At 43.6% G+C, this 120,291-nt stretch overlaps 5 protein-coding genes and 2 pseudogenes across 10 annotated transcripts; 4 read left to right on the top strand and 3 right to left on the bottom strand.

The window, feature by feature from the left end:
- The first annotated feature begins 15,169 nt into the window (after positions 1–15,169).
- LOC121542870 (cornifelin homolog) lies at positions 15,170–17,754 on the top strand. The gene is made up of 4 exons (XM_041852459.2): positions 15,170–15,620; positions 15,836–15,967; positions 16,190–16,326; positions 17,072–17,754. The coding sequence occupies exons 2-4, from the start codon at positions 15,838–15,840 to the stop codon at positions 17,159–17,161; spliced, it is 357 nt and encodes a 118-aa protein (XP_041708393.1). The 5' UTR covers positions 15,170–15,620; positions 15,836–15,837; the 3' UTR covers positions 17,162–17,754.
- LOC121543813 lies at positions 17,203–26,299 on the top strand (annotated as a pseudogene).
- Positions 26,300–30,765: 4,466 nt separating this feature from the next.
- Positions 30,766–37,834, top strand: LOC121542868 (toll-like receptor 13). Its single transcript, XM_041852457.2, has 2 exons — positions 30,766–30,836; positions 33,767–37,834. The coding sequence occupies exon 2, from the start codon at positions 34,000–34,002 to the stop codon at positions 36,946–36,948; it is 2,949 nt and encodes a 982-aa protein (XP_041708391.2). The 5' UTR covers positions 30,766–30,836; positions 33,767–33,999; the 3' UTR covers positions 36,949–37,834.
- An 87-nt stretch (positions 37,835–37,921) lies between these two features.
- LOC121542869 lies at positions 37,922–42,592 on the bottom strand. Its single transcript, XM_041852458.2, has 4 exons — positions 42,180–42,592; positions 40,375–41,826; positions 39,781–39,935; positions 37,922–39,503 (listed from the first exon to the last, which is right to left on the bottom strand). The coding sequence occupies exons 2-4, from the start codon at positions 41,813–41,815 to the stop codon at positions 38,826–38,828; spliced, it is 2,274 nt and encodes a 757-aa protein (XP_041708392.2). The 5' UTR covers positions 41,816–41,826; positions 42,180–42,592; the 3' UTR covers positions 37,922–38,825.
- Positions 42,593–43,215: 623 nt separating this feature from the next.
- On the top strand, positions 43,216–46,874 carry LOC121542871 (platelet-activating factor acetylhydrolase IB subunit alpha1). 2 transcript variants are annotated; one of them, XM_041852460.2, is made up of 6 exons: positions 43,216–43,252; positions 43,698–43,784; positions 43,952–44,041; positions 44,228–44,344; positions 44,561–44,683; positions 45,405–46,874. In XM_041852460.2, the coding sequence occupies exons 2-6, from the start codon at positions 43,704–43,706 to the stop codon at positions 45,678–45,680; spliced, it is 687 nt and encodes a 228-aa protein (XP_041708394.1). In that variant the 5' UTR covers positions 43,216–43,252; positions 43,698–43,703; the 3' UTR covers positions 45,681–46,874. The 2 variants fall into 2 exon arrangements, with proteins under 2 accessions (XP_041708394.1, XP_041708395.1); XM_041852461.2 differs by having other exon boundaries at positions 43,222–43,252; positions 43,702–43,784.
- Positions 46,875–54,199: 7,325 nt separating this feature from the next.
- LOC121542872 (hemicentin-1) lies at positions 54,200–113,102 on the bottom strand. 5 transcript variants are annotated; one of them, XM_045208618.1, is made up of 17 exons: positions 112,947–113,102; positions 112,443–112,694; positions 112,052–112,327; positions 111,399–111,650; positions 110,959–111,234; positions 110,458–110,709; positions 110,067–110,342; positions 109,413–109,664; positions 64,547–64,822; positions 64,046–64,297; positions 62,096–62,371; positions 61,595–61,846; positions 61,157–61,432; positions 60,357–60,608; positions 55,891–56,169; positions 55,324–55,581; positions 54,200–55,029 (listed from the first exon to the last, which is right to left on the bottom strand). In XM_045208618.1, exons 1-17 carry the CDS (start codon positions 113,065–113,067, stop codon positions 54,950–54,952), a joined length of 4,158 nt encoding a protein of 1,385 aa, XP_045064553.1. In that variant the 5' UTR covers positions 113,068–113,102; the 3' UTR covers positions 54,200–54,949. The 5 variants fall into 5 exon arrangements, with proteins under 5 accessions (XP_045064553.1, XP_045064556.1, XP_045064557.1 ...); XM_045208619.1 differs by lacking the exon at positions 54,200–55,029 and having other exon boundaries at positions 55,493–55,581; positions 55,976–56,169; XM_045208621.1 differs by lacking the exons at positions 112,052–112,327; positions 112,443–112,694.
- A 391-nt stretch (positions 113,103–113,493) lies between these two features.
- LOC123482073 lies at positions 113,494–116,290 on the bottom strand (annotated as a pseudogene).
- Positions 116,291–120,291: the final 4,001 nt, after the last annotated feature.

Raw genomic sequence — 120,291 nt, forward strand, 5'->3', positions numbered from 1 at the left:
CTATGGTAACAGTGCCTCCTAAAGACATGATTGACATCGGGCAAAGAGGGTAGGCTATAAGCTGGTAATTGATGTTGATGATTGATGTGAATCTGCTCATTAGCTAGCTCAATATTTTTTTTACTGATTGGGATTAATCTTCAATGCTCACTAACGTCATAATATAGCCTAATATTTACAATATTCTAACTCATGGTATATGGCTGGCTGGCTAGTGGCTTGTGTGGATATTTTAGTAAATGGTGGTTAGCTAGAGTCTAGACTACCTTGTTCAGTGCTTAATTTTTGAACCGGGAGGTGCCGGAACAAAAAAGTGAGGCAAGAGGGGGGTGACCTGGGGAGCTTTGAAGTACCTTTATAATAAAACATTACATGCATATCATCGCATTTGCGTGGTGGCATGGAGAACTAGAGTAGAGGCGCTTACAGAAGTTGCACAATTGGGGACCATTTTTAGTAGCCTAAGGCCCAGGAAAAATTGCCTTATATAAACGCATTTCATGCAATTCTATTTTACATGACTGGAAATGTTTTCATACCACACAAATTATTGAAATGACAGGTTACTTTGACACTGACAAATCGGAGCTCAATAAAAACGACCTCACCTTGAATCCATCAATAGGTGGGGTAGGTTACTTTCTAAATGTAATCCGTTACAGTTGCTACGTACATGTCCAAAATTTGAATCAGTAACGTAACTTTTGACCTACCCAAACTCAGTAACGTAATCTGATTATTAATCTAGTTACTTTTAGATAACTTTCCACTTAAAGGGTCAAGATATGTAACTTTCAAAATACAGAAATCATCCACATATGATGTATTTTGCATCATATGACGCTAAATGCATCATGCGGGGATGATTTCTGTATTTGGAAGTTACATATCTTGAAAACTTGATTGCTGAAAACCAAAACACTTTGAGAATATATCAACAATGGATTAATGAAACAAATACCAAAATATAGTTTTTGGGTGGAGTTTACTTTAAGAGACATCAGAAGAAGACAAAAATGAATATTACCAATTGAACAACATCTATTGAATGATAAATCAATGTTAGAGTTTACATAGCTGGCCATAAATGGATGTTGCATTTTACTTTATGGGATGGTTATATAGGCTTCTTTTAACCCATTGGTAATAATATGATTAGGCTATATCTTTACATTAAAAACCAGTCTGTCAGATTTCCAGTCATTCCAATTAATTTACCCCTTGATTTTCAAGAATAGTACTTGGAAATATGGAAATATAGATTAGCCATGTTGTTTTCCCTGAGCATAACCCCACAACTATGGACTTATTAGCCTACTCTGTTGTTTATGACTTTGTTGTCATGGAGGACTAATTGGGCTTAAATTGCTTTGAGAAATGCTGCTCTCATAGAATGGCATGCTTTGAGCACTACCGAAAGGTGCTATTTGCATGTGAAAAATCAATGCCATATGCTGCATTTGCTATAGGCCTACTGTTTACGTTTTTGTTGGTGACATTTTGATGTCTTGATAATTTGCAGTTGTTTAATTCTATCAAAAGTGTGCTAGTTTGAGCATGTGTCCATTACACTGTTCAAATTAAGCGCTTTGAAACCCCCGAAACTAGTGGTAACTGAGCTGCCACCAAGTTAAAGGAGTCGAAACCTTAACTATGCTGGAGTATTAAAACACATGGTTGTGAGGGTATTGGGACAGATTTAAGGTGCACTGAAACATTCCTCCTGAGATGTTCTGAAACATGACATGGTGTGTTGTAACACCACTATATCAAGAGTTTTGCAACACCTTACCAGAGACTGGACTTTTCTCTTTTGGTGTCGTTTCCTCTCTGTAAAGCTCCTGAACACTTTTTTGGTGTTTTGAGTTCTGTTTATGTACACTATTTATAATGAGGGATACCTGGAGAAAATTGGACCTCTCTGAAATGAAAATGGATGGCCCTCCCTTCAGTAAAATATGTTTTTACCTGATCCTCCCTGAACGCTTGAAAAAAACCCAAGTGACACTCCCCTATACCCAAAACAATAATTAAAACGTAAAGTGGATAGCAGAGAACATGCCTACCGTTTACCCTCACTCCTAGGACAGACCAGAGACTTAGATATGCAGTTTAGAAACTGTTCTTTGTTTTGCAAGTAATACATGGCAAAGTAGCCAGAAGGTTGTGGGTTCGCAGACCACCGTTGACAACGGTAGGGGTGAAAAGATATCCATTATAATAAAAACACTGCATGAATCTATCATCTTATTCGTTGCAATTCTACGTCATTTTACATGACTGGAGACAAGCAGAATCTGTTTTAATACCACAACAGAGCATGCCAACGAATGAGCGCATGCTGCAGCACCGGAGATGTTTTGATTTCTATACAGGCTAATGTTAAAAAAGAGGATAGGGTAAGTTTGGTACAGTGCTATAGAGGATAGTCTAAGTTTGGTACTATAAAAATGTAGTGCAACAGAACCAGTCACAACTGAAGAACCTGATCATCAATGAATCGGAGAAAAATACATTCATTGTTAACACAGCAACCACATATCGTCAGGTAGGTCTATATGCACTTGTAACTTCTTTTTCATTTGGGAAACTGTCATTTTCTACTTTCTACTATTTTATTCCATGATATTATTGTTACAAAATAGATTTGTGTTGACTGTGATTAGGGCAAGGGAATATAAGAGCATCTTCTAGGCTAAATTAACAAACTAGGCATGCATAGCTCACCGCCTGATCCTCAAACCAAAGACTGGCCAAACTCGTGTTTCTAAAAGTTAATTCAAAGGCACTGACTGTATAGTATATCCCGATAAGGCATTTTCATTTAATTATTATTTAATTCGAAGTAATATTTATTTATTTATTTTATTTATACAGCATAAATCAAATCAAATCAAATTTTATTGGCCACATACGCCAAATACAACAGGTGCAGACATTACAGTGAAATGCTTACTTACAGCCCTTAACCAACAGTGCATTTATTTTGAACAAAAAAAGTAAAAATAAAACATCAACAAAAAAAGTGTTGAGAAAAAAAGAGCAGAAGTAAAATAAAATAACAGTAGGGAGGCTATATATACAGTGGGGTACCGGTGCAGAGTCAATGTGCGGGGGGCACCGGCTAGTTGAGGTAGTTGAAGTAATATGTACATGTGGGAAATGTGGGAAATGTGGGAAATGCAACATTTATAGGCATGTTGTTGTTGATGTGTTGTTGAAATACTGAGCGCTCCTGCCAGCCTGTAGCGTGTCACAAATGCTTCACAATTGATTTCTTAAATGGCAGGCTATAGCCTTGAAATAATAATAATATAGCCTAAATAATTCATTTTTGTTCCTTCTTAGGCTACCTGGCTTGCTCCTGACTGATTTAGATTTAGTACAGTTGAAGTCGGAAGTATACATACACTTAGGTTGGAGTCATTAAAACTCGTTTTTCAACCACTCCACAAATTTCTTGTTAACAAACTATAGTTTTGGCAAGTCGGTTAGGACATCTACTTTGTGCATGACACAAGTAATTTTTCCAACAATTGTTTACAGACAGATTATTTCACTTATAATTCACTGTATCACAATTCCAGTGGGTCAGAAGTTTACATACACTAAGTGACTGTGCCTTTAAACAGCTTGGAAAATTCCAGAAAATGATGTAATGGATTTAGAAGCTTCTGATAGGCTAATTGACATCATTTGAGGGTAAATCACAGAATAACAGGATTTATTCCGGAATACAGAGTTACGCAGTAACTGGAACCAACAATGCACACGGGGAAAATAACCTGGCGAAACAAAATACAAGGAGCTCAACCGAGCTTCACTATCCTCACAATAAACAATCACACACAAAGACAAGGGGGCAGAGGGAACACTTATACAGGTACTGATGAGGGGATATGAACCAGGTGTGTGTAATAAACAAGACAAAACAAATGGAATGATGAGAAGAGGAGCGGCAGTGGCTAGAAGGCCGGTGACGATGAACGCCGAAGCCTGCCCGAACCAGGAGAGGAGGCAGCTTCGGAGGAAGTCGTGACAGCAGCGCATAAACTCGGGAAGGAAGTACATTTTCTTCGAAATATAACTTTGCCCTGTGCTTCTCCGAGCATCCTCTTCGTATAGTATAGGCCTATAGCATAGGCTATGGATCATTTTATTGAGACCACACTAGGCACACTTGATATTGCTCGCCCAGCAGAGAATCAGGGATGAGGGGAATCAACGAGCACACATCAAGATACTATGATAAGCAACTAATTCTCAAACCCTGAGCAATATGACATTTAAATTGATTACAAATGACATTACCCTTCCCTGGACTAAATAAAAAAAATACTAAACCCTCACTCTGACTGAAATGTAAAAAGCATGACCCTCCCCAATATTTCTCAGGCTAGAAATTTTGTAAATTTAGACCGCTCCCTTAGTGCGGAATTGAAACCTTTTTTGGTGTCGTTTCCCCTCTCTAATGCTCCTGAACACTATTTTGGTGTTACGAGTTCTGTTTACTGCAGAATTGGAACTGTTTATTTTGGTGCCGTTTCCTCTCTAAAACCCCTGAACACTATCAGAGTTCGAAGAGTTAGACAAGTGTCACTCCACAATGATACATCAATTGACAATACAAAATACAGAAGAAAACACATACATTGGGGACCGCTCAGAGTTCTGAGACACTAAAAACGATCAGAGTCAAACATGGAACAGTATTTCCTTTGGCATTATCTATAATACATGATATAATCTTTACATTATTGGTACATTACATAATCTATACACACATTTGAATAAACAAGCAAAAAGTACGGTCCAAACTTCAACATGATATACAAAATTAAAGCTAGAATGACAAAAAGGCTAATTAAACTCTATTCACAGTATTTCTAAACATACAGTTCATTCGGAAAGTATTCAGACCTCTGACTTTTTCCACATTTTGTTACGTTACAGCCTTATTCTAAAATTGATTAAATAAATAAAAAACCTCATCAATCTACACAAATAACCATAATGACAAAGGGAAAAAAGGTTTTTAGAATTTTTAGCAAATTTATTACAAATAAAAAAAACTGAAATACCTTATTTACACAAGTATTCAGACCCTTTGCTATGAGACTCGAAATTGAGCTCAGGTGCATCCTGTTTCCATTGATCATCCTTGAGATGTTTCAACAACTTGATTGGAGTCCAGCTGTGGTAAATTCAATTGATTGGACATGATTTGGAAAGGGACACACCTGTCTATATAACGTCCCACAGTTGACGGTGCATGTCAGAGCAAAAACCAAGCCATGAGTTCGAAGGAATTGTCCGTAGAGCTCCGAGACAGGATTGTGTCGAGGCACAGCTCTGGGGAAGGGTACAAAAACATTTCTGCAGCATTGAAGGGTCCCCAAGAACACAGTGGCCTCCATCATTCTTAAATGGAAGAAGTTTGGAACCACCAAGACTCTTCCTAGAGGTGGCCGTCCAGCTAAACTGAGCAATCGGGGGAGAAGGGCCTTGTTCAGGCAGGTGACCAAGAACCCGATGGTCACTCTGACAGAGCTCCAGAGTTTCTCTGTGGAGATGGGAGAACCTTCCAGAAGGACAACCATCTCTGCAGTGCTCCACCAATCAGGACTTTATGGGAGAGTAGCCAGACAGAAGCAACTCTTCAGTAAAAAGCACGACAGCCCGCTTGGAGTTTGCCAAAAGGCACCTAAAGACTCTCAGACCATGAGAAACAAGATACTCTGGTCTGATGAAACCAAGATTGAATTCTTTGGCCTGAATGCCAAGCGTCATGTCTGGAGGAAACCTGGAACAATCCCTACGGTGAAGCATGGTGGTGGCAGTATCATGCTGTGGGGGTGTTTTACAGCGGCAGGGACTGGGAGACTAGTCAGGGTCGAGGGAAAGATGAACGGATCAAAGTACAGAGAGATCCTTGATGAAAACCTGCTCCAGAGCGCTCAGGACCTCAGACTGGGGCGAAGGTTCACCTTCCAACAGGACAATGACCCTAAGCACACAGCCAAGACAATAAAGGAGTGGCTTCGGGACAAGTCTCTGAATGTCCTTGAGTGACCCAGCCAGAGCCCGGACTTGAACCCGACCGAACATCTCTGGAGAGACCTGAAAATATCTGTTCAGCGACGCTCCCCATCCAACCTGACAGAGCTTGAGAGGATCTGCAGAGAAGAATGTGAGAAACTCACAAAGTACAGGTGTACCAAGCTTGTAGCGTCATACCCATGAAGACTCGAGACTGTAATCGCTGCCAAAGTTGCTTCAACAAAGTACTGAGTAAAGGGTCTGAATACTTATGTAAATGTCATTTTTAAATTTTTTATATTAAATAAATGTGCCAAAATGTCTAAAAACCTGTTTTTGCTTCGTCATTATGGGGTATTATGTGTAGATTGATGAGGGGGAAAAAAACATTTAATCCGTTTTAGAATAACGCTGTAACGTAACAAAATGTGGAAAAAGTCAATGGGTCTGAATACTTTCCGAATGCACTTCAAATGAACTGCCTTCAGCCTGCATAACGTTAATACTCAAAATTATATTTAAAAATGAATGACGAAAAAAGTGTTTCCCCAGACATGTTTAAAAAAAATAATTGTTTTAAAAAAGCTGGCCTTTTCAGTATCTGCACCTGTATCAATTTGAAAGTACAGTCACACTTCTTTGGGTACATTAGCCAAAATATGTCATTTGAAAATTATAATGCTGCAATAGCATCCACAAAATCACGCAGCGCAAATACTGCTTTGTTTTCCACCACCAAGTAGGAACGTGTTGAAGAATGGACGGAGCCAATATTAACAACATAGGGAGTTAGAGGTCCCGTGGTGACATCAGATGGTGTGGAAGTCTCCTTAAATGAATAAAATACAATATATTCTAAAATTGAATGAAAAAGAATGTAGCATATGCCAATACATAAAATACTGTAAATAGTAACTTAATGAAAACTCCTTTATAAACAGTGTACTGTCTTCACCAAGGAGATGGGGAAGCATCAGGAGGCCAGCTTTAGTATGGTGGCGTGTTACCATCCAACTTGGGTCTTGTGTCGTTATGTCTAAATCCAAGACAATGTTCATTCTCTCCACAATGTCTTTGAGGACTGCTCGCTTTCAATTGTTCCTTTGCTGTGGGCTGCACTCCATTCTTTCTATTTTGTCTCTACCCATATCCACTAACTTCACCGGCGGAGTGCCAGCATGTCTGTGAAAGTATCTGAGTGCATGTGTTGAGTTAGTGAGTAGCTCAAAGTCTTGAACAAAAAGGGGTGTTCCTCCAGTATTTCATCTTTATTTTCACGTGTTAAGTAACTCTCTCCTTTGTGTGAATGTTTCCTCAATAATAATTTTTAGCTTGTTCAAATCCCTCTATCTTTCTAATTTCTTCATTCATAAGTGATACTGCATCTGATGAGACCTGGCATGTTGGTGGCTCCAAGTTCACACTGGTTGGTGTGTCAGTCCTCCTTTTTGCTTTTGATGTCTGAGATTCTCCCTCACCCACTGCTGCTCTTCTCCTAAAACGTGGGACTATGCCTCTCCATCTGTTCTTTAGTTTGTCCGTAATGCACGTAAGCCACACGATAGTGGGTGAACCCCATTTGGCCTTCAGGTGTGGCCATTTCAAGATTATGGCATTTGCCATTAGAATTTTCTGGTACTTTTCAGGATATGTTGTGTACTGCAGTGCTTCGTCAACAACTGCAGACAGCAACATACCCCTCAGGTGATGAAATTGAGGTTTTGTGAGATCCACTGAGTTCCGTAAAGCCTTTTTAAGCTCCAGTGACAAAGTGACCTCACAGATAGTGAAATTGTCTGGCCAGCTTTTTTCGGGGGCGTCAGCTCCAGATGTGCCTTCCAGGGGACACGCTTCAAGATTCAAGATGAACTCAAACACAAAACATTGTCAATTTGAATACATTTTTACATTTGAGTCATTTTAGCAGACGCTCTTATCCAGAGCAACTTACAGTTAGTGAGTGCGTACATTTTTCATACTGGCCCCCCGTGGGAATCAAACCCACAACCCTGGCGTTGCAAGCGCCATGTTCTACCAACTGAGCTACACGGGTTACCCCCCTCCCCCCATAGTTGTCTCTATTGTGTGTACTTTAAGTTGCTTTATTCACTCATGGCAGATAAGAATGGCAGATAAGAATGTATCTCTGAATTAAAAACATTATTTTAACTGATAAAAATAAGACTTTGCTGTATATACCTTGTGAGTCATCTGTAAGTGAGTCAGCTCCTGAGGTGCTGTATATTTGGGGACGCATGAGCCACTGTGACCTTCAGTTTGTGTTCTTGGGGACCTTCAATGCTGCAGAAATGTTTTGGTACCGTTCCCCAGATCTGAGCCTCGACACAATCCTGTCTCGGAGCTCTACGGACAATTCCTTCAACCTCATGGCTTGGTTTTTGCTCTGACATGCACTGTCAACTGTGGGATGTTATATATACACAGGTGTGTGCCTTTCCAAATCATGTCCAATGAATTGAATTTACCACAGCTGGACTCCAATCAAGTTGTAGAAACATGTCAAGGATGACCAATGGAAACAGGGTGCACCTGAGCTCAATTTCGAGTATCATAGCAAAGGGGCGGAATAATTATGTAAATAAGGTATTTCTGTATAAAAACCTGTTTTCGATTAGTCATTATGGGGTATTGATAAAAAATAAAAAATAGAATAAGGCTGTAATGTGGAATGTGGAAAAAGTCAAGGGGTCGGACTACTTTCCGAATGCAGTGTATAAAGTAGATATCCCCTTTTGTCTTAAGCTCCAAGATATGTAGGCACCTTTTTTCATATTTGTTCTATATATTTTTTTTACATACAGCAAATAGTTCATAAACTGATGGGAAAGCATAGAAGTATAGCACATAGAACATATCTGCCACTTTGTCACGACTTCCGCCGAGGCTGCCTCCCCTCCTTGTTCGGGCAGGTTTCGGCGTTCGGCGTCACCAGCTTACTAGCTACTGCCGATCCATTTATCATCACATTTGTCTTGTCTTCAATCACACACACCTGGTCCTTATTCCCTCATTAGTCATTGTATAAGTGTTCCCTCTGCTTCCTTGTCTGTGTGGGTGATTGTTTATTGTGGAGGTTAGTGAAGTTCGTTGGAGCTCGTGTATTTTGTATCGACGGGAGTATTTCCTGTGTGCCTTGTATTTTCCAGGGTGCCTGTTTTGTGCCCTGGAGTGTGTTTGACGCATTTCTGTGTAAACCTGTATTTTGCGGATTAAAGCCTGTTATTCTGTGATTTACCCTCCTGCGCCTGACTCCTTCAACACCACCTCATCACAGAATCACCCACCCGCTATGGAGTCAGCGGGAGAGACGTGCATGCCTGGAGTCGTGGAACGGGTCCAGGAGCATTCAACTATGCTAGCCAGCTTGGGTGAAGCGATGGATCGGGACCAGCTGGCCAACCGGATCCCGCCACCTACACCCCAGCACCTGGAGGGATCCAGATATCCCAACCACGGGAATTCGACTGGACAGCGGTGCTGTGCCAAGGATTCCTGCTCCAACTGGAGCTCTACTTCTCCAGCATCAAGCCGGTCCCATCGGAGCGGGAGAGGGTGTCCGCCCTCGTCTCCTGCCTCTCGGGGAAAGCCCTGGAGTGGGCCAACGCGGTGTGGAACGAAGGAGGAGCCGCGTTGGAGAAGTTTGCTCGCCTCTTCTGGGCGATCTTCGATCACCCGCGCGAGGGTCGAGAGGCGGGAGAGCGGCTGGTCCACCTGGGGCAGGGGACAAGGACTGCGCAGGACTTCGCATTGGAGCTTCGAACTCTGGTGTCTGGGTGGAACGAACGGGCCCTGATTGACCATTTCCGGTGCCATCTGAGAGAGGACGTCCGATGGGAGCTAGCCTGCCGTGACACCATGTTGTCCTTCTCGCAACTGGTGGACATGGCCATTCGTTTGGACAACCTGCTGGCAACCAGAGGACGTCCTGGAGGAGGTCTGCCCATTTCCATCCCGGCCGACTCGGATCCAGAACAAATGGAGATGGGTGGAACCGCTAGCCGAGAGAGCGGAGGACGACAGCGCCTGTGCCACACTGGTGGCGCGAAGGGACATTTCACCACACGTTTTTGTCAATGCTCTTCTGGGTTTGGAGGCGGCAGGCAGGGCACTCTCGCATCACCCCAGGCATCGAACACCCACATTCGTTCAGAGCCCTCTGCTGCGCACTGTAAAATACACATCTCCTTTCCTGAGCACATGGTAGTTCCCCAGTGTAAGGCGCTAGTCGATTCAGGCGCAGCTGGGAACTTTATGGACAGGGCATTCGCACACCGTATAGGCATTCCATTGATTCCCCTATCCATTCCACGCCCCATCAGAGCACTTGATAGTCGACCATTAGGGTCCGGGTTGGTTAAGGAAGTTACTGCACCAGTCACCATGATTACCCAGGAGACTCATTGTGAGCAGGTTACTTTTTCCATTATTGAGTCTCCTGCTTTCCCTGTGGTATTAGGTATCCCTTGGCTAGCACTCCACAACACCACCTTCTCATGGCCGCAGAGGGTTCTTATGGGGTGGTCGCGAGAGTGTCAGGGTAGGTGTCTAGGTGTTTCCGTTGGTGCAACCACGGTGGAAAGTCCAGACAGTACCTCCTTCGTGCGCATTCCCCCTGAATACCTCGATCTGGCGCAAGCGTTCTCTAAAACGCAGGTGACTAAGTTACCACCTCATCGGGCAGGGGATTGCGCGATAAACCTCCAGGTAGACGGTGTACCTCCCAGGAGTCATGTGTACCCCCTGTCACAGGCTGAAACGGTGGCTATGGAGACATATGTCACGAGTCCTTGCGCCAGGGGTATATACATCCCTCCACTTCACCCGCCTCCTCGAGTTTCTTCTTTGTGAAGAAGAAAGACGGAGGTCTGCGCCCGTGCATTGATTATTGACCACTGAACAGGGAGACGATAAGATTTAGTTATCCTCTCCCCCTCATTCATTCAGTGATTGAATCAATGCATGGGGCGCGCTTCTTCACCAAATTAGATCTCAGGAGTGCATACAACCTGGTACGTATCCGAGAGGGAGATGAGTGGAAGACAGCATTCAGCACAACCACGGGGCATTATGAATACCTGGTGATGCCCTATGGTTTGATGAATGCTCCCTCAGTTTTCCAGTACTTTGTGAACGAGGTGTTTCGGGACATGCTTGGTCGCGGTGTAGTGGTCTACATTGATGACATCCTGGTGTATTCCGCTACGCGCGCCGAGCATGTGTCCCTGGTTCGCAAGGTGCTGGCCCACTGTTGGAAAATGACCTTTATGCTAAGGCAGAGAAGTGTATGTTTTTCCAGCAGTCTGTCTCCTTCCTTGGATACCGCATTTCCACCGGTGTGGAGATGGAGGGAGATCGCATTTCAGCCGTGCGTAATTGGCCGACTCCAACCACGGTTAAGGAGGTGCAGCGCTTCCTTGGCTTTGCCAACTACTATCGGAGTTTTATCCGGGGCTTTGGCAAGGTCGCAGCTCCCATTACCTCCCTGTTGAAGGGTGGGCTGTCCCGGGTCTGCTGAGGCTGACCTGGCCTTCAGCAAACTGCGGGGTCTGTTCACCTCAGCCCCAGTACTGGCCCACCCCGATTCATCACTACTGTTCGTAGTGGAAGTGGATGCTTCTGAGGTGGGGATAGGAGCTGTCCTGTCTCAACGCTCGGGTATGCCACCTAAGCTCCGCTCCTGTGCGTTCTACTCGCAGAAGCTCAGCCCGGCGGAGCAGAACTATGGCGTTGGTGATCGTTGGCTGTTGTCCGAGCCTTGACCGTGTGGAGCCATTGGCTCGAGGGGGCGAAACACCCTTTCCTCATCTGGACGGACCACCGTAACCTGGAGTACATCCGGGCAGCGAGGAGGCTGAATCCTCGCCAGGCCAGGTGGGCCCTATTCTTCACCTGGTTTGATTTCACTCTATCATACATCCCGGGTACGAAGGACGTGAAGGCAGACGCACTGTCCCGGCTGTATGACACAGAGGAGAGGCCCAGCGACAACACCCCCATACTGCCGGCCTCCTGCATTGTGGCGCCGGTAGTATGGGCGATGGACGCGGATATAGAGCAGGCATTACGAACGGATCCCTCTCCACCTCAGTGTCCAGATGGGCTACAGTACGTGCCTGCTCTTATCCGTGATTGTCTGATCTACTGGGCACACACGTCACCCTCTTCTGGTCACCCAGGTATCGGCCGTACAGTGCGCTGCCTGACCGGAAAATACTGGTGGCCTACCTTGGCTAAGGACGTGAGGGTGTATGTCTCCTCCTGCTCAGTGTGCGCCCAGAGTAAGGCACCTCCCAGCTGGTAAGTTACAACCTTTACCAGTTCCACAACGACCATGGTCTCACCTAAGTGTTGACTTTCTAACTGATCTTCCCCTCTCCCAAGGTAACACCACCATCCTGGTTGTTGTGGACTGCTTTTCTAAAGCCTGCCGCCTCCTTCATCTGCCCGGTCTCCCCACGGCTCTTCAAACTGCGGAGGCCCTGTTTACACACGTCTTCCGGCACTATGGGGTACCAGAGGATATTGTGTCTGACCGAGGTCTCCAGTTCACGTCCAAGGTCTGGAAGGTGTTCATGGAATGTCTAGGGATCTCGGTCAGCCTGACCTCTGGGTTCCACCCCGAGAGTAATGGGCAGGTGGAACGGGTAAATCAGGACGTGGGTAGGTTCCTGCGGTCCTACTGCCAGGACCGGCCAGGGGAGTGGTCGGTGTTCTTGCATTGGGCAAAATATGCCCAGAACTCTCTCCGCCACCCCTCCACTAACCTAATGCCTTTCCAGTGTGTTCTAGGTTACCAACCGGTTCTGGCACCGTGGCACCAGAGCCAGACCGAGGCTCCTGCGGTGGATGACCACCACCCCCCCATCTTTCAGTTGTCACTGTATTAGACTAAGGTGATTTGATGATGTTGAAGTTAAAATAGTGCTGGAATAGTGTAGGCAGCTTTGCGACTTGCGGTAACTCTTTGTGATTTTAAATCAATAGTTGTTTAGCAGTCCGAAAATGTCAGAAACATTAACTTGCTTGACCATGCTATAGGTCATGAAATGGTATGTTAAATTGCAATATGCTTTGTGGACTTCACAGGACAGATGTTGCTCTCTGGTTTCGTGATGAAATAAAGGTGTGGTTGAATTTATTCTGCCACTGTCTTCTTATTGTCTCGGCCTTAGGCCTATATATCACGGTGGCAAAGCATATGAACTAACGTGTTATAGAACAAACAACGCAATTATCGCAACACATAGGTTGTAATATGGCTTTTTTCTCTGCCTTGGCTTCCCCAGTGATTTTACCCACACACCACTATTGATGGCACTGCCCATGCTAAAACGACATTTTGGCCACTAGAGGCCTCTATCCATCTCTTTGGCTTAGCTCATTGACTTCCATAGAACCAGAAATAAAATGAGGGAGTGGCATGTCTCACTTCCTCTTCTGAATTGCACCCTTCTCTACACATTTGGAATGGCAAATAGCCTTGAGGTTAGAGAGTTGGTTAGAGAGTTGGTCCAGTAGCAGGAAGGTGGATGGTTTGAATCCTGGTGCTGAACATTTTTTGTATCCTTGAGCAAGGCACATAATCCCAATTGCTCCAGAAATTCAGTTAATAATGGCTGTGACCCCACTATCTGTAGGAGTTGGGATGTGCAAGAAATTCACACAGCACCTACCATTTTGATTGTAACATAATTTATAATCTCACAATGGGCCTGTCAACTGTAGCCTACAAAGTAATTAGACTACCCTTGGGAAATGATTTAGTTCCCAGTGTCCTTTAAAGTGTTAACATATTTTAGAAAATTGTGAAAAAATATAACAGTTCTGTATCTAAATCTTTTTGTAAGAACGTATTTCTGTCCACTGGTCGCAAAAACAATGCTCGATAGGCAGCTTAAACTTCTTCAATTCAACCATTATTGGGTTGAAATACACATATAGCCTACATTTGTGAAAAGCCATCCACAACAACCACAATCCGTAAGGCGCAAATAGCTAAATGAGAGCAGCAGTGTGATTCACATCATTGCGCTATGTAGATATCAATAAGCGATATGCGTATCGCCCGTGGCTACACCACCGCTGTCGTCTTTACCTCCAAGCGTTTATTCAAATTGGATAATCTTTGGATACCAACAGCAGTCGCACCATGGGAAGACATACAGTAGCTTGAACTGTAACCTACAAGCCTATTCCTGCTCTTTTCCCGTGATCCATCAAACCCATTTGGTGTGTCATCATAGTGGTCTCTGACTTGTGGTCAGACTTGCTAAGGCTGAACAAATTTAAACTTGTGCCCTTTTCCAATGCTGATTTGAATGTCATTGAGAAAACAGACAGGTGTCAAAAGAACATTTTGCGAACATCCTTTCTGAATTTAAAAGTCATCCTAGAAGTAGGCCTAACCGATTGACAAATTGATTGACAAAGTCATGAACATTTTGAAGAATTGAATAAACCACCTTTAGACTATGATAATAAATAATGCCAATGGGTCAAAATGACCTCAGTGGGTAGTATGAGGGTTAAGCCTGTAGATTTAATTATGATTGTTTTCTTGAAAGCTACCACACAAATGACCAACAGGGAGACCCTATAGATTTATTGTCATTCTCACTCAGATATCATATTAACATGGCATAAGTCATGGCAAATTGTGTAGAATTGCAGGATATTCTCTTTAAAACTGCAAAAATCTCTCCACCCCATGCCAGAATGGGAAGAATTGCATGAAATTAACTGTAAAACTGAATTTTTGTTCTCTCTGCCTCATGGGAAAATTGCATGAAATTTGTTACAAAATTGCAAAATAATTGTCTTTGCCCCATGGCAAAATGTGTAGAATTGCAGGAAATAAACTTTAAAACTTACATTTGTCTCTCCGCCGTCAAGAGGGGGGCCACTAAAATGTTTTGCCGCGAGGTGGGCCCCCCCCCCCCCCAACCAAATCTCCCTTAGGGCCCCCAAAAGGCCCCCCAAAAGACCCCATCAGTAGTGTTGTTGCCCTGATAATTTGTTCAATTTCTGATTTTGGATGGGGCCGTTTGGTCTGTTAATGACCATCGCTCTTGCATTAGATGTACAGAACTGCTGATCTTGATTATCCTCACCCAGTCTACGTATTTTTAAAGAGAGTGTACACAACACAAACCTTGGCTTGTACATGCATCATTAAACACACAAACACGCACGCACACACGCACACACCTGAATGGCTGAAGTACAAGGTGCCGCACTATGTTCCTGCTTTGTTCCATTTGCCATACTGATAACAATAACCAAATAAAGAGGTTGACTTTTGAAAGGCCTGAAACTTCTACGCCCTAAAACCAAACATTTATTTTGACGGGGTGTTCCTACTGTTCCAAATGGGCGGGCAGAATGCAGGTACTCTTCGTCTCGCCATATTACCATGGAAATGCCACTGTCACCGTGTGATGATGTCACCATGGGTATAAGAGCAAAGGGCCCCCGTGGCGCTCCCATTCACAGCTTTTCCCAAAGCTCACCCAGGATATCTAAGGCCCCAGTGGAGACTGACAGGGATTGAGCAGCAGCAGGTAAGCGGCAGGAGATAACCATTGGGACTCTAGTTAGCTTTGAATATGTATATTCAATGGTGTCAGTGTGTGGAGGTGTAAACGGATGTAGAACTTTGTCCAAATATTATATTCTTGTTTTGAATCATTCGTGTATCTAATTTGTCCCCTTCCTCCCTCCACCTCTTCTTCTTCTTCTTCTTCTTCTTCTTCTTTTTCTTCTTCTTCCCCCATAGTAATGGCTTATCAGAGTGAGATGGTGATCAGCTCCCAGCCTCAGGTCACCATCAACAACTACACCGTGACTTCCTCTGGGTCCTCCGATTGGAGCTCCAACGTTTGTGACTGCTGCGATGACTGCGGCATCTGTGAGTCCCCCTCTGTGTGGGTTTGTGTGTGTGTAAAATGACGCATGCACAAGGTTTGCATTGCGTTGTGTACACTGTTTAAAAAGCCATAGACTGGGTGAGGCTACTCTGTATCAGGAGTTCTGCACAACTAATATAACTGTGATGACTACTACCAACCCCAAATAGCCACACCTAAAATGAATGGTGGAGACAGTGTGACTTTCATTTTTCTTCCTCCAGGTCTGTGTGCGACCTTCTTGCCCTGTATCCTGGGCTGTAAGGTTGCTCAGGACAACGGGGACAGCTGCTGTGTTCCTTTCCTCCCTGGAGCCTTGATCGCCCTGAGGACAAGCATCCGCAGCAAATACCGCATCCCTGTGAGTGACCCTACTACATCATCAATACAAACCCTATGTCCAGGATTCAAATGGGAAAAATCTATAATGTTTTAGGCCTGAAAGAGTTGTAATTTAAATATTTCCTTTAACACTCTAACTGAATGTTAGTGAGTATAGTATATAGTGTAAGGCTGGGAATCAATCTGATCTCAGGTTGATAGGCATTGCGGTTTTAAAAGGCAATCCGATTGACATCCGACATATGCAGAATTTACCGTGAATGGGATCTCTGCGAACGCAGGAACATTGCCTAAGCCGCAATGCCTATAACCTGCGATTTAATTGAATACCGGCCTTAGTCCAGAACTGAAGACTGAAGGAGTCAACAGTTGACTATTCTTATTAAACAACAGTGCAGTCAAGGATGTGCAAGTTTACAGTTAGCCACAACTGGGTGTTGTACACCATGTTTTCATTCAATTTTTCTACTGCAGACCATATTAGAATGCAAAAAAAGATGGGTTTAGACAAGTCAGTCTTATGGGTCCCCCTGTTCTCTCTCTACCCTCCTTCATAGACATCCCCTGTAATAGGGCCAGGAGTTTTTCCTGACAACATGACCTGACCAAGAAAAACTCTGACCCTATTTATAGTCTATCTGCAGCCTGACTGAGATTTTCCTTGTCAGGTCACGTGGTCAAGCAAAAGTCAAGGCCGTACCTATAAGTGTTGTCATATTGTTTATGTTATGCTTTACATGTGAACCTTTTATGTTTTTACTCAGGGTTCCGTGTGTGATGACTGGGTAGTCATGACCTGCCTGCCTTTGTGTGGACTCTGTCAGATGGCCAGAGAGCAGAAGATGAGAGGCTGATTGGTTAAATGAGGGGAATAGGGATGGGCTTAATGACAATCATGCATCCAGTCATGGGAAAAAAACACAGTGTGCCTTCTGACGTCACAGGTACGATGTCACAGCCTGTATGGAAAATCCTATGAACACAATAACTTTGTTACAATAATGCCTTGACTGTGGCCAATCCACTCCATATTTATTATTATTGTCTGTGTAATACTCTTATAATACCATTATACTACTAAAGAACAGTAGCTTAAGCTATACATTATCCAATTTACTATTATGAGGTACTTTATATAGTGGTGTTTTCTATCATGATCCAATGGTGTTGTGTGTATTTGCTTGTTTGAAAAGGACCTGATTGAGATGTTTCGGATTTCAATAAAGGACAATTTTCACATTCAAATGAAAGTTTACTGTTACATTTACTTTTCTTAATTTACATGGAGAGGAAAACCCAGGGGTAGAAAAGTCAAGAATGTGCTTTCTACCAAAGCTTCTTTTGTCACATTCTTGACTGGAGTTCCTGGGTTTTCTTCTCCCTCTCCATGTAAATAAAGAACAATAAATGGAGAACAACTTTCAATTGAATGTGTCCCATGACTTGAGGTCAGTTGTCAATTTTCTTAGTCTTTCTGTTCAACCAAAGTGAAAATCGTGTCAGTCATTAAACAAGGATTAAGAGACAAACGTTCATAATGTAGCAGAAAGGACCAACATGACACAGCCCTCAGAGCACAGGTAAAGCGGGACTGGAGGTTTTTGATTAACATTATATTGGACTTCAGATATGATTTAGCTTTATTTTAATGTTACAAATAGCCTTTCTTAACTTAAAAATGACAAAAGTGTTTGATAGCTCATTATCAAATTATGTTATGATGGATTATGATAGGTTAATGAAAGTTGTAGATTATGCTATGATTATGATAAGTGAAATTTCATTTAACCAGTCATTTGTCAGATTATGAAAATCACTGCATGCAGTAGTACAGAAGTCAATGCTTTGATATCTCAGTGGTTGAGAAGCATTCATACCTCCAGGGCCGTATGTTACGTTTCCCAGCAAGAAAACCCAAAATTGTCACTCAAACAGAAAGGGGAACTAACAAAGGTGGGGTCCACTAAAAGTTGACTAGCAACAACAACTAGGACCTAAAAGACACCCCACCACGAGCGCCCACAAAATCTGGCCAAGAAGAGGCAAACAAAAGAAGAACCCACACCAAACTTAAAGAAAGGAAGCAAACCAAAAAGTGGAGCAAAACAAAAATAGGGAAGATCAAATTAAGGATTGTTTGTCTAGAAATCAAATAGGTAGAGCCAACTAAAGGTGTTAACCCTCCACATCTCTCAAGACAACTGAAGCACTGGGCCAGCCACACTTAAATAGCACCTGGGCCAGCACAGGAGAAACAACTTCCCACTAACAAGATGACAAACCAGCTCAGGTGTAACACATACTGACTAACGAGGTGACACCAATCGGTGCGCCCCACATGCTAACGCGCTAACATCCAACCTCGAAATATAAATGGAAAAACCAAAGCCGGACCTCGGTCATTTTTTGTAATTTGAAAATAATAATAATAATAAAATATGTAATTTGTACACAATAAAGAAAATCAATTATGGGTCAATATCTAAATATTGCTCCCAGCGTCGATCAAAGCTCAGAAGGCTTATTTATCTTCTTGATCTGACTGAGTTCTAATCACACCTGCCTCTGTGAATGAGTGGAATCATTAACAGTGCTTTGTTCGTTATGTTCGCTTGCGTCCCCCGGATTTGTCCTTTTTAGCAGCACATTCACCACTCTCTCAAACGGCTAACTCCGCCCTCTCACTGCACAGGCCGAGGGCCTGAGATGTGAAACAAACTACCCCAGCTCGGAGTCGGCAACTAGAGACGTTGTTGACAGTGGGTTTGCAATATGCCAGACAAAAGGCAATTTTAAAACCGGCCCACAACTCCTGCCGTGTCTACAGACATCCCCCAAACAAACAAAAAACGACTCTCTGAGAATGAGTGCACAGCTGGTAAATAGTTGCTTATAGATACAGTATGTCAGTCAGTCAGGCTAGCTGCCAGCAGAGACTTCTATTGCAGTAACGTTGAAGGGCTCTGGCTAGTATTCCTTAGCCAGCTAGGAGGAATTAAGAAGCTAACGTTAAAGGTGAAATATGCAGAAATTGCTACTCCTTTTCCTGGTTGCTAGAATTCGAATAGTTCGCTTAATCTCAGTTTATGTGACAAAACAACCAAGTATAGTGGAGAGAATCATTGTACCATCTAAACCACTGAGAAATATATTTTCCATAACCAAAAATATTGTATTTTCAGCTGTTTGAAGCTGGTGTATGAAACTGAAAGTAAAAGACGCAGAAATGAAACTTAAGAATGGGAAGCATAGAAATAGTGTACATAGAACAGATCTACCGCTTCTTAGACTTGCTTTCAATGAGAATGACAGATCTAACTCACTTTTCTATGTGAATTTGGTCAGGTGGCCCAAAAAGTTACATATTGCAGCTTTAAACGGAGCCTAAACTGAGCAGAAAATAGGCTACTCATTTCTCACAATAACATTGCTTTACAGAGAGTAGGCTACTGAGACAGACCATAATGTGACGCTCAGTGGTGAGGCTGAGGCAGGCTGCAATGCATGCAGAAGGAAGCAGAGGAGACAGAGTGAGAAAGGAAGCAAGCAGAGAGAGGTTAGTACAGTGGTTCCCAAACTTGGGGTCGGCACCCCATGTGGGGTCTCCTGAGAAAATCTGTACTAATCTTACCAAACAAGTTAAGAACTTAAAAAATATATATTTAAATATGAACATTTCCACATGGCCTATCTTCCCTATAGGCCTACATTAAAATGCAATCAAAGTGCAAACAATACAGTTCTAAAAATGTCATACGTTTTTGTTTATATCGGTGGTTGTTTTGTCTTATCTCGATCGCCCACTGGATTTAATAGTTTACCCATCACCTTTAATTTTTTTACCACTACATCCCTCATATTAATACATAATCGTAAGTAACATTCTAATAATTCATTTGAATGTGATAATATGATCATCTGTGTGCTCCGTTGATGTCTGTGTGCTCCGTTGATGTCTGTTTGTGCAGAGCTTGATTAGTAATGCCTAAGAATACCAATGTAAATGCTATGTAATTTGACAAAAGAGTTATCTATGTAAAGAGTTTATGATTTTATGCAATTTATCATTACAACTGACTGAACAGTGGCTGATGCTACGTGTCAGTGTGAATACTTTCTCATATTTTCCCCCTTTCAGGTGTATAACATGGTTTTAATATCTTTGGGTATAACATTACAATTGTATAGCTAATAGGCTGTGTGTTTGTAGATTGACTGAGGTGATTGAACCTACAGGTGATAATGGCTGGGGTCATTTTCGCTAGTTTTTGCTGATCTCCAAATAGCATTTAAACGTTTTTTAATTGTATAGAAATGCAGTAAATGAGCTTCAAATCCCCTCCCCCTTCCAGACATCACTAAAACTCAGACCCTGGTTACGGCCCTGCATACATCTGCTATGAGACAGCTGTATGATCCATTTATTGATCTGGATTGGGGTCAATTCCATCTTACTTTAGTCCCATTCAGGATATAAACTGATTTTACAGATCAAATGTAAAAGTACCATGCATACCATTTGAAGGATGCAAGTATAATGATTGCACTTCATTTGAGTTAAATTACTACATTTAAATGATGTAATTGGAATTTCAATTTACTTCACGAATTGACTGAAGTTAAATATTTTTAAACACTATGTACACTATAATTACATAAACTATAATTACACTATACAGTATACACTATAATTACATGCCACAGAATTGTGGCAGTCTGGTGCAGTGGTTAGCCCCCAAGACTCTGGGCCACATTTACCCCTGGCGATGTGGATACAATTCCTTCTTAACCCGTCCTCTCTGTATCTGTCTCCCCTCCACATTTCCGACTATCACTGTCCATAAAACAATAAAAAAAAAAAAAAAAAAAAGATAAACAAATTTAACTGTGAACTTTGCCCAACTTACAAAGACCCCATTGTGTCATGTTCGTTCATAGACGGGTCAGACCAAGGCGCAGCGTGATATGCATACATGTTTCTTTTAAACTTAATAAACAACGACAAAACAATAAACCAACGAAATGTGACGTCCAAAGGTAACACACAACAAACCTCACACGGAACAAGATCCCACAACTTAACGAGTGCCAATAGGCTGCCTAAGTATGATCCCCAATCAGAGACAACGAGTGACAGCTGCCTCTGGGAACCACACCGGCCAACATAGAACTACACATACTAGAACATAAACATAGATATACACCACATAGAAAATCACACCCTGACTCAACAAATAAGAGTCCCCTGAGTCAGGGCGTGACACATTGGGAGATGGCTGAGGTGAGGTTGAGGTGTATCATGATTTGGTGAAGGAAAGTACCTAATGGAAAAGAGGAACCTGAAAGCCACACGAGCAAGATAACTGAGACTCTTGAGTTAATTAACAATGGCACAGTTATTTTTATATTTTCCAATCGTCACTGAGAAATGTATTGCAAAGTCAGTAAAATGTGTTTTTCCCTTCTCCCATTCAGCTGGCTTATCGTCATGCATAACCATGTAGAATAAAGGAGTCTAATTCAGGATGAATAAAACAGACAACTAATTTGAAGAAACAAAAATAACACATTTATCTTTCCAATGCAAACATTTCCTGGAACTTCAAATGATGGTACTGTAATTTTAACGGGCAAGATTATCATTGGAAAGAGTTCAGAACCATTGGACTAGATCAGTAGCAATTGTCCTTCACATTGCCCAATTCACCATTGGCTATAGCTTCAGGAATTGCACTGAGGACCCAACCTCAAACCACACAAAATTAATTTGCATCCATCACCAGGCAAGTAACATTTCTACCATTGTAGGTGACCTGCCACCCTATGCCACCACGGTTATAATCTCCATAAACCTGATAAACCACATACCCGACAATACATTTGTTCACCTTCCTAACCTCAGGATGCTTCAGATTGACAATAACCATCTGGAGACCATAGACAACCAGGCGTTTCAAATTTGAGCCAACTGAAGAGCCTAAACCTGTCCTTCAACAACAAATTAAATCTCAGCTCCTCTGTGTTTCAAGACCTCAAGAACCTTGTCAACCTGTCACTAAATAATAACTCACTGATTAAGCTCTCGATACTTATTTTCTCATCGCTCTCCAATCATATTACGGCAGAACTACCTGAACAACTTATCTGCGGTGGCAGAATCTGTGACTCACTTACCGAAGCTGACAAAACTAGACCTGTGAAATAACTATTTAACGTCCCTCCAGCATTCTAACCATAAAGACGTACTGGAGTCCCTCACCACCCTCTATCTCTGTAAAAACAAACTGGTCACTTTAGAATGGGAGTGGAGCTTCCATAGCCATATACAATGCATTTGGAAAGTATTCAGACCCCTTGACTTTTTCAAAATTTTGTTACGTTACAGACTTATTCTAAAATGGATTACATTATTTTCCTCCCTCATCAATCTACACACAATACCCCATAATGACAAAGTGAAAATAGGTTTTTAGATATTTTAGCAAATGTAATAAAAAACTAAAACAGAAATACCTTATTTACATAAGTATTCAGACCATTTGCTATGAGACTCGAAATTGAGCTCAAGTGCATCCTGTTTCCATTGATCATCCTTGAGATGTTTCTACAACTTGATTGGAGTCCACCTGTGGTAAATTCAATTGATTGAACACGATTTGGAAAGGCACACACCTGTCTATATAACGTCCCATAGTTGACAGTGCATGTCAGAGCAAAAACGAAGCCATGAAGTCGAAGGGATTATCCCTAGAGCTCCGAGACAGGATTGTGTCGAGGCACAGATCTGGGGAAGGGTACCAAAAAATGTCTGCAGCATTGAAGGTCCCCAAGAACACAGTGGCCTCAAACTTTCTTAAATGGAATAAGTTTTGACCCATCAAGACTCTTCCTAGAGCTGGCCGCCCGGCCAAACTGAGTAATTGGGGGAGAAGGGCCTTGGTCAAGGAGGTGATCATGTGGAACGACTTCGACACCTTGTAGTCCATGCCCCAACTAATTGAGGCAGTTCTGAGGGCAAAGGGGGGTGCAACTCAATATTAGGAAGGTGTTCCTAATGTTTTGTACACTCAGTGTATTTAGAAAGAGAAAATACTTTGCACCATATTCATCTAGTCAAATATCTATCTAGTCAAATATTAACAGAGAAAAATGAAAAAGGTGTAGAAATATATTTAACTACTATGATGTCATCACTCATCACCAATTTCAGAAGCATTGAAGGTCCCCAAGAACACAGTGGACTCCATCATTCTTAAATGGAAGAAGTTTGGAACCACCAAGAATCTTCCTAGAGCTGGCTGCCCGGCCAAACTGAGCAATCGGGGGAGAAGGGCCTTGGTCAGGGAGGTGACCAAGAACCCCATGGTCACTCTGACAGAGCTCCAGAGTTCCTCTGCGGAGATGGGAGAGCCTTCCAGAAGGACAACAATCTCTGCAGCACTCCACCAATCAGGCCTTTATGGTAGAGTGGCCAGACAGAAGCCACTCCTCAGTAAAAGGCACATGACAACCAACTTGGAGTTTGTCAAAAGGCACCTAAAGGACTCTCAGACCATGAGAAACAAGATTATCTGGTCTGATGAAACAAAGATTGAACTCTTTGGCAAACTCCAAATGCCAAGCGTCACTTCTGGAGGAAACCTGGCATCATCCCTTCAGTGAAGCATGGTGGTGGCAGCATCATGTTGTGGGGATGTTTTTCAGCGGCAGGGACTTGGAGACTAGTCAGGATCGAGGGAAAGATGAACTGAGCAAAGTACAGAGAGATCAGGACCCTTCCAACAGGACAATGACACTAAGCACACAGCCAAGACAACACAGGAGTGGCTTCGGGTCTCTGAATGTCCTTGAGTGGCCCAGCCAGAGCCCGGACTTGAACTCGATCGAACATCTTGGGAGAGACCTGAAAATTGCTGTGCAGTGACGCTACATGCATTTGCATTCAAGCAATGTCACAGTGTCAGAGCTTTTGAATGTCAGCAATGTTAGAGCTGGGAACATATACTTCTCTGGTATGGGGTTGAAGACTCACAATCTGCTCATGGAGTTATGCAACCTTTTGAGTACAAAGGTCAAATTTGTTAAAAAGCTGAGTCTGGGAAGCAATGGGATTCTGTCATTGCGGAAGAACACACTTTCCAACTGTCCACCAATCCGAGGTTTATTGGACTTTTCCTTCAACAAGTTGAGGAAGGTAAGCTGCCTCCACTTTCTCAAAGGACAGAATCAAATCCCAAACTTCAGAGCAGAGAAAAGCCACCTCACCTCCCTAATGTCCTCCAACAGACAGAACATCTCTTTCCCGAATCTGACAGACCTGAACACCTACTTTCCACCACACACCAAATGTGAAGACCCTACAACTCAACATAAACATAATCGCCTATCTTGACCATAAGGCTTTCAGTGGGCTGACTAGTCTTGGCACACTGGGTTTGGACAATAACCTCCTGACAGATCTGTGCAATGATGGCTTTGAAGATCTGCAGAGCTTGGAAATACTTCACCTACGTAACAATCAGATGGCTGCATAGTCACTTTAACTCTACCCACATGTACATATTACCTCGACCAACCTGTGCCCCTGCACATTGACTCTGTACCGGTACCCCCTGTATATAGCCTCCCTACTGTTATTTTATTTTACTGCTGCTCTTTAATAATTTTTTCTTTTTTACTTATGTATTTTTTACTTAACACTTATTTTTCTTAAAACTGCATTGTTGGGTAAGCGCTTGTCAGTAAGCATTTCACTGTAAGTTCTACACATGTTGTATTCGGCGCATGTGGCAAATAACATTTGATTTGATTTGATTTGATTTATTTTCAACAATATTTTCCATTCACTCAAACACGTGAACATTTTGGATCTTGTAGGGAACAAAATCACGCATTTTGACGATCTGACCAACTTGACTTTCCTCTCCTTGCACAACTCCTGTGCCGGGGTGATGTGGCTGAAAGTTCAGTGCAAGGAACATGGGGATTCCAGTCCTTCTCAATGGAGATTTCCGGGAATCTGACAAATCTGAAGATCTTGCTTCTCAACCAAAACGTAATTTAATCCTTAGATGTGAATGTGCTGGAGGCTCTCCCCAAACTGAGCTACCTGGACCTGCGCAACATTCCTCTTAGCTGCTCTTGCCTCAATAGCGACCTGCAGAACTGGACTTTGACAAACCAGAGAGTCCAGTTAGTCTTACTTTATAGTCTACAGTGCCAGAATTTTTTCTCCAAACAACTTTGACACCAATGTTTGCTACCTGCACCTGGGAGAGTACCTTTTTGCCATCACAACCACTGTGATTTTACTGCTGACTATAATACCACTTCTCTACAACAAGCTGTATTGGAAACTGAAGTACAGTTATTATGTGTTCCGCTCCTGGTTCGGCCAACACTGGCGCAGGCTGAGGGAGAAAGAGGAGCACTGCAAATATGACGCTTTCATCTCCTATAACTCAGCGGACGAGCCCTGGGTACTAGACCATCTACTTCCCAACCTGGAGGGCAACGGAGCCTCTTTCCGGCTGTGCCTGCACCACCGTGACTTTGAGCTGGGCCGCAACATTGTGGACAACATAATCTCCTCCGTGTACAGCAGCCGCAAGACCATCTGCGTGGTTAGTAGGCACTTCCTGCGCAGCGAGTGGTGCTCCCTGGAGATCCAGCTGGCCAGATACATGCTCTTCCACGAGCTCCGGGACGTGCTCCTGCTAATCTTGCTGGAGCCCATCCCTGAAAGGCAGCTGTCGGCTTACCACCATATGAGACAGGTCATGTTGAAGAAGACCTACCTGCAGTGGCCGGGGTCAGACTGCACCGACCCGGTCAAAGCCCAGGAACTGTTTTGGAAATATCTGAGGAGGGCGCTGAGGAGTGGGAGCAGCAGGTTTGAAGAGGAGGATGAGGAAGAGGGGAGGGAAGAATACTTCAATCAGCCACCAACAGATGATGATAAGTATTACTTAATGCCTTTAGGAAAGGGTTAGAGGACACGCTTTGCCCTGGCAGCAGCCTGATTCCTGGATATGAAACAAAGTTAAATGAAGTAAAAGTACAGAGATTATGCACATCCACACACATACACAGAGAGAGGAACTGAATCTCTTGTAAATGTGCCCTCAGTACCATGATGTTCTACTTGCTTGAAATACAGCATTGTTTATGCTTTGATCGATTGCGATAATAAGCTAGTCATAATTTGTTTGCTTTTGTAATTTGCTCTCATGAATATTGTTAAGTACTGATCCTGTTGTGATCCTGTTGTGATCCTGTTGGGATCAGTACTTAATATTGTAATACTGTATGTACATTTAAAAGATGCAGAGGAAAATGATGATCAGACGTATCCTGACAAATCATGTTGCAAAGTTAATTTACATATTCTATAAGTATACATATTCTAAAATAAAACAAATAAATGATCTATCATTCGATTTTAATATAAACACAGTGCGTTACTATGTACAGTAGTTTATTCACAGGTTTCATTTTATTCGGTCCATCTTAAATGGGGAGAATATCAGTTACATAGTCGTGTTCTCTCTCCTCCTCAAAACCCATTTGAGGAGAAGGTCAGAGGGGAGGAACCTCTGAGAAGAGAGGATGCGAGGAGTATGCAATTGAGATCTTGACATGGACAGCAGACAATCCTCTGCATAATGCATTCATGCTGATTAATGTCTTTGGTCATCTGTGCTAAAGAATTCTGATTGTCAAAAATAATTAAAAAGTATAGTTTGAGTAGGCCCAGTGGCAAAAAGAAAACCTGAGGGACACATTTGTGGATATTTTGTTCTGCGATAGTTGATTAGTCCACTGTAGCTGTCTGTAAACAGCATAATGTATAAGTTCTGCAATGTGTTTTATTTCACAGTGCTTCTGTATGTTTTTGCATGCACACGTTTCAATTATAAGTCTTCATGCAATGAAAATACAATCTGCTGCTGTTGTTACTTTTCTTCTGCATAATTGTGTTTTCACTGTCCAGGCTGTAAGTAGTTTTAGAGTATATGAAACATATAAAAGAAAATATTTGAAAAAATAGTCATGTTTTCTCACACATTTAACTAATATTTGTAAAAATGCAAACAATATTTCCTGGCTGGCACTTTGTCTTTCTGCCTATCATATGGCCTGATGGTATTCAACAAAGAAAAATAAAAAAACATAATTAAGTCAGTTGTAATTGTAAACCATTAGACTTGATGGTATGCATTTGGAAAATACTCACTCAACAACATAGCATATAGCCTAAGCATTGTGCTTATGCATGTCTCTACTACACAGAGGCATCTCTATGCAGTCTCCGGACAGGCACAGTGGATGTGGATCAGTACAGTCTCATCCGGGGGAAAGACCAACGTTCAGGGCTGGGGAAAGCAGGCAGGGACCCGGGGGGCAGAGGAGGAGACAGGCTACTCTCCAGCATGTGGGAGGGGGGATAATAGGCCATGTCAGGAAGGTGGGACCTGGGGATTCCAGGGCTGGCTGGGGGGCGGTTGAAGTGATAGAAAGGGTGGAGCTGATGACTGTCTAGTGGATAGTGGGTGGGAGCATCACCAAAATGGCACCTTTCAATGTTGTATGGATCTTGCTGCTGTGGCAAGTGTCTGTCTCTGTGTCTTCACCCTCCTTTATAGACTTCCCTTGTAATAGGGCCAGGAGTTTTTCCTGACAACATGACCTGACCAAGAAAAAAATCTGACCCTATTTCTAGCCTAAAACTGCAGCCTGGCTGAGATTTCCCTCTTTAAGGTCACGTGGTCAAGAAAAAGTCAAGGCCCTACTTATATGTGTTTTCATAGTGTGTGATGTCATGATTTATGTTAACCTGTCTGTTTTTACCCAGGGTTCCGTGTGTGATGACTGGGTATAGCCTGCCTGCCTCTCTGCGGACTCTGTCAGATGGCGAGTTTACGGTTTATAATAATAATATAATAATATAATAATAATAATAATAATAATATAATATGCCATTTAGCAGACGCTTTTATCCAAAGCGACTTACAGTCATGCGTGCATACATTTTTTTTTTTGTGTATGGGTGGTCCCGGGGATCGAACCCACTACCTTGGCGTTACAAGCGCCGTGCTAGTGTTGCTTTATATCATGATTCAATTAAGTAATGTGTTTATTTGCCTGTCTGAAAATTACCTGATTACCTGAGTTAATAAAACTTCTACCAAAGCTTCTTTTGGTAATTTTTTTTTTGTTAAAGTTTGCTAAAAGTTCATGGTCCCCCAGACTACCTGCCATACCCTCTTCAGCCCACTACCTCGGTGTGGTGGACACACAAAAGCAAACAAACAAGCACTTACTCTAACCAACTACAAAAACACAAACAGGAATTACATTATAAACATAGATATACAGTGGGGGAAAAAAGTATTTGATCCCCTGCTGATTTTGTACATTTGCCCACTGACAAAGAAATTATCAGTCTATAATTTTAATGGTAGGTTTATTTTAACAGTGAGAGACAGAATAACAACAAAATCCAGAAAAACACATGTCAAAAATGTTATAAATTGATTTGCATTTTAATGAGGGAAATAAGTATTTGACCCCCTCTCAATCAGAAAGATTTCTGGCTCCCAGGTGTCTTTTATACAGGTAACAAACTGAGATTAGGAGCACACTCTTAAAGGGAGTGCTCCTAATCTCAGTTAGTTACCTGTATAAAAAAATAACCTGTCCACAGAAGCAATCAATCAATCAGATTCCAAACTCTCCACCATGGCCAAGACCAAAGAGCTCTCCAAGGATGTCAGGGACAAGATTGTAGACCTACACAAGGCTGGAATGGGCTACAAGACCATCGCCAAGCAGCTTGGTGAGAAGGTGACAACAGTTGGTGCGATTATTCGCAAATGGAAGAAACACAAAAGAACTGTCAATCTCCCTCGGCCTGTGGCTCCATGCAAGATCTCACCTTGTGGAGTTGCAATGATCATGAGAACGGTGAGGAATCAGCCCAGAACTACACGGGTGGATCTTGTCAATGATCTCAAGGCAGCTGGGACCATAGTCACCAAGAAAACAATTGGTAACACACTACGCCGTGAAGGACTGAAATCCTGCAGCGCCTGCAAGGTCCACCTGCTCAAGAAAGCACATATACATGCCCGTCTGAAGTTTGCCAATGAACATCTGAATGATTCAGAGGAGAACTGGGTGAAAGTGTTGTGGTCAGATGAGACCAAAATGGAGCTCTTTGGCATCAACTCAACTCGCCGTGTTTGGAGGAGGAGGAATGCTGCCTATGACCCCAAGAACACCATCCCCACTGTCAAACATGGAGGTGGAAACATTATGCTTTGAGGGTGTTTTTCTGCTAATGGGACAGGACAACTTCACCGCATCAAAGGGACGATGGACGGGGCCATGTACCGTCAAATCTTGGGTGAGAACCTCCTTCCCTCAGCCAGGGCATTGAAAATGGGTCGTGGATGGGTATTCCAGCATGACAATGAGCCAAAACACACGGCCAAGGCAACAAAAGAGTGGCTCAAGAAGAAGCACATTAAGGTCCTGGAGTGTCCTAGCCAGTCTCCAGACCTTAATCCCATAGAAAATCTGTGGAGGGAGCTGAAGGTTCGAGTTGCCAAACGTCAGCCTCGAAACCTTAATGACTTGGAGAAGATCTGCAAAGAGGAGTGGGACAAAATCCCTCCCGAGATGTGTGCAAACCTGGTGGCCAACTACAAGAAACGTCTGACTTTTGTGATTGCCAACAAGGGTTTTGCCACCAAGTACTAAGTCATGTTTTGCAGAGGGGTCAAATACTTATTTCCCTCATTAAAATGCAAATCAATGTATAACATTTTTGACATGCGTTTTTCTGGATTTTGTTGTTGTTATTCTGTCTCTCACTGTTCAAATCAACCTACCATTAAAATTATAGACTGATCATTTCTTTGTCAGTGGGCAAACGTACAAAATCAGCAGGGGATCAAATACTTTTTTCCCCTCACTGTATGTAAATTTTTTTAGAAATACAATGACAAACAAAAACATAAAAACAACTTGAATTGTCATATAACTGGTGATCAGGAACACCTTTCCTTTTTATATGAAATCAGGCCCATCCCTCTTGACGTGTTATTCGGTTCTACTTATCAGTAAAATATTGAGACCACCCACTTTCTTTTGCAATCAATCCTTCTAGTGTATAATATTGTTTGACAGTTATTTTGAAAGAATTCAACAAAGAAATATTTGTTTTCTGAGTTTAAAAAATGAAAACTTTTCCCCAGCAGAATAAAGAGATTGTATATTGTGTTTGGCACATTGTTGACTGGGATCCCTGGGTTTTCCTCTACCATGCCATGTACATGAGGAACAGTAAATGCAGAACAACTTTCATTTGATTGTGTCCCATGACTCCATGTCTGTTGTCCCTTTTCTTCCTCTTTCTGTACAACCAAAGCGAGGCAGTCATTAAACAGGGATTAAGAGACAAGCTCTCATAATGTAGCAGGAAGGACACAATACAGACAACATGATGAAGCCCCCAGAACAGAGGTAAGGCTGGACTCGAGGCTTTTAATTAAAGATCAAATGGGACTTCAGATATGATTTCCCTTTATTTTAATGTGATTTGTAAAATAACTCTTGAAACGTGTTTGATAACCCATTATTAAATTATGATATGATGGATTATGATATTAAATGAAAGCTGTAGAATATGCTATGGATTATGAGTGAAATGAAATTTAACAACTAATTTGTCAGATTATGAAAATTGCTGCATGCAGCAGTACAAAAGTCAATGCTTTGATTTTTCAGTGGTTGAGGATCTTTCTATAAACTAGGGTACCAGTGAGGATTTCCTATGATAGACAACTTGTTACAGCTGTTGATAAGTCATTGATAATAATCTGCAAATGTTTTTCAAGTCATTACATTAAGATAAGGGGGAACAGCTATATTGAATAAAATTCACGACTTGATTTAAAACCTTTCACATGGTTGGTGTATTGACAGAAGTGTCCAAAATCGTGTGACATAAAACATAACTTTTCTGTCCTTACATTTATGGCAGTGTAAGTTGTTATATCATATATTAAGCATTAATCAGTTAGACATTGAACTTGAACCCTGTAATAATCCTGGATCTAGCTGTCCGTCAGTTTTTTGTATAGCGATCTCAGAAATGCAGTGTAACTACTTAACATTTCGTGTGTCCTTATGTTATGGGGTGAAGACAGTTTTCACTGGCACACAAATCCTCCCCCAAAATTCTGTGATTGCAAAATAGAATTCTTCTAACCGAAAGATTCACCTTACCTTGATAGTAAAAACCTAAATCGATACGGCCATTAACGTGGTTATTCAATAATTGGACGCCATTTGCAGTGGTGGAAAAAGTACCCAATTGCCATACTTGAGTAAAAGTAAAGATACCTTAATAGAAAATGACTCAAGTGAAAGTGAAAGTCACCCAGTAAACTACTACTTGAGTAAAAGTCTAAAAGTGTTTGGTTTCAACAGTAAATGTAATTGCAAAAATATACTTAAGTATAAAAAGTAATTACTTATATTAAGCAAACCAGACAGCACACTCCAACACTCAGACATAATTTACAAATGAAGCATTTGTGTTTAGTGAGTCCGTCAGATCAGAAGCAATAGGCTAGACCAGGGATGTTTTCTTGATAAGTGCGTGAATTGGACAATTTTCCTGTCCTGCTAAGCATTCAAAATGTAATGAGTACTTTTGGGTGTCAGGGAAAATGTATGGAGTAAAAAGTACATTATTTTCTTTAGGAATGTAGTGAAGTAAAAGCAAAAGTTGTCAAAAATATAAATAGTAAAGTAAAGTACAGACACCCAAAATATCTACTTAAGTAGTACTTTAAAGTATTTTTACTTAAGTACTTCACATCACTGGCCATTTGGTATCTAGCTGTTTAATTAGCCTACACTTTGATATTTTCCCACAAATTTCTGAATGATAGCGCATGCGGTGTTCACGAGTTATGTCCAGAATATTTGTCTCCTTCGTTACGCAGGTGAAGATAGTTGTGCAGTTGTGCAGATCCATGCTGGATCTAATATTCCTAGCGAATTGATGTTGATCATCTGTTGTTGTCTGCTTGATTTACAGCAGGTTCTCCTTAGATTTAATTGAGAAAGAATGACGTTTTTGTGCCTCGGATTGGACACAGTCTAATGCGCAATTGTGTACGACAGACTATAATATAAACACAACATGTAAAGTGTTGGTCCCAACATAAACACAAAAAACGTATCTCTCTCAAATTGTGTGCACAAATTTGTTTACATCCCTGTTAGTGAGCATTTCTCCTCTGCCAAGATAATCCATCCACCTGACAGGTGTGGCATATCAAGAAGCTGATTAAACAGCATGATCATTACACAGGTGCACCTTGTGCTGGGGACAATAAAAGACCACACGTTTTGAGGGAGTGTGCTGAGGAGTATTTCTGTCTGTAATAAAGCCCTTTTGTGGGGAAGAAACTCATTCTGATTTTCTGGGCCTGGCTCCCCAGTGGGTGGGCCTGGCTGCCAAGTGGGTGTGCCTGGCTGACAAGTGGGTGGGCCTATGCCCAGTCATGTGAAATCCATAGATTAGGGCCTAATTTATTTATTTCAATTGATTGATTTGATCCCAATGTCACACATGGGCCCCATTATTTACATTTTTACATTTTAGTCATTTAGCAGATGCTATTATCCAGCGCGACTTACAGTTAGTATTATTTATAGAAAGACCCTTGAACAGCATTCATACCTATGATACGAGGATGCTGTATGATACATTTATTGATCTGGATTGTGGTCAAACTTAATTAAGTGCCATTCAAGATATAAACTGAAATTACAGTTCAAATTGTAGTACTATTCATACTTTCAAGGATGCAAGTATAATGATTGCACTTGATTTTAGTTAAATTATTAAATTTAAATGATGTAATTGGAATTTCAATTTACTTCACGAATTGACTGAAGTGAAATCTTTTTAAACACTATGTACACTATAATTACACAAACTATATTTACACGATACACTATAATTACATGCCACAGAATTGTGGCAGTCTTGTGCAGTGGTTAGCCCCCAAGACGCTGGGCCACATTTACCCCTGGCGATGTGGATACAATGGCCTCTTAACCCGTCCTCTCTGTATCAGCCTCCCCTCCACATTTCCGACTATCACTGTCCATAAAACAATAAAAAAAAAAGATTTCAAAACCAAACTGTGAACTTTGTCCAACTAATAAGACCCCATTAGGAGATGGCAGATGTGAGGTTGAGTTGTATCATATGGTGAATGAAAGTACCTCATGGAAAAGAGGAACCTGAAAGCCACGAGAACTGAGACATGTGTTAATTAACAATGGCACAGTTCTTTTTTTGTTTTCCAATGAAGTCACTGAGAAATGTATTGTAAAGTCGCTAAAATGTGTTTTTCCTTTCTCCCATTTAGCTGGCTTTCTTATCAGCATGCTCAACCATGGAGGATAAAGGAATATAATTCAGGATGATTATCACAGCCATACAACTCATTTGAAGAAAGAAAATCAACAGCTTTATTTCCCAATGAAAACATTTCCTGGAACTTAAAATGAACGTACTATAATTTTAAAGGCCAAGATTCTCCTTGGAAAGAGTTCAGAACCATTGGACTAGATGTAAAACATTACTCACCTTATTCCTTTCATGCTGCACATGTCAGACAACATGGGCGGGCAAAAAAATAAAATATTGGTATCAGTGGCAATTGTCCTTCACATTGCCCAGATCACTGTTGGCTATAGCTTCAGGAATTGCACTGAGGATCCAACCTCAAACCACACAAAATTCCTTTGCATCCGTCACCAGGCAAAGAACATTTCTACCATTGTAGGTGACCTGCCACCCTATGCCACCACGGTTATAATCTCCATAAACCTGATAAAACACATACCCGACAATACATTTGTTCACCTTCCTAACCTCAGGATGCTTCAGATTGACAATAACCATCTGGAGACCATAGACAACCAGGCGTTTCAAAATATGAGCCAACTGAAGAGCCTAAACCTGTCCTTGAACAAAATATCACATCTCAGCTCCTCTGTGTTTCAAGACCTCAAAAACCTTGTCAACCTGTCACTAAATAATAACTCACTGATATGGCTCCCTCCAGGTATTTTCTCCTCGCTCTCCAATCTGGATGCCCTCATGTTACGGCAGAACTACCTGAACAACTTCTCTGCAGTGGCAGAATCTGTGACTCACTTACCGAAGCTGACAAAACTAGACCTGTGCAATAACTATCTAACGTCCCTCCAGCATTCTAACCATACAGACCTACCGGAGTCCCTCACCACCCTCTATCTCTGTAAAAACAAACTGGTCACTTTAGAATGTAAGTGGGGCTTCCTCAGCCATATACTACTGCTGGATCTCTCCTACAATGACCAGCTCCCTTCAAGGGCTTTCCAAGGAGTGGACTTGCGGAAGCTAAACTACATGCGTTTGCGTTCAACCAATGTCACAGTGCCAGAGCTTTTGAATGTCAGCAATGTTAGAGCTGGGAACATAGACTTCTCTGGTATGGGGTTGAAGACTCACAATCTGCTCATGGAGTTATGCCACCTTTTGAGTACAAAGGTCAAATTTGTTGAAAAGCTGAGTCTGGGAAGCAATGGGATTCTTTCATTGCGAAAGAACACACTTTCCAACTGTCCACCAATCCGAGGTTTATTGGACCTTTCCTTCAACCAGTTGAGGAAGGTAAGATGCCTCCACTTTCTCAAAGGACAGGATCAAATCAAAAACTTCACAGCAGAGAAAAACCACCTCACCTCCCTAATGTCCTGCAACAGACAGAATCTCTCTTTTCCGAATCTGACAGATCTGAGCTACCGTTACAATCGCATACTCAATGTCAACTCTTTTGCTTTCCACCACACACCAAATGTGAAGACCCTACAACTCAACATAAACATAATCGCCTATCTTGACCATAAGGCTTTCAGTGGGCTGACGAGTCTTGTCACACTGCGTCTGGACAATAACCTCCTGACCGATCTGTACAACGATAGCTTTGAAGATCTGCAGAGCCTGGAAATACTTAACCTACGTAACAATCAGATAGCTGTTATTTTCAACAAGACATTCCATTCACTCAAATACCTGCACATTTTGGATCTTGGAGGGAACAAAATCACTCATTTTCAAGAGTCAGCCTTTGTGGGGCTCGATAACCTGGCCAATTTTTACCTCGATGGAAACAATCTCAAACAGATTGACAGCGCCAAGTTTAAACCATTCCATGCCACACTTGAAGTGCTTGATCTACATGGGAATCAGGTTAGCTTCTCCTCTAAACGTACCAACTCTCCTTTTGTGAATCTAACCAAACTTCGCAACCTCAAACTAGATGCGCAGATGCCCCACGGCCTGAACGTTTTGCCTCATGCCTTTTTCCGTGGCCTCAGCTCCCTCCAATCGCTCTACCTCACCGACAATCACATCTTTAGCTTCGCAGCAGACACTTTTGACGATCTGACCAACTTGACTTTCCTCTCCTTGGACAACTCCTGTGCCGGGGTGATGCAGCTGCATCCGGGCGTCTTCAAAAACCTGCGGAAGTTGAGCAAGCTCAGTGCAAGGAACATGGGCATTCAGTCCTTCTCAAATGAGGTTTTCGGGAATCTGACAGAGCTGCAGATCTTGCTTCTCAACCAAAACGTAATGCAAACCTTAGATGTGAATGTGCTGGAGGCTCTCCCCAAACTGCGCTACCTGGACCTGCGCAACATTCCTCTTAGCTGCACCTGCCTCAACAGCGACCTGCAGAACTGGACTTTGACAAACCAGAGAGTCCAGTTAGTCTTACTATACAGTCTACAGTGCCAAGATAAAAAACTCCCCAAAAACTTCTACAACTTCGACACCAATGTTTGCTATCTGGACCTGGGAGAGTACCTTTTTGCCACCACAACCACTGTGATTTTACTGCTGACTATAATACCACTTCTCTACAACAAGCTGTATTGGAAACTGAAGTACAGTTATTATGTGTTCCGCTCCTGGTTCGGCCAACACTGGCGCAGGCTGAGGGAGAAAGAGGAGCACTGCAAATATGACGCTTTCATCTCCTATAACTCAGCGGACGAGCCTTGGGTACTAGACCAGCTACTTCCCAACCTGGAGGGCAATGGAGCCTCCTTCCGGCTGTGCCTGCACCACCGTGACTTTGAGCTGGGCCGCAACATCGTGGACAACATAGTCTCGTCCGTGTACAGCAGCCGCAAGACCATCTGCGTGGTTAGTAGGCACTTCCTGCGCAGCGAGTGGTGCTCCCTGGAGATCCAGCTGGCCAGCTACAGGCTCTTCCACGAGCTCCGGGACGTGCTCCTGCTAATCTTCCTGGAGCCCATCCCTGAAAGGCAGCTGTCGGCTTACCACCGTATGAGAAAGGTCATGTTGAAGAAGACCTACCTGCAGTGGCCGGGGTCAGACTGCACCGACCCGGTCAAAGCCCAGGAACTGTTTTGGAATCATCTGAGGAGGGCGCTGAGGAACGGGAGCAGCAGGTTTGAAGAGGAGGATGAGGGGAGTGAGGATTACTTCAATCAGCCACCGACGGATGATGATAAATATTATTTAATGCCTTAAGGAAACGGTTAGAGGACACGCTTTGCCCTGGCAGCAGCCTGATTCCTGGATATGAAACAAAGTTAAATGTAGTAAAAGTACAGAGATTATGCACATCCACACACATACACAGAGAGAGGAACTGAATATCTTGTAAATGTGCCCTCAGTACCATGATGTTCTACTTGCTTGAAATACAGCATTGTTTATGCTTTGATCGATTGCAATAATAAGCTAGTCATAATTTGTTTGCTTTTGTAATTTGCTCTCATGGCAAACAAATGTAATCCTGTTGTGATCCTGTTGTGTTCAGTACTAAATAATATTGTAATACTGTATATACATTTAAAATATGCAGAGGGAAAAGGAAATGGACATGGGAAATAAGACGATCAGACGTACCATGACAAATCATGTTGCAAAGTTAATTTAAATATTCTATAATACTTCTTGTTGGTAAATTTCACTGTCTCAAAACATAATACACCGACAGATGAGACCTATTACTTAATGACTTAAGGAAAGGGTTAGAGGACACACTTTACCCTGGCAGCAGCCTGATTCCAGGATCTGAAACAAAGCTCAATGTCGTAAAAGTACAGAAACTATGCACACACACAGACACAAACAAAGACAGAGAGAGGAACTGAATCTCTTGTAAATGTGCCCTCTGTGCCATGATGTTCTACTTGCTTGAAATCCAGCAATGCCTATGCTTTGATTGATTGCTATACTAAGCTTAATTAATATTTTTTGGGCTTTTGTAATTTGCTCGAGGAAAAAAACGAATTTCATCCTGTTGTGTTCAGTACTAAATAATATTGTAATACTGTATGTACATTTAAAAGATGCAAAACGTAAATGGGAAATAAGATGATCAGCCATAACCTGACAAATCATGTTGCAAAGTTAATTAAAATATTATTTAAGTATACTCCTTGTTGGTAAATATCACCGTCTCAATCAGTAGTACACAAACTAAAACACAAGTAAATGAATGATAAATTATTCGATTTTAATATAAGACACAGTGAGTGACTATGTATTGTATTTTACTCACAGGTTTCATTTTATTCAGTCCAATTGTATACTCCTCGTGTCCTCTCTCCTTTTCAAAACCAATAGGAGAAAAATGTCAGCGGGGAGGGACCTCTTGCTTTCTCATCCAATGGGTTTTGAGAAGGAGACGAGGCGAGAGGCGGCGAGGAATGTGCAATTGGGATCTACCCATGGACAGCAGAAAATCCTCTACATAATGTATTCATGCTGATTCATGTCTTCGATCATCTGTGCTAAAGCATTCTGCTTGTCAAAAATAATAAAGTATACTTTGTGTAGGCCCAGTGGCCCCAAAAAAACAAGGGCCACATTTGTAGATATTTTGTGCTGCCATAGTTGACTAGTCCACTGTAAACAACATACTGCATAAGTTCTGCAATGTATTTTCTCTTACAGTGCTTCTGTATGTTTTTGCATGCACACGTTTCAATTAGAAGTATTCATGCAATTAAAAAATACAATCTGCTACAGTTGTTACTTTTCCACGGCATACTTGTGTTTTTACTGTCCAGGCTGTAAGTAGTTTTAGAGTATGTGAAACATATGAAATAAAATATTTTTTAAAAAATAGTCATGTTTTCTCATACATTTAACTAATATTTGATAAAATACAAACAATATTTTCTGGCTGGCACTTTGTCTTTCTGCCTATCATATGACGGTATTCAACAAAGAAGAAAAAAAACATCAAGTCAGTTGTAATTGTAAACAATTATGGTATGCATTTGGAAAATACTCACTCAACAACATAGCATATAGCCTAAGCTTTGTGCTTATGCATGTCTCTACTACACAGAGGCATCTCTATGCAGTCTCTGGACAGGCACAGTGGATGTGGATCAGTACAGTCTCATCCGGGGGAAAGACCAGCGTTCAGGGCTGGGGAAAGCAGGCAGGGACCCGGGGGGCAGAGGAGGAGACAGGCTACTCTCCAGCATGTGGGAGGGGGGATAATAGGCCATGTCAGGAAGGTGGGACCTGGGGATTCCAGGGCTGGCTGGGGGGCGGTTAAAGTGATAGAAAGGGTGGAGCTGATGACTGTCTAGTGGATAGTGGGTGGGAGCAGAAAAGGATGAGGAAGCACCACCAAAATGGCGCCTTTCAATGTTGTATGGATCTTGCTGCTGTGGCAAGTGTCTGTCTCTGTGTCCCTCTAGTGGCCCTGTGGGATACTGCGGCCTACTCTTCTCATGATAGAAAGGCCCACGGCTTCTCTCTCTCACAGTGTCTGTCTGGTTTAGATAACTAAAATCTGGGTCATACCTCCAGTTCTCAAAGTGGTCCACCCTGGTTGACTCTCTCGTACTTCCTCTGTCAGATCCGTCATCCCAGGGCTGAAGCAGACCGGATTGAGCTGCCCAAGGTGAGGCAGGAGGGGGGGAAAAGATGTGGTGGCATGAGGGGGAACCAGAGGGCTGGAGGTTCATGAGGAAGTGCGAGGAGGAAGGGGGCCTCAGTAGCTCCCCGATCAGTTCCCCAACCTGCTCCACACTAGGGTTGGGGTTCCATGCAGCAGCCTAAAGAGATGCAAGTGAGGCAGCAATTGGTTTGTTATCATACAGTTTATCTAAGTATTGCAAAGAAGACTGTCATTTAGAACATTCTGTGACAATTTCACTAACAAAATGTATTGTAGCATTATAGTAGCACATTCTATTGCTATTTTGTTTAGGAATTCCTATCACAATAACCCTACAATTACCAATTATATATTAGATGTACATTCACCATTTTAATTTACTATTAGGCTATATGTCTGATGATGACTGATAGCCCAATGTTTTATGCTCGTACCGTGTCCAGGCTGTGCTGCGGCCCACTGAGGGGCTGAGGAGGGGTCACTCTGTTGGGGCATAGCTGCTTCCTCCTCCTCTTGTTGGGGGCTGACCTCTGGGAGTCCAGGCACGGCTGCTCCACCATGCTCTCTCCAAAACCATCATCCAATGGAGCTGTGATAGGAACAAGACATAGTTGAAAAATCCCTCATACAGCTAAACTACACCACTGAAGACATTTTCAAAGTCCCCACCTTGGTGTACAATACTATCGATATCCAAATGCAGTTAGGCTACAATAAAACATTCAACAAATAATATGGATAGGCCTACATTTCAATCAATATGATATGATTAGTTACAGTATGATTATACGATCAAGAGTAGAGGATGCCATTTCTTATTGTGGTCCTCAACCCAACACTCACAACCGCAATCACATTACAGGTCCTCTGTAGCTCAATTGGTAGAGCATGGCGCTTGTAACGCCAGGGTAGTGGGTTCGATCCCCGGGACCACCCATACGTAAAAATGTATGCGCACATGACTGTAAGTCGCTTTGGATAAAAGCGTCTGCTAAATGGCATATTATTATTATTATAATATACCGTACCTGCAGGACAGCCTCCATCTGCATCCACGCCGGCCAGGATCGTGCTCTGCCCCTGGCCAGCCCTGGTTGTGGTGGGTCCTGTACCGAAGCAGAGACGTCGCTGCACGCTGAGGAGGTTCTCCTGCAGCTGGGGTCCATGCCTCTCCTGTAGGGCCTGCAGCAGCACCTCCCTGCTTTCCGCCACCAGGTGTCTCCTGCGGAGAAGCGGCAGCTGCAGAGACCTGCACAGACGCGCGGCTACCACACTGACAGGGTTGGGGACAGTTTGTTGCGTCTGGTTGTCTGAGCTCTCACTGCTTCCACCTCTTGCTGGGAAGGAAGACACTGTGATGTTTGGACTGGGCCTGAATGGCTGTGTGTGTGGGAGAATAGGTTCATGGTTTTTGGGGGTCTGCTCCAAGGTGAGGACAGTAGGCTTAACCTTGGCCCTTGTGTAAGGTGGTCTCTCATTTTCATTCTTTCCACTGGGTGACATCACTGTTTCACATACTACAGGCCTCGGCCACTTGCTTTTGGTTCGTACCACACTTGAGGGACTCTCTGTGGATGAGAGGGTAACTACGTCACCCTCTGATGATGTCAGACCGCTGTGATGTGTCTGTCTCTGTTCTGGTGTGATACCAGACTCCTGGCTGTTAGAGTGACTGGCTACATTCTCCTCCTGACAAACCTGAATAGATGTGAATTTTCTTCGTAAATCCTCCTGTGTATCCCTGTGAGAACACTTAAAAAGTCTACTTTCTGAATTAGACTTACACTCATCACGCTTGTGGACTGTAGTACTACTCTTTGCTACTACTCTTTCTACTCTCCCTTTATCTGGAGCCTCCTCATCATTGTTAGAAACAGCAACTTCAGCCACATCTGAATCAGGCACAGGAGAGGAAAAAGGAAGGGAAGAGGAGGGTGGAAGGGGAGGAAGAGTAGCAGTGGTCTTGCCTCGCCCTCCGTGCTGCCCAAACTTCTCCAACTTCTTCTGTTCACTCAGCAGGCGCTCAATGTCAATGGACTTCACCTCGTGATTGAACAGGCCATGGTGGCCGATAAGGCGGTTGATTGTGATGATGCTGTGCTCTTGCCCAGCGGGGAAGACTCGGGCGAATGGGGCATCTCTCCGTGGAGGAGGGCGAGAGCTGCTTTGGCAGCAACCATGACAGTGGTCCTTTTCTTTGCCGCTTTGGTGCTGGTTGTGGTGGTGGGATCTGCATTTAGATCCTCCTCTGTTTACCTGGCTCCTCTCCTTGCGTGTTTTCAGTCGTTTGGTCTTGTTCGTCTGGCTGTTTTGTGCTTCTGTGTTCTTGGTATGACTTGAAGAGCAGCAGTGTGGAGTGAATCTGTTGGTTGGGCTACAGGTTTTATCTGTAGACTTTAAGTGCTTGCTAAAAACATGCAGGACATTCTGCTTGTCTGTTAAGGCTCTGCCATGTAGATGGCTCATCATGAGGTGGAATGCTAGGTGCACAGAAAATACAGATAAAAAAAATAAAAAATCTATATGACTGTTGGGTCACATGCAGAAGTCTTATTTGAAAACAGAATACTTATCAATAACACACATTAATGAAACCTGAAACATTAGCTACACTGTCAGAAAAACTCCAGCTAGCAAACCTAGCAACTGTAGCTAGATCTAGCCAACAACTATCATCAAGCTACCAATAAGCAAGACAAGGACAAAACTTTTCACAATAGCAAAAACAGGAGTCTTGAATCAGCACACATGAGCAAAATAATGTTAAATTGATTAACTAGTTACTAGCTAGCGTACATTAACTAACATTAGTAAACAAACAGCAGTCACTCACCAGCTAATTGTTTTTCTGTATAAATTAGGCACACCTGCAGGAAATCAAGGCGAATTCAAAATAAAACAAATAAAGACACCCTATTACAGTGTTGCATTTACCAGTGATAATATGTAAAGTTAACTAGCAAGCCTCAGAAAACGTGTAATCTACAACGTCGCAAACTATCCAAAAATGGAAGTTGAGGTAAACACCTTAACGTTATAGTTTTGCTTTTGAAAATGTTGGGTTGCCCAGCAACGTCCCGGACCGCCAATATCACATTGAAAAAGTGACATGCTAATCAATGAGGCTGCGTGTGTGTGGGACATATTCAAAAATAGCAGTAAACTGAGTAAAATAGCACATTTCCTCATCAAGTCCCCTGTAGCTCACTTGGTAGAGCATAGCGCTTGCAACGCCAGGGTTGTGGGTTCGTTTCCGACGGGGGGGGCAGTATGAAAAATGTATGCACTCACTATAACTGTAAGTCGCTCTGGATAAGAGCATCTGCTAAATGACTAATATGTAAATGTAAGTGGCACCTGCAGTTTGACTAGCTAGCTAATACGTTATACAGAGTAACGTATTAGCTAGCTAAACTTTCCTAAACAATCTTGCAATTGCCATCACGTTCAATGAAACAACCATAAAAGCTTGTGAAATTGTCGAGACGTAAAATGATTAATGATGTGAGAGAGGTCGGCGACACTATATTTTTGTTTTCGTTTGAAGAAGCTGAGAAGCTCTCATGGTTTGTATGTCTGTCATCTGCGCAACAGCCGCGCGCCTTTCCCTGGTGAACAAACACCGGACGATTCCAAAGCTAGAAATAAGGAGGTAGGCTACATTTTATCAGCGACTATTATTCCCATTGGTAGTCCCTTTGATACCCTTAATTTACAGAGAAAATACGTGTTTTAGGCAAGTATTCATACAAATTACTACTTGTATGCGCATACATATCACTAGACTGAAAACAAAACTATATTTTACTGATATAGCTCACCTATGAGTAGTCAATGGTACATTCTGTAAAATTGACTTGACATTTTACTTTCAGGAACTAACAGGCAGACAGAATCACAATTAAGGTATTGTAAAACAATAATACTTGCTAGCTATTTCTAGATCATTTCGGCGACCTCACCTATTATTATTTATGTACGTCTGTATGTTGATGCACCACATTGCCGATGCATTATGATAACTGTATTATTAGCTAGCTACTGTATAGCTTGCTGACTATTCCTGTAGGCAGGCTTGAAATATGACTAGCATCCTCGTGCTGCAACCCGCAAGTACATTTTGCTCAAGTATTAGTTACTGAAATCGTTATCTATTATTATTAGGCCCCACATGTGCCAGTGCACGATGTGAATAGGGTTACACATTTCACTTGCACATTTTTTCTCCACTACTCTAGTTACCTAGCTAGCTACCCGTAGCTAGTTGCTTTATTGATTCACACACAATAAGCATCCATCCATCCGTTCTAATCTACCAAGCCATGATTTTCACTTTGACACTTTCTGACAGACAGTGATGAGCTCAGGAGACTCCAACCCCGCTGCCACACCCACTCTTTGTGTGGACATCCAGGGAGATGGGCGATGGATGTCTTTGGTGTGTATCCTGCTGCCATTTTAGAATAACAGTAGTAGTTATAGTCAATTTCCTCTCGTGTCCTGATTCAGAGGGGTTGGGTTAAGTGCGGAAGACACATTTCGGTTGAATGCATTCAGTTGTGCAACTGACTAGGTATCCCCTTTCCTCTCTCCTTCTGCCTACAGCATAACCACTTTGTGTCTAACAGCAAGGACAAGGAACCAGATGTCCTGTTTGTAGGAGACTCTCTTGTCCAGCTCTTGCATCAGTTTGAGGTAATCTCTCTATCCTGACAGCTGTAAGGGGACTGCAAACATGGGTGGCATTTGTTGTTTGGAACTTTAACTAACATTTGCCACATTTGAATATTTTCTGATTACAAGTCTTGTAATTGCAGAAGAAGATATGTTAGCTGCTATGTTATGCTAGTTGATATACTGGTGTTGATGTGTTTTTGTCAGGTGTGGCGAGAGCTGTTCTCCCCTCTCCACGCTCTCAACTTTGGGGTGGGAGGTGACGCAACACAGCACGTCTTGTGGAGACTGAGCAATGGAGAGTTGGCCCACATCAGCCCAAAGGTATGTATGCACACAGACAACAAGTTAGTACGTTACATTAGAGTTGATCATACACTACTCATTGTTCAGATTTAAACCCTAATGGCTGCACAGACCCATGGTCCCAGGCCTGTTCCTGGGCCAAAAAGCACTTTTAGTATCAATCATTGAACATGCTTTTAAATCAAGTGGTATGAATGAAACTGCCCACCAAGTTGATGTTTGCGCCTTCACCAGGTAGTGGTGCTGTGGGTGGGCACCAATAATCACGGTCACACTGCTGAACAGATCTGTGGCGGCATCATGGCCATAGTCCAACTCATCAAGGACAAGCTGCCGAAGGCTTACACTCTCATACTGGTAGGTTTTTCTACCTCTTTTCTACCACAAATGTGAGTTAAACCATTGTAATGGGAAGTTATTTGATTAATTATTTTCCTGTATTTGATTTACTGTTACTAAGTACTGATGTTCCTTCCTTTGACCTGTTTAACTGCCAGTATCAAATGTCTGCCCGTGTTGAATGTTATGGTTAAAGTTAGCTGATGTTGTGACTTCCTACAAGGCTCTCGGGCTGGTGTTTACTCAACACTCAGTGCTGTGCTCTATTAATATATAAGCACCTTCTCAGAGAAACCCATTAGACATTTCTCTTGGCTTCTGCTCTGGAGATGTTCTCCATGAATTCTTGTAATAAACTGAAATTATTTTGATTTATATGATCGACTGCTCTCCCTTTTGTTCACCTGGAAAATCCCCTTTACAACCATGAACCTTTATGATAACCCAAACCTAAATTATGAACTGCATGCTTATGGACTTTATTATCATTGCTGACTATATTGGCACGTTTGTCCTTTCTAGCATGGCCATCTAGTGACTATCATGCACAGGATGTTGGTGGCACCTTAATTGGGGAGAACGGGCTCATGGTAATGGCTGGAGCTGAATCAGTGGAAAGGGATCAAACAAATGGTTTTCAGGTGTTTGATGCCATTCCATTTGCTCTGTTCGGGACATTATTATGAGCTGTTCTCCTCTCAGCAGCTTCCTGTGCTATCATGTATGTTTCCAACCACAGGGAGTGCTGCCCAGGGGTAAGATGCCCAACCCCCTGCGGGAGAGGAATGCCCAGGTCAACAAGCTGGTCCAGGAGGCCGTGTCCTCCCTCTCCCACGCCTCCCTCCTCAACGTGGACCCCGGCTTTGTACACTCGGATGGCAGCATCTCCCACCAGGACCTGTATGACTACCTCCACCTCACCCCTCAGGGCTACCAGGCTGTGTGCCAGCCGCTACACGCCCACCTCAAGGGCGTGCTGGAGAAACAGGCCAAAGACCAGCTGATGGAAAACTGATGGCCAATGACCAAATGACCCACTCACTACATCAGAGGTACAAACCCTGGTCCTGGAGAGACACAAGATACAGGCTTTTAGCACATTCACTACTTTTAGAACACTTTTTAGTATTTTAGTGCAGGCTTTTGTTCCAACCCAGCTTTTGTTCCAACCCATGATTAAAATAATGATCTAGTCCTTGATTGGTTGAATGTTTTGAATGCAGGGCTGGAAGAAAAGCCTGCCCTAAAAAGGCTTTCCAGAACCAGGGTTGGTAACCACTGCACTACTCTACTCTATGGGACCATACTGTGATTTACCACCAAAATGGCTGAGTAGAGGACCGCTAATTACTAATAGGATCAAATGTCTATGTTGCTAGTCAGATTTGACCACTTAACACCGTTGGAGATTTGATTGAGATGATTTGAGAGATTATCCTTCTCTTTAGTTTCATGCTGTATGGTGTATATAATGCACAATATGCCAGGATCTCTCTCTTCTGGCTGATAGATACATTATAAGAGCTTCCTCACAGAAAGGTTAGGAAAATCTGAAAATCTACCATAATAAATGTTTGTTTTGTTTCCTCTGTCAAAATAACCACATTTCCTGCCTTTTTATTTTTCTCTTTACTTTGAAAACATATACAGTCCTAATGATCTGAATGATTACTAATATCATTGAAAATCCCTTTAATGGTCTATCATATGTGTGTAGACACAGAGACCAACAAGGCATCATTTGGCCAGTTGGCTCCACTGTTAAAGCATTACTTGTTTCTGGTATCTGTTTACCACCGTTGCTTTTTGTTACTTGTGAAGATTTACCCTGAATATGTTTTATTTTGTCTGTACAAACATGGAGAATGAAGTGGAAGGGTATGGTGTATTTGGAGTGAAAGATGAGGGCATTTCAAAGTAGCGCTGAGACTGGTGGGTATTTGGCTTGGATATGATATGATACTGTAGTCAGTGTGTATGGATGTGTTGTAGCTAGCTTATACTTGTCTTGCACTCTTTATTCAAAGGCAGTCACCCCACGCGACCCAAGACTCCCTATAAAAGGCTGCTTTGACTGTTTGTATATACTGCTTATGTAGGCCTACCAGTCTCTACTTGACAATGGTTGTGTTGCTGATCTTGAATGTTGATTGTGGAAAATCTGAATGTAATGTCAAAATGCAATGCATTAAAAACAGATGAAAGCTTACAGTATGTATGGACATTGCTTTGTTTGCAGCTTCCAACCACTGAAGTGTGTCTGCACAATGGCTCTTCAAAGAAAAGTTTTAAAACCAAAATAATAACATAATTGACCTTTAGGTCTAGCTTGTCAAAACATCCAGTGTGTGTGTTCCAGTGAGTGTGTTTTGATTGCTTAATGTACTCAAACTAAAGGGTGCAGCGAGAGTATACATGGAACACAACAATGGAGAGGTTTATTGGATTGGGATGACCAAACGGTTTTATACCTGCATGTGATGTTGTGAGCACATCCAAGATACTGTACCTGTACGTGTTGAGTTATGCCTGAGCAGAGAACCACAACTTGAGAGCTGTCTAGTGACACACAGTACTCTGATGAGACGTTGGACCCACTCTTTCGCATGGTTAGTTGGCAGTGTCAGTTGTCAAGAAGTATTTGTTTACCAGTTCCACCTTACAGCTTCTAACATGCCCGAAAACGGAAGATCAAGAGACCAAGTGTAAGTATCTGTTATTAAGTTGGTCTTCAGAGATCTCATCGACATTGTGTAGAATGATCCAGCCAATCCAGTGTAGCGGTATGGAGCCCAAAACCTTGACTGATTAATGGAATCCAACAAGCTCCAAACCGTTATGCGTGAGGAATGTTCATGTCCTGTGATAGTCAATGTGAGATTTGACTCGGTGCAAATAGATCTTCCCTAACCCTTTCTTACAAACAAACTGTCATTTAGTTTGATCTAATCGCTTGAATGATGATCTGAACAGCATATTGACCTATCAGATCAATGACACTTTTATTTCCTTATTACTTTGCTAGAGGAATAGTTGATCATTGTCTTAAATGTTTGCCAAGGAAACACAATCACAGTGTCTGGCTGACAGTTTCAAGCAGCCTTCAAGTCTTCAGCTGAACATTCTATTTAAAGAACGTTATTTGTTAGTTTGCTCTGAAAGAAAGTATATTTATTGAACATAAGCCATGAAGGCAGAAGAGTGTTTTGCCATATACACTACCAAAGGTCAGTATCATAAAGGTCCCTCATCCACCTGTCAGGCTGACTTCACTCATCTTTAACTCCATGAGGTGTTGTTTTGGCCAACGTCCACTCTTTCCAAAACATTTGGCATATATAACACAACAAGCCACAAGGCAGGTGTGAGTGTTGGTAGGGGGACACGCTTCATACAACATGGCCCATTTAATCTCAGACTGAGACACGTATTTAGTCAGCCACCAATTGTGCAAGTTCTCCCACTTAAAAAGATGAGAGAGGCCTGTAATTTTCATCATAGGTACACGTCAACTATGACAGACAAAATGAGAAAAAAAATCCAGAAAATCACATTGTAGGATTTTTTATGAATTTATTTGCAAATTATGGTGGAAAATAAGTATTTGGTCAATAACAAACGTTTCTCAATACTTGGTTATATACCCTTTGTTGGCAATGACACAGGTCAAACGTTTTCTGTAAGTCTTCACAAGGTTTTCACACACTGTTGCTGGTATTTTGGCCCATTCCTCCATGCAGATCTCCTCTAGAGCAGTGATGTTTTGGGGCTGTCGCTGGGCAACACTGACTTTCAACTCCCTCCAAAGATCCTACAATGTGATTTTCTGGATTTTTTTTCCTCAATTTGTCTGTCATAGTTGACGTGTACCTATGATGAAAATTACAGGCCTCTCTCATCTTTTTAAGTGGGAGAACTTGCACAATTGGTGGCTGACTAAATACTTTTTTTCCCCACTGTAAAAGGCTGAAGTAACTGCAGAGGTTAGTTGTTCATTCAGTAGGAGCTGCAGAGGTTATATTGCACATTCACAAGGATAGTTTGCCCACAGGAATGGGATTAAATATGCTTTTGCTGATCTGTTTATTGGCATTTTTTTTTTTTTTTTTTTTTTCACCTTTATTTAACCAGGTAAACCAGTTGAGAACAAGTTCTCATTTACAACTGCGACCTGGCCAAGATAAAGCAAAGCAGTACGATAAAAACAACAACACAGAGTTACATATGGGGTAAAACAAAACAAAGTCAAAAATACAACAGAAATACATATAATATACAGTGTGTGCAAATTTAGCAAGTTATGGAGGTAAGGCAATAAAATAGGCTATAGTGCAAAATAATTACAATTAGTATTAACACTGGAATGATAGATGTGCAAGAGATGATGTGCAAATAGAGATACTGGGGTACAAATGAGCAAAATAAATAACAATATAGGGATGAGGTAGTTGGGCGGGCTAATTTCAGATAGGCTGTGTACAGGTGCAGTGATCGGTAAGGTGCTCTGACAACTGATGCTTAAAGTTAGTGAGGGAGATAAGTGTCTCCAGCTTCAGATATTTTTGCAATTTGTTCCAGTCATTGGCAGCAGAGAACTGGAAGGAATTGCGGCCAAAGGAGGTGTTGGCTTTGGGGATGACCAGTGAGATATACCCGCTGGAGCGCAGACTACGGGTGGGTGTTGCTATGGTGACCAATGAGCTAAGATAAGGCGGGGATTTGCCTAGCAGTGATTTATAGATGGCCTGGAGCCAGTGGGTTTGGCGACGAATATGTAGTGAGGACCAGCCAACAAGAGCGTACAGGTCACAGTGGTGGGTATTATATGGGGCTTTGGAGACAAAACGGATGGCACTGTGATAGACTACATCCAATTTGCTGAGTAGAGTGTTGGAGGCTATTTTGTAAATGACATCGCCGAAGTCAAGGATCGGTAGGATAGTCAGTTTTACGAGGGCATGTTTGGCAGCATGAGTGAAGGAGGCTTTGTTGCGAAATAGGAAGCCGATTCTAGATTTAACTTTGGATTGGAGATTCTTTATGTGAGTCTGGAAGGAGAGTTTACAGTCTAACCAGACACCTAGGTATTTGTAGTTGTCCACATACTCTAGGTCAGACCTGTCGAGAGTGGTGATTCTAGTCGGGTGGGCGGGTGCCAGCAGCGTTCGATTGAAAAGCATGCATTTAGTTTTACTAGTGTTTAAGAGCAGTTGGAGGCTACTGAAGGAGTGTTGTATGGAATTGAAGCTCGTTTGGAGGTTTGTTAACACAGTGTCCAATGAAGGGCCAGATGTATACAAAATTCACCGGTCAAGGACAAGGTAAAGTATTGAACATTCTGTTTGATTTACTGTTGAATGTATTTGGCTTTATCATGTACAGTGCGTTATAGCAGGTTACACTTAATACAGCTGCTACTGGTGTGCATGATTTGAGGTGTCTGTGAAAGCACTACATTTAACTCATAGGGAGACTTGTAGACAAATTGACATGTGCATTTGATTGTTTCTTTCTGATGTTCTGAGCGTTTCATGAAACGTTGCAGACAGACATAGCCATCTCATAGTAGTTGCACACAGACATCCATCATACAGACAGACATATCCGTCTAGGCCACTCCAGGACCTTAATGTGCTTCTTCTTGAGCCACTCCTTTGTTGCCTTGGCCGTGTGTTTTGGGTCATTGTCATGCTGGAATACCCATCCACGACCCATTTTCAATGCCCTGGCTGAGGGAGGGAGGTTCTCACCCAAGATTTGACGGTACATGGCACCGTCCATCGTCCCTTTGATGCAGTGAAGTTGTCCTGTCCCCTTAGCAGAAAAACACCCCAAAGCATAATGTTTTATGTGTTCTTGGGGTCATAGGCAGCATTCCTCCTCCTCCAAACACGGCGAGTTGAGTTGATTCCAAAGAGCTCCATTTTGGTCTCATCTGACCACAACACTTTCACCCAGTTCTCCTCTGAATCAATGAGATGTTCATTGGCAAACTGCAGACGGACCTGTATATGTGCTTTCTTGAGCAGGGGGACCTTGCGGGCGCTGCAGGATTTCAGTCCTTCACGGCGTAGTGTGTTACCAATTGTTTTCTTGGTGTCTATGGTCCCAGCTGCCTTGAGATCATTGACAAGATCCTCCCGTGTCGGTTTGGGCTGATTCCTCACCTTTCTCATGATCATTGCAACTCCACGAGGTGAGATCTTGCATGGAGCCCCAGGCCGAGGGAGATTGACAGTTCTTTTGTGTTTCTTCCATTTGCGAATAATCGCACCAACTGTTGTCACCTTCTCACCAAGCTGCTTGGCGATGATCTTGTAGCCCATTCCAGCCTTGTGTAGGTCTAAAATCTTGTCCCTGACATCCTTGGGGAGCTCTTTGGTCTTGGCCATGGTGGAGAGTTTGGAATCTGATTGATTGATTGCTTCTGTGGACAGGTGTCTTTTATACAGGTAACAAGCTGAGATTAGGAGCACTCCCTTTAAGAGTGTGCTCCTAATCTCAGCTCGTTACCTGTATAAAAGACACCTGGGAGCCAGAAATCTTTCTGATTGAGAGGGGGTCAAATACTTATTTCCCTCATGAAAATGCAAATCAATTTATAACATTTTTGACATGGTTTTTCTGGATTTTTCTGTTGTTATTCTGTCTCTCACTGTTCAAATAAACCTATCATTAAAATTATAGACTGATCATTTCTTTGTCAGTGGGCAAACGTACAAAATCAGCAGGGGATCAAATACTGTTTTCCCTCACTGTATCCGTGATTGTCTGATCTTCTGGGCACACACGTCACCCTCCTCTGGTCACCCAGGTATCGGCTGTACAGTGCGCTGCTTGAGCGGAAAGTACTGGTGGCCTAACATGGCTAAGGACGTGAGGGTGTACATCTCTTCCTGCTCAGTGTGCGCCCAGAGTAAGGCACCTAGGTACCTCCCAACGGGTAAGCTACAACCATTACCAGTTCCACAACGACCATGGTCTCATCTTAATATTGATTTTCTGACTGATCTTCCCCTCTCCCAAGGTAACACCACCATTCTGGTCGTTGTGGACCGCTTCTCCAAGTCCTGCCGCCTCCTTCCTCTGCCCGGTCTCCCCACGGCCCTGCAGACTGCGGTTGCCCTGTTTACTCACGTCTTCCGGCACTACGGGGTGCCAGAGGATATGGTGTCCGATCGAGGTCCCCAGTTCACGTCCAAGGTTTGGAAGGCGTTCATGGAACGTCTGGGGGTCTCGGTCAGCCTGACCTCTGGGTTCCACCCCGAGTCAAATGGGCAGGTGGAACGAGTAAATCAGGATGTGGGTAGGTATCTGCGGTCCTACTTTCAGGACCGGCCGGGGGAGTGGTCGTTGTTCTTGCCATGGGCAGAATATGCCCAGAACTCTCTCCGCCACTCCTCTACTAACCTAACACCATTCCAATGTGTTTTAGGTGACCAACCGGTTCTGGCACCGTGGCACCAGAGCCAGACTGAGGCTCCTGCGGTGGATGACTGGTTTCGGCGCGCGGAGGAGACGTGGTACGCTGCCCACGTTCACCTCCAGCGCGTCGTGCGTCGTCAGAAGGCCAACGCTGACCGTCACCGCAGTGAGGCCCCGGTCTTTGTACCGGGGGATCAGGTCTGGCTCTCGACCCGGAACTGTCACGACTTCGGCCGAGGCTGCCTCCTCTCCTTGTTCAGGCAGGCTTCGGCGTTCGTTGTCACCGGAGTACTAACCACTGCCGCCCCAATCATCATCACAATTGTCTTGTCTTGTTATCACACACACCTGGTTCTAAACCCCTAATTAGTCTGTGTTCCCTTTGCCCCCTTGTCCTTGTGGGTGATTGTTTATTGTGGAGGTTAGTGAAGCTCGGTGGAGCTTGTGTATTTTGATTCAACAGGAGTATTTTCCTGTGTGCCTTGTATTTTTCCAGTGCACCTGTTTTGTGCCCTGGAGTGTGTTTGACGCATTTCTGCGTAACCCTGTATTTTGCAGATTAAAGCCTGTTATTCTGTGATTTACCCTCCTGCGCCTGACTCCTTCAACACCACCTCATCACAGCATGTCTGGTTCCCACCGTGAAGCATGGAGAAGGAGGTGTGATGGTGTGGGGGTGCTTTGCTGGTGACACTGTCTGTGATTTATTTAGAATTCAAGGCACTCTTAACCAGCATGGCTACCACAACATTTTGCAGCGATACGCCATCCCATCTGGTTTGCGCTTAGTGTGACTATCATTTGTTTTTCAACAGGACATTGAACCAACACACCTCCAGGCTGTGTAAGGACTATTTGACCAAGAAGGAGAGTGATGAAGTGCTGCATCAGATGACCTGGCCTCCACAATCACCTGACCTCAACCCAATTGAGGTGGTTTGGGATGAGTTGGACCCCAGAGTGAAGGTAAAGCAGCCAACAAGTGCTCAGCATATGTGTGAACTCCTTTAAGACTGTTGGAAAAGCATTCCAGGTGAAACTGGTTGAGAGAATGCCAAGAGTGTGCAAAGATGTCATCAAGGCAAGGGTGGCTACTTTGAAGAATCTAAAATATATTTGTTTAACACTTCTTTGGTTACTACATGATTCCATATGTGTTATTTCATTGTTTTGATGTCTTCACTGTAATTCTACAATGTAGAAAATAGTAAAAATAAAGAAAAACCCTTGAATGAGCAGGTGTTTCCAAACTTTTTACCTGTACTGTATATTTTAATGGTATACAGTAGTTTGTGATTTTCGTAAGTGGATACAATCCTAGCCTGCTTGTCAGTCTGTTTCTGACAGCCCATGATTGTAATTTTTTTGGATGGCAAATAGTTGGCAGAAACCGAATGGTACTCAGGCTAATAAAGCAGTTTGCTTTGTGTCACTCAGGGAGGAGGAGAGAGGGTTTGAGTGGAGGCTGCCTCTGCCAGGACTCTGCCAAATCCTACCGCAAGCCCAGGAAGGCCTGTGAGTAGCCCTGTGTTTCTGTAACACTAACAGCAGTACATTGAAGAGTTACTAAAATACTTGTTACAGTGGAACAGCAGTACATTGAAGAGTTACTACAATACTTGTTACAGTGGACTCTCCCAAAGTCACTAATCTGTGTATCTCTCTCCCATCCTCTCCAACCTACGCACAATCCAGTTGTGGCAATGTGCGTAAGGAAAGGATTCAAGAATCAGCGGAAATGCCAGAAGATCATGGAAAGGGTAGAGAGGTCAAAGGGTGACCAAGGCAAAAACTTCATGAGTATTCCAATTTAAAGAGTAGATCTTTAATTACTACTTTATAAACTTTGAAACCGTGTTTTGTAATCTCTCTCAAGAACCATGACTCGTTTTTTAATAAAAATGTATTTTATAATTATTCTCCTTTGTAATACACATTTTTATAACAAGTTTCACTATGTGTGTGGAGAGATTTCCAATGTATTATTTTAGCATTTTATCATTAGATTTCATATTTCCTTTTGCTTGTATTGTGCCACTCTAACTCCTTCTGTTGACACATTTCTTCACAGCGATTTTGCCAATAAAGAAATCACCCAAGTTTGCACCATTCAGTAGGACAGGTGTGAAAAGACAACACTTTATTTAAGACAATAATTAATGAAGAGGAAATATAAACATAAGACAACAGCACAAGCCTGCATCTCCTCTGAGGATTTACAAGCTTATACATTAAATAGGTGCAAAAACAAGCCATGTTTTACATAAACACCAGTTAAATGTATTATCGTTTGAAACGTTTTACCTCTAAGGTATTTATAAGCTAAATACCTGAATTTGTACTTGAACTACAGAGTTTACATACATGATCAAACACAGAACAACACAGAAAGGGACTCAGTGAATGGACTCCAGGGCAACAGTCACAAGGGCAGTGAATATCTAAGAACATTGAATTAGAAACAGAAATAGGCAGTGCAGCTGAGCAGTGGATGTTTGCCCCTTCAATTACCATGTTGAAGACCAGTTTTCAAGATTGTTGTTTTTAAAAGGAATATCAGTTTATAGAGATGATTGACATAAAAACACATTGTGGAGGTGGGTTCTATTCTAAGAGGATAGACCCCTCCCTTCTGACCTCTTGTTGACTCTCTCCTCACAACCTAAAAACATTGGAAAGGAGCTGAGCATACTAAACCCAGCCCTATGGTGGCAAGATGGGGCAATCATAATATCGACAATACCACTTATTCCTATCCAGTCCTTTCTCAGGTCAGTGAGGGTAGAGGGAAGGGAGTGATTGGCTCCCAGCCAGCAGACAGACAAGCAGTGTCCATACTGTGATGGTCTCAGTGGTTGATCAGAGGCAGAGAGAGAGAGCTAGCAGGGCCATCAGCATCAGACCAACTCTGGACTGGAATGGAGGGGCAGGCGAGTGGCCTGAGAGAGAAAGGAGAAAGGGAGAGGAGGGGAGGCAGGGGAGGAGAAATATAATGAGTGAGTGAGGATGTTCAAAAATATATATACAGTGTATATATCTTCTTGATTCCTGTCTGTACTCCCCAGTTCAGAAAATGTCTTTATTGCATTTCCCTGATGCATGAAAATGATCCTTGCACAAACAAGTACGCAAACTAGAACCAAATTAAATTCAACATATTAAAAACAACTTTGTCACATTTAATTACTCAGTACTTTCCACCTCGGTCTTAGTACAACAATCCACCCACTTACCAGTGATATCCAGACTAATGGTCTTGGACATTGAGATGTTAGTCAGAGGGTTCTTGGCCACACAGGTGTATATCCCTGCATTTTTCAAGGAGACACCTACGGCCATCAAAGGACCAGTTGCCGGCAATGATTGGTTGTTGTATTTCCACCGGTACTCGCTGGTTGGCCGGGAGTCGGCTGAGCACTTCAGATTGACAGTGATTACTGAGCCAATTACCACTAAGCCTGGGCCAGAGATGTTCACACTCAGAGGGCCATCTACAGAGAGAGGTTCAGAGAGGGTGGGTCATAATAGGGAAAAGTCTAAATGGAATCCTTGGGACGTCCAACACTGACGTCCCCCCATTGAAGTTGAAATGTAAAATGGTTAAGGTAAGGGTTAAGGTTAGGGTTAGGTAAGACTTATGGTTAAGGTTAGGGTTTAGGGTAGGGAAGTCCCAAGGATCACAGATAGCACTAACCGTCATAATATAATAGTGGTGGGTTTCTGACTGTTTCTACATTAAATAATATAACATTTTTATATTTTAAAATATTTTACCAACAGATTAAAATGCCAGTACTTACAGTTCACCAATAGCTGGTATTTAGGGCTGGTGTGTGGACGAAGGAGGTTGGTGGCGACACACTGATAGTGTCCATCGTTAGACACCTTGACTGGACTGAAGTGCAGAGAGTTGTTGGAGATGGTGATGTCAGAGTTCAAGGTGTTGTTCAGGACCAGAGGCAGGTTGTCCTTCATCCAGTAGATGATGTCATAGCGCCCGGTGACATCACAGGTCAGGGTTAGGTTGTCAGATGCTATCGGTATTTTGCTTCGTTTCACCATCACTGACTTTATAGCCTCTGTGAGGAGAGAGGATGTGTATTGCTTTATGTACAGTATCAATATTTGTCATTTGATAAAATGGTTAGTTCCAGCGATGCAATAGTTGGATGTATAAAACATATACACTACATATGTGTTATTTCATAGTTTTGATGTCTTCACTATTATTCTACTATACAATGTAGAAAATAGTATAAATAAAGAAAAACCCTTGAATGAGTAGGTGTGCCCAAACTTTTGACTGGTACTGTATATATATATATATATATATATATATATATATATATATATATATATATATATATATATATATAAAACAAATGGTTGTACGATCTGATTGATTGTAAAATACTGTTTTATATTTCTGGTTTATATATTTTATTTTTCTTATCATTATATACTCTCGGTATGAATACAGTGGCTTCCAAAAGTATTCACCTCCCTTGGTATATTTCCTATTTTATTGCCTTACAATCTGGAAGTAAAATAGATTTTTTGGGGGTTTGTATCATTTGATTTACACAACATGTCTACCACTTTGAAGATGCAAAATACTTTTTTTGTGAAACAAACAAGAAATAAGACAAAAAAACAGAGAACTTGAGCGTGCATAACTATTCACAGCATCCCCACAGCATGATGCTGCCACAACCATGCTTCACTGATGGTGTTCTCGGGGTGATGAGAGGTGTTGGGTTTGCGCCAGACATAGAGTTTCCTTGATGCCAAAAAAGCTCAATTTTACCAGAGTACCTTCTTCCATATGTTTGGGGAGTCTCCCACATGCCTTTTGGTGAACACCAAACGTGTTTTCTTATTGTTTTCTTTAAGCAATGGCTTTTTTTCTGGCCACTCTTTCGTAAAGCCCAGCTCTGTGGAGTGTACGGCTTAAAGTGGTCATATGGACAGATACTCCAATCTTCGCTGTGGAGCTTTGCAGCTCTTCAGGGTTATCTTTGGTCTCTTTGTTGCCTCACAGATTAATGCCCTCCTTGCCTGGTCCGTCAGTTTTGGTGGGCGGCCCACTCTTGGCAGGTTTGTTGTGGTGCCATATTCTTTCAATTTTTTAATAATGGATTTAATGGTACTCCGTGGGATGTTCAAAGTTTCAGATATTTTTTTTATAACCCAACCCTGATCTGTACTTCTCCACAACTTTGTCCCTGACCTGTTTGGAGAGCTCCTTGGTCTTCATGGTGCCGCTTGCTTGGTGGTGCCCCTTGCTTAGTGGTGTTGCAGACTCTGGGGCCTTTCAGAACAGGTGTATATATACTGAGATCATGTAACAGATCATGTGACACTTAGATTGCACACAGGTGGACTTTATTTAACTAATTATGTGACTTCTGAAGGTAATTGGTTGCACCAGATCTTATTTAGGGACTTCATAGCAAAGGGGGTGAATACATATGCACGCACCACTTTTCCATTCTGTACTTTTTAGAAAAAAAATTTACACGTAATTTTTTTCATTTCACTTCACCAATTTGGACTATTTTGTGTATGTCCATCACATGAAATCCAAATAAAAATCAATTTAAATTACAGGTTGTAATGCAACAAAATAGGAAAAACGCCAAGGGGGATGAATACTTTTGCAAGGCACTGTAGATTGTTTTTATGTGTTTATAGGTTGAAGGTAGTGTTAGGTTCAAACTCTGTGTATGAGAAGAGTTTAATTATTTAGTGGACTGCAGTGTGCTGTAGGAATGTATACTCCCAAGGCCTCTCCTGACTGATGAGAAGTCCTGTGATAGGCATGGAGGAGCACATATAAATCCTGGGTGATGGAAAAGTACATCTTTGTGGAAGGAGGGGGTGAGAGCTAAGGGTATAAGTGGACACTGCACTGTATTGAATGTATACTTGTAATGATGTCATGTCATAGTATTGTGAGGGTAGAGTTACGAGATAAGTGGTTTGGGGTCATGAATTCTACATTCCTTATGTCAAGGTAGATTAGTGATGTTTAGGATAGCTTGAGTGATGGGCAGGATAGTGACTTGGGGTAAAGAGTGATGAACATCAAAGACAGGGAGTGCCCATGGAGACTTACCAGATGTTCGTAACACCAAGGGCAAAGCTCTGGTCATTGTTGTAACGAACCCGGTACCAATCATTAAATATTTGCATTAACTATCTACAAAGTGTCTAAGTATATCCTTGCATCCTTGACTCTTTCATACCCGAGAAACTCATCATAACAATACTGAACAAAATTATAAATGCAACATGCAAGAATTTCAACAATTGTACTGGGTTACAGTTCATGTAAGGAAATCAGTCAATTGAAGTAAATTCATTAGGGCCTTATCTATGGATAAGCTCCCCACTGGGGAGCCAAGCCCAGCCAATCAGAATGAGTTTTTCCCCACACAAGGGCTTTATTACAGACAGAAATACTCCTCAGTTTCATTAGCTGTCCAGGTGGCTGGTCTCAGACAATCCTGCAGGTGAAGAAGCCAGATGTGGAGGTCCTGGGCTGGCGTGGTTACACGTGGTCTGCGGTTGTGAGGCCATTTGGACGTATTGCCAAATTCTCTAAAATGATGTTGGAGGGGGCTTATAGTAGAGAAATGAACATTCAATTCTCTGGCAACAGCTCTGGTGGACATTCCTGCAGTCAGCATGTCAATTGCACACTCCCTCAAAACTTGAGAGATCTGTGGCATTGTGTTGTGTGACAAAACTGCACGTTTTAGAGTGGCCTTTTATTGTTCCCAGCACAAGGTGCACCTTTGTAATGATCATGCTGTTTCATCAGCTTCTTGATATGCCACACCTGTCAGGTGGATGGATTATCTTGGCAAAGAAGAAATGCTCACTAACAGTGATGTAAACAAATTTGTGCACAGAATTTGAGAGAAATACACTTTTTGTGCATAAGGACAATTGCTGGGATCTTTTATTTCAGCTCATGAAACATGGGACCAACACTTTACATGTTGGGTTTATATTTTTGTTCAGTATCTGTATTCAGCTGTACATCTTCACCGAGTAAACATTTGAAATGTGACTGAGTTTTGGCTCTTTTGTATGATAAATATGTTTATTGTACACTGAGTTACAAAACATTAAGACCACCTGCTCTTTCCATGAGCTACAAGGCCCGTCATTACTGACCAAGTGAATCCAGGAGAAAGCTATGATCCGTTATTGATGTCACTTGTTAGATCCACTTCAATTAGTGTAGATGAAGGGGAGGAGACAGGTTAAAGAAGGATTTTTACACCTTGAGACATGGATGATGAATGTGTGCTATTTAGATGGTGAATGGCAATGACAAAAGTTTTGACCCCAGCAATACCCATCCATCCCCTTGGCTTTTCATACATTGGTGTCAGAAGTCAGATCCAAACTTACCCCAACTCCATTACTATAAATTCCATCTTGCCCTCATAGGTCAAAATTAGAATTACATTTGCAGATATCAAGTTTGGTTTTGGACCATAATAACTACTCACAGTTGAGGATCAATCTGTATTCTGGGCTGGTCATTGAGACATGGATTATGTATGTGTGCTATTTAGAGGGTGAATGGCAAAGACAAAAGATTGAAGTGCCTTTGAATGGGGTATGATAGTAGTTGCCAAGCGCACTGGTTTGTGTCAAGAACTGCAACGCTGCTGGGTTTTTCCACCCTCAACAGTTTCCCGTGTGTATCAAGAATGGTCCACCACCCAAAGGACATTCAGCCAACTTTACACAACTGTGGGAAGCATTGGAGTCATAAAAATAAATAAAGAGAGTCTCACACTCTCTATATGTAAACTTCCAGTAATTTGTTGGGTAAACCCCCAACGTTTCGGCATCACTGTGCCTTCTTCAGGAGGCACAATGATGCCGAAACTTTGGTGGTTTACCCAATAAATTACTATAGAGTGTGCGACTCTTTATTTATTTTTACAGCTTACAGTTTATTTGCTGTTAGTCAGCACCTCTACACATAATAATTTTCTCTGGGTGTGCACCAGCTCATGCTTTTTATTGGAAGCACTGGAGTCAACATGGGCCAGCATCCCCGTGGAATGCTTTCGAAACCTTGTAGAGTCCAAGCCCCGACGAATTGAGTCTGTTCTGAGGGAAACTCAATATTAGGAAGGTGTTCCTAATATTTGGTATACTCAGTGTATATTGAGATATTAGTCTTCTTATCAGATCGTAAATTAACACAACAAAGCAAATAATCTGTAGTCTGACTTACCAATGACGGTGAGCATCTTGGAGACAGTGTTGTTTCTGCCAGTGATATTGTTGAAGGCCACACAGGTGTACGCCCCATGACTGGCTAAGGTCAGTGGGCCAGTCTCATACACTGAGCCAGTCGCCACCTGGGAGCCATTGAAGAACCAGCTGAACTGGCTGAGAGGGTGAGAGGAGGCCGAGCAGTTGAAGGTCACGCTGTGTCCTGTTTCTCCTAATGCTGGTCCTGTTATAATAGGCATCTCCGGTCCATCTATGATACAAAAGACAATCAGTTAGACCAGGGGTGTCAAATTCATTCCATGGAGGCCCTAGTGTCTGCTGGTTTTTGTTTTGTCCTTTCAATTAAGACCAAGACAACCAGGTTTGGGGAGTTCCTTACTAATAAGGGACCTTAACACATCAATCAAGTTCAAGGGAAGATCGAAAAACCCGCTGACACTCGGCCCTCTGCGGAATGAGTTTGACACGTGAGTTAAACCCCACATCTGTCGTTGGCCAGATGGTCAAAGATAATAATAATAATATGCCATTTAGCAGACGCTTTTATCCAAAGCGACTTACAGTCACGTGTGCATACATTTTTACGTATGGGTGGTCCTGGGGATCGAACCCACTACCCTGGCATTACAAGTGCCGTGCTCTACCAATTGAGCTACAGAGGACCAACATATGTCAGATGGTATAAGAGGTTGGATCCAAACCTTCCCATTGACTTTACTACAAAATGTATATAGGAAGTTCTAAAAAATTCGACCTCAGGCCATTGGGTCAAAGTTGAACTTGATAATAACTACTCACAGTTGACGGTCAATCTGTAGTCTGGGCTGGTCATGTTGCTGAGTGGGTTGGAGGCAGAACAATGATAGTCTCCGTTGTCAGAATGCTGGACAGAGTTGAATGTCAGTGTATTGTTGTTCATAGAGAAGTCTGTTCTGTTGTCAGCATACAGAGGCCAGCCGTTCCTCATCCAGTGAATGGAGTAAATGGTTCCAGCGGTCTCACAGGTCAAAGAGAATCTCTCGTTCAGTATTGGCTTGGCTCCAATGAATTTCACCACGCTCATGGTCACAGGTGCTGTGGAAAACAGATCAAAGGGGTTTCCAGCAGTTTTTATCTGAACTTCCATTTTATTATACTGTAGGTTCAACAGCACATATGTTGTGTATAAAAAACTGAACACAAACAAAGTAAAGCAAATTTTAGTCCCTTGATTTTAAGTAGCAGTTACTGACTCACCAACAACAGTGAGCATCTTGGAGACAGTGCTGTTTCTGCCAGTGATGTTGTTGAAGGCCACACAGGTGTACGCCCCATGACTGGCTAACGTCAGTGGGCCAGTCTCATACACTGAGCCAGTTGCCACCTGGGAACCATTGAAGAACCAGCTGAACTGGCTGAGAGGCTGAGAGGAGGCCGAGCAGTTGAAGGTCACGCTGTGTCCTGTCATCGCTATATCTGGATTCATGATAACAGATCTCTCTGGACCATCTGGGAAACACAAGATAATGAAGATATTGAATGAGATTAGCTATTGGAAATGCCATTATTGTGCTTGCCTTGGTTTGACCCCAGCAATACCCAACCATCCCCTTGGCTTTTCATACATTGGTGTCAGAAGTCAGATCCAAACTTACCCCAACTCCATTACTGTAAATTCCATCTTGCCCTCATTATAGGTCAAATTAGAATTACATTTGCAGATATCAAGTTTGGATTTGGGCCATAATAACTACTCACAGTTGACGGTCAGTCTGTATTCTGGGCTGGTCATGTTGCTCAGGGGGTTGTAGGCAGAACACTGATAGTCTCCTTTGTCAGAATGCTGGACAGAGTTGAATGTCAGTGTATTGTTGTTCATAGAGAAGTCTGTTCTGTTGTCAGCATACAGAGGCCAGCCGTTCCTCATCCAGTGAATGGAGTAAATGGTTCCAGCGGTCTCACAGGTCAGAGTAAACATGTAGTCTGCTATTGGCTGGGCACCGATGACTTTCACCGTGGCCATGGTTACTGGGTCTGTCAGAAAACGTCAGTGTCACAAGAATATTGACTACAATCACAATCACTGTATGTTGAATGGCCTATATCTACAGTGAGTGAAAAAAGTATTTGATCCCCTGCTGATTTTGTACGTTTGCCCACTGACAAAGACATGATCAGTCTACAATTTTAATGGTAGGTTTATTTGAACAGTGAGAGACAGAATAACAACATAAAAATCCAGAAAAACGCAAGTCAAAAATGTTATAAATTGATTTGCATTTTAATGAGGGAAATAAGTATTTGACCCCTCTGCAAAACATGACTTAGTACTTGGTGGCAAAACCCTTGTTGGCAATCACAGAGGTCAGACGTTTCTCGTAGTTGGCCACCAGGTTTGCACACATCTCAGGAGGGATTTTGTCCCACTCCTCTTTGCAGATCTTCTCCAAGTCATTAAGGTTTCGAGGCTTACGTTTGGCAACTCGAACCTTCAGCTCCCGCCACAGATTTTCTATGGGATTAAGGTCTGGAGACTGGCTAGGCCACTCCAGGACCTTAATGTGCTTCTTCTTGAGCCACTCCTTTGTTGCCTTGGCCGTGTGTTTTGGGTCATTGTCATGCTGGAATACCCATCCAAGACCCATTTTCAATGCCCTGGCTGAGGGAAGGAGGTTCTCACCCAAGATTTGACGGTACATGGCGCCGTCCATCGTCCCTTTGATGCAGTGAAGTTGTCCTGTCCCCTTAGCAGAAAGACACCCCCAAAGCATAATGTTTCCACCTCCATGTTTGACGGTGGGGATGGTGTTCTTGGGGTCATAGGCAGCATTCCTCCTCCTCCAAACATGGCGAGTTGAGTTGATGCCAAAGAGCTCCATTTTGGTCTCATCTGACCACAACACTTTCACCCAGTTTTCCTCTGAATCATTCAGATGGTCATTGGCAAACTTCAGACTGGCCTGTATATGTGCTTTCTTGAGCAGGTGGACCTTGCGGGCGCTGCAGGATTTCAGTCCTTCACGGCGTAGTGTGTTACCAATTGTTTTCTTGGTGACTATGGTCCCAGCTGCCTTGAGATCATTGACAAGATCCTCCCGTGTAGTTCTGGGCTGATTCTTCACCGTTCTCATGATCATTGCAACTCCACGAGGTGAGATCTTGCATGGAGCCCCAGGCCGAGGGAGATTGACAGTTATTTTGTGTTTCTTCCATTTGCGAATAATCGCACCAACTGTTGTCAGCTTCTCACCAAGCTGCTTGGCGATGGTCTTGTAGCCCATTCCAGCCTTGTGTAGGTCTACAGTCTTGTCCCTGACATCCTTGGGGAGCTCTTTGGTCTTGGCCATGGTTTATACAGGTAACAAACTGAGATTAGGAGCACTCCCTTTAAAAGTGTGCTCCTAATCTCAGCTCGTTACCTGTATAAAAGACACCTGGGAGCCAGAAATCTTTCTGATTGAGAGGGGGTCAAATACTTATTTCCCTCATGAAAATGCAAATCAATTTATAACATTTTTGACATGCGTTATTCTGGATTTTTTTGTTGTTATTCTGTCTCTCACTGTTCAAATAAACCTAACATTAAAATTATAGACTGATCATTTCTTTGTCAGTGGGCAAACGTACAAAATCAGCAGGGGATCAAATACTTTTTTCCCTCACTGTACATGTACAAGTTAAACAGTTTGGATGTCTCTTCTGTCTTACCAATGACGGTGAGCATCTTGGAGACAGTGCTGTTTCTGCCAGTGATGTTGTTGAAGGCCACACAGGTGTACTCCCCATAACTGGCTAAGGTCAGTGGGCCAGTCTCATACACTGAGCCAGTTGCCACCTGGGAACCATTGAAGAACCAGCTGAACTGGCTGAGAGGCTGAGAGGAGGCCGAGCAGTTGAAGGTCACGCTGTGTCCTGTCATCGCTATATCTGGATTCATGATAACAGGTCTCTCTGGACCATCTGGGAAACACAAGATAATGAAGATATTGAATGAGATTAGCTATTGGAAATGCCATTAGTGTGCTTGCCTTGGTTTGACCCCAGCAATACCCAACCACCCCCTTGGCTTTTCATACATTGGTGTCAGAAGTCAGATCCAAACTTACCCCAACTCCATTACTGTAAATTCCATCTTGCCCTCATTATAGGTCAAATGAGAATTACATTTGCAGAAATCAAGTTTGGATTTGGGCCATAATAACTACTCACAGTTGACGATCAATCTGTATTCTGGGCTGGTCATGTTGCTGAGTGGGTTGGAGGCAGAACACTGATAGTCTCCGTTGTCAGAATGCTGGACAGAGTTGAATGTCAGTGTATTGTTGTTCATAGAGAAGTCTGTTATGTTGTTAGCATACAGAGGCCAGCCGTTCCTCATCCAGTGAATGGAGTAAATGGTTCCAGCGGTGTCACAGGTCAGAGAGAATGTCTCATTCAGTATTGGCTGGGCTCCAATGACTTTCACCATGGTCATGGTCACAGGTGCTGTGGAAAGTATGTCAAATGGTTTTTCAGCACTTTATATCTCAACTTCCATCTAATTATACTGTAGGTTCAACAGCGCTTAGGCTGTGTCTAAAACCAACTGAACACAAACAAACTAAAGCATGTTTTAGTTCCTTGATTTTAAGTAGCAGTTACTGACTCACCAACAACAGTAAGAATCTTGGAGACAGTGCTGTTTCTGCCAGTGATGTTGTTGAAGGCCACACATGTGTACTCCCCATGACTGGCTAAGGTCAGTGGGCCAGTCTCATACACTGAGCCATTTAACACCTGGGAACCATTGAAGAACCAGCTGAACTGGCTGAGAGGCTGAGAGGAGGCCGAGCAGTTGAAGGTCACGCTGTGTCCTGTTTCTCCTAATGCTGGTCCTGTTATAATAGGCATCTCCGGTCCATCTATGATACAAAGAAAATCAGTTAGACCAGGGGTGTCAAATTCATTCCATGGAGGCCCTAGTGTCTGCTGGTTTTTGTTTTGTCCTTTCAATTAAGACCAAGACAACCAGGTTTGGGGAGTTCCTTACTAATAAGGGACCTTAATACATCAATCAAGTTCAAGGGAGGATCGAAAAGCCCGCAGACACTCAGCCCTCTGCAGAATGAGTTTGACACGTGAGTTAAACCCAACATCTGTCATTGGCCAGACGGTCAAAGGTCATCAACATATGTCAGATGGTATAAGAGGTGGGATCCAAACCTTCCCATTGACTTTACTACAATATTTATAAAGAAAGTTCTCAAAGATTCCACCTCAGGCCATTGGTTCAAAGTTGAACTTGATAATAACTACTCACAGTTGACGGTCAGTCTGTATTCTGGGCTGGTCATGTTGCTCAGGGGGTTGTAGGCAGAACACTGATAGTCTCCGTTGTCAGAATGCTGGACAGAGTTGAATGTCAGTGTATTGTTGTTCATAGAGAAGTCTGTTCTGTTGTCAGCATACAGAGGCCAGCCGTTCCTCATCCAGTGAATGGAGTAAATGCTTCCAGCGGTCTCACAGGTCAGAGTAAACATGTAGTCTGCTATTGGCTGGGCACCGATGACTTTCACCGTGGCCATGGTTACTGGGTCTGTGAAGAAAACGTCAGGTCACAATAATATTGACTACATCACAATCACTGTATGTTGAATGGCCTATATCTACATGTACAAGTTAAACAGTTTGGATGTCTCTTCTGTCTTACCAATGACGGTGAGCATCTTGGAGACAGTGCTGTTTCTGCCAGTAATGTTGTTGAAGGCCACACAGGTGTACTCCCCATAACTGGCTAAGGTCAGTGGGCCAGTCTCATACACTGAGTCAGTCGCCACCTGGGAGCCATTGAAGAACCAGCTGAACTGGCTGAGAGGCTGAGAGGAGGCCGAGCAGTTGAAGGTCACGCTGTGTCCTGTCATCGCGATATCCGGACTAGTTACAGCAGGTCTCTCTGGTCCAACTGTTAAACACAAGACAGTATGGTTAATCTTATGGTTTGACTATTTTGACAAAGATTAGTAAGTAATTAGCCTCTGGTCGATACCCCTCATAGGAGCAGGAGCCTATCTCCTGTTTCTGTAGCGTGTTGCAGCTTGATGTATAAGTACATCCCCTGGACAGGACGCTAGTCTATCACAGGCCCTTAACGCCAATCTATCTCCTTAATTATGAGCGCCAAGCAAAGACACATTGGATCCCATTCTTACAGTCGTTGGTATGTCTCGTCCAGGGATCAAACTCCCAACCTTCTAATCTCAGGGCAGACACTCTAACTACAAGGCCACTGAATTGGTTTTATCAGACAAAGATTACTAGCTCTTGTAGTACTCACAGTTCACCACAAGCTTGTATGTCATGCTGGTCAGGTTGCTGGCAGCATTAAAGGCCTCACAGAGATATTCTCCACTGTCAGAAAACTGGATTGGGTTGATAACCATTGTCTTGTTGTCCGTAGAGAAGAATGTTATGTTGTTTAGGGAGATGATCTGGCTGTTCATCAGCCAGTGAATGTAGTCTACAGGTCCAGTCACCTCACACCGCAGAGTGAGCGACTGACCTAGTATCGGTGGCTTCCCATCACTGTTCAATGCAACTGCTGATATCGGCTCTAGGGTAAAAGAAGAGGATGAGTCATTTGTCGTGTTGTACTTCACTCGATCGGTGGTAAAAAGACCATTGTAAACTGGGTGGTTTGAGCCCTGAATTTGCTGAAAGCCGTGGTTTACCACGTGTATGACAAAACATTGCTTTTTACTACTCTAATAACTTTGGTAAACTGTTTATAATAGCAATAAGGCACCTCAGGGGTTTGTGGTATACAGCCAATATACATTTACGTCATTTAGCAGATGCTCTTATCCAGAGCGACTTACAGTTAGTGAATGCTTACGTGTTTTTTTTCATACTGGCCCCCTGTGGGAAACAAACCCACATTCCTGCCGGCCAAACCCTCCCCTACCTTGGACCAATTGTGCGCCGCCCATGGGTCTCCCGGTCGTGGCCAGCTGCAACAGAGCCTGGACTCGAACCAGGATCTCTAGTGGCACAGCTAACACTGTGATGCAGTGCCTTAGACCACTGCGCCACTCTGCGTTGCGTTGTGCATAAGAACAGCCCTTAGCCGTGGTATATTGGACATATACCACACCTCCTCGGGACTTATTGCCTAATTATATAACATTGTATTCATAACCATCAATAATCAAATATTCACTACCAACTATATGACATTTGTGGACACAGAGGAATGGTTAGGGATGGAAATAGGCATATTGCATCATTGAATGGCATGCTGGCTCTCAATGACAAGGTAGAATCCATGTCTGTTGTGTATGATTCATATGTACTGCAGACTCTGATACTCACATCTAACGTTGAGGCCAATGGGCTGGCTGGTGCCATTGCTGATTCCGTTATTGACCTCACATCTAAAAGGCCCTTCATCGTATCGTGTCACACTGACTATGGTGAGAGTGCTGTTCCCACCACCAAGCCAAACTCTGTCACTGGCTGTTACCTCTGAGCTGCCATTCAGCCAGCGGTAAGAGAGGGAAGTGCCAGAGGAGACGGAGCAGGTGAAAATAGCAGTGTCGTTCAATTCCACTAGATCAATGGCGTTGGCCCTTAGAGTCACGTTTGAAATGAGCTCTGTGGGTGAGAGAGTAGATGGCAGTCAAGATAAGATGGATGTGTCTCAAGAAAGTGTTTTTGTGTGATGTTACTGAATTACAACCAACCATGTTTTGTTTCACACTGTAAAACTTGTTTTGGAAATTACTCTAAATATGCTATTTTATTTTATTTACTTTTCATAGAGACCAAGTTACAGGATTGAGCGCTGTAGAGCCCTTAGTCTCTTTGCACACACATAAAAGGTATTGTGTACGTCTTATCTGAAATTGAAAATAAAAATTTGCTCATACTCTGTGATCTGTTCAGGTTCATTATTTTCAAAGGTATTATGAAGGCCAACTTCACTATAGGTTCAGAATACACTGACACATTTAAGTGTTAGCTTTCCATGTCAGGAAAATGACTTTGCCTTTTATTATTGTGACAGAGATTAATCATTGATAGAGAATGTATGTGCATGCATGTTTGGATGTGAGTGTGCAGGTGAGCATGTGTGTTAGCAAATGACTGTGTGTGCCAGTGAGTGTGTGAGTGAGAGTCTACCATCGTAGAAGGAGAAACAGTCAGGCAGAGTTAATTTCCTTACCCCGGACAGACAATATCACCACTGTGTGCAGGTCTGGCTCCATTCCCTGGATCGTATACATTCCTGAGTCGTTGAGTTGGAGAGAGCTTATGGACAACTCTGAGGAGGAGCGGTTAAATGAGACTCTGTCTTGATAACTGATATGCACACTAAGGCCAGTAGGATAGAAAAGTACGACAACTGTAGTTTCATATGACCAGGTCCCTATGATGATGGGGCTTTGGGGAACTAGGTTCAGTGTGACATTGCTGCCCAGAGCTAAGGGGTTCATAGAAGGAACCAACAGCTGGCCAGAGACATCTAGAAAAGGATGGATTGATGAGTTTAGTTCATGTTTTGAGATGTTATTAATCAGTACAAAAGTCTTCTCAATATTTTATTTAAAATACAAAAAAATCTTTAAGCAGATCTTCCGACTATGGCACTTTAACAGAAATACTTGCTTTTGTTTCAAAATCAGTGCCTTCAAGTTGAACTAAACATTTATAAAATGACCTACTCTCTATAGTATTTGTTTAGAGCCTAGACATTGGTTGTCAATGTAATATAAATAGATTCTCCATCTTTCTGACTTGATACCGTTTGACTGAAGTGGTTAAAAACAGAGACATTTTAACAACCTGTTACTTGTAGCACAAATAGGCATCAATATATTTCCAGAATTAGTGTATTGTCCACTTCACCTGTAGTGAAGTTGAGCAGCACCAGGAAGATAACACACACCAGAGGATACTCCATAGTTCTGCCACTTATCAAACACCACGGATCAGAAATGAACGGGACACTTTCCTATGAACCAAATGACTGTCCAGCCTTCTTGATAAATCCAAACATGTCGATATTGCACAGTCACGGTCTCCTCTCAATCAGCAAATACTTATTCAGGATCATGTAATGGTGCTGGAGTCAGATGATGCAAATGTACCTACCCACCCTACCTGCCGCCAGAACACACTCACACACACCTACCCAACTACCCACGCCCTGTTTTGCCCACGTACATTTTTCCCACTATGTTTCTTGTTGACACACAGGGGTGTTTTCATGTTGATTATGGTTTACTGTAAATCTGAACAACTCTGACTGTCCTATACGGGTCCTGGGAGGAGGCTGGATGGTACATGGCCAATGATACCGGGGACAGGTCCTCTGACACTGTCGAAACTCATGATCTGTTCACAGTGGCTAAGGCAATGTGGGCTCATAAGACACTGTTCATTGAACCTGTCAAGAAAACACTTACAGTTCCGTGAAAAACTATTTGCCCCCTTTCTGATTTTCTATATTTTTTTGCATATTTTTGATACTGAATGTTAACAGATCTTCAACCAAAACCCAATATTAGATAAAGGGAACAGTGCTATTTCTGGAGACTTATTTTATTTAATTAAAAAAGTTATGCAACATGTCGTGGAAATTCACCACTAAGGACTCAAAAATGATTTACATTATTCATTATTAACGTTGGTTCCTAAATGTGACTGACTGATACCTCACAAGGCTTTTTCTCTCAAAGCTGAGACCTTGTTTCGCTTATCTAGTCCCAGAACAATGTTGAAATTGCTTGGGAGTGATAGTGTGCAATCAACCAGTCACACTCATGAACCCAACCAAGACATGTTATTACAAAAGCAGCATTGTGATAAACATACGTTCACATACACACAATAACATTTCCATCACAAACACCCAATTCCCCTGTGTGAAAAAGTAACTGCCCCCTTACACTCAATAACTGGTTGTGCCACCTTTAGCAACAATGACTCCAACCAAACGCTTCCTGCAGTTGTTGATCAGTCTTTCAGTTCGTTGTGGAGGAATTTTGGACCACTCTTCCATGCAGAACTACTTTAACTCAGAGTCTTTTTGGGGTTTTGAAGCATGAACTGCTCGTTTCAAGTCCTGTCACAGCATCTCAATTGGGATTAGGTCTGGAGTTTGACTTGGCCATTCCAAAACATCAAATTGTGTTTTGAGTCATTGTCTGGCTGCCTGACCCAGCTGCGCTTCAGCTTCAGCTCACAGCCGGAAGGTTATAGTGATGAATCATCTGTCCATAGAACAATCTTCCAAAAGTCTTGATGATCATAGAGGTGCTTCCAGATGCTTTTTTGGCAAACTTGAGCATTTGGAAACAGGTTTTTAGATTTTTGTGCAAATTTATAAAAATATAAACAGAAATACCTTATTTGCATAAGTATTCAGACCCTTTGCTTTGAGACTTGAAATTGAGCCCATTTGCATCCTGTTTCCATGAATCATCCTTGAGATGTTTCTACAACTTGATTGGAGTCCACCTATCGTAAATTCAATTGATTGGACATTATTTGGAAAGGCACACACCTGTCTATATAAGGTCCCACAGTTGACAGTGTATGTCAGAGCAAAAACCAAGCCATAAGGTCGAAGGAATTGTCCGTAGAGCTTCGGGACAGGATTGTGTCAAGGGATCCATCATTCTTAAATGGAAGAAGTTTGGAACCACCAACACTCTTCCTAGAGCTGGCCGCCCAGCCAAACTGAGCAATCGGGGGAGAAGGGCCTTGGTTAGGGAGGTGACAAAGAACCCAATGGTCACTCTGACAGAGCTCCAGAGTTCCTCTGTGGAGATGGGAGAACCTTCCAGAAGGACAACCATCCACATATCAGGGCTTTATGCTAGAGTGGCCAGACGGAAGTCACTCTTCAGTAAAAGGCACATGACAGCCCGCTTGGAGTTTGCCAAAAGGCACTTAAAGGACTCTCAGACCATGAGAAACAAGATTCACTGGTCTGATGAAACTTAGATTGAACTCTTTGGCCTGAATGCCAAGCGTCACGCCTGGAGGAAACCAGGCACCGCTCACCACCTGGCAGTGGTGTAAAGTACTTAAGTAAAAATATTTTGAAGTACTACTTAAGTAGTTTTTTGGGGTATCTGTAGTTTACTTTACTATTAACATTTTTGACAACTTTTACTTTTACTTCACTACATTCCTAAAGAAAATAATGTACTTCTTACTCCATACATTTACCCTGACACCCAAAAGTACTCGTTACATTTTGAATGCTTAGCAGGACAGGAAAATTGTCTAATTCACACACATATCAAGAGAACATCCCAAGTCATCCCTACTGCCTCTGATCTGGCGAACTCACTAAACACATGCTTCGTATCTTTACTTTTACTCAAGTATGACAATTGGGTACTTTTTCCACCACTACCACCTGGCCAATACCATTCCTATGGTGAAGCATGGTGGTGGCAGCATCATGCTGTGGGGATGTTGTTCTGCGGCAGGGACTGGGAGACTAGTCATGATCAAGGGAAAGATGAACGGAGCAAAGTAAAGAGATATCCTTGATGAAAACCTGCTCCAGAGCACTCAGGACCTCAGGCTGGGGCGAAGGTTCACCTTCCAACGGGACAATGACTCTAAACACACAGCCAAGACAATGCAGAAGTGGCTTCGGGACAAGTCTCTGAATGTCCTTGAGTGGCCCAGCCAGAGCCCGGACTTGAACCCAATCGAACATCTCTGGAGAGACCTGGAAATAGCTGTGCAGCGACACTCCCCATCCAACCTGACAGAGCTTGAGAGAATCTGCAGAGAAGAATGGGAGAAACTCCCCAAATACGAGTGTGCCAAGCTTGTAGAGTCATACCCAAGAAGACTCGCTGCCAAAGGTGCATCAACAAAATACTGAGTAAAGGGTCTTTTTTTAAAAATACATTTGCAAAAATGTCTAAAAACCGGTTTTTGCTTTGTCATTATGGGGTATTGTGTGTAGATTGATGAGGGGAAAAAACCATCTCATTCCAAAATCATGGGCATTAATATGGAGTCGGTCCCCCCTTTGCTGCTAAACCTGCCTCCACTCTTCTGGGAAGTCTTTCCACTAGATGCTGGAACATTGCTGTGGCGACTTGCTTCCATTCAGCCACAAGAGTGTAGTGTCGAGAAAACCGATGCTAATTATGCTGTGGGAACAAGGAGATCCGCTGACATGGACAGGATGCAATGTTCAGAAACATACTCTATTCTTATTTACAATAAAAGTGACTCCAAGATGACACAATACATTATTTACCATCGATTTGTTGTTTTCGATCTTGTCTCATCACTGCAACTCCCGCTCGGGAGGCATGCATCCTCCGAAACATGACCCGCCAAACTGCGCTTCTTAACTTAGTCTCCCGAGTGGCGCAGTGGTCTAAGGCACTGCATCGCGGCGCTAGCTGTGCCACTAGAGATCCTGGTTCGAATCCAGGCTCTGTTGTAGCTGGCCGTGTCCGGGAGACCCATGGGGTGGTGCACAATTGGCCCAGGGTAAGGGAGGGAATGGCCGGCAGGGATGTAGCTCAGTTGGTAGAGCATGGCGTTTGCAACGCCAGGGTTGTGGGTTTGATTCCCACGGGGGGCCAGTATGAAAAATATAATGTATGCACTCACTAACTGTAAGTTGCTCTGGATAAGAGTGTCTGCTAAATGACTAAAATGTAAATGTTAACTCCCGCCTGCTTAAGCTGGAAGCCAGCTGCATCAATGTGTCGGAGGAAACACCGTTCAACTGATGACCGAAGTCAGCCTGCAGGTGCCCAGCCTGCCAAGTAAAGCCCCACTGGCAAAACCCTCCCCTAACCCAAACGACAATGGGCCAATTGTGCGCCGCCCTGTGGGACTCCCAGTCACGGCCGGTTGTGACAGTGCCTGGGATTGAACCCGGGTCTGTAGTGACACCTCAACCACTGCGATGCAGTGCCTTCGACCACTGCGCCATTTCTATTGGACACAAAATAATCTAAAACACAAACAGCAAATGCATCCAACAAGATTGATGTAATCATTGCATGCTAGGAATATGGGACCAAATACTAAACTTTTGACTACTTAAATATTCAGAAGTGAATTTGTCCCAATACCTTTGGTCCCCTAAAATGGGGGGGGGGGGGACTATTTACAAAAAGTGCTGTAATTTCGAATTCGAAACAATGTACCCTATATGGAAAAGTGCTCGAGTACAGAGCCAAAACAACAACAAATGTGTCACTGTCCCAATACTTTTGGAGCTCACTGTATATCTCACTATCTAACTCAAACACAGACTATATTTTGGAGTAGTAGTATCGGGTGTCTGGGTGTGACTATTGGGCATGAGGGCCAAGAACAAGATAACCATCGCATTGAATTATTGTAATTCTGTGGATACTCTTTAGAGCTAAAGTTATAATTTGAAGGTATTTAATAGTTGCTTCCAAGAATACTATGTCATGAGTTTTTATTTGTCTGTAAAGCTAATAACATCCATAACTTGGTGACCATCTTTGTGTTCCTGACAGGTAAATTACATTAGTCTGAATAATGGTTTAATGGTCCCACCCAGCAGACTCAACTCACTTGCAGTGTTGCTCTGAAGAGTCATTTCTTATGAATGTCACCAACATGTTGACAGATGTAAACACTGAACAGGGTCAAGGGCATATAGAACACTGCTTTATGGTCAAGGGTTTGAAGTGTGTGATGCTTGGAACTTATTTGAGCATAATCTATACTGTCTCAAATGAGTCATGCTTTATGACTTGTTTTCAGTCAGCACAAAACAACAAGTAGAGATTTGTTAGTATTGTTCTGTTAAATCAACACATACCTTTCCTTTTCATATAGAATATGTCAAAGTTGTCAAAAAATATTGAATGCACTGTGTACCCTTATGGAACATTTCAATTTATTCAAAAATATTCCAACAAGCATGTTTGATACATTTTGGTTATTCCACCAGGTCATTGTGATACTAATCTGGATGAATAAACTTCTATTAAAGAAAATAATACAAGGAAAAATGTTTAGCTAAAATATTCAGAGAAATAATTCCTTCAACAGCATGATAGTGGAATGAGAGATATATTCTGTATCAGTATGCAATTACAGCAGAAATGTTCCTTCTCAGGACGACAGGTCCAGAAACCTGAGGAAAATATTTGTAAGAGATTGGGAAAGAATGGTCATGAGTCAGTTTCCCAAAGTTCTACTCCTGTAAATACCATGGTGATGAGTGATGACATCAGTTAAATATATTTCTACACCTTTTTCCTTCTTCTCTGTTCATATTTGACTACATAGATATTTGACTAGATGAATATTGTGCAATGTATTTTCTTTTTCTAAATACACTGAGTGTACAAAACATTAGGAACACCTTCCTAATATTGAGTTGCACCCCCTATTGCCCTCAGTACTGCGTCAATTAATTGGGGCATGGACTACAAGGTGTCGAAAGCGTTCCACATGGTCACCTTCTTGACCAAGACCCTTCTCCCCCAATTACTCAGTTTGGCCAGGCGGCCAGCTCTAGGAAGAGTCTTGGTGGTTCCAAACTTCTTCCATTTAAGAAAGTTTGACACCACTGTGTTCTTGGGGACCTTCAATGCTGCAGACATTTTTTGGTACCCTTCCCCAGATCTGTGCCTTGACACAATCCTGTCTTGGCGCTCTACGGACAATTCATTCGACCTCATGGCTTGGTTTTTGTTCTGACATGCACCGTCAAATGTGGGACCTTAAAATAATAATATGCCATTTAGCAGACGCTTTTATCCAAAGCAACTTACAGTCATGCGTGCATACATTTTTTGTGTATGGTTTGTCCCGGGGATCGAACCCACTACCTTGGCGTTACAAGCGCCGTGCTCTACCAGCTGAGCTACAGAGGACCTTATATAGACAGGTGTGTGCATTTCCAAATCATGTCCAATCAATTGAATTTACCACAGGTGGACTCCAATCAAGTTGTAGAAACATCTCAAGGATGATCAACGGAAACAGGATGCATCTGAGTGTAACAGATGTATATCGTACTCTCCTTGCGTTGTGTTTTCTCCTAATAAATCACATCAGCCAGTGGTCCCAGTTGAGCATAATTTATTTCTGTTGTTAAATGGGAAACAGCACGTTAGTTGTGCAGAGCTTAACGATATTGATGGCTGTCGATGGAAAAATCCCTTGCATCACATTTTCATACTGGGCGAACAAAATACAAAAATACAATACAAAATATAACATGTGTAAATACCTGTTGTTAAATGGGAAACAGCACGTTAGTTGTGCAGAGCTTAACGATACTGATGGCTGTCGATGGCAAAATCTGTAGCATGAAGGCAACTGTGTTAGCAGTGGGCTTATGTGACCATTACATCGGCGTATGCTAGCTAACACACTTATCTATAGCAATCATATGCCAAAGCACATCCCAGAAAGCCCCTCAATCCCTAACAGGTACCATATACACACACATGTATAAATCAGTAACGTACAGCAACCTTGTACACATTGTAAAATATAAAACAGTATTCAGAACATGACCTACCCCTTGCATCACATTTTCATACTGGGAAGACCTGACGTTCGCGATCTCCCCTTAGCTGCAAGCGTGGCCAATCACAACACGCCTTATTGTCATCAGAGTTGAACCAACCAATAAGAATGCTTGAACATTAAATACACATTTCTTTAGAGGCAAGTGGAAACATAACCAACCCTGTTACATTCTCCCCTGCTGAATTACACTTGCATATTATAAAGAAACAAAATGAGGTATGCAATACCTTGCAATACATATGTCCAAATATTCCAGTGCAAAGACTATTCACTAAAGAGAATTAGGGGAATTCATAGACCCCGTAGGAAAACATGCCTGTTACATGTTCAGTACACTCAGTGACAATAAGAACCTCAGACAGGAAAACCTTGGCCAACTTGACCTCTGACCCATGACCTCCATGGGGTCTCTTGAAAGTAAAATAAAAATAAAAATGGGCTACAGACTTGAATTCTAATCCTACATGTATGAACAACCCTCTGTGTCTCTATGAGTCTCATTGGGCGTTTCCTAACCCGACCAGCCCCTGACCTGACAGGCCTAACAGAGTTATTACGTTTAACTTGTTCACCTACAACCACCACTGGTAGGTCACTGTCCACAGTCGGTGGATAGTCAAGGTCAAGGGTTCTGTGACTGTTGCTGGAGCTTGTGCTACCTGCTGCATCTTCAGAATGCTTTTCTTCTTCAGAGGGTTCGGACATTTCTTCTCCAAAGGTTAGCTCTGACATGCTTGTGCCACCAGTGGTACCCTCAGAATGTGGTGAGTTCTGAGGATCCCTCGCCAGTGGCCCATCTTCCAGCACATCTGGGGTTTCTTTTTCGGAGTGCTCCGGCTGTGCCTCCCCCGAGGTCTGTTCTGATACCCACACCCTAGTCCTCTCACCAATGTCCATTTCTGGTATATCGTTCATGGATGAGTCCTCCATCTCCTCACTCAGATCCTCACGGTCTCCCGTATTAGGTGTCTCCAAGGCAGTGTCGGAGGAAGGCAAGAAGTTTACAGGCATTATCAGATTACGGTGGACCGTTTTCTCCTGGCCAGTTGACATGTTCTGTATCTTGAAGATGTGGATGTCACTATTCTTCTCCGTAACAATATAGAGGTTGTTCTCCCAACGATCCGCCAGCTTTCTCTTTCCACGTTCACCCTTATTCGCCAGCAGCACCCGATCACCGACCTCCACTGGAGCTCCTCTGATCTTCCTGTCGTAGAGGCCCGCATGCCTCTTCAGCTGTTTGGTTGCCGACACCTGTACCGTCTCCATGGCCTCCCTCAGGTCTCTCGACAGGGACTTGATGTACTCGTCATAGTCTACAACCTCTGAGTCTTGCAGCACAGTACCAAACATCATGTCGACAGGCAGACGTGGGGTTCTCCCAAAAATCAACTGGAAAGGGGTAGCCCGTGGTTTCATGGACTGTACAGTTGTAGGCGAAGGTCAACGACTTCAGCTTCATGGGCCACCTGTGCTTCGCTCTCGCAGGTAAAGCCCTGATCATGTTTCCCAGCGTTCTATTGAACCTTTCGACTCCCCCATTCCCCATCAGATGGTAGGGAGTTGTGTGCGACTTATGGACTCCTGCAGCACTCAACAACTCAGCAATCAATTTACTTTCAAAGTTGGTCCCTTGGTCAGAGTGGATACGACGAGGAAAACCATACACACAGAATATGTTGTTCCACAGCTGAAGTGCCACTGCTTTAGCTGATTGGTTTGGACACAAGAAGGCATGGGCCATCTTAGTAAAATGATCAGTGACGACCAGAACATCCAAGGACTTGTTGTTGGAGTCTTCAGCAGACCAGAAGTCCACACACACCAACTCGAGGGGCTCAGTCGTGATGATGTTCTCCAGTGGAGCTCTGGCTTCTGGCTCGGGGGCCTTACTGAACACACACCTCTTGCAGGTCTTGACATACTCTCTTACATCCGACTCCAGACCATGCCAGAAGAACCTCTGTCTCGTCAGGTACAACGTTCGCTGTTGCCCCTGATGACCGGCTTCATCGTGGACACCCTTCAAAACTGTCGCCCTCATTGAGGTGGGTACTACATACTGGTACGTCTTCTTTTTTGACAGCAAACTTTTGGTAACGCGATATAGTACACCCATTTTCAGAGTGAGCTTCTCCCAGGTCTTCAGAATCCGCAGAGCCTCGAGTGGTTCATGGCCACTTTCCCTCCTAGAAGGTCTATGGCCCCTGTCCATGTAGAAGACAACTCTGGCGAGTGCGTCATCCTGGCGCTGCTTTGATATCAGGTCGTCACGGGATAGCACTCTCACATCTGACATCTCAGATGGCACCAGTGACTGAGTGAGCTGAGGCAGTAACAGCGCACAGTTCTGTAGACCAGCCTCCCTTTGCGACCTCAGGACTGCTGACACCGCTTCCTTTGACAGAGAACCAGGAGAAGGATAGGAGGTAGTTTGGCAGTCCATGACAATTTCACAGGCATCTGCCTCAATTGACGGTGAGCAGCTTTCGAGGTCGAATGGGTGGTTCGACCAGCGGAACACATCTTGCACCTTCTCAGCATGTACTCCCGCAGCTTCTTCCAGCAATGCCTTGTATGGAACCCTTGTGATGCAGTGGAGAGCGCTCGGCTGCACAAATGGCTGTCTACTGAGTGCATCAGCAATGACATTTTTGGGACTGGGGATGTACTTGATGTCAAACTCGAATGGAGCGAGTTTAGCAACCCATCTCTGTTCACAGGCGTCCAATTTGGAATTGGACAGGATGTACGTTAATGGATTGTTTTCTGTCCATACAGTAAAAGGCTTGCCCCTTAACCAATGACTAAACTTCTCACAGACGGCCCAGCGTGAAGCAAAAAACACTAACCTATGGGCAGGATACTTTGACTGTGCATAAGTAAGTGATTTGCTAGCGAATGCTACGGGTCTGGCTGCAGACCCATCCTCTGGCACCTGGGAGAGGACAGCACCTAATCCATTACTAGATGCGTCTACAGACAGCAAGAAAGGTCTACTAAAATCAGGGTGGGCTAGCATGACCTGATCGAGGAGAGCTTGTTTCAACTGACTAAAGGCCTGTTTGCACTCACCAGTCCAGTCTGCTGCTGTGAGTTTCCTATGTATTCCTCTTTTCCTCTTGCCTTTCCCATGGCGTGGTGCCTTCGTCCCCGTTGTCAGCCCATGCAGCGGCTTAGCGATGGTGGAGCACCCCTCAATGAACTGCTGGTAATAGACTATAATTCCGAGAAAGGACAGAATCTTCCCCTGGGAGGGCACGTCCGTGTTATCCAATATGATCACTTCTACAAAATCAGCTTGAACATAATGCACTCAAAATAACAGTTCAGTAGTAGTTGTCTAACTAGACCAAGAATCAACACAGAAAAGTAACAAGAAACGCCTTAATAAATAGTTGTCGCCACCGTGTGGTAGAAAATGGCGTCGCCCTCACGTTAATTGGCTTCGGAAGGTTACTAGCGTAACTGCACAATTACATCACTAAATAATCATAGCATCACCACATACAAGTAATAAACAGTACATTATATTTCCCCCACTCCCTGAGAATTCCACTTGTGCAGAAAGCGAAACCTAGGCCTCTGGTGTGCATCAGCAACCACAGTACTTCTTGAAGCCGGGGTCTCCCGAGTGGCGCAGTTGTCTAAGACACTGCATCGCAGTGCTAGCTGTGCCACTAGAGATCCTGGTTCAAATCCAGGCTCTGTTGTAGCCGTGCGCGACCGGGAGACCCATGGGGTGGTGCACAATTGGTCCAGGGTAGGGGAGGGAATGGCCGGCAGGGATGTAGCTCAGTTGGGCGAGCATGGTGTTTCCAACGCCAGGGTTGTAAGTCGCTCTGGATAAGAGCGTCTGCTAAATGACTAAAATGTCTCGGATCCCTCCATGCGAAGACAAGAAGACGAGTCATGGCACCAGTATAACAGATGTATGTTGTTTTCTCCTAATAAATCACATCAGCTAGTGGTCCCAGTTGAGCATCATTTATTTCTGTTGTTAAATGGGAAACAGCACATTAGTTGTGCAGAGCTTAACGATATTGATGGCTGTAGATGGCAAAATCTGTAGCATGAAGGCAACTGTGTTAGCAGTGGGCTTATGTGACCATTACATCGGTGTAGGCTAGCTAACACACTTATCTACAGCAATCATATGCAAAAGCACATCCCAGAAAGCCCCTCAATCCCTAACAGGTACCATATACCCACACATGTATAAATCAGCAACGTACAGCAATCATGTACACATTGTAAAATATAAAACAGTATTCAGAACATGACCTACCCCTTGCATCACATTTTCATACTGGGAAGACCTGACGTTCGCGATCTCCCCTTAGCTGCAAGCGTGGCCAATCACAACACGCCTTATTGTCATCAGAGTTGAACCAACCAATAAGAATGCTTGAACATTAAATACACATTTCTTTAGAGGCAAGTGGAAACATAACCAACCCTGTTACATGAGCTCAATTTCGAGTCTCATAGCAAAGGGTTGAATACTTTTTTGAAGACGCCCGGCCACAGCTGCATCACCCCAGCACAGGAGTTGTCCAATGAGAGGAAAGTAAAGTTGGTCAGATGGTCAAAAGTGTCTGCTGCGAAACTAAAGACGTGAATGTCGGTTAGTTAGAGCGATTGGAGGGAGCTGAGGCCACAGAAAAAGGCATAAGGCAACACGTTGAGGCCCTGGGACATCTGTGCATTTAGTTTGAGGTTGCAAAGATAGGTCAGATTCACAAAACGAGAGTTGGTGCATTTAGAGGAAAAGCTAACCTCATTCCTTTGTAGATCAAGCACTTCAAGTGTGCCGTGGGATGGTTTAAACTTGGCGCTGTTGATCTGTTTGAGATTGTTTCCGTCTAGGTAAAATTTGGCCAGGTTATTGAGCCCCACAAAGGCTAACTCTTCAAAATGAGTGATTTTGTTCCCTCCAAGTTTCAAAATGTGCAGGTATTGGAGTGAATGGAAAGTCTTGTTGAAAATAACAGTGATCTAATTGTTACGTCGGTTAAGTATTTCCAGGCTCTGCAGATCTTCAAAGCTAATGTTGTATTTATCTATCAGGAGGTCATTGTCCAGATGCAGTGTGACAAGACTAGTCAGCCCACTGAAAGTCTTATGGTCAAGATAGGCGATTATGTTGAGTTGTAGGGCCTTCACGTTTGGTGTGTGATGGAAAGCAAAATAATTGACATTGAGTATGCGATTGTAACGGTAGCTCAGATTTGGAAAAGAGAGGTTCTGTCTGTTGCAGGACATTAGGGAGGTGAGGTGTTTTTTCTCTGCTGTGAAGTTCTTGATTTGATCCTTTTCTTTGAGAAAGTGGAGGCAGCTTACCTTCCTCAACTGGTTGAAGGAAAGGTCCAATAAACTCCGGATTGGTGGAAAGCTGCAAAGTGTGTTCTTCTGCAATGACGGTATCCCATTGCTTCCCAGACGCAGCTTTTCAACAAATTTGACCTTTGTACTCAAAAGGTGGCATAACTCCATGAGCAGATTGTCAGTCTTCAACCCCATACCAGAGAAGTCTGTGCCCAGCTCTAACATTGCTGACATTCGAAAGCTCTGGCACTGTAACATTGGTTGAACGCAAACGCATGTAGTTTAGTTTCTGTAAGTCCCGACCTTGGAAAGCCCTTGAAGGGAGCTGGTCATTGTAGGAGAGATCCAGCAGTATTATATGGCTAAGGAAGCCCCACTCACATGCTAAAGTGACCAGTTTGTTTTTACAGATATAGAGGGTGTTGAGGGACTCTGGTAGGTGATTAGAATGCTGGAAGAACATTAGATAATTATTGCACAGGTCTAATTTAGTTAGTTTCGGTAAGTGAGACACAGAATCTGCCACCGCAGAGAAATTGTTCAGGTAGTTCTGCCGTAATATGAACGCATCCAGATTGGAGAGCCAGGAGAAAATACCTGGAGGGAGCCATTTCAGTGAGCTATTAGTTAGTGACAGGTTGACATGGTTATTGAGGTGCTGAGATTTGATACACTATATGACCAAAAGTATGTGGACACCTGCTGTTTGTTGAACATCTCATTCCAAAATCATGGGCATTAATATGGAGGTGGTCCCCCTTTGCTGCTATAATAGCCAACACTCTTCTGGGAAGGCTTTCCCTAGATGTTGGAACATTGCTGCGAGGAATTGCTTCCATTCAGCCACATGAGCATTAGTGAGGTCGGGCACTGATGTTGGGCGATTAGGCCTGGCTTGCAGTCGGCGTTCCAATTCATCCAAAAGTTGTTCGATGGGGTTGAGGTCAGGGCTCTGTGCAAGCCAGTCAAGTTCTTCCACACCGATCTCGACAAACCATTTCTGTATGGACCTCGCTTTGTGCACGGGGACACTGTCATGCTGAAACTGGAAAGGCCCTTCCCCAAACTGTTGCCACAATGTTGTAAGCACAGAATCATCTGGAATGTCATTGTATGCTATAGCCTTAATATTTCCCTTCACTGGAACAAAGGGGCCTAGCCCAAACCATGAAAAACAGCCCCAGACTATTATTCCTCCTCCATCATTCGGGCAGGTAGTGTTCTCCTGGCATCCTCCAAACCCAGAAATGTGCTAAATGAAAAATGATCACTATTTGATTGATTAACGATGTGACAGAGCTCGGCGATACACACAATCTTTTTGCATATGTCTGTATTCCTTTGAAGAAGCTAAGCAGCTCTCATGGTTTGTATCGGTGACTTGTTCTGTTATCTGGTTAAATAAAGGTAAAATAAATCAAACAAATCTGCGCAACGGCGGCGTGCCTTTCCCTCATGAACAAACACCGGACGATTCCAAAGCTAGAAATGAGGAGGTATGCTACGTTTATCTGCAACTATAATCCCCTTTGGTAGTCACTTTGATAGCCTTAATTTACAGAGAAAATACATATTTTAGGGAGGTATTCATACAAATCACTACATATATATGCACATACATATATAAGCATTTCACTGTAATGTCTGCACCTGTTGTAATCGGCGCATGTGACCAATACAATTTGATTTGATTTGATTTGATATCGCTGTATTGGAGGCTGGTGGGAGGAGCTATAGTAGGACAGGCTCATTGCAATGGCTGGAATGGAATCAATGGAACGGTATCAATCAGATCAAACATATGGAAACCTCCGTTCCCATGATTCCATTCTAGCCATTACAATGAGCCCATCCTCCTATAGCTCCTCCCACCAGCCTCCACTGCTAGACTGAAAACAAAACTATATTTTACTGAAGTAGCTCGCCTATGAGTGATCAACACTACATTCTGTAGTGACTTGACATTTTTATTTCAGGAATTATCAGGGGAAGACGACACGCACGCTATTGAAGCAATGTTGGTAGAAGAGGAATATTGGGACAGGGACACAGAAAGGTGAATTTCTGAGGAGGAATGGAGGGGGAAAAAGAGGAAGAAGAGGTCGAAGAGAGTGAGGAAAGCAGAGGTTGGATTTGAATTTGAGGAAGATGGCGACAAAAATATAGATGGGTCGTCAAAGAAGATTGGTGTCAAGTGCAAACAGTCAGCCGTGCTCCAGACCGAGTTCTGGAGGTGAAATGGAAATAAGGACAAGTTAAGTGAGGTGGAAGGTGTGGTGAAGAGCTCAGAGCCTAAGACTGGCATTGATGGACATGATAAAAAAGAATCTGGTCCAGTAGGAGTGACTTTTGGCGGATCCATTTGTGGTTTCAGGGTAGGTTGGAAAGGAGTTGGGTGCAGTTGAATCAGTGAAGGTGACCTGTAGTGTACTTGTGATATTTGTTTGTGTTTCTTCGGACCTGAGGTAGCGGGAGCTCTGTGTCACGTAACTTGGGTCAAGATCTGTTTCTTGCTTTGCGCTTAAGAATGGGGCACCATTGAAAGGAGTGATTTCTGGGGTAGCGTTAAGTGTGCAGGTGGAGCAATTGAAGTTGAAGATTCCTGGTGTTTGTGACGCCCGCCGTTTGGTGTGACGCAGACTCTGTGGTGAGAGTATTGAAACAGAGTCAGTTATCCTGTTAGAGCTTTTGTGCCAAACCCACTGTGTTGTTTCAAGTGCATCGTTTATGGTCATGTTGCAGCAGTGTGTAGGAGGGAGATTTCAAGATGTGGGGAGTGTTGCTGGAGGGCATGGGACAGAGGATTGTGTAGTTTCAGTGGATGAAATTGTGTGTGTCAATTGTTGGGGTGCCCATGTTGCTGGGGATTGGAAGTGTCCGGTGCGAGAGAGGCAGGTGGAGATGGCCAGGGTCCGAGTAGTGCAGAAGGTGTCATATGTTGAGGCAGTGAAGAAAGTAACACAACAGGTTGGTAGAAATACAGTGCGGACGGATGGAACTTACATGGATGTTCCTGTAGTAAGTAGACCTCCTGTTGGGGCACGTGCTTCTGATGGTCCTGGCATGGTTTCGATGCCTGTTCAGATATCTTGCGCTCATGAATGTGCGGTGTCAATGGACACTTTGATAATGAATAAAGTTGACCTCATAGCTTTTATTGTTAAGGCTATCAATATGACTCAGGTTGTAGAAAGCAAAAATGCCAGATTTAAGCTTTTTGGAGACAGATGTTGGGGGTAACAGATGTTACTGTTGAAATGGTTGTTGGCATGCTGAACAATCCTAAGGATGGAGTGTTTCAGCATGATATAGCTCAAGTTCAATGGGGTAGGGGGCTTGGGAGTTTTTTTTTGGTGGGGTGGGGGTAGAAGTTAGTAGGGATGTATTTGTTTTTTTATTTTATTTTCATGGTAGTACAGAATTGTGCAGAACATGATTGATCGTACATTCCAGCACAGTAGGTGGTGCTATGCACTTTAAACTTTTGTTTGCGGACCGCCATGATATCATAGAAGTAGGTGTGGTGAGATACTGTAACGCGATCCGGTGGAATACGAAGATGCGAGGAGCATATATTTCAATGAGCGCTCTGTAAGCCACGCCCCCAATGGGCAGAGCTAGGCATGTTGGACTGGGACACGTTTTAATATTATAAAAATATATAATTTTACAACAGTGGAAGCTGGTGACTTGAACAACTGAGGAGGATGGGAGACCCACGGTATAGGCACGGAACACACAGAGACGACAAAGTGTGTTTAAAAATCATCAGACTAATTATTTTAACCTAAAGCATTTAATAAAGACATTTATAGTACAATATTATGGGGAATGGGAATGAGAGGGCTACTTACACAGTGTTGGAAAAGGATCACATCAGTGATTGAATGAGGGTATGAGGCATGAGTTGAGGTGTTCAGAGGCTTGACCAGTGCAGGACAGGATTTGACTGGGAAGACAAAAAACAATAACACAACACACTATAGTCGTGGTCAAAAGTTTTGAGAATGACACAAATACTAATTTTCACAAAATCTGCTGCCTCAGTTTTGATGATGGCAATTTGCATATACTCCAGAATGTCATGAAGAGTGATCAGATGAATTACAATTCATTGCAAAGTCCCTCTTTGCCATGAAAATGAACTTAATCCCCCAAAAACATTTCCACTGCATTTCAGCCCTGCCACAAAAGGACCAGCTGCCATCATGTCAGTGATTCTCTCGTTAACACAGGGGAGAGTGTTGACGAGGACAAGGCTGGAGATCACTCTGTCATGCTGATTGAGTTAGAATAACAGACTGGAAGCTTTAAAAGGAGGGTGGTGCTTGAAATCATTGTTATTCCTCTGTTAACCATGGTTACCTGCAAGGAAACACGTGCCGTCATCATTGCTTTGCACAAAAAGGGCTTCACAGGCAAGGATATTGCTGCTAGTAAGATTGCACCTAAATCAACCATTTATCGGATCATCAAGAACTTCAAGGAGAAAGGTTCAATTGTTGTGAAGAAGGCGTCAGGGTGCCCAAGAAAGTCCAGCAAGCGCCAGGACCTTCTCCTAAAGTTGATTCAGCTGCGGGATCGGGGCACCACCAGAGCAGAGCTTGCTCAGGAATGGCAGCAGGCAGGTGTGAGTGCATCTGCACACACAGTGAGGCGAAGACTTTTGGAGGATGGCCTGGTGCCAAGAAGGGCAGCAAAGAAGACACTTCTCTCCAGGAAAAACATCAGGGACAGACTGATATTCTGTAAAAGGTACAGGGATTGGACTGCTGAGGACTGTGGTTAAGTCATTTTCTCTGATGAATCCCCTTTCCGATTGTTTGGGGCATCCGGAAAACACCTTGTCCGGAGAAGACAAGGTGAGCGCTACCATCAGTCCTGTGTCATGCCAACAGTAAAGCATCCTGAGACCATTCATGTGTGGGGTTGCTTCTCAGCCAAGGGAGTGGGCTCACTCACAATTTTGCCTAAGAACACAGCCATGAATAAAGAATGGTACCAACACATCCTCCGAGAGCAACTATTCCCAACCATCCATGAACAGTTTGGTGACGACCAATGCCTTTTCCAGCATGATGGAGCACCTTGCCATAAGGCAAAAGTGATAACTAAGTGGCTCGGGAACAAAACATGGAAATATTGGGTCCATGGCCAGGAAACTCCCCAGACCGTAATCCCATTGAGAACTTGTAGTCGATCCTCAAGAGGCGGGTGGACAAACAAAAAACCCCAAATTCTGACAAACTCCAAGAAATGATTATGCAAGAATGGGCTGCCATCAGTCAGGATGTGGCCAAGAAGTTAATTGACAGCATACCAGGATGGATTGCAGAGGTCTTGAAAAAGAAGGGTCGACACTGCAAATATTGACTCTTTACATAAACTTAATGTAATTGTCAATAAAAGCCTTTGAAACATATGGAATGCTTGTAATTATACTTCAGTATACCATAGTAACATCTGACAAAAATATCTCATAACACTGAAGCATCGAACTTTGTGAAGACCAATACTTGTGTCATTCTCAAAACTTTTGACCACGACTGTACACAGTTAGACAAAAGAGCTAAGAATGAGTTAGTCCAAGCAAGGAGTAAAATCATTGATGTGTAATAATGTGATTGTGTTTGTGTATGTGATTGACTCTACATACAGTAATGAGAGAAAATTGATAGGGGTACTAACAGTGCTTGGAGGGGAAACATTCAATGTGCCAGTGGATGAGCGGGCACATGAGACGTGGCTTCAGTTCATGTCAGGGAGAAAGTTGACAATGGTAGTGGAGTGGAGTAGTCATCACCTATTAATCAGGGAACAGGAGGGGACTTAGCTGTAAATACAAATAGCAGATACATTCCATTACAGCTGCGTCATCGTAGGTTTGGACAACGAGTTTCTCAATTAAGTTAAACTCAGACATCTCAAAATTCATAAAGTCAAACACAGACTGCGCATCTCGCCCACTTGACTCATCAAAGTAGCCCAAGAAACGTTCCTGAATAAAGCCCTGATCATCCAGATACCTGACAATAACTGACAACTGTAAGCAGACTGGTGGCACCATAGGTCCCAGAGCGGTGGGGCAATTTTTACCCCCCGGGGACTGGAGTTTTTCCTTATATGTTAACCTAACTAGGAAAACTCTGGACCCTATAAGGTATGACAGTGATTAATCAGTTGTAAAAAGGTTTTATATGGGCTATGATGGGACCAGTTTTTCCTAATCAGGTTACATGGTTTAAAAAAAAACTCCTGAAAAAACTCATGGCCCAGGGGTGGATGAAAATCCTGTCAAACTGCAGCTACCTTATATTTATTCACAAATTATATTTAGACTAGATTAGGAGGGGGATTTCCTCTACCCAGACACAGAGACAACAACTGATAGACAATAGAACTCACTTGGCTGAGTTTGCTTTATTCATGTTTGCATCATGCAGGCCTATGCAATTGTAGGCCTTCTAAAAAATGGACTCACAACTGTCATCACTATTATGTTGATTCATTAATTCCAGTTAATAATGTTGGATTAAAAATGTATCGGCAGCCTAGCCAGCCCAATTTTGAACATAAACTAAATTTGATCACATTCACATTTTCTCCTGACACACAAATGGACTATAAATACATACTGTTACCAATTAGTTTACTCTGACCAGATGGATAGGCTGTTCTTATTAGCCTACAGTTGATCAGACTGAAAAATAGTCTTGTTTTCATCCCCTACAGCATGTCAGATTTCTAAAAATCTCAACTATCACTCTTAATCTTGATCCAACAATGTCACCAAGCTTCTCAACAGATAGAACCCCCATAATGCTCTGTGGCACAATCCCAATAAAACACACTAGGTTCATTCTCTGATCCTAATTCTCTGATTGGATGGACAACATGTCAGTTCATACTGCAAAAGCTTTGATTGGTTGGAGGACGTCCTCCGGAAGTGGTCATAATTACCATGTATGTCTATGGAAGGGGGTGAGGCCTACGAGCATCCTAGGTTTTGTATTGAAGTCAATGTAGCCATAGGAGGATGGAAGCTATCTGTCCTCCGGCTACACCATGTTGCTACCCCAGACAGTGCTGTTGAAGTTACTGTAGACTTTCATTACAAAACAGTGTATTTTAATCAATTATTTGGTGACATATTCATATATTTAGTATAGTTTATCTAAAAAGGTTAACTTTTTTAAATGTTTCACTATTTTTATTTTTATGAAATTTCACTGAGGAGGATGGTCCTCCCCTTCCTCCTCTGAGGAGCCTCCACTGATAGACAGGTGTACTAAACTACCAGCGAGGCCACAGGACTATGTGCTTGAGTGAGTCAGAGGTAAAGCCTGGTATTGAAAGTGAAACTAGAGCACCTTTGACTCAACCTTTAATGATAGTCCATAACGCCCTTGTGTTTAACAGCCAATCAGTATCACTCTTGAGGTTGAAGGTCAAGGGGATATGTAAATAAGCGGTCTTAGTTCTTAACATGCTTCAGATACAAAGCTAAAAGTAATAGTACTTCAGTCTCCATTGTCAATTTAATTATACCGTGCCATCTAGAGCATGACAATCTGGTTACCACCAGTGTTTGGAATACATTGAGTTTGTTGACAAAACAGACTTTTTCACAGATTTATTTATAGCATTTATAGAATGTAATGTATTTCTAAGTAGCAGCCATATCAGCCAGGGAAACTAACTTTGATAGAACATTCAGATTTTTCTGCCTGACTGTGGCACTCTTTACCACTGGTGGTAACCAGTTGCACAACTGAATAACAGCTGCTATGTTATTCTAGCTGACATACTTGTGTTGTGTTGATGTGTCTTTGTCAGGTGTGGCGAGAGCTGTTCTCCACGCTCTCAACTTTGGGGTGGGAGGTGACGCAACACAGAATGCCTTGTGGAGACTGAGTTTTTCTTTATTTTTACAATGTTTTACGTTGTAGAATAATAGAAGACATCAAAACTATGAAATAACACATATGGAATCATGTAATAACCAAAAAACGTGTTAAACAAATCAAAATATATTTTATATTTGAGATTCTTCAAATAGCCACCCTTTGCCTTGATGACAGCTTTGCACACTCTTGGCATTCTCTCAACCAGCTTCATGAGGTAGTCACCTGGAATCCATTTGAAATAACAGGTGTGCCTTCTTAAAAGTTAATTTGTGGAATTTATTTCCTTCTTAATGTGTTTGAGCCAATCAGCTGTGTTGTGATAAGGTGTGGCGGGGGGGTATACAGAAGATAGCCCTATTTGCTAAAAGACCAAGTCCATATTATGACAAGAACAGCTCAAATAAGCAAAGAGAAACAACAGTCCATAATTACTTTAAGACATGAAGGTTAGTCAATACAGAACATTTCAAGAACTTTTAAAGTTTATTCAAGTGCAGTCGCAAAAACCATCAAGCGCTATGATGAAACTGGCTCTCATGAGGACCGCCACAGGAAAGGAAGACCAAGAGTTACCTCTGCTGCAGAGGATAACTTCATTAGAGTTACCAGCCTCAGAAATTGCAGCCCAAATAAATGCATCACAGAGTTCAAGTAACAGACACATCTCAACATCAACTGTTCAGAGGAGACTGCGTGAATCAGGCCTTCACGGTCAAATTGCTGCAAAGAAACCACTTCTAAGGACACCAATAAGAAGAAGAGACTTGCTTGGGCCAAGAAACTTGAGCAACGGACATTAGACCGGTGGAAATCTGTCCTTTGGTCTGATGAGTCCAAATTTGAGATTTTTGGTTCCAACCACTGTGTCTTTGTGAGAGGAAGGGTAGATTAACAGATGATCTCTGCATGTGTGGTTCCCACCGTGAAGAATGGAGGAGAAGGTGTGATGGTGTGGGGGTGCATTGCTGGTGACACTGTCTGTGATTTATTTAGAATTCAAGGCACACTTAACCAGCATGGCTACCACAGCATTCTGCAGCGATACGCCATCCCATCTGGTTTGCACTTAGTGGGACTATCATTTGTTTTTCAACAGGACAATGACCCAACACACCTCCAATCAAATTGTATTTATAAAGCCCTTTTTACATCAGCAGATGTCACAGGATGTCAAGGTAAAGTATTGAACATTCTGTTTGATTTACTGTTGAATGTATTTGGCTTTATCATGTACAGTGAGTTAAAGCAGGTTACACTTAATAAAGCTGCTACTGGTGTGCATGATTTGAGGTGTCTTTGAAAGCACTACATTTAGCTCTTAACTCATAGGGAGACTTGTAGACAAATTGACATGTGAATTTGATTGTTTCTTTCTGATGTTTTGAGCGTTTCATGAAGCATTGCAGACAGACATAGCCATCTCATAGCAGCTGCATACAGACATCCATCATACAGACAGACATATCCGTCATACATAAATGTCCATCATACAGACATATCCATCATACAGACACATCCGTCATACAGACATATCCATCATACAGACACATCCATCATACAGACATATCCATCATACAGACATATCCGTCATACAGACATATCCATCATACAGAAATATCCATCATACAGACATATCCATCATACAGAAATATCCGTCATACAGACATATCCATCATACAGACACATCCATCATACAGAAATATCCATCATACAGACATATCCATCATACAGACATATCCATCATACAGACATATCCATCATACAGAAATATCCATCATACAGACATATCCATCATACAGACATATCCATCATACAGACATATCCATCATACAGAAATATCCATCATACAGACATAGTGACTATCATGCACAGGATGTTGGTGGGACCTTAATTGGGGAGAACGGGCTCATGGTAATGGCTGGAGCAGAATGTTTTTGTATTTAAAAAAAAAAAAAATTATTTCACCTTTATTTAACCAAGTAAGCCAGTTGAGAACAAGTTCTCATTTACAACTGCGACCTGGCCAAGATAAAGCAAAGCAGTGCGATAAAAACAACAACACAGAGTTACATATGGGGTAAAAAACATAAAGTCAAAAATACAACAGAAAATATATATACAGTGTGTGCAAATGTAGCAAGTTATGGAGGTAAGGCAATAAATAGGCTATAGTGCAAAATAATTACAATAGTATTAACACTGGAATGCTAGATGTGCAAGAGATTATGTGCAAATAGAGATACTGGGGTGCAAAAGAGCAAAATAAATAACAATATAGGGATGAGGTAGTTGGGTGGGCTAATTTCAGATGGGCTGTGTACAGGTGCAGTGATCGGTAAGGTGCTCTGACAACTGATGCTTAAAGTTAGTGAGGGAGATAAGAGTCTCCAGCTTCAGAGATTTTTGCAATTCGTTCCAGTCATTGGCAGCAGAGAACTGGAAGGAAAGGCGGCCAAAGGAGGTGTTGGCTTTGGGAATGACCAGTGAGATATACCTGCTGGAGCGCAGACTACGGGTGGGTGCTGCTATGGTGACCAATGAGCTAAGATAAGGCGGGGATTTGCCTAGCAGTGATTTATAGATGGCCTGGAGCCAGTGGGTTTGACGACGAACATGTAGTGAGGACCAGCCAACAAGAGCGTACAGGTCACAGAGTGGGTAGCGTATGGGGCTTTGGAGACAAAACGGATGGCACTGTGATAGACTACATCCAATTTGCTGAGTGGAAAGGGATCAAACACATGGTTTTCAGGTGTTTGATGCCATTCCATTTGCTCTATTCGGGACATTATTATGAGCTGTTCTCTCAGCAGCTTCCTGTGCTATCATGTATGTTTCCAACCACAGGGAGTGCTGCCCAGGGGTAAGATGCCCAACCCCCTGCGGGAGAGGAATGCCCAGGTCAACAAGCTGGTCCAGGAGGCCGTGTCCTCCCTCTCCCACGCCTCCCTCCTCCTTTGTACACTCGGACGGCAGCATCTCCCACCAGGACCTGTATGACTACCTCCACCTCACCCCTCAGGGCTACCAGGCTGTGTGCCAGCCGCTACACGCCTACCTCAAGGGCCTGCTGGAGAAACAGGCCAAAGACCAGCTGATGGAGAACTGATGGCCAATGACCAAATGACCCACTCACTACATCAGAGGTACAAACCCTGGTCCTGGAGAGACACAAGATACAGGCTTTTAGCACATTCACTACTTTTAGAACACTTTTTAGTATTTTAGTGCAGGCTTTTGTTCCTACCCAGCTTTTGTTCCAACCCATGATTCAAATAATGATCTAGTCCTTGATTGGTTGAATTTTTTTGAATGCTGGGCTGGAAGAAAAGCCTACACTAAAAAGAACCAGGGTTGGTAACCACTGCACTACTCTACTCTATTGGACCGTACTGTGACTTACCACCAAAATGGCTGAGTAGAGGACTGCTAATTACTAATAGGATCAAATGTCTATGTTGCTAGTCAGATTTGACCGCTTAACACCGTTGGAGATTTGATTGATCTGATTTGAGAGATTATCCTTCTCTTTAGTTTCATGCTGTATGGTGTATATTATGCACAATATGCCAGGATCTCTCTCTTCTGGCTGATGGATACATTATAAGAGCTTCCCCACAGAAAGGTTAGGAAAATCTGAAAGCAACCATAATAAAGGTTTGTTTTGTTTCCTCTGTCAAAATAACCACATTTCCTGTCTTTTTATTTTTATCTTTACTTTGAAAACATATACAGTCCTAATGATCTGAATGGTTACTAATAATATCATTTTAAATCCCTTTAATGGTGTGTCATATGTGTTTAGACAAGGAGACCGTTTACGGTGACGATGCAACAAGGCATCACTTGGCCAGTTGGCTCCACTGTTAAAGCATTACTTGTTTCCGGTATCTGTTTACCACAGTTGCTTTTTGTTACTTGTGAAGATTTACCCTGAATATGTTTTATTTTGTCTGTACAAATATGGAGAATGAAGTGGAAGGGTATGGTGTATTTGGAGTGAATGATGAGGGCATTTCAAAGTAGCGCTGAAACTGGTGGGTATTTGGCTTGGATACAATATGATACTGTAGTCAGTGTGTATGAATGTGTTGTAGCTAGCTTATGCTTGTCTTGCACTCTTTATTCAAAGGCAGTCACTCCACGTCACCCAAGACTCCCTATAAAAGGCTGCTTTGACTGTTTGTACAGTGGGGAAAAAAAGTATTTAGTCAGCCACCAATTGTGCAAGTTCTCCCACTTAAAAAGATGAGAGAGGCCTGTAATTTTCATCATAGGTACATGTCAACTATGACAGACAAAATGAGAAAAAAAAATCCAGAAAATCACATTGTAGGATTTTTTATGAATTTATTTGCAAATTATGGTGGAAAATAAGTATTTGGTCAATAACAAAAGTTTCTCAATACTTTGTTATATACCCTTTGTTGGCAATGACACAGGTCAAACGTTTTCTGTAAGTCTTCACAAGGTTTTCACACACTGTTGCTGGTATTTTGGCCCATTCCTCCATGCAGATCTCCTCTAGAGCAGTGATGTTTTGGGGCTGTCGCTGGGCAACACGGACTTTCAACTCCCTCCAAAGATTTTCTATGGGGTTGAGATCTGGAGACTGGCTAGGCCACTCCAGGACCTTGAAATGCTTCTTACGAAGCCACTCCTTCGTTGCCCGGGCGGTGTGTTTGGGATCATTGTCATGCTGAAAGACCCAGCCACGTTTAATCTTCAATGCCCTTGCTGATGGAAGGAGGTTTTCACTCAAAATCTCACGATACATGGCCCCATTCATTCTTTCCTTTACATGGATCAGTCGTCCTGGTCCCTTTGCAGAAAAACAGCCCCAAAGCATGATGTTTCCACCCCCATGCTTCACAGTAGGTATGGTGTTCTTTGGATGCAACTCAGCATTCTTTGTCCTCCAAACACAACGAGTTGAGTTTTTACCAAAAAGTTATATTTTGGTTTCATCTGACCATATGACATTCTCCCAATCCTCTTCTGGATCATCCAAATGCACTCTAGCAAACTTCAGACGGGCCTGGACATGTACTGGCTTAAGCAGGGGGACACGTCTTGCACTGCAGGATTTGAGTCCCTGGCGGCGTAGTGTGTTACTGATGGTAGGCTTTGTTACTTTGGTCCCAGCTCTCTGCAGGTCATTCACTAGGTCCCCCCCGTGTGGTTCTGGGATTTTTGCTCACCGTTCTTGTGATCATTTTGACCCCACGGGGTGAGATCTTGCGTGGAGCCCCAGATCGAGGGAGATTATCAGTGGTCTTGTATGTCTTCCATTTCCTAATAATTGTTCCCACAGTTGATTTCTTCAAACCAAGCTGCTTACCTATTGCAGATTCAGTCTTCCCGGCCTGGTGCAGGTCTAGAATTTTGTTTCTGGTGTCCTTTGACAGCTCTTTGGTCTTGGCCATAGTGGAGTTTGGAGTGTGACTGTTTGAGGTTGTGGACAGGTGTCTTTTATACTGATAACAAGTTCAAACAGGTGCCATTAATACAGGTAACTAGTGGAGGACAGTGGAGCCTCTTAAAGAAGAAGTTACAGGTCTGTGAGAGCCAGAAATCTTGCTTGTTTGTAGGTGACCAAATACTATTTTCCACCATAATTTGCAAATAAATTCATAAAAAATCCTACAATGTGATTTTCTGGAATTTTTTTTCTCAATTTGTCTGTCATAGTTGACGTGTACCTATGATGAAAATTACAGGCCTCTCTCATCTTTTTAAGTGGGAGAACTTGCACAATTGGTGGCTGACTAAATACTTATTTTCTCCACTGTATATACTGCTTATGTAGGCCTACCAGTCTCTACTTGACGATGTTTGTGTTGCTGATCTTGAATGTTGATTGTGGAAAAGCTGAATTTGATGTCAAAATGCAATGCATTAAAAACCAATGAAAGCTTACAGTATGTATTGACATTGCTTTGTTTGCAGCTTCCAACCACTGAAGTGTGTCTGCACGATGGCTGTTCAAAGAAAAGTTTTTAAACCAAAATAATAACATAATTGACCTTTAGCTCTAGCTTGTCAAAACATCCAGTGTGTGTGTTCCAGTGAGTGTGTTTTGATTGCTTAATGTACTCAAACTAAAGGGTGCAGCGAGAGTACACATGGAACGCAACAATGGAGAGGTTTATTGGATTGGGATGACCAAACAGTTTTATACCTGCATGTGATGTTGTGAGCACATCCAAAATACTGTACCTGTACGTGTTGAGTTATGCCTGAGCAGAGAACCACAACTAGAGAGCTGTCTAGTGACACACAGTACTCTGATGAGACGTTGGAACCACTCTTTCGTATGGTTAGTTGGCAGTGTCAGTTGTCTAGATGTATTTGTTTACCAGTTCCACCTTACAGAGATATCATCGACGTGGGAGTGAATGAGCCAGCCAATCCAACATAGTGGTGTGGAGCACAATACCATGACTGATTAATGGAATCCAGCAAGTACCAAACCGTTATGCCGTGAAATAATGTTAATGTCCTGTGATAATCAATGTAAGATTTGACTCGGTTCAAATATAATTTCTAACCCTTTTACACAAATAAACTGGCATTTAGTTTGCTCTAATCGCTTGAATGATGATCTGGGCAGCATACTGACCTATCAGATCAATGACGTTTTTATTTCCTTATTACTTTGCTAGACGAATAGTTGATCATTGTCTTAATGTTTGCCAAGGAAACACAATCACAGTGTCTGGCTGACAGTTTCAAGCAGCCTTCAAGTCTTCAGCTGAACATTCTATTTAAAGAACGTTATTTGTTAGTTTGCTCTGAAAGAAAGTATATTTATTGAACATAAGCTATGAAGGCAGAAGAGTGTTTTGCCATAGACACTATCACATGTCAGTGTCATGAACGGCCCTCATCCACCTGTCAGGCTGACTTCACTCATCTTTAACTCTATGAGGTGTTGTTTTGGCCAACGTCCACTCTTTCCTAAACACTTGGCATATATAACACAACAAGCCACAAGGCAGGTGTGAGTGTCGGTAGGGGGACACGCTTCATACAACATGGCCCATTTCATCTCAGACTGAGACACATGTCTATATAAAGGGCTTTAGTTACTGCAGTGTTTAGTTGTTCATTCAGTAGTAGCTGCAGAGGTTATATTGCACATTCACAAGGATAGTGTGGACATAGGAATGGGATTTATGATGCTTTTGCTGTTCTGTGTATTGGCATTCACCGGTCAAGGTAAAGTATTGAACATTCTGTTTGATTTACTGTTGAATGTATTTGGCTTTATCATGTACAGTGAGTTAAAGCAGGTTACACTTAATAAAGCTGCTACTGGTGTGCATGATTTGAGGTGTCTGTGAAAGCACTACATTTAGCTCTTAACTCATAGGAATACTTGTACACAAATTGACATGTGAATTTGATTGTTTCTTTCTGATGTTTTGAGCGTTTCATGAAGCATTGCAGACATACATAGCCATCTCATAGCAGTTGCATACAGACATCTATCATACAGACAGACATATCCGTCATACATAAATGTCCATCATACAGAAATATCCATCATACAGACGTATCCATCATACTGTCACGATCGTCGGGAACAGAGGACCAATGCGCAGCGTTAAATGCAAACATATTTATTTAGTGATGCACGAACAAAATAACAAAAACGATACGTGACGTCCTTAGCTCAAACACTACCTACTAGGAACACGGAACAAGATCCCACAAACACTGAGGGAAAACAGACTGTTTAAATATGGTTCCCAATCAGAGACAACCAGCAACAGCTGAGACTCGTTGCCTCTGATTGGGAACCACTCTGGCCAACATAGAAATACAATAACCAGAATGGAAAACAAAGAGCACAAAACATAGACTCTACACACCCTGGCTCAACATAAAAGAGTCCCTAGAGCCAGGGCGTGACAGTACCCCCCCCCAAAGGCGCGGACTCCGACCGCGCCAACAGAACACCACAGGGGAGGGACCGGGTGGGCACTCCGCCTTGGCGGCGGATCCGGCTCTGGGCATGATCCCCACTCCCTCTCTAACCCCCCACAGTACCCCTGGTCCGGTCTGGCCCTGCTGGCCGGAGCTGGACTGAACACTGGTGGAGCGGATTGCGCTAGCTCCGACGTGGAGCAGCTGACCGGTACCGGACCAGGCAACGGTGGAGCAGGCACGGGCCGTGCCGGACTGACGACGCACACCACTGGCTTGGTGTGGGGAGCAGGAACAGGCCGAGCCGGGCTGACGAAGCGCACCACTGACTTGGTGCGGAGAGCAGGAATGGACCGGGCCGGGCTGGCGACGCACACCGTAGGCTTGGTGCGAGTGGCAGGAACAGGCCGGGCCGGGCTGGCGACGCGCACCGTAGGCTTGGTGCGAGTGGCAGGAACAGGCCGGGCCGGGCTGGCGACGCGCACCGTAGGCTTCGTGCGAGTGGCAGGAACAGGCCGGACCGGGCTGGCGACGCGCACCATAGGCTTGTGCGGGAAGCAGGAACAGGCCGGACCGGGCTGGCGACGCGCACCATAGGCTTGGTGCGGGAAGCAGGAACAGGCCGGACCGGGCTGGCGACGCGCCCCATAGGTTCGGTGCGGGGAGCAGGAACAGGCCGGGCCGGGCTGACGACACGCACCACAGGCTCGATGCGAGGAACAGGAACAGGCCGGACCGTACTGGGGACACACACCACTGGCCCTATGCAGGGATCAGGAACGGGCCGGACCGGACTGGTAACACACCCCAGTACCTCTCGCCGTGCCTCCACACTTTCCCTCTCCTCTGTGACCAGTGGCCCCCTTAACCTGGCGGCCTCCTCTGCACACCCGCTGGACCGCTCCATCGCGGCCTCCTGCTGCCCCGTCGTCCACGGCGTGAGCCCCTCCCTAAAAAAATTCTGGGGTTCTCTCCTCCCCGTGGGCCAGGCCTCTATAGTTCTCGCCCAACTCTCGCTCTTCTGCTTCCAACTCCAGCCATTCTGCTCTTCATTTGGCTTGACCCAGTCGAGACTCTTCCTCCACTGCTCCCAAGTCCACCCTCTCTGCTCCTCACTAGGCTTGACCCAGTCGAGGTTGCCACGGAGATCCGCTAGCGATTCCCCTGGCGATGGCTCCTGGTCACGCTGCTTGGTCCAGTTTTGGTGGGATCTTCTGTCACGATCGTCGGGAACAGAGGACCAATGCGCAGCGTTAAATGCAAACATATTTATTTAGTGATGCACGAACAAAATAACAAAAACGATACGTGACGTCCTTAGCTCAAACACTACCTACTAGGAACACGGAACAAGATCCCACAAACACTGAGGGAAAACAGACTGTTTAAATATGGTTCCCAAACAGAGACAACCAGCAACAGCTGAGACTCGTTGCCTCTGATTGGGAACCACTCTGGCCAACATAGAAATACAATAACCAGAATGGAAAACAAAGAGCACAAAACATAGACTCTACACACCCTGGCTCAACATAAAAGAGTCCCTAGAGCCAGGGCGTGACACATACAGAAAATCCGTCATACAGACATATCCATCATACAGACATATCCGTCATACAGACATATCCATCATACAGACTGTGATGCCACGAGAGGCTACCGCTTCCAGCGGGGTTGCCCAAGTAGTGCAAGGAGTCCAGGTTCAACCAAAACAAGGATTTTTTTTAAAGGTCTTCGGCAACTAACGAAATTATAACACAATTCTCTTCTTCCCCGAGCCCACCCTCCAGACCGTGTCTCTTCCCTTCCAAACAACTCCAGCCCATCAGCCCCTGATTGGTTTCAGCTGCGTGGGAAGATTGGCCACAGAGGGTTGGAGTTCCCGACCATACCAGCAGATGGAGCCATAGCTGTCTGGGTTTGCAGCCACCTCAGGGGATGTAACGTCCCTCCAGGACACAGCCTCTCGTGACATCACACATCCCCCTCCTCGGGACCGACGTCCTCGTCGGGGTAAAGGCAGTGAAGAAGGCATCATGCCGGGAGAGGGCGTCCGCATTTCCGTGGTGCTTGCCAGCCCTGTGGACAACCGAAAAGTTAAACGGTTGCAAGCTCAAAAACCATCTGGTTACTCTACTGTTTGATTCCTTGTTCTTGGCCATCCACTGCAGAGGGGCGTGATCAGATACCACCATGAAACGTCGGCCCAGGAGATAGAACCGAAGGGACTCCAGGGCCCAGACTACAGCCAGACATTCCTTCTCCACCGTTGAATAGTTCTTCTCTCTTGGAAGTAACTTCCTGCTTAGGTAGAGAATGGGATGTTCTTCCCCGTCATGTGCCTGGGTGAGGACAGCACCCAGACCCACCTCGAAGCATCCGCTTGGACCATGAATTCCCTTCTTGAAGTCTGGTGCCACCAGGATCGGACTGGAGCAGAGTGCTCGCTTCAGGTTGCGGGAAAGCCGCCTCCGCCGCAGGGTTCCACTTCACCATTCGTGAGTGGCGTTTGGTCGTCAGCTCCGTCAATGGTGCCGCTATGGTAGCAAAATCTGCAATAAAGCGTCTATAGTAGCCAGCGAGGCCCAAAAATGACCTTACTTGCTTCTTGTTGATGGGCTGCGGCCAGTCCTGTATGGCCCGCAGTTTGGCTTCCTGTGGTTTGACCAACCCCCCGCCCAATGGTGTACCCCAGGTAGTTTGTCTCACTGAAGGCCACCTTGCACTTCTTCGGGTTTGCCGTGAGCCCTGCTTCCCTGAGCGAATCCAGCACCGCTTGTACCCGGGGTAGGTGGCTGGCCCAATCCTGACTTTGTATAACCACATCATCCAAATAAGCCGCTGCGTGCACTCTTGTGGGGCGCAAGGACTCGATCCATCAGGCGTTGGAACGTGGCAGGTGCCCCGTGGAGACCAAACGGAAGTCGGGTATACTGGTAGAGCCCCCCTCCGGGGTGGCAAAGGCTGTCTTCTCCTTAGACGCCGGGGTCAAGGGCACCTGCCAGTAGCCTTTTGTGAGATCAAGAGTGGTTATGAAACGAGCATGCCCCAAGGAGTCTATTAAATCATCGACACGAGGCATTGGGTATGCATCAAATTCAGACACTTCATTCAACTTTCGATAGTCATTACAAAATCGTACTGAACCGTCGGGCTTGGGAACTAGTACTATGGGACTTGCCCAGGCACTGTGGGACTCTTCGATTACTCCCAACTCCCGCATCTTCCTTACCTCCTTCTGTATAACCACTTTACGAGCCTCTGGCACGCGGTACGGGCGCTGGTTTACCGTTCGGCCAGGCAAGGTGCGGATCTCATGTTGGACCACCTCTGTGTGACCGGGAAGGGAGGAGAAGACATCCTGGTTCTGCTCCACGAGTTCCAGGGCCATCTGTCGTTGATGTGGGGACAGATTTGGACCCAGCTGAACCTCTTCTCGCGCCGGTTCCTGGGTCTCTGTGGGGGGTAGAGAGCTAAACAGCGCCTCTCTGGCGTGCCACTTCTTTAAAAGGTTAACATGATAAATCTGCTCAGTTTTCCTCTTATCTGGTTGCCTCACCTTGTAGTTTACTTCTCCCATGCGTTCAATGACCTCATATGGTCCTTGCCAGGTTGCCAGGAATTTGCACTCAACGGTTGGCACCAGGACCAGCACTCTGTCCCCCGGCTTAAACTCCCTGGGCTGAGCAGATCTGTTGTAGGAGGCTTGCTGTTGCCGCTGACTGGCCTCCATGTGTTCCCGCATCATGGGATAGATGGCCTTCATTCTCTCCCTCATAGCCCCTACATGGTCGATCAGTGTCCGCTGTTGGCATGGCTGCTCCTCCCAGGCCTCCTTGGCGATGTCGAGCAGTCCTCTGGGTCTGTAGGAAAGCAAGAGCTCAAAGGGTGAAAAACCAGTAGAAGACTGAGGTACCTCTCTCACCGCAAACAATATGTATGGTAACAGCTGATCCCAGTTGCGCCCATCTTCCCCTACCGCTTTCCGCAGCATGGATTTTAGTGTTTTGTTAAAACGTTCGACTAGGCCATCTGTCTGGGGGTGGTAGACCGAGGTTCTCAGCTGTTTGATTTTCAGTAAAGCACAGAGTTCTTTCATCACCCTGGACATGAATGGAGTCCCTTGGTCCGTCAATATCTCTTTTGGGATTCCCAGACTAGTTGAGAGACGGAACAGCTCCTTGGCGATTTGTCTGGATGTAGCCTTCCTCAGCGGAATGGCCTCCGGTACCGGGACGCATAGTCCAGAATGACCAGAATGTATTGATGTCCCCTGGCACTTTTCGGTAAGGGCCCGACTATGTCTAATCCAATCCTCTCAAAAGGAGTTTCGATAATGGGCAAGGGAATGAGCGGGTTTCTATATGTGGGCTTTGGCGCAACCTGCTGACACTCAGGGCAACTACGGCAGTAGTTCTCTATCTCTTTGTGTACTCCTGGCCAAAAGAAACGTTGCATGATTCTTTCCTTAGTCTTCTCTACCCCCAAGTGGGCCCCTAGCGGGTGTGTGTGGGCTAGGTTGAGTACTGTGGCCCGATAGGGCTGTGGCACGAGGAGCTGTTCATGCACTTCCTCATTTTTCTTGACTATCTGATATACTAACCCCCGGTTTACTGCGAAATGGGGGTAAGTAGGGGTTGTCTTATCACCTAACACTACACCTTCTAATACCTGCACATTTCTTAAGGCATTTGCAAGAGTAGGATCTTGTAATTGAGCCGTACCATACTGGCCTGTGAGAGGGGGAAGCTCTTGGGTGCCTGGGACGTCTTCTTCACTGGAGAACGGAGCACTTTCCTGGGCTGCGTTCTCTTCTCCCGTATCCGGACCAGTCTCGGTGTCGGTCTGGGCACCTGCCATCCCTATCAGAGCCCGGGCGGGAGTGAGTAACTCGGAGGATTGCACCGGAGCCTTCCCAGGATGAGTCTTGCCTCTCCGTTTCCGAGGTACTCGGGTTATCCTCTCCTGAGACTCTCTCCAGAGTGGGTAAAAGGCTGGGCAGTCTCGTCCCAATTAGGACAGGGACGGGGAGGGAATCAACCACCCCCGCCGTCGTGTGTATGGTTCCCCGTGTGCTGGTCATTGTAAGTTCAGTAATGGGGTATTCTCTGGTGTCCCCATGGACACAGGAAACTGGGAGGACTTTCCCCGGGGTCAGACACGTTGGGCCCACCAAATCCTTACGCACCAGGGTGGCCCGGCTACCAGAATCCAGTAAGGCCTCCACATCATGGTGATTCACAGTTACCGGGCAGGTGGGGGGGTCGATCTGGGCCGCCATCTACGACTCCCAAGAGCGAGGCAACCCGGTGTGTGGGTGCTGAGCTGGAGGACTCCGCAGTGGGCATAGGTTCATCGGCTGGTTTCCCACACTGCCAGGAGATATGTCCCATCTCCCCACACCGGTAACACTGTCGAAGTTTCCCCCTCCTGGTGTACTCTTCTTGGACCCGCCTGGTTTCTGGCTCCCCCTGGAGCCGGGATAGGTCCTGACGTGGCTGGGTTCGAGACCTTGGGGTCCTTTGGACGGGTCCTTCCCATTTGTGGTGGGGCCGCACTCCTGGGGTCTTTTCGGGAAGCATTCAGCATCTCCGCTGTGGCCTGGTACTTTTCCACAGCTTCCACGGTCAGATCAGCCGTGGTCAAGGCCTGTTGACTGATGAACCGTTTGCCTCATAAGGCAGGGCGCGTGAGGTAACGATCCACCACAACGGCCTCCACCACCGCCGCTGCTGTATTCCTCTGCGGATCCAGCCATTTCCTTGCGATTCGGACCAGTTCATGCATCTGCGCCCGAGGAGGTTGGTCTGGTTGGAAGGTCCAACTGTGAAAGCGCTGGGCCATACCAAATTTTGTGAGTCCATATCTGCTGAGGATCTCAGACTTCAGGGCATCATAGTCAGTAACCTGGTCAGGGCCCAGGTCCCGGACAGCATTCAGCGCTTCCCGGTTAGAAAGGGGGCTAACAGACCAACCCACTGTTGCTTGGGCCAGGCTTCCCTAGTGGCCGTGGCCTCAAATGCATGCAGGTATGCCTCAATGTCATCGGGTAGCTCCCATCTTAGATATAAAGTCACTTGCCTTTATTGGGCGGGTATTTTGGACCACCCTCTGTCTCTGCAACTGCAATTCCTCTGCCTTCAGAAGGTTGGCTTTCTTTTGCTCCTCCAAGAGAGCCACGTTTGCTTGCATCTGGGCTTGCTGGCCAGCAACAAGGGCTTTCAATATGTCCTCCATTTCAGTCGGCGGGGAGCCTACGGCCAACTTGGAAAACTGGGTGATCAAACCTTCGGTATCCTCCTCTGACATGCACTATTAACGCTTGAGCGTGCCCGTGTTCTCCACCATCTGTGATGCCACGAGAGGCTACCGCTTCCAGCGGGGTTGCCCAAGTAGTGCAAGGAGTCCAGGTTCAACCAAAACAAGAATTTTTTTTAAAGGTCTTCGGCAACTAACGAAATTATAACACAATTCTCTTCTTCCCCGAGCCCACCCTCCAGACCGTGTCTCTTCCCTTCCAAACAACTCCAGCCCATCAGCCCCTGATTGGTTTCAGCTGCGTGGGAAGATTGGCCACAGAGGGTTGGAGTTCCCGACCATACCAGCAGATGGAGCCATAGCTGTCTGGGTTTGCAGCCACCTCAGGGGGATGTAACGTCCCTCCAGGACACAGCCTCTCGTGACATCACAAGACACATCCATCATACAGAAATATCCGTCATACAGACATATCCATCATACAGACATATCCATCATACAGAAATATCCGTCATACAGACATATCCATCATACAGACATATCCATCATACAGACATATCCATCATACAGACATATCCATCATACAGACATATCCGTCATACAGACATATTCATCATACAGACATATCCATCATACAGAAATATCCGACATACAGACATATCCATCATACAGACACATCCATCATACAGAAATATCCATCATACAGACATATCCATCATACAGACATATCCATCATACAGAAATATCCGTCATACAGACATATCCATCATACAGACACATCCATCATACAGAAATATCCATCGTACATTCAGTGCATTCGGAAAGTATTCAGACCCCTTGACTTTTCCACATTTTGTTACATTACAGCCTTATTCTAAAATTGATTAAATAAAAAAAATGATCATCAATCTACACACAATACCCCATAATGACAAAAGCAAAAATGTATTAAAAATTAAAAAAACAGATACCTTATTTACATAAGTATTCAGACCCTTTGCTATGAGACTCAAAATTGAGCTCAGGTGCATCTTGTTTCCAATGATTATCCTTGAGATGTTTCTACAACTTGATTGGAGTCCACCTGTGGTAATTTCAATTGATTGGACATGATTTAGAAAGGCACACACCTGTCTATACAAGGTCCCACAGTTGACAGTGAATGTCAGAACAAAAAACAAGCCATGAGGTCGAATGAATTGTCCGTGGAGAGCTCCAAGACAGGATTGTGTCGAGGCACATATCTGGGGAAGGGTACCAACAAATGTCTGCAGCATTGAAGGTCCCCAAGAAAACAGTGGCCTCCATCATTCTTAAATGGAAGAAGTTTGGAACCACCAAGACTCTTCCTAGAGCTGGCCGCCCGGCCAAACTGAGCAATCGGGAGAAGGGCCTTGGTCAGGAGGTGACCAAGAACCTGACAGAGCTCCAGAGTTCCTCTCTGGAGATGGGAGAACCTTCCAGAAGGACAACCATCTCTGCAGCACTCCACCAATCAGGCCTTTATGGTAGAGTGACCAGACGGAAGCCACTCCTCAGTAAAAGGCACATGACAGCCCGCTTGGAGTTTGCCAAAAGGCACATAAAGGACTCTCATACCATGAGATACAAGATTCTCTGGTCTGATGAATACAGGATTAAACTCTTTGGCCTGAATGCCGAGTGTCACGAATGGAATAAACCTGGCACCATCCCTATGGTGAAGCATGGTGGTGGCAGCATCATGATGTGGGGATGTTTTTAAGTGGCAGGGACTGGGAGACTAGTCAGGATCGAGGGAAAGATGAACGGAGAAAAGTACAGAGAGATCCTTGATGAAAACATGCTCCAGAGCGCTCAGGACCTCAGACTGGGGCAAAGGTTCACCTTCCAACATGACAACGACCCTAAGCACACAGCCAAGACAAGGCAGGAGTGGCTTCGGGACAAGTCTCTGAATGTCCTTGAGTATCCCAGCCAGAGCCCGGACTTGAACCCGATCTAACATCTCTGGGGAGACCTAAAAATAGCTGTGCAGCGACGCTCCCCATCCAACCTGACAGAGCTTGAGAGGATCTGCAGAGAAGAATGGGAGAAACTCCCCAATTCCAGGTGTGCCAAGCTTGTAGCATCATACTCAAGAAGACTCAATGCTGTAATCGCTGCCAAAGGTGTTTCAACAAATTACTGAATAAAGGGTCTGAATACTTATGTAAATTTAATATTTCCGTTGTATTTTATTTTATACATTTGCAAAAATTTATAAAAACCCGTTTTTGCTTTGTCATTATGGGGTACTGCGTCTAGATTGATGAGGGTAAAAACATTATTTAATCAATTTTAGAATAAGGCTTTAACGAAACAAAATGTGGAAAAAGTCAAGGGGTCTGAATACTTTCTGAATGCACTGTACGTATCCATCATACATAAATATCTGTCATGCAGACATATCCATCATACAGAAATATCCGTCTTACAGACATATCCATCATGCAGAAATATCTATCATACATACATATCCATTCTGATTATCCTCTCTACCAAGGGATTCCTGAAACTGATGTACAACGTTCAGATGTCAGTGTAGCTACAGTGGAGGACCTAGGGAGAGTTGGAGACCAGATCAACCCCCCCAGACACCATGACAGACTGTGTGACTGTAAGGGTGAGTGATTAGGAAGTAATTGCTATTTGTCCAGTATGTATATTTTAAGGATATACAGTAATTTGTGATTTTTGTAAGTGGATACAATCCTAGCCTGCTTTTCAATCTGTTTCTGACAGCTCATGATTGTAATGTTTTTGGATGGCAAATAGTTGGCAGATCCGAATGGCACTCAGGCTAACACAGCAGTTTGCTTTGTGTCACTCAGGGAGGAGGAGAGAGGGTTTGAGTGGAGGCTGCCTCTGCCAGGACTCTGCCAAATCCTACCGCAAGCCCAGGAAGGCCTGTGAGTAGCCCTGTGTTTCTGTAACACTAACAGCAGTACATTGAAGTGTTACTAAAATACTTGTTACAGTGGAACAGCAGTACATTGAAGAGTTACTACAATACTTGTTACAGTGTACTCTCCCAAAGTCACTAATCTGTGTATCTCTCTCCCATCCTCTCCAACCTACGCACAATCCAGTTGTGGCAATGTGCTTAAGGAAAGGATTCAAGAATCAGTGGAAATGCCCGAAGATCATGGAAAGGGTAGAGAGGTCAAAGGGTGACCAAGGCAAAAACTTCATGAGCATTCCAATTTAAAGAGTTGACCTTTAATAACTACTTTATAAACCTTGAAACCATGTTTTGTAATCTCACATTGCTCTCTCAAGAACCATGACTGCTTTTTTAATAAACATTTATTATATAATTATACTCCTTTGTAATACACGTTTTTTTATAACAAGTTTCACTATGTGTGTGGAGTGATTTCCAATGTATTATTTTAGCATTTTATAATTCGATTTCACATTTCCTTTTGTGTGTATTGTGCCACTCTAACTCCTTCTGTAGCTACTTCATTAAATCCATATTTCTTCACAGCGATTTTGCCGATAAAGAAATCACCCAAGATTGCACCATTCAGTAGGACAGGTGTGAAAAGACAACACTTTATTTAAGACAATAATTAATGAAGAGGAAATATAAACATAAGACAACAGCACAAGCCTACATCTCCTCCGAGGATTTACAAGCTTATACATTAAATAGGTGCAAAAACAAGCCATGTTTTACATAAACACCAGTTAAATGTATTATCGTTTGAAACGTTTTACCTCTAAGGTATTTATATGCTAAATAAACCTGAATTTGTACTTGAACTACAGAGTTTACATACATGATCAAACACAGAACAACACAGAAAGGGACTCAGTGAATGGACTCCAGGGCAACAGTCACAAGGGCAGTGAATATCTAAGAACATTGAATTAGAAACAGAAATAGGCAGTGCAGCTGAGCAGTGGATGTTTGCCCCTTCAATTACCATGTTGAAGACCAGTTTTCAAGATTGTTGTTTTTAAAAGGAATATCAGTTTATAGAGATGATTGACATAAAAACACATTGTGGAGGTGGGTTCTATTCTAAGGGGATAGACCTCTCCCTTCTGACCTCTTGTTGACTCTCTCCTCACAACCTAAAAACATTGGAAAGGAGCTGAGCATACTAAACCCAGCCCTATGGTGGCAAGATGGGGCAATCATAATATCGACAATACCACTTATTCCTATCCAGTCCTTTCTCAGGTCAGTGAGGGTAGAGGGAAGGGAGTGATTGGCTCCCAGCCAGCAGACAGACATGCATTGTGCATACTGTGGTGGTCTCAGTGGTTGATCAGAAGCAGAGAGAGAGAGCTAGCAGGGCCATCAGCATCAGACCAACTCTGGACTGGAATGGAGGGGCAGTCGAGTGGCCTGGGAGAGAAAGGAGAAAGGGAGAGGAGGGGAGGCAGGGGAGGAGAAATATAATATAATTTAAAAATTGTATTATTCTTGATTCCTGTCTGTACCCCCCAGTTCAGCGTATGTCTTTATTGCATTTTCCCTGATGCATGAAAATTATCCTTGCACAAAGAAGTATGCCAATATTAAATACCAAGTTCCAACATAATAAAAACAACTTTGTGACATTTGATTACTCATTACATCCCACCTAGGTCTTACTACAACAGCCGACCCACTTACCAGTGACATCCAGACTGATGGTGTTGGACATTGAGATGTTGGTCACAGGGTTCTTGGCCACACAAGTGTAGTTCCCTGCATTCTCCAAGGAGGCGACAACAGCTATCAAAGGACCAGTCCCCAGCACTGATTGGTTGTTGAATTTCCACCCGTACTCGCTGGTTGGCTGGGAGTTGGCAGAGCACTTCATCGTGGCTGTGATTACTGAGCCAATCACCACTGACACTGGGCCAGAGATGTCCACACTCAGAGGGCCATCTACAGAAAGAAGTTTAGAGAGGGTGGGATCATAACAGGGAAAAGTCTAAACGGGCTACTTGGGACATCCAACTCTTACATCACCCCATTGAAGTTGAAATTTAAAACAGTTAAGGTAAGGGTTAATGTTAGGGCTAGGTAAAGGTTAAGGTAAGGGTAGGGGTTAAGGTTAGGGTTTAGGCTAGGGACATCCCAAGTATCCCGGATAGCACTAACCATCATAACAGTGGTGGGTTTCTGACTGTTTCTACATTATATAAATGCGTATCTTTTAAAATATTACTAAAACGCCAGTACTTACAGTTCACCAGTAGCTGGTATTTAGGGCTGGTGTGTGGACCAAAGATGTTGGTGGCGACACACTGATAGTTTCCATTGTTATACACCTGGACTGGACTGAAGTGCAGAGAGTTGTTGGAGATGGTGATGTCAGAGTTCAAGGTGTTGTTCAGGATCAGAGGCAGGTTGTCCTTCATCCAGTAGATGGTGTCATAGCGCCCGGTGACATCACAGGTCAGGGTTAGGTTGTCAGATGCTATCGGTATTTTGCTTCGTTTCACCATCACCGACTTTATAGCCTCTGTGAGGAGAGAGGATGTGTATTGCTTTATGTACAGTATCAAGTTTTGTAATTTGGTAAAATGGTTAGTTCCAGTGATGCAATAGTTGGATATATAAAACATGTACATATAAAACAAATGGTTGTACGATCTGATAGATGGTAAATTGCTGTTTTATATTACTGTTTTATATATTTCATGTTTTATATAATTATATCCCCTTAGTATGAATAGATTGTTTTTTATATCTTTAGAGATTGAAAGTAGCGTTAGGTTTAAGCTCTTTGTGTATGAGAAGTGTAATTATTTAGTGGACTGCAGTGTGCTGTAGGAATGTATACTCCCAAGGCCTCTCCTGACTGATGAGAAGTCCTGTGATAGGCATGGAGGAGCACAGATAAATCTTGGGTGATGGAAAAGTACATCTTTGTGGAAGGAGAGGGTGAGAGCTAAGGGTATACTGTAAGTGGACACTGCACTGTATTGAAAGGATGTGTTCATCTGTACATCTTCGCTGAGTAAAGATTAGAAATGTTTGGGCTCTTTGTATGATAAATATGTTTATTGTAATTATTATCAGATTGTAAATGAACACAACAAAGCAAATAATCTACAGTCTGACTTACCAACAACAGTGAGCATCTTGGAGACAGTGCTGTTTCTGCCAGTGATGTTGTTGAAGGCCACACAGGTGTACTCCCCATGACTGGCTAAGGTCAGTGGGCCAGTCTCATACACTGAGTCAGATGCCACCTGGGAGCCATTGAAGAACCAGCTGAACTGGCTGAGAGGCTGAGAGGAGGCCGAGCAGTTGAAGATCACGCTGTGTCCTGTTTCTCCTAATGCTGGTCCTGTTATAATAGGCATCTCCGGTCCATCTATGATACAAAAGACAATCAGTTAGACCAGGGGTGTCAAATTCATTCCATGGAGGCCCTAGTGTCTGCTGGTTTTTGTTTTGTCCTTTCAATTAAGACCAAGACAACCAGGTTTGGGGAGTTCCTCACTAATAAGGGACCTTAATACATCAATCAAGTTCAAGGGAGGATCAGAAAAACCCGCTGACACTCGGCCCTCTGCGGAATGAGTTTGACAGATGTGAGTTAAACCCATCATCTGTCATTGGCCAGAAGTTTAAAGGACATCAACATATGTCATATGGTATACAAGGTTTGATCCAAACCATCACATTGGCTTTATTACAATATTTATAAAGGAAGTTCTCAAAGATTCCACCTCAGGCCATCGGGTCAAAGTTGAACTTGATAATAACTACTCACAGTTGACGGTCAGTCTGTAGTCTGGGCTGGTCATGTTGCTCAGGGGGTTGTAGGCAGAACACTGATAGTCTCCGTTGTCAGAATGCTGGACAGAGTTGAATGTCAGTGTATTGTTGTTCATAGAGAAGTCTGTTCTGTTGTCAGCATACAGAGGCCAGCCGTTCCTCATCCAGTGAATGGAGTAAATGGTTCCAGCGGTCTCACAGGTCAGAGTAAACATGTAGTCTGCTATTGGCTGGGCACCGATGACTTTCACCGTGGCCATGGTTACTGGGTCTGTGAAGAAAACGTCAGTATCACAATAATATTGACTACATCACAATCACTGTATGTTGAATGGCCTATTTCTACATGTACAAGTTAAACAGTTTGGATGTCTCTTCTGTCTTACCAATGACGGTGAGCATCTTGGAGACAGTGCTGTTTCTTCCAGTGATGTTGTTGAAGGCCACGCAGGTGTACTCCCCAAGACTGGCTAAGGTCAGTGGGCTAGTCTTATACACTGAGCCAGTTGCCACCTGGGAACCATTGAAGAACCAGCTGAACTGGCTGAGAGGCTGAGAGGAGGCCGAGCAGTTGAAGGTCACGCTGTGTCCTGTCATCACTATATCCGGACTCGTGATAACAGGTCTCTCTGGACCATCTGGGAAACACAAGATGATGAAGATATTGAATGAGATTAGCTATTGGAAATGCCATTAGTGTGCTTGCCTTGGTTTGACCCCAGCAATACCCAGCCATCCCCTTGGTTTTCTTATAATGGTGCCAGAAGTGGCCTCCAAACCTACCCCAATTCCATTACTATAAATTCCATCTTGCCCTCATTATAGGTCAAAATTAGAATTAAATAGGCAAATATCAAGTTTGGTTTTGGGCCATAATAACTACTCACAGTTGACGGTCAGTCTGTATTCTGGGCTGGTCATGTTGCTGAGTGGGTTGTAGGCAGAACACTGATAGTCTCCGTTGTCAGAATGCTGGACAGAGTTGAATGTCAGTGTATTGTTGTTCATAGAGAAGTCTGTTCTGTTGTCAGCATACAGAGGCCAGCCGTTCCTCATCCAGTGAATGGAGTAAACCGTTCCAGCGGACTCACAGGTCAGAGAGAATTTCTCGTTCAGTATTGGCTGGGCTCCAATGACTTTCACAATGCTCATGGTCACAGGTGCTGTGTAAAGTAGATCAAAGGGGTTTTATGCACTTTTTATCTCAACTTCCAACTTATTATCCTGTAGGTTCAGCAGCATGTGTGCTGTGTCTAAAACCAACTGAACACAAACACAGTAAAGCAAGTTTTAGTTCCTTGATTTTAAGTAGCAGTTACTGACTCACCAACAACAGTGAGCATCTTGGAGACAGTGCTGTTTCTGCCAGTGATGTTGTTGAAGGCCACGCAGGTGTACTCCCCATGACTGGCTAAGGTCAGTGAGCCAATCTTATAAACTGAGCCAGTCGCCACCTGGGAACCATTGAATAACCAGCTGAACTGGCTGAGAGGCTGAGAGGAGGCAGAGCAGTTGAAGATCACGCTGTGTCCTGTTTCTCCTAATGCTGGTCCTGTTATAATAGGCATCTCCGGTCCATCTATGATACAAAAGACAATCAGTTAGACCAGGGGTGTCAAATTCATTCCATGGAGGCCCTAGTGTCTGCTGGTTTTTGTTTTGTCCTTTCAATTAAGACCAAGACAACCAGGTTTGGGGAGTTCCTCACTAATAAGGGACCTTAATACATCAATCAAGTTCAAGGGAGGATCGAAAAACCCGCTGACACTCGGCCCTCTGCGGAATGAGTTTGACAGATGTGAGTTAAACCCATCATCTGTCATTGGCCAGAAGTTTAAAGGACATCAACATATGTCATATGGTATACAAGGTTTGATCCAAACCATCACATTGGCTTTATTACAATATTTATAAAGGAAGTTCTCAAAGATTCCACCTCAGGCCATCGGGTCAAAGTTGAACTTGATAATAACTACTCACAGTTGACGGTCAGTCTGTAGTCTGGGCTGGTCCTGTTGCTCAGGGGGTTGTAGGCAGAACACTGATAGTCTCCGTTGTCAGAATGCTGGACAGAGTTGAATGTCAGTGTATTGTTGTTCATGGAGAAGTCTGTTCTGTTGTCAGCATACAGAGGCCAGCCATTCCTCATCCAGTGAATGGAGTAAATGCTTCCAGCGGTCTCACAGGTCAGAGTAAACATGTAGTCTGCTATTGGCTGGGCACCGATGACTTTCACCGTGGCCATGGTTACTGGGTCTGTGAAGAAAACGTCAGTGTCACAATAATATTGACTACATCACAATCACTGTATGTTGAATGGCCTATATCTACATGTACAAGTTAAACAGTTTGGATGTCTCTTCTGTCTTACCAATGACGGTGAGCATCTTGGAGACAGTGCTGTTTCTTCCAGTGATGTTGTTGAAGGCCACACAGGTGTACTCCCCAAGACTGGCTAAGGTCAGTGGGCTAGTCTTATACACTGAGCCAGTTGCCACCTGGGAACCATTGAAGAACCAGCTGAACTGGCTGAGAGGCTGAGAGGAGGCCGAGCAGTTGAAGGTCACGCTGTGTCCTGTCATCGCTATATCCGGACTCGTGATAACAGGTCTCTCTGGACCATCTGGGGAAACACAAGATGATGAAGATATTGAATGAGATTAGCTATTGGAAATGCCATTAGTGTGCTTGCTTTTGTTTGACCCCAGCAATACCCAGCCATCCCCTTGGTTTTCTTATAATGGTGCCAGAAGTGGCCTCCAAACCTACCCCCAATTCCATTACTATAAATTCCATCTTGCCCTCATTATAGGTCAAAATTAGAATTAAATAGGCAAATATCAAGTTTGGTTTTGGCCAGTAATAACTCACTCACAGTTGACGGTCAGTCTGTATTCTGGGCTGGTCATGTTGCTGAGTGGGTTGTAGGCAGAACACTGATAGTCTCCGTTGTCAGAATGCTGGACAGAGTTGAATGTCAGTGTATTGTTGTTCATAGAGAAGTCTGTTCTGTTTTCAGCATACAGAGGCCAGCCGTTCTCATCCAGTGAATGGAGTAAACCGTTCCAGCGGTCTCACAGGTCAGACAGAATTTCTCGTTCAGTATTGGCTGGGCTCAATGACTTTCACAATGCTCATGGTCACAGGTGCTGTGTAAAGTAGATCAAAGGGGGGTTTTTAAGCACTTTTTTATCTCAACTTCCAACTTATTATCCTGTAGGTTCAGCAGCATGTGTGCTGTGTCTAAAACCAACTGAACACAAACACAGTAAAGCAAGTTTTAGTTCCTTGGTTTTAAGTAGCAGTTACTGACTCACCAACAACAGTGAGCATCTTGGAGACAGTGCTGTTTCTGCCAGTGATGTTGTTGAAGGCCACACAGGTGTACTCCCCCATGACTGGCTAACGTCAGTGAGCCAGTCTCATACACTGAGCCAGATGCCACCTGGGAGCCGTTGAAGAACCAGCTGAACTGGCTGAGAGGCTGAGAGGAGGCCGAGCAGTTGAAGGTCACGCTTTGTCCTGTCATCGCTATATCCGGATCTAGTTACAGCAGGTCTCTCTGGTCCAACTGTTAAACACAAGAAAATATGGTTAATCTTATGGTTTGACTATTTTGACAAAGTTCAGTAAGAAATTAGCCTCTGGCGAAACCCTCATAGGAGCAGGAGCCTATCTCCTGTTTCCTGTAGCTTGTTGCAGCTTGATGTATAAGTATATCCCTTGGACAGGACGCTAGTCTATCACAGGCCCTTATCCCGATTCTATCTCCTTAATGCTGAGTGCCTATGTAAAGACACATTGGGTCCCATTTTTACAGTCGTTGGTATGTCTCGTCCAGGGATCAAACTCCCAACCTTCTAATCTCAGGGGACACTCTAACTACAAGGCCACTGAATTGGTTTTATCAGACAAAGATTACCAGCTCGTGTAATACTCACAGTTCACCACAAGCTTGTATGCCATGCTCTTCAGGTTGCTGACAGCATTAAAGGCCTCACAGAGATATTCTCCTCTGTCAGAAAACTGGATTGGGTTGATAACCATTGTCTTGTTGTCCGTAGAGAAGATTGTTCTGTTGTTTAGGGATATTAGCTGGCTGTTTATCAGCCAGTGAATGTAGTCTACAGGTCCAGTCACCTCACACCGCAGAGTGAACGACTGATCCAGTATTGGTGGCTTCCCATCACTGTTCAACGCAACTGCTGATATCGGCTCTAGGGTAAAAAGAAGAGGAAGAGTCATTTGTCACGCTGTACTTCACTCTGATCGGTGGTAAAATACCATTATAAACTGTGTGGTTATCAACGTAATTAGAGCAGTAAAAAACAATGTTTTGTCATACGTTGTATAGGTTCTGATATACCATGGCTGTCAGCCAATCAGCATTCAGTGCTCGACCCACCCAGTTTATAATTAAGCAATAAGGCCCGAGGGGGTGTATCCAGGCACTCCGCGTAGCGTCGTGCATAAGAGATTTTGTATATTGGCCATATACCGCACCTCTTCGGGCATTATTGCTTAATTATATAACATTCTATTCATAACCATCAATAATCAAATATTCACTACCAACTATATGACATTTCGTAACAATGAATGTTGCCTCACCCACGATCTTTATCATTGTGGTCAGGGTGGCGAATCGGAGTGTGACATTGTTGTGGGCTAAGCAGGCGTAACTTCCTGTCTGGTTCTCCCTGGTGCTCTGCAGACTGAGCTGTGGGCTTTGCTCGTTGAGGAACGCCCCATTAAACATCCACTTGTAGGACACAGCGGGTTTGGACTGAGCGGAGCAGGACAGAATGATGTCAGAGCCCGTATTGTAGGCTGTATGTCCTATGGTCATCTCAGGAAGTACCATCATGGTGAGGTTACTTGGGCCATCTATGGGAGGAACCAATAACAATGATGTGTTGGGTAAACATTACCTAGAATATGTTTCCGTCCTGCTCTACGAAACACAGTGTACTAATGATCCATGCAAATAATGACCTGGATCATGTGGACACAGAGGAATGGTTAGGGATGAAAATAGGCATATTGCATCATTGCATGGAATGCTAGCTCTCAATGACAATGTACAATCCATGTCTGTTGTGCGTGATTCGTACTGCATGCTCTGATACTCACATCTAACATTGAGGCCAATGGGCTGGCTGGTGCCATTGCTGATTCCGTTGATGACCCCACATCTGAAAGGCCCTTCATCGTATCGTGTCACACTGACTATGGTGAGAGTGCTGTTCCCACCACCAAGCCGAACTCTGTCACTGGCTGTTACCTCTGGAGCTGCCATTCAGCCAGCGGTAAGAGAGGGAAGTGCCAGAGGAGACGGAGCAGGTGAAAATACAGTATCGTTCAATTCCACTAGATCAATGGCGTTGGCCCTTAGAGTCACGTTTGAAATGAGCTCTGTGGGTGAGAGAGTAGATGGCAGTCAAGATAAGATGGATATGTCTCAAGAAAGTGTTTTGTGTGTTACTGAATTACAACCATATAGTTGATGTTTTGATTCACACTGTAAAACTTTTGGAAATCAATCTAAATATGCTATTTTATTTTATTTACTTATCATAGAGACCAAGTTACAGGATTGAGCGCTGTAGAGCCCTTAGTCTCTTTGCACACACATAAAAAGTATTGTGTAAAATTTGCTCATACTCTGTGATCTGTTCAGGTTCATTCTTTTCAGAGGTATTATGAAGGCCAACTTCACTATAGTTTCAGAATACATTGACACATTTAAGTGTTAGCTTTCCATGTCAGGAAAATGACCTTGCCTTTTATTATTGTGACAGAGATGAATTAATCATTGATAGAGAATGTATGTGCATCACTGGAGGCTGCTGGGGGGAGAATTACTCATAATAATGGCTGGAATGGAGTAAATGGAATGGTATCACAAACATCTTTTTCATATTTGATACCATTCCATTCACTCCATTACACTCCAATTCCAGCCATTATTAAGAGCTGTCTTCCTCAGCAGCCTCCACCGATGTGCATACATGTTTGCATGTGAACCTGCGTGCAAGAAAATATGTGAATAGGCAAGTAAGTGTGCAGGTGAGTATGTGTGCGAGCAATGTGTGTGCCAGTGAGTGAGAGTCTACCATCATAGAAAGATAAACAGAAAGGCAGTGGTCAGTTCCTTACCCTGGACAGACAAAGTCACCACAGCGTTCAGGACTGGCTCCATTCCCTGGACAGTATATCGTCCTGGAGTTCGTTGAGTTGGAGAGAGCTTATGGACAGCTCTGAGGAGGAGTGGTTGAATGAGATTCTGCCTTGATACATTTTACTCACACTACTGCCACCAGGATAGACAATTATGATGATTGTAGTTTCATATGACCAGGTCCCTATGGTGATGGGGCTTTGGGGAACTAGGTTCAGTGTGACATTACTTCCCACAGCTAAGGGGTTCATAGAGGGAACCACAGCCTGGCCAGAGACATCTAGAAGAGGATGGATTGATGAGTTTAGTTCATGTTTTGAGATATTATTAATCAGTACAAAAGTCTTTACATTTCTTATTATTAATCAGTACAAAAGTCTTTAAAGTTCTTTAAAATATTTTAATTGAGATTAATCAAATCTTCAGACTATGGCACTTTAACAGAAATACAAGCTTTTCATTCAAAATTAGTGCCTTCAAGTTCGAACGCACAATTTACTAAATTATCTAATATCTATGTCTAGTGTCTACTCTAGACATTGGTTATCAATGTCATATAAATAGAAATTTCCTCTTGTTGACTTGATACTGTTTGACTGAAGTGCATCAACCAAACAGAGACATTTGACAACCTGCTACTTATTTAACAAAGCGTTTGTGACATATAGCACAAATAGGCATCAATATATTTCCAGAATGAGCTTATTGTCCACTTTACCTGTAGTGAAATTGAGCAGCACCAGGAAGAGAACACACACCAGAGGATACTCCATAGTTCTGCCACTTATCAAACACCACGGATCAGAAATGAACAAGACACTTTCCTATAAACCAAATGACTGTCCAGCCTTCTTGGTAAATCCAAACATGTCGATACTGCACAGTCACGGTCTCCTCTCAATCAGCAAATACTTATTCAGGATCATGTAATGGTGCTGGAGTCAGATGATGCAAATGTACCTACCCACCCTACCTGCCGCCAGAACACACTCACACACACCTACCCGACTACCCACGCCCTGTTTTGCCCACGTGCATTTTTTTCCCACTATGTTTCTTGTTGACACACAGGGGTGTTTTCATGTTGATTATGGTTTACTGTAAATCTGAACAACTCTGACTGTCCTATCACGGGTCCTGGGAGGAGGCTGGATGGTACATGGCCAATGATGCCGGGACAAGTCCTCTGACACAGTCGAAACTCATGATCTGTTCACAGTGGCTAAGGCAATGTGGGCTCATAAGACACTGTTCACATTGAACCTGTCAAGAAAACACTTACAGTTCCGTGAAAAAAGTATTTGCCCCTTTCTGATTTTCTATAGTTTTGCATAGTTTTGATACTGAATGTTATCAGATCTTCAACCAAAACCCAATATTAGATAAAGGTAACCTGAGTTTACAAAATAAATAAATATATATACGTATTTTATTTATTTAATTAAAAAAGTTATGATACACCCAATTCCCCTGTGTGAAAAAAGTAATGCCCCTTACACTCAATAACAGGTTGTACCACCTTTAGCTGCAATGACTCCAACCAAAAGCTTCCTGTAGTTGATGATCAGTCTCTCACATACGTCGTGGAGGAATTTTTGGCCCACTTCCATGCAGAACTGCTTTAACTCAGATACTTTTGTGGGTTTTCAAGCATGAACTGCTCGTTTCAAGTCCTGCCACAGCATCACAATTTGAAATAGGTCTGTACTTTGACAAGGCCATTCCAAAACATCAAATTGTGTTTTTGCATCATCTTGCTGCATTACCCAGCTGCGCTTCAGCTTCAGTTCACAGCCGGATGGCCTGATATTCTCCTGTAGAATTCTCTGATACTGAGCAGAATTCATTGTTTCTTCTATTAAGGCAAGTCGTCCAGATCCTGAGGCACCAAAGCATCCCCCAAACCATACACTACAAACCATGTGACCGTTGGTATGAGGTTCTTTACTGTGGATTGCAGTGTTTGGTTTTCGCCAAGCATAATGGGACCCATCTCGTTTAAAAAAGTTATCCTTTTGAATCATCTGTCCATAGAACATTCTTCCAAAAGTCTTGATGATAATCCAGGTGCATCCAGATGCTTTTGGAAAACCTGAGTCAACGTTTTTGTACGACATGGGTCCCATTATGCCTGGCGAAAACCAAACACTGCATTACACAGTAAGACCCTCCTACCAACGGTCACAGCTTCTTTGTTACATTATATATACAGTGCCTTGGAAAGTATTCAGACCCCTTGACCTTTTTCCAGATTTTGTTACATTACAGCCTCATTCTAAAATTTATTGAATAAATGTTTTCCCTCATCAATCTACACACAATACCCCATAATGACAAAGCGAAACAGGTTTTTAGAAAATTTGGCAAATTCATTAAAAAAAATTAAAAGAAATACCTTATTTACATAAGTATTCAGACCCTTTGCTATGAGACTCGAAATCGAGCTCAGGTGCATCCTGTTTCCATTGATCATCCTTGAGATGTTTCTACAACTTGATTGGAGTCCACCTGTGGTAAATAAAAATGATTGGACATGATTTGGAAAGGCACACCTGTCTATATAAGGTCCCACAGTTGACATTGCATATCTGAGCAAAAACCAAGCCATGAGGTCGAAGGAATTGTCCGTAGAGCTCCGAGACAGGATTGTGTCGAGGCACAGATCTGGGATAGGGTACCAAAAATGTTCTGCATCATTGAAGGTCCCCAAGAACACAGTGGTGTCCATCATTCTTAAATGGACAAAGTTTGGAACCGCCAAGCTGGCCGCCCGGCCAAACTGAGCAATCGGGGGAGAAGGTCCTTGGTCAGGGAGGTGACCAAAAACCCAATGGTCACTCTGACAGAGCTCCAGAGCTCCTCTGTGGAGATGGGAGATCCTTCCAGAAGGACAACCATCTCTGCAGCACTCCACCAATCAGGCCTTTATGGTAGAGTGGCCAGATTGGAAGCCACTCCTCAGTAAAAGGCATATGACAGCCTGCTTGGAGTTTGCCAAAAGGCACTTATAAGGACTCTCAGACCGTGAGAAACAAGATTCACTGGTCTGATGAAACTTAGATTGAACTCTCTTTTTGGCACTCCACCAATCAGGCCTTTATGGTAGAGTGGCCAGATGGAAGCCACTCCTCAGTAAAAGGCATATGACAGCCCGGCTTGGAGTTTGCCAAAAGGCACCTAAGGACTCAGACCATGAGAAAAAGATTCTCTGGTCTGATGAAACCAAGATTGAACTCTTTGGCCTGAATGCCAAGCATCACATCTGGGGGAAACCTGGCACCATCCCTGGTGGTGGCAGCATCATACTGTGGGGATGTTTTTCAGTAGCACGGACTGGGAGACTAGTCAGGATCGAGGAAAGATGAACAGAGCAAAAGTACAGAGAGATCCTTGCTGAAAACCTGCTCCAGAGCGCTCAGGACCTCAGACTGGGATGAAGGTTCACCTTCCAACAGGACTATGACCCTAAGCACACAGCCAAATGCAATGCAGGAGTGGCTTCGGGACAAGTCTCCGAATGTCCTTGAGTGGTCCAGCCAAAGCCCAGACTTGATCCCGATCGAACATCTCTGGAGATATCTGAAAATAGCTGTGAAGCGACCATACCCATCCAACCTGACAGAGCTTGATAGCATCTGCAGAGAAGAATGGGAGAAATTGTTAATGATATTATGAATAGGGACCAATTATGTCACATACACAGCTATCAAAGATACACTGCTCAAAAAAATAAAGGGAACACTTAAACAACACATCCTAGATCTGAATGAATGAAATAATCTTTACATAGTTGAATGTGCTGACAACAAAAATCACACAAAACAAAACAAATGTATCAACCCATGGAGGTCTGGATTTGGAGTCACCCTCAAAATTAAAGTGGAAAACCACACTACAGGCTGATCCACGTCTCCTGATGTACTGGCCTGTCTCCTGGTAGCGCCTCCATGCTCTGGACACTACGCTGACAGACACAGCAAATCTTCTTGCCACAGCTCGCATTGATGTGCCATCCTGGATGAGCTGCACTACCTGAGCG

Source organism: Coregonus clupeaformis, chromosome 28 (assembly GCF_020615455.1).
Source record: "Coregonus clupeaformis isolate EN_2021a chromosome 28, ASM2061545v1, whole genome shotgun sequence".
In the NCBI taxonomy this organism is placed as follows: domain Eukaryota; kingdom Metazoa; phylum Chordata; class Actinopteri; order Salmoniformes; family Salmonidae; genus Coregonus; species Coregonus clupeaformis.

Bases quoted from the DNA above. Each gene is read 5' to 3' on its own strand.
- LOC121542870 (XM_041852459.2), top strand. From the start codon at position 15,838: ATGGCTTATCAGAGTGAGATGGTGATCAGCTCCCAGCCTCAGGTCACC. The intron at 15,968-16,189 runs GTGAGTCCCCCT...TTCTTCCTCCAG, and splicing joins CTGCGATGACTGCGGCATCT to GTCTGTGTGCGACCTTCTTG. The intron at 16,327-17,071 runs GTGAGTGACCCT...GTTTTTACTCAG, and splicing joins GCAGCAAATACCGCATCCCT to GGTTCCGTGTGTGATGACTG.
- LOC121542868 (XM_041852457.2), top strand. From the start codon at position 34,000: ATGCTGCACATGTCAGACAACATGGGCGGGCAAAAAAATAAAATATTG.
- LOC121542869 (XM_041852458.2), bottom strand. From the start codon at position 41,815: ATGATGAGCCATCTACATGGCAGAGCCTTAACAGACAAGCAGAATGTC. The intron at 39,936-40,374 runs GTACGGTATATT...TTCCTATCACAG, and splicing joins AGATGGAGGCTGTCCTGCAG to CTCCATTGGATGATGGTTTT. The intron at 39,504-39,780 runs GTACGAGCATAA...GCATCTCTTTAG, and splicing joins CGCAGCACAGCCTGGACACG to GCTGCTGCATGGAACCCCAA.
- LOC121542871 (XM_041852460.2), top strand. From the start codon at position 43,704: ATGAGCTCAGGAGACTCCAACCCCGCTGCCACACCCACTCTTTGTGTG. The intron at 43,785-43,951 runs GTGTGTATCCTG...TTCTGCCTACAG, and splicing joins ATGGGCGATGGATGTCTTTG to CATAACCACTTTGTGTCTAA. The intron at 44,684-45,404 runs GTAGGTTTTTCT...TTCCAACCACAG, and splicing joins AGGCTTACACTCTCATACTG to GGAGTGCTGCCCAGGGGTAA.
- LOC121542872 (XM_045208618.1), bottom strand. From the start codon at position 113,067: ATGAACAACAATACACTGACATTCAACTCTGTCCAGCATTCTGACAAC. The intron at 110,710-110,958 runs GTGAGTAGTTAT...TGTGTTTCCCAG, and splicing joins ATACAGACTGACCGTCAACT to ATGGTCCAGAGAGACCTGTT. The intron at 55,582-55,890 runs GTAAGTACTGGC...CTCTCTCTGTAG, and splicing joins ATACCAGCTATTGGTGAACT to ATGGCCCTCTGAGTGTGAAC.